Source organism: Citrus sinensis, chromosome 6 (assembly GCF_022201045.2).
Source record: "Citrus sinensis cultivar Valencia sweet orange chromosome 6, DVS_A1.0, whole genome shotgun sequence".
Taxonomy (NCBI): Eukaryota; Viridiplantae; Streptophyta; class Magnoliopsida; order Sapindales; family Rutaceae; genus Citrus; species Citrus sinensis.
In genome coordinates, this window is record NC_068561.1 from 4,832,292 (window position 1) to 4,953,838 (window position 121,547).

Consider the following 121,547-nt stretch of genomic DNA (forward strand, 5'->3'; position numbering starts at 1 on the left):
TTTGTGAATTGAAAAAAGCTCTTGTTATAGCACCCGTTGTTATAGCAACAGATTGGAGTCTACCTTTTGAATTTATATGTGATGCCAATGACTATTCTATTAGAGCAATGTTAGGGCAGAGGAAGAACAAGAATTTTTACTCTCTTTATTATACTAGTAAAAACCTTTGCCAATGCTCAGATCAATTATACAACTACTAAAAAGGAGCTGTTAGTAGTTGTATTTGCCTTTGACAAATTCAGAGCGTATATAGCAGGCACAAAAGTCACAGTTTACACAGACCATGCAGCAATAAAGTATTTGATTGTAAAGAAGGATGCCAAACTAAGATTGATAAGGTGTATCCTCTTGCTATAAGAGTTTGACCTGGAGATTAAGGATAGAAAAAAGACTGAAAACCAAGTGCCAGACCATCTCTCAAGGCTTGAAGCAGATGCAAGCACCTTAACCAAACATGACATCACATAAACGTTCCCTGATGAGCAACTACTAATGCTATAGCATGTACAAATGTTATAGCAGTCTTAACTCCTATGGTATGTAGATTTTACTAATTACTTGGTGAGTGGACTGTTACCACCTGATTTGAATTATTAGTGAGATGTGCTTAAACCATATTTGTATAAGATGTGCTTAGACCATATTTATATAATATGTGCTTAGACCATATTTATATAATATGTGCTTAGACCATATTTATATAATATGTGCTTAGACCATATTTATATAATATGTGCTTAGACCATATTTATATAATATGTGCTTAGACCATATTTATATAATATGTGCTTAGACCATGTGATCAAAAGATGTGTACCGGATGAAGAAATTCCACACATATTGCATTCATGTCATGCTGCAGCATATGGAGGACATTTTGGAGACCACAGAACAACTGCCAAAGTTTTGTAATTAGGTTATTACTGACCCTCTATTTTTAAATATGCTTATAAGTTTGTAAAATGTTGTGATAAGTGCCAAAGAATAAGAAACATATTTCAAAAGCATGAAATGCCATTAACAAACATGTTGGAAGTTGAGTTTTTTTATGTATGGGGGACAGAATTTATGAGTCCCTTCCCACCATCTTTTGGGAACTTATATATTCTAGTTGTTGTAAACTATGTGTCCAAATGGGTGAAGGTTACAGCATTACCCATGAATGATGCCAAAATAGTGGTGAAGTTCCATTGCAAGAATATTTTTTCAAGATTTAGGACTCCAAGGCCAATCATTAGTGATAAGGGTACTCATTTTTTTAATAGGATATTTACTGCAGCAATGGCTAAGTATGAAATTAAACACAAGATTGTTATAGCATATCACCCACAATCTAATGGTCATGCAGAAATATACAACCGACAGATCAAAAGGATTTTAGAAAAAGTAGTGAACTCCACTATTAGATTACATGATTTCTTATAGGCCTACCGTACAGCCTGCAAGACGCCACTTAGCATGTCTCCATACAGAATTGTCAATGGCAAGGCTTGTCATTTGCCATTAGAGCTAGAGCATAAAGCATAATGGCATTAAAACAACTCAATATAGACATGTATGCTACAGCAGAGCATCAAAAATTTCAACTTTGTGAGTTGGATGAGTTGAGGTTCTTCTCCTACGAAAATGAAATGATTTATGAGGAGAAAATAAAAAAATGGCATGACCAAAGAATTCAGCAAAGAGAACTTGTTCCAGGCAATCAGGTTTTTCTTTACAACTCAAAACTAAAACTCTTTCCAGGAAAATTGAAATCTAGATGGTTAGGATCCTTCAACCTTGTTCGAGTTTATCCTATGGAGCTGTAGACCTCTTAGATGAGAGGACGGGCCAAAAATTCAAGGTTAATAGGCATAGAGTAAAACATTACATTGAAACTATTGTGGACCACTCAAAGGAGGACTTGTTCCCGAGGGATCCATCATTATGAGCACTCAAGGATGGTCAAGCTGAAGGACCTAAAATCAAACGCTAATTGGGAGGTAACCCAATAAAGAGGGGGGCATTTTAGTTTTTCTTTATACATTAACTCTAACTTTGCATATTTATCATTTATGGTTTTTGTCATTTTATTTATAGTTTTTGTCATTTTAGATTGATCATTTTATTTCTTTTTTTCTTTTATTGCAGCACAAACAAAAAACAAATTGGGGCTAAGAAGCTAACACAAGTTGCTGCAGCATTACACCTCACATGACAATGAACAAATGCTTCTCATCAAACGGGAAACTTTATTGCAGAGTGCTACAGCACAAGATTATCAACTACAGCAACAACTTTCACCAGTATAGTGTCAAAATTATGGAGGATTTAATTTTACTAAATAGGAATAAATTTTCGACAACTGGCTTAGCCAAAAAAAAAAAAGATTTGAAGGGATTGCATAATCCTTAAATTCCCGAATCACTATCATTTCCTTAATTAAATTGGATATGTTTTTAAAATTCAAAATCATATTTCCAATTTTATCTCTTTAATTTAATTTCCCTTTTATTTCTATTTTTACCATCACTTATATATAACGGCTTTAGGGTACCAATTGCAATCTTACTTAACTTTCTTTTACTCCCTCGGCAACAGTCCTCAAATTTCACGATTCTCTCTTACAGCTTGAGTCAATCACGAGATACAAGAAGAAAACGAGCCGGCTAAAATATCCATCACGCTTCCAAGGCTACAAAGCTAAAGAAAAGTTCGAAGAATTTATAGAGTCAAAGAAGATTATGGAAGAAAAGGGTTTCCAAGTCCTGCCACAATCTTCAAGAATAATTCAAACTATTTATGTTGCTGCTAAGGGACCCTGTGTTGCCGCTTATTAAGGAATTCTATGCCAACCTGCTAGGGAAAGACCAACGAACAATATGAGAAAGAAACAATCTAGTTCCTTTAGACCCGCGAGTCATTAATGCTTTTTACAATTTTCCTTCTGATGTTGATTGTGAGTACTTGAAAATGGTTGAAAGCATGACCCCTAAGAAATGGAATAGTGTGCTAAAAACCCTCACTATAGACGGTAGTTCATGGGCAAATGGGGAAGCTATAATAATAAACAGGATATGTTTAAAACCAATTGCTAAGATTTGGGTAAAATTTTTGAAGTCTTGACTGATACCCACAACACACACAACCACCGTGTCACAAGAAAGATTGATTCTCTTATTTGCCATAGTTAGAGGATTGCCAATTGATGTTGGACAAATATTAAGCGAGAGATTAGGAAATATGCTATAAAAAAGCACAAAACTACTGCCATGTTGTTCTCATCCCTTATCACCAACATATGCCTTGTCTCTATAGTGAGCCCTACTACTCAAGATGAACACATTAAAAATAAAAGAGCTTTCACTGCTCAAACCATCGAAAGAATTAATGGTGAATCAGCTGCAGCACCATTAGAGCCTGCCGCTATAGCAGGAGCAAGGAGGGTCATTGAGGTTGACAGGAGATTACAAGAGCTGAGTGACAGTATCACTTAGTGTGTAGAGGCGCAACGAAGAGAAAATAATCTATTCTAGACCTACTTGATGCATTTAGAAGACCACATACATCAATTTGTTATTTTCATTAAAAGCAACAACAAAAACTTCTTAGATTCCATATTACAGCAGTTCAACTTTGGGAAAATGACAGAAGCAACTGCAACAGAAGAAAGTGAAGAACCTGCAACAAAAAATGATAGGGAAAAAGAATTAGGAGAAGAAGACCAGCCCGCACCAAAGAAAGTAGAGGGTGCTAAATCCGAAACAGATAGCTCATTAGGAGAAGAAGAAGAAGAAGAAGAAGGCCCAGAGGAGGAGAGAAAAGAGGTATCTCAATTGGTGCTTCCCAAATGAAGGCAAAAATACATCATTCGAGATGATGAGTAAGATGTTGAGCCCCCAATTCCAATCCTCTCCAGCAAGGGTAAAGAAAAAGTTTTGGATGATGACAAGTCGAAAAAAGACCCAAAGGACATTGATGCAGAACTCTAAGTAATGGCTACCAGGGTTACTCAAACAGCTACAAAGAGGAAGAACTAGCTCGACATCATTATTGAAATCATTGCTGAGAGCTTTGTTGCAGCAAAACCTACTCCATACCAAACTCCAACTAAATCTTCTTCTATAGCTCTTAAAGAATCCAGTAAACGCAAAAGGGCCACCGCCTCTGGAGGTGCTGCCGCACCAAAAGAACTAGAGCACAAGTAGATAAGACTCATTCAACCCAAAGATGTTGTACCCACTAGAACACTGCTGACTAGTCCAATTCCGAGCAAGAGGAAAAAGCAACTAGCTGTCCCACTACAAGGTTCACCCAAGGACTGCTTGAGGAGTTCAACTAAAAAGCAATGAACCTTTTAGCTCGTGCGGCAGCAACATATCTCAATAGGGGAGTACCCCTGCCAGCCCAATTTAATTTCTTTTAATTTCTAAAACTTTTATTTTTCATTGTTATTTTGCATTTCTTTCATGTCAAATTATGTATGTATATTTTATTTTGTTTTGTGTGCTTGTGATGACACAACACCTCTCATGTTTGAGGGGGTTATGTTAGTGCATGTGTGTATGGATTGTGCATTGTGTGTTTTGTGAAGTGAGTAGCTCTGTTTTCTAGTTTTGTATGGAGTTAATAAAAAACCCAATGAAGATAGAGTGAGTATTATGCAAATTTTTATGATTGCCAAGAAAGGGATAATTGATGGATGAGGGCTGAGATTTTTTTCCTAACACTTAAGCGTTGACTAAGTTCTATGAGAATGCTGCAATAGAGCTAGAAAACACAAAAAAAGTAGAAAAGTTTCAAGTCTGGGGGAAAATTTTGTTGAACTGTGCTTGTATAAAATATGTTGCACTAGCTTGAATTGCTGAGTAACCAGGGCTGTGTATGAACCCCATCTGCAGACTTGAGTCCATAGGCAACAAGAGTTATGAACTTTGTTGTAGCATCTACTAAAAAAAAAATTAGAGAGAGAAAGTCATATGTCTGGGATATTGAGTAGTCAAGTCTGTTCATGAGCCCCATGTTCAACCTTTAGTTAAAGATGTATAGAGATAAGACTATGTCGTGAGCATTGTTGCAGCAACTCTGATTTGTACATTAAGTGAGTAATTGGGTGTCATCACCACAAGTGATAGACATTCACCTGAAAAATAAATGATACATTGAAGCGAAATCTATTTTTTTTAAAAAAAGACTATTTTACTATAGCATAATTTGGAACTTGTTTGTGATTTCTATTCCCCCTATGTATGAATGTACTTGTGTTTTACCTCGGAAGTGTATGTAACATAGGTACAATGTTGCAGCATCTCTAAAATTTGATCAAAGAGGCACACACACTCTTTGGACAAAATGAAAGCCTAAAGTCTAGAACTGAATTGCTATGGCAATTTTGTGTGGTTAAGAGTATGATACGAGGGTTTAAAAAATCCTTGCAAACTTGATGGCAAAGTTATGTTACTAATGTATGATTGTGTGATTGAGTTGTTAATGTTATTGTCATTACTTGAGGACAAGTAATGGTTTAAGTTTGAGGGTGTGATAACTTTATAAAATGAGAGTTATCCTGACACTTTTAGACTTAAATCAAGATTACTTAAAGAGTAAATAATGTGTTTTATTGCATTTTAATAATAGTTTGTATCAACATCCATTTTAGTTTAATTTTAATGAAGTTTGTTTGAATTCAAATAATTGTGAACTTAAATCCTATGCAAAATTTTAGGTAATTAGAAGCTCAAATTTCAAAGAAAGGATATTGTTGCAATGGCTTTGCAAAAAGAACATGGCTATAGAAGAATTGAAACAAGCCTATAATAGTGCATATGTTGTAGTCATTGTTGTAGTAACCATTGCTGTAGCAATCCTAGAGTATCGACAGAAACAATTTCACGCGAGACATTTAATCGATTACGATCTGGAGTTTCTTAATTTGGAAGATACGTGCCCTAGACTTCCAATTACCCTAATTTTCAACTATAAAAGAAATAAACACACAAAGAAAATAGGGGACAATCAACGAAGAACAAAAACCAAAAGTAAACAAGGACAAAACAGAATTCAAGAGCAAGAATTGAGGCTGCATCAAAGGAGAATTTGCAGAAGTCAATTAGAATTCAGTCCTCCCTATTCTTCTCTTGTTGTCTTGTTTACTCTTTAATCATGGTGATGTATTTGATGGCTAAAACTTTTTTGTTTATTTTACTTTCGCAGATCATGAACTAATTTAATTATGGTTGAGTAATAGACAATCTTGATGGTTTCTTGAATAAATTTATATGTTGTTGCACGTTTGCTATAGCATTTTATTTTGGTAAAGCTTATTTTATTCATTATTTCGGCTGACCACTCATTTAATGATACAAGCTTAGAAAAAACCACAAAAGAGCCTATCTTAGTGGAAAATATCAAAGCAATACTTGGTTTTAGATTAGGTTTCCTGATTTGAGTTTCACTTAATTATAAAAAGGCTATGCCTAATCTAGAATTAATGATGAACTAGACATAGCGATTCACCTTGCAGGGTAATAAGAACCTAAGCTTATGTTGGCATAACATCTAGTCACTGTTAGGCTGCATATAGATATAAAACATCAAACATGCGACAGCTGAGAATATATAAGGATTCTGCCTAGTGCTATAAAAGATGTTGTAGCAACCGAGCCTAAGATTTGAATAAATAGTCTAAACCATTAAGAGAGTTTAATAACTCAACTACTTTATTCCCATTGGTTTTACTTTTGTATTTGACGTGACAATTTTATTTATTGTATTTTTAATTATTCCATTTTATATTTTAGTTAGTTATTTAATTTTATCAATTTTCTTGTTTTAATTTAGAACAACCACTACATTATTACAGATTGTTATAGCATATCTGGTAACATTAATCTCTGTGGAGACGATCTTAAATATTCATCATTATATAACTTGTTGTATACACTTGCACATTAACACCAATAACATTTGAATTTATCGCAACATGTACCTGAAAGAATTTGGACTAGAAAGGATATTTCTTATAAATGCTTGAGAGTGTTTAATTGCAGAGCATATGTTCACATCCCTAAAAATAAGAGATCGAAGCTTGATGATAAATCTAAGGAATACATTTTCTTAGCCATGGATAGGAAGAATTTGGTTATAGATTATGAGATCCAGTGGCAAACAACTGATAAAAAATAAAGATGTATTTTTTTAATAAAAAAGAAGAATGATGAGTCTTAGTCATTTCTAGAGATTCCTATTGTTCTAACTTTAGTTTCTCCACCTATAGTTCATAATGATCATGTGGCAACTGGAGAAGATAATAATGATGGTTTAGAGAACCAATTGAGTAAGCACCTCTAGAATAAACTATACAATCAATTGAACCAGAATTGAGGAGATCCACTAGAGAGCGACAACCTTCTACTAGATATCATTTGTATAAGTATGTGACGCTTACATATAGAAAAGAGTCTGAATGTTTCGAATAAGCTATGTGTCATTAGTGTAAAAATAAGTGGGTTAAAGCCATGTAAGAGGAGATGAGATCCTTGAATAAAAACAACACTTAGCAAAGCTTCCTAAGAAAAAAAAGGCATTAAAGAACAGATGGATTTACAGGTTAAAGATAGAAAATAACTCACAACTATGGTATAAAGCTAGATTGGTTGTAAGGGGTTCGATCAGAAAAAAGGTTTGGTTTTGAAGAAATATTTTTTCTTGTGGTAAAGATATCTTTTTTTCCGAGTTACTCTGTGATTAGCAGCTAACTTGAATTTGGACATTGAACGGCTTGATGCAAAGATAGCTTTTTTGCATGATAACTCAGATGAAGAAATATACATGGGACAACTTAAAGTGTTCAGTGTCAAAGACAAAGAAGAACTTGTGTACAAGTTGAAGAAAAGTTTGCAACTAAGACAGTAGAACAAGGAGTTTGATTCTTTTATGTGCGACCACTATATTTTTGTGAAAAAATTTGGTGATAATGACATTATCATTCTTTTGCTTTATATACATGACATATTAATTGTTGGCCATGATGTTAGTAAGATTGATAATCTAAAGAAAGAGCTTAGCAAGTCTTTTGTAATGAAAGACTTGGGACTAGTAAAATTAATCCTTCACATGAAAATTTTTCATGATAGAAAAACCAAAAAGTAAAATCTATTTGTTCTTCATTTGCAAGTCATTTCAAGCTTATCTCCAAGCATTGTCCTAAAAAAAGAAAGAAATGAGAGACGTTCCTTATGCTTTTGCAGGTGGCAGTTTGATTTATGTCATAGTTTGTGCAAGACCGGATATTACTCATGCAGTTGATATAGTTGGTCAATTTCTATCCAATCCGGGCAAAGAATATTGAACAACAGTAAAATGGACTTTCAAGTATCTCAAAGGCGCTTTAGGGCATATATATTGGTAGTGATAAAATTGTGTTACAAGTGTACACAAATGCAAATATGGCAGGGGATGTTGATTTCAAAAAATCTATTAGGATATTTTCTCACTTTTGCAAGGAAAGAAGTCTCATGCCAAGTCAGACATAAGTAGTGTATCACTTTGTCTACCACTAAAGTAGAATATATTACAATCACTAAAGGCTGTAAAGAAACCTTGTAAATGAAGAAATTTCTCCAAGAATTGGGTGTGAAATAAGACAATTTTGTTATGTACTGTGATAGTTAGAGTATCATTACTTGACAAAGAATATTGATGTACGCTATCATTGGATACAAGATGTGCTTGAGAAGAAAACGTTAGTGCTTGAGAAAATTCAACAATAAAGAACAAGTCATATATAATGACAAAGTCGTTACCCGAGGAGAAGCTAACAAATTGTACCCAAAAAGTGGGTCTAGTAGTGCTCCTACATGATTTGAAGAGGCAGATTTGTTGAGTCCATCTCATTTGGCGGTCGAAGCCCATATTCTGAGTTGGTTTGGGTGTTTAAGCGATTAAAAGAAGATTGTAGGTCTACGTGAATTTAGCCATTAAATTGGCTTTGGAAATCACGTGATTAAAAAGAACAAAAGCAAGCGGCGGCAGTGGCATTATTAGCGTGAAAAATATGAGAAAAAAATGTGGTGTGAACTTGATTTGGGGTAAAGGTTTCAATCTTTAATTGGACGATTGAAAGGAAAATTTAAGTCTATTTTCTCCTAAATTTAGAGTAGTAAGTTCCAATATCGCTCTCTACATTCTTACTAGCCTTGATTTCTCTTTTAACCTCCTATCAATTATTATTTGAGGTACTCACTTGTTAGATAGAAGATATTAGGCTATTTTTGTAAGTTGAAATTGTTGAGATTTTTTATGTTGTTAATCTCTAATGTTATTAAGAGAAAAATTTATGTTGTAATCTCATTATTAATATAATGGAAGGTTATATCAAAATACGGTCTTATGGATTTACTCGATTTGAGTTTTTTATGTAAAAATCGGTGTTTCTTATGGTTGATTTATTACATTGGATTGTATTGACTTATTTTCTATTTATTAATTTGTGGTACATATCCCATTTGAATCACATAAAAAGGAAAGGAGTTTGTTTCCTATTAATTTACAGCTATTTGTGTGCACTCCTTTCCCAGCAAAAATCACCTAATTGATCAAGTATGTTGCCAAAAAACTTAACTTTTATTCTAGTGTTTATATTTGGGGGATTACTTATGCAATAAGAAAGTTTGAGCTTGATTCAAATGGCTAAAACATCTTCTAATTCATATGATTTTTAATTAAATAAAAAGTTATTCTATATATCAATTCTTACATCTATTAATAGAGAGACAACTAGTTTTGGTACGTTGGTATACATCATTATTACTAAAGCTAGTGCCTAGATTGCATTTAGAAGTAAAATAGTAATTGAAGAAATATTAAATAAGACAATACTTGAAGTTTCACAAAACCATCCTCTGGATCCGGATCAGGAATCATACTTTCTTGATAGCCATCCTCATCACCATCGGAAATTATCCCACCTTTTTCATTTAAATCAATAGTAGAAAAATCCTTACCAAGATAATGAAATGGCCAATCGAGTTCATAACCAACCGATTTATCAAACTCTCGAGACTTCACATCATTCTTGTAACGACCACCACGCCACCCACGGCGATAGTATAACGCCATTTATGCGTTGGATGCTTGATCAAAAACCTCCCTAACAATAGACATTTTTTCCTCAACAATATGAGCACTTTCTCGATCCTTAGCCAACTCTTCCCTAAGGAAATTCTCTACCTTCTCCCACTCCTGCTTCTTCTGCCTCAAAAGGAGCAACTTAGAATGCTCCTGCTCTGCCTCCTTGACTTTTCTCTCTAACTCAACAATTCAGAAGTTCCTTTCCACAATTCTAAATTTGGCACATTCTAACTTAGATGACAAGTTCTTATAAGACTCTATAGATCCCTTGTAGTCATTATTCAAATGCTATAATTTTGTGATCTTTAATTCTATGCTAAAATATGAGCGAAGAATCGAAGCACTTTCCTTTATATATCGCTATATACAATGCGTAAAGTGTCCCTCTACCTCTGCTCAAGCTTATAACCAATGAGCTTTTCCACCTCCAACAAGTCCACCATAACCATTGGATCCAATGATGAAGGAGGGAAAGTAGTACTAAAGGATTCTCCAACCTTAGATGCAATGAAAATTTTGAGCACCACTACTACTTCAAAATCCTCTTGATCCTTTGGCAAATCGTCCACGACTTTCTTTTTCTCAAAGGAAGGATATTTCATACCTAAAACACCTTTCTCTTTCCTAGTAAAAAGGATTTATAATGATTGTCGGAAGACTGACATATACCTTCCCCAACATTCAAAACATCCATTAAAATCAAAACTAAAGGAAAATAAAGAACTTCCCTACTAAATTCTAACATCTACTTAAAATAAAATGTGGAAAGGAAACTGTCACTAGCAAAAAGCATTAAGAAATGAATTCCACACCTGATTTTATCTTTTTTTAAGCACAATTCTTCTGAGGATAAGCTTTATGCTTCAGACAAGGAAGCTTCAGTACTTTAGATTTTAAAAGCTCAGAAGCAAGCACCTTAATTGAATCCATAGCTGGAACAGTTATACCTCTCTCAAAAGTTCCTATAGCAATAGGAGCTACTTCATCCACAAACATGCCCTACTTTCCTTACTCAACATTCCCCGAAGGAGAAGTTCCATTAGGAAAAGTAGCTACAAAATCAAGACAAAACATGAAACCAGATAAGTATAAATGGAAAAATCAACAACAAAAGAAAAAATCATAGAAAATTCTAACACTTACCATCGTTCTTTCCTTTTTGATTTTTCCTACAGGAGCATTATTATCCTTCTTCTCAATGGAAAAGCTCCCCTACCCAAGCTACTCTTAGATGAAGCCTTCTTGCCACTATTCATACGGGCTTCTTTCGTCACTACTTATTTAGCGGATCAAAAAAGATACTCATCACGATCCTCTGAAAATCATAAAAGTATTAAAAAGAGAAAAAAAACAACACAAACAAGATCAATGGAACTTATATACCATCAGATTCCTCAGAGTTAGCAGGAAGAAGAACATTGCATGGTTACTTCTTTTGTACGTCCTTCAAAAGGTCAGAATATTTCCTTTTTATAAACCAACATTCTCATGCTTCCCGCCATGAATTTTTTGTGTAAGATTAGCCACCATCTTCTTAACCCCAAATGAAGTCCCTCGCCTAGCAACAACATTTTTCTCCGCATATTGCTCCCTAGCAACCTTGCTTGCTTCACTACTTTGTCTTTTAATAGGGATCTTTTCCTTGGGCTGCGTATTCTTCTTATCAATGTTCCTTAGGATATATTATTCCATAAATCCATAGGAGTGAGACCTTAGGCTCAATACAGTCTCCTTGGCCTCAAAGTCAATGGGAATCCCCTTTGGAAGAGGAATATCACGACTCTCTTCCTCATTAGCCACATATAGGTCAAGAATTTTTCTCGCATCCCCATTTATTTCATCATTACCAAAAAAGCAGGCCAAGCCAAAGGAGAAAACAACATAACTTCCTCCCAAACACAAGCTACCGACATAGCGAATATAGTCAAATCGGCCAACAGGTCTTAAGTAATTACATGAAATCAATTATGTGACACACGAAAAATCCTTTCCCCAAAAATTCCTCTCCATATAAGCCACGTGAGCACCCAGTAAAGGAAGATCAACAATAGGCCCAGCTAAACACAAAAAAAAAAAAGAGGTGAATGATACAATAAATAAAACAATAAAAATCCACATGTCTATATAGCAAAACTAAAAGGAATGCAAACTCATAAAGGGTTTTTTGAAAGGCATAACTTAGAACATAGGATTCCATGTGCTCCGTCCTATACCAATAGCCTATAACTATTATAGAGCAATTAAGTGACCACTCCATAAATTGGTTCCTTTTTGTTACAACAGGAATTTTATATAAAACACTCTTATCCTTAAAACTTATAGTGGTAAACCACGAATCCTTCTCGTCTTTAGGACCTCAATAAGTCTATAATAGAGTAGGAAATCATGAAAGAAAATAGGACCCCTTAAGAGCCAAATTGAACGGTTGCAAAGGCCTGCAATAGTGCTAGGATACAAGGGTAAATCATTAAGGGTGAAACTTCACAACAACAAAAAAACTCCATGACCAGGTGAGGAATAGGGAATGATAATACCTTTATTTATTGGCAGTAAAGTAAAATTGACTCCTTGTCAATTCCCGAGTTCATAATATCAACGCTGCCGGCAAGTTCTCTCAATTGAATATCAAGGCCAGGATCCACATTCTCAATAAATTTCTCGAAAGTGATCCTTTCTACCCTAGAGGCAACCATGTTCCTATAAAAATAAAATAAAATAAGAAAAATAGAGGGAAGGAAATTCAAAGCTGAATTAAAAAAAAAAGACCAAAAGTGAGAAATGAAGAAAGACGACATAGTCGTTAAAAAAAAAAAGAGCAAAAAAGCACAAGAAAGAAATAGCGATGAAGAAGATGCAAACGTCTAAAAATAATGGGGCAAAAAGGATAAAGAGAGAAAGGACAAAAGAAGAGAAGCAAACGTTAATGTAGGTATCGTATTTCAAAAGGCACCAAACCATGCCACGTGTCTATACTTTCAAATAAAAAAAGTTATTCTAGGGAAATAACACCCAAGCTATTTTAGAGGAATAACACCAAAGGAAAAATTCCTCTAGAGCTAATAAAGATGACAAGGAGGGGTAATTAGTTCCGCAACCAATTAGTCTAAGGAAATCATGTCCAAATGTCATAATGACATGGAAATATGTGTTGTGCAAATTTTATTGAACTCGCAAGTGCACGAATCTATTGTAGTATAGATCAATGGTGACGAGTGTCGATCCCACGAGGAGGTGGATTTTAATTGTGTGTAGAATTAATTGTGTAAATGGGTGATTGGATTTGTGGTGGAAATGATTTGGAATATGCTAAATCTTAAATTAAATTGGCGAGAATAAATTCTAAAATTGGAATTGAAATGACGAGAATAAATTGAAGAGAAATCTATTGAAATGACGTACTTGGGTATCTGGATCCGTATCAACATGCACTATAGGCTAAATATTCCTTATTAATACCAATTAAATCATGAGGGGGGAATCCACACCTCATGAACCACACTCTAATCAATATGGTGCTAAGGGCTTATCGTGCCAAATAATAATAACCTTATACTAGAGAGCCGGTGTAACCAAGGTGGTATCTAGACAAGATTATTATTATTTGTCGACGAAAAGTCAAAACATCCACAAAAACTAGAGGGGAAGAGAAAATAAATTTACCAAATTAAGCTCATGACACATGTTGAGACTTCACCTTCAACCCAAGCTTGAAAGAAAATTAGCTACCCATAATTGAACTAGGGGCAAAATAAAAATTTATTAAAATACGTAGAAAATACAAGATGGCGAAGGAATTACAGAAAATAGATCCCAAAAATAGATTCAGAGATATTAAATTAGGGGGGCAGGCTCCCTTTTTATAGATACATGGAGTAAATCATGGCCATCGGATTAAAAACAGTTTAGACGCTCAGGATTGCGCCACGTCATCAGTCAACAGTACGCGGTTTGATTGAAAATAATCCTGTGTGATGCATGTACTGTACACGAGATTTTTCGTCTACTGATATGCTACCTCGTCCACTGATATGCTACCACGTCACCATCAACAGTACATAAGAATTTTAGTCCAACAGGATCGTGACACCTCATCAATCAAGCCACATCATCGGTCAATGCCATGTCATCGATCCGTCTATGTGAACAGTGTCGTGAACAGTAACGTATACAGTACCGTACACGTATACAGTACCGTACACGTATACAGTACCGTACACATGAATAGTACCGTACATGTGAATAGTATCATTTTTCCTTTTATGCTCCTCCTAAGGTTTTCGACCGTCCTGAGTTCAAAAGTGATGTCCGTTTTGCCGTCTGATCTCTCCTTTATTGTGAAATGGCTATAATGCCCTTAAAATACATAAAATACTTAATTAAAATAAAACACATGTAATTAAATCACAAGAGGGTTAAATACATAAAAGTAAGGGTTGTTAGTAAGACTTGAAATGTAAAATGACGGTTTTCTCCTTTATACTATGCATTTTCTAGCACTCAACACACCCCCCAACCAGCTTATTGCTAGTCCCTAACAAATAAAGCGAAAATAAAATTCAAATTCAAAATAATTTTTTTTAATAGAAACACTCGTATTTATTCAATCAGATTAATGATAGCAATCAAATAAAAGTATAAGCATTATCTCCAATCTAAAGCAACATCACACCCACATCAACCATCCACATGAATCAGCCCAGTAGACTTTGTTATAGCTACTTTCAAAAATGACATGTCAAACCCCAAAATCTCACTGGAAGTAGTGACACTCTCACAAAAAAATTAAAACCAATAAAAATAGTCACTCCAATGAATGGTAATTGAGAGAGAAAATAATAAAGAAGTGATATCACATGCTCTCACCAAGATGAAATAAATATGCCCTCAGCTTAGAAATAATACGATCTCAAGTCAAATAAAAATGCTAGTCAACCCAATTTATTTATCTTTTTTTTCTTTTATTTATTTATTTATTTTTATTATGCACCATTACATCTTTTTAGCCCACATAACTAGCTTCTACTTCAGATTATAGTTCCCTAAAGGACTTTTATTAGGATGTAACGTAGGCTAGGGACATGGTTAACAAAGAAGGGAAATAAGGAAAATAAAGTGTATGTTTGAGAAAAATACAGAGGAATTTTTTTTTTTAAGTTGCAAGGTAGATTTCACCTATTATTGTTATTATTATTATTATTTTTTTGCTTTTTCTTAGCACAACGTCACTAAATAAAATAATTATTTACATTTTCTCAAACATAAATAGGTGATGGAACTTATAAGACATCGAGTAATACTCCAAATCGGAGTGGGTCAAGATGATAAGTTGACAAAGAAAAGGTTTTTTTTTTAAGGCTCAAAAGGGTTAATTATGGATATTTAATAAAAGGGATGGCTAGAAAGGCTCAAACAGATCAAAGATGGCCTTTCCATCGTCTTTTAGGGCTCTAAATAATCATCCATATCTACTAGTTAGATGGGCCTCCAAATGTAGCAACACACATTTTTTTCTTTTTTTTTCTTTTTTTTTAATTTTACAATTTTTTTTAAGGGTTAACTCAAAAGAAATCTAGAGATCGTGTATACAATAATAAACTGTTAAGTTGTATAAAGAATAGGCAAAAGGGTTACTCTCTAAGAAAAATGATAGGCTCAAAAACTCACTTGGTACTTATTATGACATGTTCATTCCTTTAAGAAACTCATATTTGTCTCCGACATCAACATGTAGAGTAGCAAACATAATGTAACATCACCTAAGACCAAAGATAATCCAAATACTAAAATTTGAAATTAATCATGTCATCCAATGTTAAAACAAATCACACAATTGTTTTTTTTTTTAAACAACATTCTACCCCCCAACCTATTCTAAACATGAAAGGAAAATATGCATGCAGAAATGTGAAAATGATGCATAAAAACTAATTAGAAAAGTTACACGTAAAATGATAGAAAACAAAGAAATGGTTTTTTTTTTTTTAAGAAGATGCGTTTCTAGAGGCACTACACTTCATATTCAGCCATCTTCGACTCAAAAGTTGGAAAATGTATATTTATAGAGGAGAAATTAAAAAGAAGAAAAATAAACATAAAAACATAATAAAGAAAAAGAAAATGTCTGAATTTTTTTTTATTTTTTAAATTTTTTTTAAACGATGAAGATGCGTTTCTAGAGTCACTACACTCCATATTCAGCCATCTTCAACACAAAAAGTTAGCAACAGTTAGTTTCTACAACAAAAAATTAGTAAAAACTTAACCAAAATTCCACAATTGTCGACTATTCCCTCCCCCAAACCAGAACGAAACATTGTCCTCAATGTTTGAAAGGAAAGAAGTAGAGTTTAGAAGACATCACCTGGGTGGTGCAACACAGAAAACAATATTTACAAGCGGAGAGTTAAATTCAATTTGTACTTCTTACTGCGGCTACTGTTACCATCATTATTTGGATGCTCCAACACAAAGGTCCAGGGGTCTGGCTCCGGTCTATAAGCTTGTAACATATCAAGTAGCTCATTAGCAGTGTGAGCACAAATAAAGAGTTTTTTCGCATTAGAGGGAATGAAATAGTTTTTTATTACATGGTTAAGAAATGCGATAAAGCCATCATAAAAGTTATTGATATTTAACAAACCGATGGGTTTCTGGTGGATGTGCAGATGTGCTCAAGATGCTAGTGTGATAAGTGCCTCTAGTGTTGCAAGATCTCCTAGAAGGAAAATAAAAGCATTAGCATGATTAAGCATTTCAGTTATTCTTTCTTGCATACCTGAGACGACTAACTCTTCTCCAGTTGATGAGTCAGACGAACTGCCCAATGGTTTTAGGACTCTTGGAATGATGCCTAACACTTGACTTCCTCTGACAAAAGCTGCATCAGAGACCATTTTTTATAACCCTCGGTTACCTCTTCCATACACCAAGTGTAATTTTCTCTCTGCTATACTTTGACCAAGATCGACGGTTGCCTCAACGAACTCTTTATGTTTGCCATAGGTAAATCCAGAAAGCACACAAATGTTCTTGAATTGTCTATTTAGAGTAGCTGCCATTGTGATACTTCTCAAAAAATAATTTGTGAGTGCTTGACAAAAAAAATCACATTTAAGAGTCTTGGTGACAGTGGGTCACAGTTGTGTATGAGGTAACATGTCAATGTCAAATAACGCGTAAAGCACGTGGCTCGTGAGTCAAAAAGGAAACAGTAAAAAGGAAAAAGCAAACAGCAATAAGGAAAAAATAAACAGTAATAAAATTATTAAAGACAATAATGCACACAATAAAACAATAGTGAAATAAAATAATAGTAAAGTGAAAGGATATTTACAGGTAGTTGCGACTGTGGCTCACATCTTCCTCTAGTTTTACGTCCAGAAACGGCTTAAACGCCCTCTATGGGTCGAGGATAGGCTTCCTATCCAGTTTTCTTATAAACTGGCAAACAAGGTCGTTTATAGTCAGATTCCCGAGACTATATCATGCATGCTCTTTCTGGAATAATGGTCATAACTGAAGAATCGCTCCTTGCACATATCCACTGAGATGCGTTTCAAGAGACAAAAGGATATCATCCAATGAGTCCTTATTCAAGCCATCCCTAATGAATTGAATCTTATCTTCCCTGTTATCAGACACTATTCCTAAAGAACATGGGCTTTTATTGCAACTCATTCTGGCGCACTTATGACAAGCAACAGAAATTCTTCGAGCTCGTCGTTTTCTTGCATAATTTCCTTTACCACAACCAGGCATGTATGCAACAAATTTTGGAGGTAACTCACCTGCCGATCGTACTTTAGCTTCGATTAACCAACGGATGTCAGCAGATATGTTATTCCTCATGAGTAATCGCATGCGTTCGGACCGAGCTTTATAGATCGTAAGGAGGGCATTCTGAGGAAGTGAAGGGAATCGCTTGTGAAGCTTCGCTAGAGTCACGTTTCTGTCCATACTTTCACCTCAGAATATCAGTTATTATGGAAAAACTGAAGTAACCGACTTGATTGTCACGGAGTACCGCTATCCGCCACTTCACCGGGGTAACAAACTAAAGCACACAAACAGAAAAATAAATTAAAACACACAAAGAAAATTAAAATCGTCCTCTTATTGAATTTACCTCAAGCTCCAACTGGATGTTATAAACAATTCTCTCAATGTCTCTGAGTTGGTATTCTAAACCCTCAACATAGGATACTAACTCTGGTGGTTGTAGAGCCCAAATGCGATGCGTTTTACAAAATTGAATCTGCCTTTTAAGATGAGTTTTGACACGTTGAAGTGGTTTAAGAATGTTCAGGAGGAACGGTCTAAGTAAGGTACTCATAATTAAAAATGATAAGAGAAAACTTAATAGTTAAACAAACACACTTATGCAAAAATAATTTCAATTAGCAAAAGAATAATAAAAAGAAAGAAAGAAAAATCTAATCAACGAAAAGAAAGAAAAAAAAATCAATTCAAATCTGGTGGGTCACTCAAATTTATTTCGGTGTTTTCTCCATGTGATTGGTACTCTAGATATGGCTTTAATCTTTGACCATTAACTTTAAACGTGACACCGTTCTTTGGGTCCTTAATTTCAATTGCCCCATGTGGAAAAACAGTATGTACAATAAATGGGCCAGTCCAACAAGAGCGTAACTTACCTGGGAATATGTGCAAGCAAAAATTGAATAAAAGCACTTTCTGACCTGGAGTGAACGATTTTCTCATAATTTGCTTGTCATGGAAGACTTTCATTCGTTGCTTGTAAATCTTGGCATTTTCGTATGCATCATTGCGAATTTCTTCAAGTTCTGCCGGTTGTAATCTTCTTTCTGAGCTGGCTTGCTGTATGTCAAAGTTGAATTTCTTGATGGCCCAATACGCACGATGCTCGAGTTCCACAGGTAGGTGGCAAGCTTTTCCATACACTAGCCTGTAGGGTGACATCCCAATCGGGGTCTTGAAAGCCGTTCTATATGCCCATAATGCATCATCAAGTCTTAATGACCAATCTTTTATGTCTGGCCTCACCGTCTTTTCTAATATGTGCTTTATTTCTCGATTGGAGATCTCAACTTCGCCACTGGTTTGCGGATGATATGGGGTCGCCACTTTATGAGTGAATGAATACTTTGTCAAAAGAACTTTGAATGCTTTGCTACAAAAGTGGGCACCACCATCACTGATTATTGCTCGAGGGAATCCAAAGCGTGAGACAATACTGCTTTTCAAAAATCCTATCACCACCTTGTGATCATTGGTTCTACATGGAATTGCTTCTACCCATTTCGATACATAGTCAACAGCAACCAATATGTATTGATGGCCAAAAGAAGGGGGAAAGGGTCCCATGAAGTCGATACCCCATACATAAAAAATCTCAACCACTAAAATTGGATTTAGTGGCATCATGTTCCTTCGTGTAATGCTCCCCATTCGTTGACACCTATCACATTAAGAACAAAAAGTGTAAGCATCTCGAAATGTAGTTGGCCAATAAAAACCACATTGTAAAACTTTAGTTGTTGTTTTCTTAGCACTGAAATGGCCTCCACAAGCTTGTTCATGGCAGAATGAAAGGATATTCTGAATTTCACTTTCTGGGACACATCGTCTAACAATTTGGTCTGCACAATACTTGAACAAATACGAGTCATCCCAAAAGAAATTCTTTATCTCTGCAAAGAATTTAGCCTTGTCTTGCTTAGTCCAATGCTCTGGAAGTTTACATGTAATAAGATAATTAACTATATCAGCATACCATGGTAATACTTGTTAGCCTATATGGCTATAAATATTGATTTTGATGATAACAAACCACATGTATTTTTTAAGTAAAGATTTATGAATTGTGCTTTTATAATAAGAAAATGATGTTATGGAATTAAAGCATTTTGGACTAAAATGAAAATAATTTCAAAATCTTTGATAGTGTTTTAAATTTCAGATTTGGACCTATTTGAAACTATTTAAATATTTTTGGGTCATTCTATAATTTTACAAGTTTGGGCGAAATCATAATTTCAGAAAGTTTGGGATTAACGAAGAATTATTTAGAAATTCTGAAATTGGACTTATTTGAAAAGTTTCATAACGTTTTGGGCTATACTACAATTTTATAAAGTTTTAGGGTCAAACTAAAAATTTAGGAAAAATTTCACTGTAGCAAGTTACTGTAGCAAGCGGCTATCCGGATTCTGAAAACAAGAAATCCAGATACGGGCAGCAAGCGTCCAGACCGAAAACGGCTTGCCGGATTCGGAACCCGGCAAGCCGGTTAGGCAAAATTTTTTGCCTTAACGGTAACATAAATTCGGCTTACCGAATTCCATAAACGGCAAACTGGATACACCTGGAATGTGAGTAACGGCTAGTTTTTGAGCTCAAACTATAAGAACTCAAATCCAACTCATTTTGAAGCTCTCCAACAAGCAAAAACAAAAAGCACACGAGATATCTTGAGCCTTCAAACTTGTAAACTACATACATTGAATCATTCATTGTTCTTCATCTTTGAATATCTACTCATTGAGTGAGTTTCATTGTAACTTTCATTTCTTCATTTCAATTGTAAGAATTTGAGTGTGTGAGACACTTGAGTGAAGAGATTGGGAGATAATTTCTTCGTTGTAAAGGTTTATTAACACCTCGAAGTCAATTGTAATCGGTTAAAGCCTCGGAAAGGCTTGGATAGTGAAATCCTCAAGCTTGGATTGCTTGGAGGCGTGGACGTAGGCGGGGATTGCCGAACCACATAAAAATTCGTGTGTTTGTTTCTCTTCTCCCTTACTCTTTAATTATTGTGCCTTTATTAAACTTATTGCTTTCAATTTTTATTAAGGCATTAGATTGTTTGTTGTGTGGATTTGCTAGGATAATTTTTAAATTTCCAATTCACCCCCCCTCTTAGGTTGCACATTTATATTCCATTTGGTATCAGAGCGAGGTGCTCTTATTTAGATTTAACCATCTAGAGTTAAAGATCAATGGCAACTCAAAATGATTCTACATTTAGGGAAGGGCAGTCCACCACTAGACCACCTTACTTTGATGGAAACGATTACCCATATTGGAAAACTAGGATGAGAATTTACTTGCAAGCCTTAGATTATGAGATTTGGGAAATCGTTAATGATGGTCATTTCATGCCTTTAACTAAACATGAAGTAGGAGAAGATATTCCAAAACCTTCACGGGATTGGAATGATTTCGAAAAGAGAAAAGCTTCTCTAAATTCCAAGGCCATGAATGCCTTGTTTTGTGCTTTAGATAAGAAAGAGTTTCATAGAGTGTCTAGTTGCGAAAGTGCTAATCAGATTTAGCACAAACTTGAGGTTGTCTATGAAGGCACGAACCAAGTGAAAGAATCTAAAATAAGTAGGTACACTCGACAATACGAATTGTTCCAAATGGAACAAAATAAAAATGTGTACTCTATTTATACTAGATTCACGGACATAGTGAACACTCTAGGAGCCCTAGGAAAGACTTTTTCAAATAGCGAAAAAGTCAAGAAAATCATTAGGTCACTACCTAAGGAATGGAGACCAAAAAGGACTACCATTGAAGAAGCCAAGGATTTAAATGTATTACCTATTGATGATTTAATTGACTCTCTTATTTCATATGAAGAAGATTTGGCAGTTGAAAAATGGCATGAGGAAAAGAAGAAAAACATTGCTCTCAAGGCTTCAAAACATGAGAGTGATGAGGAAAGTGAAATGGATGATGAGGAGCTGGCTATGTTGGCTAGAAGATTCAGAAAATTTTACAAAAAGAACAATGAGCAGAGAAAGTTCAGAGGCTACAAGAATAAGAAGGAGAAGAAGGAGCCAATCACTTGTTATGAATGCAAGAAGCCCGAACACATACGACCGGAATGTCCTCTTCTCAACAAATTCAAGAAGAAGGCTATGGTGGCCACATGGGATGATAGTGATGAGGAAACAAGTGACGATGATGAGCAACAAGAAATGACAAACTTAGCTCTCATGGCTATTGGGGAAGAATCATGTGATGAACTTGATGAGGTAAGTGTTCTTCCTACATATGATGAATTGCATGATGCTTTTAAGGATTTGCATGATGAGCTAATGAAGATTGGTAAAAAGAATATATGTCTTAAAAAGAAGATGATAGAGCTTAAGAATGAAAATGATTCATTTAGTGCAAAGACTACATGCCTAGAATTAGAAAATAAAACATTGCGTGATAGTATTGCATTATTTGAAAATTCTAGCACCTCACATGAGCACTTAGAGTCACACATGAATGACTTGAAAAATGAGAATGAAATGCTTAGAAAGAAGAGCAATGAACTAAATGAAATTGTACTAAAATTCACAAATGGGCAAAAGATGTTGGACAATTTGCTAAACTCACAAAAATGTGTATTTGACAAAAGTGGCATAGGTTATAAACCGAATTTTTAACAAAAATTTTACAAGAGTTATTTTGTGAAGAATACATCTATTAACAATAAAATTGTATGTCATTATTGCAATCAAGATGGCCATATGAAAAATAGATGTGCAGTGAAGAGAAATGCATATTATGGTATGAAATGTGTTTTGGTTCCGAAAGGAACCATTGCTAACTCTCAAGGACCCAAAAAGGTTTGGGTACCTAAAACTTGAGATTTTTTCTATAGGGCTCAAAGAAGAATAAGAATAAGTGCTACTTGGACAGCGGTTGTTCAAGACACATGACAGGGAATTATTCTTAGTTTTCAAGCTTTACCAAGATCGAAAATGGTGGAGATGTATCATTTGGGGATAATTCAAAAGGAAAAATCATTGGAATTGGAAATGTCGGTAATGTATCCTCTACCCTCATTGAGAATGTGTGTTTGGTTGAAAACTTGAAACACAATTTGCTTAGTATTAGTCAATTATGTGATAAAGGATATAGAGTTATCTTTGATGAATCAAAATGTATTATTGAGAATGCATGTGATGGGAAAGTCTTGTTTGTAGGAAATAGATATGTTAATGTCTATACCATTAATATAGATTGTGCATCGACAAATGAAAAATGTCTCTCCGCATTGCATGATGATGGTTGGTTGTGGCATAGAAGATTAGGTCATGCAAGCATGGATTTGATTTCAAAAATCGTGAAAAATGATTTAGTAAAAGGTCTTCCAAAAATCAATTTTCAAAAAGATAGAACTTGTGAAGCATGCCAATTTGGAAAACAAATCAAAACTTCCTTCAAAAGCAAGAATCATGTCTCCACTTCAAAACCACTTCAATTGCTTCATATAGATTTATTTGGACCTTCTAGATATGCTAGTTTAAGTGGCAAATTTTATGCATTTGTAATTGTAGATGATTATTCTAGATACACATGGGTATTGTTCTTAGCTAATAAGGATGATGCCATTGATGCATTTCGAATTTTCTATAAAAAGGTTCAAAATGAAAAAGGTTATTCTATTACTTGTATTAGAAGTGATCATGGTGGAGAATTTGAAAATCATGCGTTTGAAAATTTTTGTAATGACTTTGGCATTGAACATCAATTTTCATCACCTAGGACTCCACAATAAAATAGAGTAATAGAGAGAAAGAATAGGTCTATTCAAGAAATGGCTAGGACCATATTGAATGAAAATTCTTTGCCTAAGTATTTTTGGGCCGAAGCCATCAACACCGCTTGTTATGTTTTAAATCGGGTGTTGATTAGACCTAATCTCAATAAAACTCCATATGAGCTTTGGAAAGATAGAAAACCCAACATTGGTTATTTTAAAGTTTTTGGATGTAAATGTTTTGTTTTGAACACAAAAGATAATCTTGGTAAATTTGATCCAAAATCTAATGTTGGTATTTTTCTTAGTTATTCAAATTCAAGCAAAGCTTATAGAGTTTATAACAAAAGAACTTTAGTTGTGGAAGAATCTATGCATGTTACATTTGATGAGACTAACCCTTCCTCTACGGAGAAAGTTGTTGTTGATGATAATACAGAAGAAGAACAACAAGAAGAAGCATCGAATGACAACCAAGAAGAAGCGCCATATGGAATTCAAAAAGAACATCATGAAGAAACAAATGTAGAGCAAAATGAAGGTACTTCTCAAACACTCCCCAAGGAGTGGAGGTATGTATCTTCTCACCCTAAGGATGTAATTTTAGGAGATCCCTCACGAGGTGTTACCACTAGATCATCTCTTAGGAACACATGTGAGCATGCTGCATTTATTTCTCAAATTGAACCAAAATCCTTTGCGGATGCGGAAAATGATGAATCTTGGATTATGGCAATGCAAGAGGAGTTGAATCAATTTGAGAGAAATAATGTGTGGGAGTTAGTTCCTAATCCGGAACATCAATCCATTATAGGTACTAAATGGGTATTTAGAAACAAAATGGATGAATCCAGGGTGGTTGTAAGAAATAAAGCTAGATTAGTGGCTCAAGGTTACAACCAAGAAGGATGAATTGATTTTGATGAGACTTTTGCACCTGTAGCAAGGCTAGAATCCATTAGGATATTGTTAGCATATGCATGTCATAAGGATTTTATTTTGTATCAAATGGATGTCAAGAGTGCTTTCTTAAATGGATACATTTTGGAGGAAGTTTATGTGAAACAACCTCCTGATTTTGAAAATGAAAAATTTCCAGATCATGTGTATAAGTTATCCAAGGCTTTGTATGGTTTAAAACAAGCACCTAGAGCTTGGTATGATAGGCTTAAAAACTTCTTGTTGGATAATGATTTTTCGATGGAAAAAGCGGACACAACTCTATTTGTTAAGCATAAGAACCAAGATATACTTATTGTTCAAATTTATGTTGATGATATTATTTTTGGTTCTACTAATGAGTTGTTATGTAAAGATTTTTCATCACATATGAGTAAAGAGTTTGAGATGAGTATGATGGGAGAGTTGAAGTACTTCCTTGGACTTCAAATCAAACAAAACGAGGAAGGAATTTTCATAAATCAAGCCAGGTACGTGAGAGATCTACTCAAAAGATTTGGCTATGATAATGGAACAACAAAAAGCACTCCTATGAGTACTACCATCAAGCTGGACAAAGACAAGAAAGGTAAGGAAGTTGATATCAAGACATATCGAGGTATGATCGGATCCTTATTCTACTTGACTGCTAGTAGGCCTGATATTATGTTTAGTGTCTGCTTGTGCGCTAGATTTCAATCTTATCCTAAAGAGTCTCACATGCTTGCTGTCAAACGCATTTTTCAATATTTAATTGGCACTATTAATCTTGGCCTTTGGTATCCTAGAGGAACTCATATTGATCTAACTTGTTATTCGGATGCCAATTTTGCTGCGTATAAGGTTGATAGAAAAAGTACTAGTGGAACATGTCACTTCCTAGGTCATTCTCTTGTCTCTTGGTTTAGTAAGAAACAAAACTCGGTTGCGCTTTCAACCACCGAGGCATAATATATTGCCGCAGGTAGTTGTTGTGCACAAATTCTTTGGATGAAACAAACCCTTAGAGACTATGGTATTAAGCTTGATCAAATACCTATCTTATGTGACAATACTAGTGCTATAAATCTTTCCAAGAATCCCATTCAACATTCTAGGACTAAGCATATAGAAATTAGACATCATTTCCTTAGAGATCATGTTCAAAAAGGAGATGTTGTAATTAAATTTGTTTCCACTGAAAATCAACTTGCGGATATCTTTACAAAACCTCTTAGCGAAGAGCATTTTATAAAGATAAGACATGAGCTTGGAATGATGAATGTTGAATCTTAATTCATGTTTTACTACATGGCTTGATATGTTTGTTATCATATGGATTTAAGCTTTATGAATTAGATAACTTGATATGCTTGTAAATTTATGATTTTATGATTTTGTGTTTCAAGCATTAAATGGCTTATTGAAAAGTTTTAAATCTCAAAATGATTTAAAATTAATCAATCTTTAAGGCCGGAAATGAAATGGTGTGTGTAGAACAAGTATAAGAGCTATCAAATATTCCCTTTCCATTCATCCGGAAAAACATTCTTTCCTATTGATCTCTCTCAGGACAAATTCCGGTAAACCGGATTTGCTTTGGTTGGTCTCTGCCTCATAACCGGTCTACCGGTTCTTCAATCCGAAAAACCGAATTTGCTTTGAGAATGTGTTGGAACAAAACCGGATTTTCGGTTCAAGGAAATCCGAAAAACCAGATTTTTGGAGGCTCTCGAAATCGACCAGCCGGTTAAGGAAACTGGCAAGCCAAATTGCCTCTTGCTGCTCTCGGGTCCATATCTGGTTTACCAGATTTCAAATTCGGAAAGCCAGTTTTGGCTTTCTCCAATTCTGCCCACTAACCGGATTGCCGGTTAGGAAATCCAGCGAGCCAGATTCGTGCCCTTTAAAAACTGTTCAAGATGGTTGCTCTCGGGTTCATTTTCGGCTAACCGGATTTGCAATCCGGCAAGCCGTTTTCGTTGGTCTTGATTCTGTCCAATAACCAGCTTGCTGGTTAGCCAATCCGGCAAGCCGGATTCGTGATCTTTTAAGCACTATTCATCTTCCTCATGCATTCGGTATACCGTTTCTGTTCTCTCTCTAAAACCCGATTGTTTCTCTCTCATTTTCACTTCAAAATCCACAATTTCCACTCGATTTTGATGCAAATCAGTCCATGAATCTTGATCCCCATCCGTTCTTATGCCTAAAATCACACTCAAAACTCATTTTCAAACTCCAAATCCCTAGATTCGAATTTCAACCTAGGTTTTGAGCCGATTTTTTTCTCTCTCTAGATTTCTCACTCTCAAGCCACTTTTGATCCAATTTTCTTCTCCAAATCACTTTCAATCTTCATCATCATCATTCTCCTTATCCTTTTCTACTCCAAATCAACCAAATCAAAATGTCAAGCTCTCGGCCGGTTCGAAGAAAAGGCCAAGAACCGGTTCAACAAACCACGCGGCCACGGGAAGCAAGGGGCACCTCAAATCAATCCACTTTTAAGTCCATTCACTTTCAGAACAAGCAACACTTGATCAAACGGTTTCAACAAAACTTTCAGACTCGTGAGATACTCAACACTTTCTTTGTTTTACCGGATGTTTTGCATACTCTCCAGATTAGTCATAGAACTTTATTTCAATTATTGAGAGATGTTGGTTGGATTGATGCATTATTGATTGAGGAGAATGTGTATCCCGACTTGGTGAAAGTATTTTACTCGAATATGGATTGTTCTGCGGAGAAAGAGAATCGAGTAATCACCACAGTTTGAGGAGTTTTGATTGAATTTGATGATTTGGAGTTGAACTCCATCCTAGGATCTTCCGATAATGGCCTGGACATTTTTTCTCTTAGGAAACCTCCTAATATTGATGACTATATTCATGTTGATGCCGTTCGTAATATTTGTCGGCGTAGTGATCTTTCTGTTGAAGACTGTACCATTCATTTCCGTACTCAGTGTCTTTGTCTTCAAACTCGTTTTTTACTTCGTATCATCCAGTCCATTGTACTTCCTAGATCAGGACATTTGGATGAGGTTTCTCACATGGATGTCGCCATGATTGACTGTATTCTTAGAGGTCGCCCGGTTGACTTGGGCTATTCCATTGTTCGCACCATGTTGAGCATTCCTGCCTTGATTACCCGCTCTCTTCCTTATGGTCACTTCATTACCCGTATTCTTAAATTCTTTGAAGTGCCGATTCTAGAACCATCTTGTAGGCCGTCCAAGGGTATTAGGGATGAGGTTATTGTTGGGTTAGGCTTTGAGTGGAAGGATGGCACTTGGGTCAAATACAGCGATAACAAGTTTACCTTTCTAGCCCCAAGTGATGATCGGCCACTAAATGTTGTGATTCCAGCTGATCAGCTTCCAGTATTCTCACTCTCATTTCGAGGGCAGCGTAGACGCCGAGTTTCTTCCACGATTGCTTTAGCTCCTAGTGCATATGTATCCGTTTCATCACCTCCACGACCTCTTACCTCTGGAGATGTTACTCTTCAGCAGCTTATGGATGAGGTGTGGACACTTTCGGTGCGGCAGACTGAGCTTCAGCAGGAGCAGCAGCAGCAGCGGCAGCTGCAGCAGCAGCTCATTCATGGCCAGCACCTCCTCTTTGAGCACTTCGGCATTCCATATCTGTTTCCACCTCCTTCACCTCCATCCTCACCACCTGAGTAGTATCTTATACTTGTACTTGGACACACCTACATTTCATTTACTGCATTGTGTGTTCTTTTATTTTCGACTCTATGGATGGTTATTATGCTTTTCGGTTTATGTATTTGTTTTGGATTATATGGATTTGTTGTGACTATTTATGTTGGATGTTATGGATTTGTTTTTGAGTGATTATTATGGATTATATGGATTTTCTTATGCTTATGGATATTTTTTTTTACTAATGTGCTTATGTTGCGATTTTGATGATTGATTGGAGGAGCCTTTTATTCTTTTTAATGATGAAGGGGGAGAATGATTTAATATGTGTTATGAAAATATGCATGTATCTAGGGGGAGCATGTATGCAAGGGGAGTTTTTTGTTAAACTATTTTCAAATCATTTTTTAACTTGCATTGATTAAGGGGGAGCTTTTTCACAACAAGATTAAAGTTTTGAATGTGCTTTGTCATCATCAAAAAGGGGAAGATTGTTAGCCTATATAGCTATAAATATTGATTTTGATGATAACAAGCCACATGTATTTATTAAGTAAAGATTTATGAATTGTGCTTTTATAATAAGAAAATGATGTTATGGAATTAAAGTATTTTGGACTAAAATGAAAGTAATTTCAAAATCTTTGATAGTGTTTTAAATTTAGGATTTGGACCTATTTGAAACTATTTAAATATTTTTGGGTCATTCTATAATTTCATAAGTTTGGGCGAAATCATAATTTCAGAAAGTTTGGGATTAACGAAGAATTATTTAGAAATTTTGAAATTTGACTTATTTGTAAAGTTTCATAACGTTTTGGGTCATACTATAGTTTTATAAAGTTTTGGGGTCAAACTAAAAATTTAGGAAAAATTTCACTGTAGCAGGTTACTGTAGCAAGCGGCTATCCGGATTCTGAAAATCGAAAATCCGGATACGGGCAGCAAGCGTCCAGACCGAAAACGGCTTGTCGGATTCGGAATCCGGCAAGCCGGTTAGGCAAAATTTTTTGCCTTAACAGTAACATAAATCCGGCTTACCGGATTCCATAAACGGCAAACCGGATACTCCTGGAATGTGAGTAACGACTAATTTTTGAGCTCAAACTATAAGAACTCAAATCCAACTCATTTTGAAGCTCTCCAACAAGCAAAAACAAAAAGCACACGAGATATCTTGAGCCTTCAAACTTGCAAACTACATACATTGAATCATTCATTGTTCTTCATCTTTGAATATTTACTCATTGAGTGAGTTTCATTGTAACTTTCATTTCTTCATTTCAATTGTAAGAATTTGAATGTGTGAGACACTTGAGTGAAGAGATTGGGAGATAATTTCTTCGTTGTAAAGGTTTATTGACACCTCGAAGTCAAATGTAATCGGTTGAAGCCTCAGAAAGGCTTGGATAGTGAAATCCTCAAGCTTGGATTGCTTGGAGGCGTGGACGTAGGCGGGGATTGCCGAGCCACGTAAAAATCCGTGTGTTTGTTTCTCTTCTCCCTTACTCTTTAATTATTGTGCCTTTATTAAACTTATTGCTTTCAATTTTTATTAAGGCATTAGATTGTTTGTTGTGTGGATTTGCTAGGATAATTTTTAAATTTTCAATTCACCCCCCCTCTTGGGTTGCACATTTATATTTCAATACTTCCACACTCATTAACTGTTCATCTGGAAATGACTCATTCAATATTAATGGCTCTGTAATTGTGTCAAAATGGAGACGAGAGAGGTGGTCCGCCACAACATTTTCTGTCCCTTTCTTATCTTTGAATTCCAAGTCAAATTCCTCCAAAAGTAACACCGAACGAATTAGTCTAGCTTTTGCATCTTTCTTTGTGAGAAGATATTTAAGAGCAGTATGATCTGTGAATACAATTATTTTACAACCAATGAGATAAGATCGAAATTTTTCCAATGCAAACACTACTACTAGCATTTCTTTTTCAGTAGTTGAATAGTTCAACTGTGCATCATTCAATGTCATACTAGCATAGTAAATAACTTGAGGAATTCGATCAACCTTTTGTCCTAATACTGCTTCTACTGCATAATCAGATGCATCACACATGAGCTCAAATGGTAAGCTCCAGTTCGGGGGCTGAATGATGGGTGATGATGTCAACAAATGCTTTAATTTTTCAAACGCAACAAGACATGAATCATCAAAGACAAAAGGTACATCCTTAGCAAGTAGATTGCATAAGGGTCTAGAAACTTTGCTAAAATCTTTAATGAAACGTCTATAAAAACCAGCATGCCCAAGGAAAGATCTTACTTCTCTGACTGTTTTAGGTGGAGGAAGATTAGAAATGAGATCCACCTTGGCTTTGTCAACCTCAATACCTTTTCTCGAAATGATGTGACCGAGAACAATACCTTATTTTACCATAAAATGACACTTCTCCCAATTTAAGACCAAGTTCTTCTCGATACATCTCTACAGAACTAGTGTTAGATGATGTAAACATTGATCAAAAGATTCACCAAAGATAGAAAAATCATCCATAAAGACTTCAAGGAATCGTTCAACCATATCAGAAAAAATGCTCAACATGCATCGTTGAAATGTAGCAAGTGCATTACATAATCCAAATGACATTCTCCTATATGCAAATGTGCCAAAAGGGCAAAGTGAAAGTAGTTTTCTCTTGATCTTTTGGTGCTATGGGAATCTGATTATATCCTGAGTAGCCATCTAGAAAGCAATAAAATTCATGGCCTGCCAATCTATCAAGCATTTGATCGATAAATGGTAAAGGAAAATGGTCTTTACGTGTGACAGAATTCAACTTTCTATAATCAATGCATACTCGCAATCCTGTAGTCACTCTAGTGGGTATCAATTCATTATCAGCATTCGTAACTACTGTGACTCCTGACTTTTTGGGGACAACTTGTACAGGACTGACCCATGAACTATCAGAAATTGGGTAAATGATACATGCGTCTAATAGCTTAAGGACTTCTGTTCTAACAACTTCTTTCATATTAGGATTTAACTGACGTTGCATTTCCCTAGTAGATTTAGCATTTTCATCAAGGTGAATTTAATGCATGCAGTCTACTGGGTTTATACCTTTTATGTCTGCTATGGTCCATCCTAATGCTCCTTTGTGCTCTTTTAAAACATCCAACAACTTACCTTTTTGTTCGTCATTTAGGGATGATGAAATGATTACCGGTAGAGTACTTTCTTCTCCCAAAAATGCATATTCCAATGTGTTGGGCAATTGTTTGAGCTCGAGTTTTGGTGGTGATTCTGATGATGGGATGAGTTTCTTCTCTGATTGTGCTAGTTGTTCAACTCTTGACTTCCATTTATTAGTGTCCATAGATAGTGCTGAGTCAAGTAGGGCGTTGACCTCATCAACAGATCTATCAATATCAAAATCAAAACCAAAGTGAGTTAAACATGTTTGTCAAGGATCATCACTAAGGTTTGAAAGAAAAGTGTTATCAACTATTGTTTCTATTAAATCCACATCAACAATTCCATCATCTGCACTGTGAGGTTGTTTGGCAATGTTGAAGATGTTCAGCTCCATAGTCATGTTGCCGAAGGACAACTGCATATTTCCAGTCCTGCATTGAATGTGAGCATCCTCAGTTCCCAAGAAAGGTCGGCCTAGAATAATGGGGATGTGCTTCCTTGAATCCTGTATTGGTTGAGTGTCAATTACAATGAAATCAACAGGAAAATAAAACTTGTCTACCTGGATAAGCACGTCCTCCACAATACCACGAGGTATTTTCGTGGACCGATCTGCAAGCTGTAACACCACTGGAGTTGGGTGTAATTCTCTCAGTCCAAGTTTCAAAAATACTGAGTAAGGCAACAGATTTACACTAGCTCCTAAATCCAACAAAGCATTCTCAATTGTGTGGTTCCCTATGCTAAATGAGATAGTGGGGGAGCCTGGGTCTTTGCATTTTAGAGAAATTTTATGTTAGAGGATAGAACTAACATTTTCTATTAAAAATGCCTTCTTTTGAACATGAATGTTTCTTTTTTTAGTACAAAGGTCTTTAAGAAACTTGGCAAAAGATAGAATTTGTTTAATAGCATCAAGCAAAGGGATGTTAACACTTACCTGTTTGAAGATTTCAAGAATCTCACCTGTGGATTTCCCTTTTTGCCTTTAGCTAACCTCTGAGGAAATGGAGCTTTGGGAACGTATTCTCGTGGTTTGGTTTCTTCTCTTTCCTCCGGTGATGAGTCCTCAACATTCACAGGTACAATTTGATTTTCTTTTGTCACCGGCATCTCCACTTTGTTGTCGACTTCTTTTCCTTTTCGCAAGGTCATGACTGCTTTGACCTTTCCATGCTGCTGTGGTGAACTAGTACTTGCTTCATGTACTCCTTTAGGATTAGGCACTGGTTGACTTGGAAATTTGCCTTTCTCAACAGTCATTGCCAAGGTCTGAACTGAAGAAGTAAGTTGTCCCACCATCTTCTCGAGGCTTGAAACTAATTGGGCTTGTGAGTTGAAGCCTGCTCTCAACTCATTTCGTAGTCCATCAATGGTGCGGTTCTGTTGCTCAATCGTGGAGTGAGTAACATTCTTGAAATTCTGGAATGCATCCTCCCATGGTCTGGGTTGAGAGTAGTTATGGTTTTGATTGTATGGTCTAAATGGGGGCTGAGAGGCTTGAGGATTTTGAGGAATTAGTGGAGCTGGAGCTGCTGGTCCATTCTGTTGGAATCCTTGAGACCATGAAAAATTGGGGTGGTCTCTCCATCCAGGGTTATATGTGTTAGAGTATGGGTTGTAATTTGATGGCTTTCTCATTACACCTATGGCATTGGCTTGATCTGAGTATGAGTTATAGTCATGTGGTTCTGTTGATTTAGCAGTCGATAACGATGCTATTTGTCGAGCAAGACCTTCAAACATCTCCTTGACTTTTTTAATTTCTAAACTGGATTCGCCAATGTGAACCTCATTTACTCCCTTAATTCTTCTAGTATTCCTGAGTGACCGACTCCGTTGTTGGGAATTATCTGCTTGTTGCTGGAAGAATTCCCAAATCTCTGATGCACTTTTTGACTTTAGCTCTCCTCCACTTGTTGCCATTAGTCATTCTTGCACATTTGGTAGTAATCCCTCCAAAAAGTATTGGCATTGGTGTCATTTCTCGTACCCATGATGTGGACACTTCAAGAGTAGTCCATTGAATCGCTCTCGCATTTCGAAAAACTGCTCGTCATCTCTCTGAGTAAACTCTGAGATTTCCCTGCGAATAGCATTGGTTTTATACACTGGGAAATATTTATTCAAAAATTTCGTTACCATTTGTTCCCATGATAAAATGCTATTAGCAGGTAAAGTATTTAACCATGAACGAGCTCTATCCTTTAAAGAAAATGGGAATAATTTGAGTTTAACATCATCGTCTGAAAAATTTTCATATTTAAAAGTTTGACAAATGGCATGAAAATCATTCAGATGATTATATGGGTCCTCATTTTCTAGGTTATAAAATGTTGGGAGACAATTTAGCACACTAGGTTTTAGTTCAAAACTCCTAGCAGCTACATTTGGGTATCTTATGCATGATGTGCTCAAATTAGCTAAAGGACTGAAATAATCCTTAAATGGCCTCTCCTATGGTGCTTGTAAATCCATTCCAAATTTATTTTGAATGTGCCTGTGTGTGCGAAGTGTTTTTTCTAATTCAAGATCTATAGGTTCAAGAGTAGGTAATAATGACCTACGACCATGCATGCAAAATAAATAAAATAAAAATAAAAATAAAGATGGGAACAAAACAAATAAAAATAAAGAAGAGGGAAAAATTAAGATACTAACCTTATTGCGCTATTACAACCTTTCTAAAAAAATACACAAAAACAAATACATGAAATAAATTAACTAAAAATTAAATTAATAAAATAAACAAAAATTACAAAAAAAATAAATTGAAAATTAAATTACAGAATTTTAAAGAAGAGAAAAAGAAAAGAAATACTAGCCGTTAAATGGAGATTCACTTTTTTTTCTTTTTTTTAAAAGAAATACAAGAAAACAATTAAATGGAAATATTCACAAAAATTAATTCTATGAATTAAAATTACTTACCTCCCCAGCAATAGCATCAAAAACTTGTTGTAGTAATTTTATTGAACTCCCAAGTGCACGAATCTATTGTAGTATAGATCAATGGTGACGAGTGTCAATCCCACGAGGAGGTGGATTTTAATTGTGTGTAGAATTAATTTTATAAATGGGTGATAGGATTTGTGGTGGAAATGATTTGGAATATGCTAAATCTTAAATTAAATTGGCGAGAATAAATTCTAAAATTGGAATTGAAATGGTGAGAATAAATTGAAGAGAAATCTATTGAAATGACGTACTTGGGTATCTGGATCTGTATCAACATGCACCATAGGCTAAATATTCCTTATTAATATCAATTAAATCATGAGGGGGGAATCCACACCTCATGAACCACACTCTAATCAATATGGTGCTAAGGGTTTATCGTGCCAAATACTAATAACCTTATACTAGAGAGCCGGTGTAACTAAGGCGGTATCTAGACAAGATTATTATTATTTGTCGACGAGAAGTCAAAACATCCACAAAAACTAGAGAGGAAGAGAAAATAAATTTACCAAATTAAGTCCATGACACATGTTGAGACTTCACCTTCAACCCAAGCTTAAAAGAAAATTAGCTACTCATAATTGAACTATGGGCAAAATGGGAATTTATTAAAATACGTAGAAAATACAAGATGGCGAAAGAATTACAGAAAATAGATCCCAAAAATCGATTCAGAAATATCAAATTAGGGGGGAGGCCCCCTTTTTATAAATACATGGAGTAAATCATGGCCATCGGATTAAAAATAATTTGGACGCTCAGGATTGCGCCACGTCATCAGTCAACAGTACGCGGTTTGACCACGCGGATGAACAGTAACACAGTTTGATTGAAAATAATCCTGTGTGATGCATGTACCGTACACGAAATTTTTCGTCCACTGATATGCTACCACGTCACCATCAACATTACATAAGAATTTTAGTCCAACAGGATCGTGACACCTCATCAGTCAACGCCACATCATCGATCAATGCCACGTTATCGATCTGTCTATGTGAATAGTGTCGTGAACAGTAACGTGAATAGTACCGTACACGTGAATAATGTCATTTTTCCTTTTATGCTCCTCCTAAGGTTTTCGACCGTCCTGAGTTCAAAAGTGATGTCCGTTTTACCGTCTGATCTCTCCTTTATTGTGAAATGACTATAATGCCCCTAAAATATATAAAATACTTAATTAAAATAAAACACATGTAATTAAATCACAAGAGGGTTAAATACATAAAAGTAAGGGTTGTTAGTAAGACTTGAAATGTAAAATGACGATTTTCTCCTTTATAAATATGCATTTTCTAACACTCAACAATATGCATATGCAGAATAATTCCTTATGGTCAAATCCACCTCTATGTGTACGAAAATGACAGGTGACACATGTCATTTGGTTGAGGGTTCAAAACAAAACTCTAAATCTACATCACTCATCATTTATAAAAAGAGAGCTATCTCTAAGAAAAAGGGCCTCCAAAAGTACTATTCATATTAAGAAAGAGAAACACATTTTCTTTATCTTTCTTCTTTCTTTAATCTTGATTAAACGCTAACTTGGGCATTAGAGTGCCTTTTTTCAGGCACTCACCTAGTCGGACTCGAGGCCAATAATTGTGACAAGTTTTCCACAAACTATAAATTTGTGTGAAGGTAAAAATCCAACACCTTCGTATATATAATTCAAATAAAGAAAATCTAAACTCTTACGTCTTTCGACATCTCCTAAAAAGGACTTCATTAACCTTTTCTATTTTGAGAATCATTACAAACGTTGTCATTTATACAATGATTTAAAATTCATTGTTTCTCAACAATCAACCGGATAACTGTACAGTAGCCACTCTTCATTTAGACAACTTAATTAGGAGTTAAAATTAACAAGTTGTATTCTTTTTAAATCTCTATTAAAAAGCCTACAACTGTTAATATTTATCTATTAACTTGTTTTACTTTTAAAACAAAGACACTATAAGACATTACTAAAGAAAAAATCTAACTACAAGGTCATTGGTGAACCGCTTGAAGCTTCAAGCCATCAAAATTAATATGTGATTTCATTACAAACTTCTATATTTTATTGTTCTGTTATCCTCATTATTAGTTTCCGTATTCTTTTTTTAAAATATTCTTGTCTTCATAGGGTTTAGGATTTTTTTCTTTTTTTGACAAATTTATGGTTGTCTGCATTTCTCCTACTTCCATAGTGAAAAATAGTGTACAATAAAATATATATATATATATATATCAAGATACAAAAATTTTCAAAAGAAACGAGAAGAATAAAAAGTTAGCTCAATCTCAAAAAGGAACTCTTGATAAGTTTGAGACTAAGGTAGCGTTTGTTTTTTTGTCTGAAATCTAAATGAGTCTGAATTTTTCTGAAGTCTGAATGGGTCTGATTATGAAAATACGAATGACATGTTTGTTTTTCTTTTTTAAATATATGAATATAAGTGGCATCTTGTTTGTTTTTATAATAAAAAAATCTTAAATTTGGTTATTTGACATTTATGTCCTTGTAAATTAAAACAAAAAAAGAGGATTAGATTTTATAATTTAGGAAATAAATTATTTTACAGAGATATTTTTGGAATATAATATATATTTGTCATTCAGATCTTTTTTCATTCAGATAAAAGTCACAAAAGTTTATTTTTTCTATTCATATGTAAATGTTTGAAAATCAGACATAAATTCCAAAAAACAAACAAGTATATTTTGGAAAAGGTCTTAAATTAATAAAATTTCAGACTTCACACATTTAACAAACAACCTCTAAGATAGGAAAAAATAAGAAAGATAAAGTGATTTTAAGTAAAGAATTGGTAATTAAAGAAATTCTAATTGAATAAAAAGATGATGAAACAATTTGCCTAAACCTCATAAACTACTGAGCCACCCTTGCAAATATACAAATGATGATGATATTTGTACAGTTACATCAATTAGGAGACCAGATTTCCAACGGTACCAAATTTTACTTCAATAGACATAAATAATCAAATTGTTGACAATGGATGACAGCATGACGATTGACGAATGACTGTCAACAACACTGCCTGCTGGCTGCTGGAGACCGATGGTAATATGTTGATGACTATTATTAATTAATTAATTAATTATAAATCGTACGTTAAAATAATACCACTGATGTGCTTAAATTTTATATTTATTTTAATACCTTCTAGCTTAATTGTATTATTAAAATAATAAAAAAATAGTAATAAAATAACGAGTCATTTTATGATGTTGTCGCAAAGAATTTACATCAGTAATGGTATAAATATGTATCATTAGATTTAATCAACAGTTCTGAAAATTAAGAGTTAGATAGGATAATATCTAATTTCAATTGTTTAAAATTTATCTGCTTATCAAATCAGTTAAATAAATTTTGTTAAAGATTAAATAATAAAAAAACGAATAAGTTGGTCTATCTAAACTTTTATGTTTTTCTTTAAAAAAAAAAGTATTTTAATATTAGCACAATTCAATCTTAAAATACTTTTTTAGTTCAATTCAATCTTAAAATTCTTATTTATTCTCACTTCTTTACTGAAAAGGCAAAAACCAAGAAAACTAGTACAACAAAGAGCAAACTTAGCTAGAATATCCGCCATCTTATTACATTCCCTTGAGATATGACAAATTCAGAAATCTTTCTTTCACCCAAAAAAAAAAATTTACTAGATTAATAAATATTTCAATAAATGATTCGACTCAATCTTAATCAATCAATAACCTAAGAATTCAAAATTTGTTTTAATTCATTATAAATGACAAATCTCTAAAAAAAATAAATGGAAAAAGGGATCACTAGTAACATGGATTGTTAAATATTAAATAATTCATATTTATCATGCACACATCCAAACTAATATTTATATTTACATACTTAATTTTTAGAAATTAATTAATTAAAAATAAAGTTATATTCAAAAACCTACATATTAATAACAATTTGAATATTACCTATTAATTATTTAATAATTAATTATTCATCTACTAAATAAATATAATGGTGAAGATTAAAACATTAAATTCAATGATCTACAACAACTACATTATCAATTTTGTAAAAATTCATATGGTTAGAAGAATTAAAAATTCACACGACTAGAAAAATCTTTAAATAATACTTTCAAAACCTAGAGGTGGGGGAGTTAGGTTTATTTTATACCAATCATGTTGCATCAACCTTCTTCTTCTGAAAAAAACAATAATATTGGAAAAAACAATATTTGTACAAGGGCACGCATTAACCTAATTTAGTTTTTTTTTTCCAGAATAAGGTGACTATTAACAAGCAGTGAGAACTATTGAGTTGGGTTCGCACTCAAGCCACCTAAATCAGCAATATGGTGCAAGTTGAAAAATGGGGTTGTGGCTATGTTACCCCGTAGGCACCGTACCCCTTGAATTGTCTTGCAAATGAAGTCACCGTCCGATGGAAAGGTTCAATATCTTGCAGCTGCTAAGTGGCCACGTCGCAAATTTAGCAAACTGGGAGTGCAGGTCATATTAATAAGAGTAATGATACAGCCACAAATTCTTGTACAAACTTATTTTGTACAAACTGACGTAGCATGATAAGATTGGTTGAATGAAAATATAAATTAATAAAAACAAATCATGCGGGCCAAGTGATATTTAATTCAACCAATCTTATCATGCCACATCAGTTTGTACAAAATAAGTTTGTACAAGAGTTTGTGGCTGTATCATTACTCTATTAATAAAGGCGTTAGCTGGAACAACTATTTATGGGAGCAATTACCTTGTGTGGAACAATAAATTGCACATCATATTCATATGCAATTTTGTTGTTGCAAATGGCATAAATTCTAGGATACTGTAGCAGTGAATAACAAGTAATAAAATTACTAATACTGTAACATTAATCAAAGAAAAATTTAACTAAGCATGAAAGGATATGAACTATATACATTGGAATTTAAGGGTGTTTCGAATACAGACTAATCCACTCAATTCGTCTAATTCTAAAAAATTCGACCTATAAAAGTTCAATTTGTAAATTGATAGATTGGATAGGTATGAATGCTTAAAAAAACCTACTACAAGTAGTTCATTTTTGTGAATAACTGAATCTATGGAGCACAAAGATACTCTAAATTTCCTGGTCGGTGGAGTTTCTTTGATGTCGTTGTTTGTAATCCAATAGAGAGATATCTTGGGTCTTAAATCATAGCAAAAAAGATCACGCAAACAATTTGGAGGAGATAGCATTTTGTCACAGAATGAGTATTTTGTGCATCAAATTCGTGCAGCACTTAGATAACTCTTGTCCGAAAGTTGCTAAGTAAGCCTATCAAATTTCTTGACTAGTTAAGCAAGCACGCTTGTGGAAGAGCTGGAGAGAAGAGTTAGCGATATAGCCAAAAAGAGAGTATATTATTCACAAGAATGTATACAAGAGAGCTTAAGAGTTTACAAGATTGCTTGAGTTGCTCTTGCTTGTTGTGTGTTCAAGTGACAAATGCTAAGCGCTATTTATAGGGAAGCTTGCCCAATTTTAGAATATTTTAAGTCTTGAGAGTTCTCAAGGATTGATGAGAGCTCTCATGCCTAGCAATGCCTTGTGAGTTCTAGAGAACTATATGTATAAGCAATGTGTTACAAGTCTCTAGCAAATTCTAAAGAATTCCTAGCTATGTGCTAGTGATGAGAATGCGCTAAATTGTGCTGGAAGCTTCTGGAATCAAATCAATTTAGCCTCTTTGGCTGGAAAATTTGAGTGGCCCGGGACAATATGCTACCTTTTAGTTAGGCTTGTCTATATTGAGCCACTTTTACAGGCCTGCAAATTGTATAAATGAAAATTCAGTTAATAACAGGTTAACAAACTCTCTTTAATTCGTTATCACTACTGCTTGATCGTAGCCGTATAAAGTCATTTGCAGCAGCAAGAGTTTTGAAAGAATATGTATTGTACTGAAAACTACTATACTATTAGAAATTGTTAATTTATGGTTTGATTTTCAGAACAATGTCCAGTGTATGCGTAGTGCAGATAATATATATGATTAAAAGCAGGGTAAATTTACCTCTCGTCTAGGGTGAATATGGTCAGATATGTCAGATACTGTGGAACTTGAATTACTTACAATCCTGCCCTTCCAGTCTACAGTTGTGGTAGCACTCTGAGGAGGGAGCAAAACAGCAAAAACCTGCACCTCCATGCAAATTCTTTTGGAATTGTATTCATCCCCTGACCTTACATAGCCTTATATTAATCGTTTGTCCACTTTTTGTCAACAACGTCGTCGATGTTTTCACCCTCAGATAGAATGCACTTGCAAGCATGAGGGCATGGAACTCCTGACGTCTGCCACAAGCCACAATTGCATAACTTTCTTTATATGTCTCCCTCATAGATAGCGGGAACACTATCTTCCACACCCATAATTATCCCATTATCATCTTGCACTGTCGGCCACCAACCCCCTATAAAATGCTGTTCAATGATCTTTCTCAATGTCGAGGTCAATCTTTGCCTAATCCAATCCCATCTCCTTTTCTTCGGCGCTAACAAAGATTAGCAGTTCTTTGTGTCAAACCAATAAATCTGTGAGCAATGCTCATGTCCAAGTAATTTTCATGAATCATCGAAGTCGTTCAATTATCATGCCTATTGCTTCCAATTTGTACCCATTAACACCGCATGGCAATCCTTACTTTCATCCTCTATTAATTTTCCTCTGAATCTAGAACACAATTATGGTAAACCATAAAAACTAACTACATGTTCACTACTTGTAAATACCAATATATTTAATTTATACCGTGCAAATTCACAAACCTCTTTTGTTATGCAAGCCATTCCATCCTTTGCCTTAATCTCACGCCCGGCAATATCATCATTTGGCTGCATAATTATACTTCTCCATAATTATTAATGAACCCTAAACAATTTACTAAATTTATTTATAAATTCATTAACAAAGCTTACAAATATCTTATGAACCCATTGCGGCACTTCCTTTTTCTTCTTCCTTCAATGAGTTGACCATCATCAACCTCTTCAGTACCTTTATCAATTAATCTCACATGACTTATGCTTATTACTTAATTTCAGAAATGAAGCTAAAGTTCATAGCAACGTGTAATTACATTTCTACTCCAAAACAAAACAAATACATATCATTAACATCACAATCCCCAAAACAAAAAAAAAAAAGTGGAAAAAATAAATAAAGGGGATCTGGAATGAAGGGTAAGCATGTATCGTTACTCCATGTCACCATCTTAATGCTAGCTATGGACTTATTTATATTAGTTGTTAGAATATTACTTTTCTAGTTCCTAATTTTGAACATGTCATTGTAAAACTTAATAACACCTCACCATCTTAATGCTAACCATGGACTTTATTATATTAGTTGCCGGAATATTACTTTTCCAATCCCTAATTTTGAACATTTCATGGTAAAACTTAATAACACCTAAGCTACTGTGGAACTTATTATTATGCAGAATATTATTTCAACACATGGACTTAGTAAGATTTTTTTTAAAAAAAAAGCCAAAATATATTTTTTAAAAATTTCTTTTAGATTACTGAACTTTCGAGAAAAAAGCCCGGCATTCTTTTCGAAAATTAATGCTTTGTACTCCCCAATTTTGCTATCAGTTGTACAAACTCTAACCTCCCACCAACTAAATTACGAAGAATTGGTGATTTACATCAGAAGTTTCATATTAGAATTAAATGACAGGTTTCATATTAATCACAGTTATTATAGAAAAAAATTATAATTATGAAACAAAAATTAATGATATGTAGTAAATATAAATTTTAAATAATAATTTTGATAAAATTATTAAAGATATAATAAATTTTCTATTATACAAGTGAAAAATCATATCAACATAACTTTCAAGCTGCAGCAACTAATGTTTGAAATATTATCTAAGCAACCCAAGAGTGGGGTGAATTGGGATTCTAAAACTTATGCAATACTAAAATAAATCTTGATGGAAATCTTAAACGAATTTAAAGCAATAATAAATCAATCAATCAAAATATAAAAAGATAAAGCAAGAGAGATTCAAAGACGAAGATTTTTACGTGGTTCGGCCAACCTCGCCTATATCCATGCTTCCAAGCACACCGGGCTTGAGGATTCCACTAGTCAAGGCTTCAAGAACTCATACAATTGACTTCTAAGGTGTCAATCAACCTTTACACCAAGAGATTATCACCAATCTCTTAACCCAAGTGTATCCCAACACTTACAATCACTCACACAAAGATTACAAGTTTGTTTTTCTCACTCAAAATGTATGATTACAAATCAATGTCCAATTGTGAGAATAAATAAAACAAGAATATATTTAAAACTCAATGAAGATTGTATCCTTGATTATAAGATCAATGATAACGTTGTGATAAGTCCTTATTTGAATTTGAATGAATTTATTTATAGTTGGAGCTGAAATTTAGTCATTATTGACTTTCTGCGCAAAAACGGATGCTGTTAACCGTTATTAGTTAACCGTTTTGACTGGTCTAAGTGACCGTTGAGCTGAAATTCAAATAAACGGTTGACCGTTTACCGCTATCGGCTTGCTATTAATTTCCAGAGACCTACAAAACAAATTTCTGCTATCCGTTCTTGCTGAACGGTTAAAGGTTAGCATGGAATTGACATTCTAGAAATTATCGGTTCACCATTTGATATAATCGGTTAGCCGTTTAATTTCAGTAACCTTCTCTGCAAACTTGTTTTGTCCGTTTTTGCTAACCAGTTAAAGCTTAAGCCTTTTATTCCTCTCTGGAATTTATCGGTTAATCATTTCAAAGATAACAGTTCACCGTTTGTTTCCAGATTCACAATTTTAATCATATTTTACAGAAGATGTTTTCCTAGTTTAAAGTTTAATGATTACTCATATTTTTAGGGCAATATTATACGACTTTTTAATGAATTATTTATTAAACAAAAGCTCCAACAACAACATTCAGAGTTTGTTATCATCAAAATCATTATAAAGAACATATACATGTTAACAATGTTTACCAACCTCAATCCCAAATGCACCCGTAGTTTATGCGATCCCTTGCTCTGTTTTGTTCAATGGTACCACAATGAAATACAAGACACTGTGATCCACTTGAAAAATCCAAACTAACATGGCGTTGCGGCTTCAGTTAATTTTACCTAGAGCTAAGAAATTACTCATGTACATCGATTGATATAACCAATTTCGGTAAGGGTTTACAGCACCCTAAAACTAGTTAGAATAGATGCGGAGTTCACTCCATTATTCACTTTCAAAACCCTAGTTGTCGGATTAGAGTCATTATAATTTAACAGTTGGTCTGGATAAGGGCAAAAAAAAGGGTACGGTGCCCTTGGACCGAAAAAAAAAGAGTAATGATTTTTATCGCTAACCGCATGTTTGGTTGGAAGAAATGAGGAGGATTGGAAAGAAGAGCAAGAAAGAAAAAATAGGAAAAATAAGGTTAATATTAATTTCATTGTTTAGTTTGATATAGTATTCATCTACTCTTCACTTATTTCTTCTCCTTCTCTTTTCTTTCATTTCTTCAAACTAAATATGCTTAGGCCTTAGAGTATCTCAGCAGGCACTAGTTTTCAATTTATCTTATCAAAAACAAAAACTTAGTATTTTATTTTATTTTCTCTCTCCTTTGTGACCATCCATCCTTCACTCTCACAATTTTATCAACAATAAAGTTTATCACCACCAAAACCACCTATTATCGTCACCATCAATCCATCACTTCCACCAACATATGATGAGCTTAAATATTGATTTTTGTTAAATCATAGGAGCAGATGGAGGGTTTTGTTATTATAATGATATTGATTTTGATTTGTGTGAGAATTTATGATTTTTTTAATTCCAATTTGAGATTTAATAACACTACTACAAAAATGACTTTTACTGACACTTAGTTACTGACACTTAGTAAAAAGTGTCAATAATTGTGTACATATGCACCATTTTCCGCTTTTAACAAATAGGTATCATAAATTATTGATACTGATGTGTTAGTAAATTAAACATCAGTGATCACTGATATTGAAGTATTAAAGATTAAAAAAAATCATTAAAATTTGCTTTAACTCCAACTTGAACCTAGGACTTTTAAAATTCAAAGCTTTAACATATGGACAATACACCATTGGACCTTGTAGAATTAAGATATAATAGTGCTAATAAATTAAAAAACAAAATTAAAATAACAAAAGCAAAATATAACCCAGACTTGGAAACTTTATTTCGTTTATGGACGCAAATATTTGAACCAAACCCTATCACTATCTTGCTTTCTCCTTCTCTTTTCCCTTTTTCTCTTCTCGATTCTTTTGTTTCCAGTTGTCCATTTGCAAACTCAATTCAATTAATTCAGACAGATAATGAAAAGCTAAACCCTAATTGAGGCTTCTCTTTTCTTTTTTCCCCATATCGAAAAACAAAGTGAAACCCTAATTGAGGCTTCTCTTTCCTTTTTCCTTTTTTCCCCAAATCAAAAACAAAGCGAAACCTTTTTTTCCCCAAATCGAAGAACAAAGCGAAACCCTAATTGAGGCTTCTCTTTCCTTTTTCTTTTTTTCCCCAAATCGAAAAACAAAGCGAAACCCTAAATGAGGCTTCTTTCATCGGCGTTTTTTATTTTCCTGCTCAAATTTCACTTTCTTTGTTCGCTACTCGAAACCCATTTGCTTGAATTTGAGATAATTGTTGAGAAGTTAGTTAATTTGTTTGTTATAGAAGGTTCGCCTATGCCTAGAATTGTAGAGGAGGATTTCAACGACTTTAAAGGCAGAGAGGTTTATTTTAACAATTGGTAATGACTTAATTTTTTTTGTCAATTTAATTACTAGGTTTGTTTTATTTTAGCTTATGATTATTTTTTGTAATTTTAATTTTCTGGGTTGTTGCCAATGTTGAGAAATTCATGTTTATTTGGAAGGTCGCACTTTTCTTTACGTATTGATTTAAATTCTTGTTTAAGTCTTGTGGCTTTGAGGCTTTAAGCGAAATGGGGTTTATTTTATAAATGAGGATCCTATGTGGGCTTATGGAAATTGGATGTGTTTTAGCTTAGCTACCTGATTAATAAGTTCTTGTTTTTGTTCTCTGTTGAGCCTTTTTATTTTAGAGTTCGCAGCAATTTGTCATTCCATAGTATGATGGAAGTTTAAAGGGGAGTTTATTGGTGGATTGTGTTAGGAGTTGGCCCTTTTTTTGGTTTGAACTTTATGTGATATGTTTTAAGATTGAGAACAAAAGCTTTGATCGGTACTTGTGTAATAGTCCATACTTTGAGTAGTAGACAGTAGGACACCATTCCATGATAATGAGCATGGGATGCTCTGTATATGTAAAGCAAGGTAATAGTTTCTCCAGCAGCTGACTGGTCTCCACTGTGAACATGTTATTTCACATTTATATTTTATATATGAAAGCTGTATGAAGTACTTCAAACTGATTGGTGTACTTCAAATTTTTAAGTTTATCCATTAATTGTTCTAAAACCGAATTATGAACTTTTTAAAACTCCATCATGGCTTTTATTATTATTTTGGATATTGTTGTACCTATGGACTTCAGTGCAGGTGGGCTCCTGGCTAGAAAAAATCACAAGCTTTGGTGTTCATGACTGTCAGGTTCTTATGGTTATTATAGTGGCAAAAAGCATATGGTTAGTTCAGTCTACTTACTAAAATAATTAACCTTTTGTTTAGTTGTTTTAATTTCATATCCATGCTTGCTGTTGGTGATCTCTGTATGTTTGCTATGTTTTGATGGTCTTTTATTTTTTTACAATAATTATGCCTAATTTTCTTTACTTGATCTTAATTCCCAGTCCCATCACTATGGAAAAGTAGGAGAAAGAAATATTTCTCAAACTATTATTCAACATTTTTTTAGAGATGCTAATTTTATGTCTCTCTCTCTCTCTCTCTCTCTCTTTTTTGGGTCCTTATTGCAAGCTTTTTAGTATTTTGCAACTCTGATGTGTTGTAGGCCGCTCATTTACATAATATGAGTCTTATAATTCCTTTTTAATTTCCTCTGAGAACTATCTTCTTTGTGGTCTAATTTTGACTTTTTTCCCCTCTCCTTCTGAATCTAAAGTGACCTCTTCAATAACTATGAGATGGTAGTTGTAACAAGTATAATCACAAGAAACTGTAAAAAATATGCTCATGGCGGTGGGAGCTAGTTGACCTCTGTTAATGCTCCTTGATTTTATTTTGTTGGGTGGGACTTGGATAATATTTAATGATTAAATGTTATATTTTGTTTTGCCAACTACAACTTATTGAAATCTGAAAAAGTAATATTTATTAAAGATGTTGCTTAAGGCATCTAGTTAAAAGCCTTATCAACGGTCAACGTGTTTCTTGACAATTATTGGTTTTTGAGCACTTTGTCGAGAAAGTTAGATCTCTTAAGAAATAATATTTTGTTTGACAATTAATATTTATAACACAACACTACTCTCTCATCTCTCTACATATTATCCATGATAAAAGAGATTTGTTCCCTCGTCAACAGTACTAGTAAACAAAACTAACAGGAATATTTTTAACTCTGTAATGCAGACTCACACACATAGAGATATATAACACATTCTTTTAAATTAAAACTTTAGCTTGGTGTTTTTTCTCCCTTTTGTGTGGATACAATTTAATTCATAAGTAGGTTGTAAAATTGAGCTCTCCCTCTAAATATGCTTTATACATGAGAAAAAAAAAACTTATACGATATTAAACAAAATGAAGACATTTTTAATTTAAGTCTTAATTTTTATTAGTTACTTAACTTATGAATTAGCTTGGCTAATTAAAAAGTCATTATGGCTCATCTAACTTGTTCCTCTCTTGTTTTAATTTCAAAGCTTCTTTTGTTTCAATTTTGGGATTTTGTCTGAATTATTATTATAAGTGCTTAATTATAAACCTTCTAAATATCTACTTTTACTCGTCCATCTTCTACTGCTTGTTACTCGCTTACGTTTTAAGAGAGGTTAATAATAGTGATTGGAAAAGTGGTAGCTAGATTTTTATTTTTTATTTTTTAATTTTGGTTTCTCTAGATTAATTAAGTGATGAACATTTGATTGGGCAGAACCAGCTTCCAGATGATCATGTAATATGCGGAATGCACTACTAGATTTATGTAATTTTCTTTATACACAGTTTTGAAATTTACATTTCTTTGTTTAAGATTGCCACAGTTTCTTATAAATGTCTCTCTAATTTATAGGTGGAGCATCAGTTGCTGGTCAATTAGAGGACATTCCAATAATTTAAGATTGATCAAGATTACTTGTAAGCTAAATGCTTTCAAATTAATACATATGTTCATTGTTAATTTATAAGGTTTTCATTAGATAAGCATGCCATGTAATTTTCGAAAACAAAAATTCTTTCAAATTAATATTAGTGTACTGGAAAAATTATTGCACTTTATATATTGTTTCCAAATATCCAAGACTTATTTTTTGAAGTGTATTAATTGATTTTATGTACTTGGAGGTGGGAAAAAAAATGAAGCCATGTGTGGATATTCAATGACATTCTTCTGCTTAATTTTGTAGGTTAATGTTTGATGAAACTTAATTTTGTATTATGTTGTTTAGAACTGGTCGAAACTCAATTTGGTACTTATATTTTTCTTTTCTAGACAATGATGTAGTTAAATTATATTAATGTAAGTGATGTATTGTGATGTTTATTATATGAATTGTGTTGTGAGATTTGGTATATTTAATATATTTTGAGTTTTATTTTGATTGTAAAACAAGCAGGAAAATTAAAATAAAAATAAAAATATGCTATTAACCAAAAGTAGCATAATATCATTAAATATTAACACTAAATATTTAAAATGACAATAATAACTTTTGATGTTATTGAATCAGTGTGCTCTTGATACTATAGTCACATAAATCACTGACGTGTAAATAATATCATCAAATACTAACACCATCGTGTCATTATTTAGGTGATACTATAACGACACTAATTACTGACACAATAATCACTGACACTAAAAATTAGTATCAGTGTGTTCTGGCTTGAGCATCATTGACACAATTAATAAGTATCAAGAAAAGTAATTACTGATACTAATAAAGCCCATTTTTCTAGTAGTGTAAGGAGTTAATATTTAATTCAAATTGTAAATCAATTAAAAAAAAAGATAGAATTGTGAAGTTAATTTATGGAGAGCTTGAGAGGGAAGAAAAAATTATTAATTATTAATTATTTTATTTTTTAATAAGGACAATTCTATAATAAATATTATTAATTAAAAAGTAGATGTTATGAAATAAATTAAGGGGGTAAAAAATATCACCATTCCTTATTAAAATCTAATCCAACCCAACTCATGAAAGTTCGGGTTGTGCTTATCCAATTACCCATTTTGATATTTTAATATCATCTCAAATTAAAATAACTATGAAAAAAACAATGATTTATCAACCAAATGCAACATCTATAAGCAAAAGATAACTCTTGCATGGGAGGTAAGAAGTCATGACTAGGGTTGGCAAAATCACAAGATTAGGCCGGCCCTTAAAATGCAAATTTGTTGTTCTGTTCCTTTTTTATAATTTTTTTTAATCATATTTTACAAGTTCATAATTTGTAAAATTTTGTTTTTATTATATTCACTTTAAAAGTTCAGATAAGAGGATTTAAAAGTTTTAATATGTGCTATTTTTGGGTTAAATAAACAATATATATATACATGGGAGCCCCTAACTTACAGCCAGCTGTAAGTTACAGCACACACAAAAATTACATGGGACCCAACAATCAGAACTGTTCACGCATATTTTTGTGTGTGTTGTAACTTACAGTAAGTTAGTGTTTGCCCCATATATATATATATATACATATATATATAATTCTCTTAAACATTTATCAAGTTTTTGGGTTAGGCTCGGACATCTTATGTGATGCACAAGCCCAACCCAAGAGTTTAGATCCGACCTGAAATTTTGGGCTCAAGTCCGGCCGGGTTTCTCTTACCATCCCTAATCATGAGTAAATTTAATGGAATATGATTTAATTTAGGGTTGAGCACAATGTAAATAAAAGCACAAAATAATAAACTAAAATTGTTTTCTCTTCTTTTACAATCATCATGACAAATACAAGGGATCAAGATACATTGATACTAATTTATTAACTTTTGTTTTTAATTTTACAAATCATTATATTGTTGTACAACTGAGAATTTGGCAATGGCATTGGGTTCATGAAAAATTGCAAAGAAACCTGTTATAAATCAAAATTTGATAAACAAATTATAGGAATACATATAACTTGGAAAAATCAAGGCCAAGAAGTTCTGGAGATTTAGTGAAATTCAATAAATATAATTATGGTTCCTCTATGATGCTGTAATTTTTTTTACAGCATCAATAATGTATTAATTGTGAACCATTAGATCTAATCAATGGTACACAATATTTATACTAAAAAATAATTTAAAAATAATGGTAACCGTTCAAGTGGGTGGATAATTTTTGTAAAATAATTGTGACCACCCTTAGAGTTTGAAACAATTTCATTTAAATAGTATATTTTATTTAAAATTACTTTTCACCCCTCCTTTAAATTTGTAATATGATAATATCTTTTAAATAAATCTTCCAAAATCAGTTACCATTAAGTATAAAATATAATATCAAGTAGGTTATTTAACACTGTCTTGTAATAAGTTGTATTGTATGAATTTAATTACAGACCATTAATACATAAACAATAATGATAATAGAAAGCATTGCAATAAACTATATGAGTCACAACAAATGAGAAATATTTTATTCACCAATTATTATTGAAAAAAATATATGTTTATATAACTATAGAGTAAGAAATATTTTGATTTAAATTTTTATCAAAAAATTAAACTATTTATTTCATGCAATTCAATGGTGGAGGATATAACATTATGAAATGTAGTTTTGACTTTCAATATCAACTATTAGACTATGAGATATTAGTGGCTCAAATATTGTGCCAAAATTTTAAGTTAAAGTATCCCAAACCATATCTTTATAATGGAAATATAAAAACATACAATGATTTTTTTCCTCATTTTGTCTATTAAATATTATTTGATGTAATATTTTATTTATTATCACTATTAATTATCATAATAAAAGTAATGACTCTTCGTAGCATAAAAATTTTATAATTACTATCAAAGAATAACAATAAAATAATCTTTCATGATTCATAAACTAAAGTTAATTAGGAATATGTGTTAGATTTAACTTTTATGAAATTAACAAAGTGACATTTAAAAATAAAATGAAAACAAGTTTGTGAAAGTTAAATTTTATAAGGCTGAGATAATTTCTTACCATGTCAATAAAAATCTAAAAATATAAATTATTTTCTTTCACTTTTTTTCCCACGTAAATATTATTGGAGGCAATATTTTATTTATTGTCACTATTAATTATCATAACAAAAGTAATGATTCTTAATAACATAAAATTTTATAATTACAATCAAAGGATATCAATAAAATAATCTTTCATGATTCATAAACTAAAGCTCATTAGGAATATATATTAGATTTAACTTTTATGAAATTAACAAAGTGATATTTGAAAATAAAATGAAAATATATAGACTTATAAAACTTAAAATTACTACCATGTAAGGATATTAATTGTAAGATAAATATAAAGTTCAGAGAATAAGTATGTTAAATGGATGTTAAAAATAATACATACTTCATTATCAATTATATAATGACCCTTAATATTATATAAAATAATGAGTATTTTAATATACGATATTAAATTTTATTAAAACATGTGTGATTAAGTAATTTTTATGTTACAAGCAATCTCAACAATAAATTTATTGATGTAACTATGATATTTACTTAAGTATATGTACTTAGTTGTGTTATTTATTACTATTATATCATATATAAATTTTGCAATTGTAACTTATTTATTTGATTTGTATTAAATAACCTACCATTATATTTTATACTTAATGGTAATAGATTTTAGAAGATTTATTTAAAAAAAATTATCACATTTCAAATTTAAAGGAGTATTGAAAAATAATTTTAAATAAAATATGCTATTTAAGTGAAATTATTTTAAACTCTAAGGATGGTCATAGTTATTTTACAAAATTTTCCACCCATGTTAACCGTTTACCATTGTTTTTATTTTTTATTTTTACTACAAATATTGTGTACCATTGATCAAATCTAATGGTACACAATTAAAAACATTATTAATATTGTAAAACAATTACAGCATCATAGAGGAACCCAATTAATTAATAATGAGGTTTAAAACTTACAATTGTGATTATGTAAAAGGCCATAGGCCTAAAGTTGTCGGGACAAAACTGTCCACAAGAATATGATATAATGAAAGTAAAGGCAAATGAAATTTGAACCTTGGTTCTTCCGCGACATACGATTGATTATGACTTTTTCTGGCATTCATCCGTTGAAATATTGATCCCCATTTGAGAGAGATCATCCCGCAGCAAATTTGCATTCTTGAAATGCAGACCCACTATGCCAACTTCCACCGCAGCCTCTACATTTCTTATCCTGGAGTCAGTCCAAAGCTATGAATTATTCATAAACATATAGAATATTAAATCATATACTACCTCATTTTCAATACGAGAACAAGCAATCTACGCCAATCATGAACGAAGTTCTAAGAGTGTTAACTCTAGCAGGAAACAAAATCAACACTTGCACATTTACCCTTTCAACTTCTAACTAGGGGTAGTAAAACAACTACAAAACTTGCCACCTCTTACTCAAACCATCAGTCCTGGTTTCCTCAACACCACATTATCAATACCTCTGTGCTTTTAATGTCAAGGAAATATTAATCTTGGGGAACATTATCAGCAGACTGATTCTAGCAGTAATTAGAGCAGATTATGAGACCATGATTCTGTCCCAATAACAACATAATCAAGAGAAAACAGAAGGTTACCTGTCATCAATGAAAATACAATTTGCTGGATCAACCTTCAGTTGTCTCAGGACTTCCAAATAAAGATCAGGATCAGGTTTCCTCTTTCCTGAAACAATACAAAAAATAGGATCACTTCTCACATGAACCATGCTGACAACATTGTGTATCCTCTGTTATGCTATTGCTTGACCCCAGGATTGAGCTACAACAAGTCCCCTCACAAGCAAGACCAATGCCAAACAGGTTGTCATGTGGACTAAGCCTAAACAGAGATTGAACATGCCAGCGAACAAAAGAGATGCAGAGGGAGACAGAAACAAACACAGATGCAAATCACATGGAACGTGTTCACTAAAATAGGGGAGAATCACTCTTATAATGTATGATACTTAGCACCAGTCAGCAAATCTGAAGTAAAACATGAACTAAAACTTAAAAGTTGGCCAAATAGCTCCCTGAATCATAATAGCATAATCTGAACCGAGAAAACTACGACATCTTGAGTCACAGGTGAGAGTACAGATTATGCTCAACTTCATCTAAACATGAAATATGTCAACAGTATAAGAGAAGATAAAACATCTCAAGCAGCCAAGTGACCATCGTTTGACATGCAGGACTTGACTGATTATGATGGGGCCTAGAATGACCTCACGCCTGAATTCATTCTCACGAGCCACACGATTTCAATATTTGCTAATGATCACGAGATTATTTTGTATAAAAATAGCCAGAACCTAAGATCAGGCAATATTAACACAACAAAGATAACATTATGCATGAATCTCCAGTATAAATAAGTAAATAACCCAATGATTGGCCAATAATACCTCAATTCATACAAAAGGAGTTGAAATTCAATAAAAAGATAGCAAATTGTGGATAATGTTGAGCAGAAAGAACAAATGCAAAATAAAAATATTACACTCCAGCATTTACCCACATTGGAACACAAACATATACATATGAACAACGAAGGCAGAGAGAGAGAGAGAGAGGGTCTAAACACCTTCAAACACTGTTTACTGAACATACCAATAACACATGAACAAAATGTCCATGATAAGTAGGTTGAGATTTTTAATTTGTCCTCAATTATTTCGTACCTACAAGAGAAAAATTTGAAAAAAAGTTGATAAGCCATTTTACTGCCGAAGCATCTATTTAATAAAACTTAGAATTCAGCTCTGAAATTTTAGCATTGAATGCTGATAGTAATGAATCTTAGTGTTAAAGTTCTATTAATGACACTATTCTTGTGCAATGAATTTTCTTCTTGGTTACAAATTCACCTACACTTTACAGGATCTTAGATTTAATTCCAGATTGAGATAAAATGAGAGAAAAGAGTATTGCATCCAAGACAAGTTAAGAATCTAAATCGATTAAAAATATTTCGAACTATAATCAAACAGCAGAAACATCATAAATGCAACGTGGATTCTGAAAACGGAAAGGCAACGGGTGGTGGGTGTTCTCAGAAACCCACCTTCTTGTAGCTAATGCTAAATAGTTAACCATGCCAAAGTGCATCAGATTGTTAGTTATTGTTCCCAATTCTTCAGATATATTAAGAGAAAAGAAACTTCCAGAATTGAAGCATCTGGAAAAGCAATATATTAGCATATTGAAAAATGCTCCAATCTTAAGGGCACTGATTTGATAAAGCTTCTTTCATCTGATGGGCCATCACTTGATATAAGTATTTCATGCTAAAATAATTCTTCACAACAAGGGAATCTCTCATTTTTTTTAAATTTAAAGTGACAAACTAAAAGGCAAAAAAACACACACTCCAATGCAGTGTTTTGTCCTATAGTATATTGAAATCTGTGGGTTTTTTTTTTTTTCCTAGTTTTAGCTCGTCCAAATTCTCTTGTTATAAAATTACTCTTAACAGCAATGTTCAAGATAGCTACGTGACCACACTTTGCAGAAAACATACAGTGATTTAGATGCTTACTTTCTAAAGTAACTTTAACATGAATAAAAGTGTTAAGTGACAGCTATCACATATAATCAAATAGGCCAAAAAAGAAAGTCATTGGGTAAATTAATAAGGTTGTCAGAAAGACCAAAAAAACTTCAGTAAAACGCCAATTTCATCTTACCAGATGGGGTAATTAGTGAAAGCATGCATCTCATAGTTGTTTTGTTTTAACTCATGCAGCAATTCTTCGACACCATCCAGGTAAGAATATCCTTTTTTCATACAAATTTTAAGTCCTGAAAGGATGGATAATTGAAGTTACTAATTTCTCCAAAAAAGCAATGACATCTGAATTAAAAAAAAAAAAAAAAGGCAAAAAAAAAACACAGGCTTATTCAAGAATACATAAACAGAGTTCCAGAAAACTCTACCATTCTAATTAGTTTTTAGATCGGTATGGTCTGATACCACGTTTGAGTTGTATCAACAATTTGACCTGATTGTTAGACTTTAGGACACCAAAGAAATTCTAAAGTTGTTTCTGATGTAGGCAAGACAATTACCAAGTAAAAAGGAGTAGTCCAAAATGAAAGTGGTGCCTACCGTATAAGCAAGAAATTTTTTCTGGAATAAATGCTTAAATTATAAATAATTGCCTCATATTTCTCGGCTATTCGGTGGATGCAGAATTTATTGAGGAAATATATTCACTATGTAGACAAATAATAATAATTTACAAAGGTTCCTCCAAATTCACTGTAAAACTATCATAGAAGAGATATAATGCACCTTAATCTCTCTTTATACCATAACTTTACAATAAGATTTATTGTAATGGTAGATCAACCAGAGAGAGCTATGGGATAAAACATGCAGCACATTCAAGGGAGGGCTACAATGGAGGTTACATGCTGGATTTGGTTTCATGAATCTGATAACCGAAACTTTCAGAGGAGTAGAATTAGCTAGCTCCACATTATAACACACAAGATTCGTGCTGCATAAAACTTTATAAACAAGTAAAAGATGACTAGCAAAAACCTCAATAGATATAATGCTTAGATTGTCAGTGTAATAAATTGAAATATCGGTATTAAAGGAAGAGAAATGTAACCTTTTTTTTCTGGATTACCTTAATATGAAGGTGTAAAAAACAAAAAAAGCAACAATGTTATATTATTATAAATTACAAGGCTACTGAATCTAAGTATTTAGTAAGAACATCCACAAATCTTGTTCTAAGGTCACCTGATAGGCACTAAATTGTCGAAGCTCATATGAAGAAATTTTCACTAACCTTCCAAATCAAAAGGTCTTCCATCTTTAAAAAATTTTCTAGCTAGCTCCATCTGCAAGAAGACAAGATACATTTGGATCACACATTTGACAGGGACCCAAAAGAAACTTAAAAAGCAAAAAGAATAGTTCATTTCGAGATCATGCGAGATGTATTGATGTTCTAATGATAAATAAATCTACCCACACTATAAATTCCAACGTCCTCTTGCATCGCATTGCAGTTTTTAACTTCAAATATTAAGAGAACAAAAAAACAACAAACTAAAAAATCAATTGTACCACTATTCCACAATCATAGGAAGGCAACAAAGCGAAATCATATTATCATTTTTAAAATTTTATAGGGGGAATTGACTATAGTAGCTTAATGACAGTTTTACTTAAAGTTCTATAAATCCAACATTAATAATTTATCAATGCAAATATGCCTCAATCCTAAATCAATTTCACTGAAAATTGAATTCTTGCTGTTGAAAAAAAAAAAAAAGGGAGTACAGTCTTTAGAACTTGGTACGGTATATACCTCACTGATCATCCCCATTTCAAACTCAATCCATGCATTTGGATGCTTGCATTCTATCAGTTCCTTCATAGACATTCTGAGCAAAAAACTTCAATTTCATTATTTCAGACTTTAAAAGTTAAAGATAACTGGAAACCAGAGGCAAAAAAGGACAAGAATAGACATGCAAGGAAACAGAATAATCCATGAAATTAGCCCACTAGAAAATCTACATCTATGTGCAAAGATGAACAATAAATTCACCGATATAGGAAGTCATAGAAGTAAAGATCTTTCTTGAAAACTACCACAAAATCCCAGAGAAAAAAACTCCTCAAGCCACTGTTCTAGAAATTAGATAGAGAACACAAAATGCTCCTCTAAAAATCAGATCCCATATAAACCAATTCAGGACAGATAGGAAACAGTTAGTCTGTTTACCACCAGTAAATTCTAATATGGCAGGTGGTTTCATGTAAACATAACCAAGGAGCCACAAAAATTGAGAGAAAAACCTTGGAATACCTTTCAGCCGATTGCAAGGTAAAGCAACTGGACACAAAAGCTACGAAGAACTTTGCCTCTTATAAATACATTAACCTCAGTTTGCCACATCAAATACCAACTTCTGGTTATATAACAACAGCAACAGCCAAGGACTTTACATTAATACGAAACTGCTCCAGACAACTACAAACATACACTTATTATTAAAGAACAGTAAAAATAAGTAGAATGTTGGCTAGATATTGAATACCCAAATCATACTAATCAATAAGGCATTAACTGAGAGATTCAGATCCCAAATGTAAGATGAATTGGGAAATGATTCATTTTCTGAGTCCAGGGAAACGACTTGTAGTAAAATCTGAAGAACAAATTGACACAACACTTAAAGCGTTTTCAAATAGTCAAAAATGCTTTCACAACTATTTAGTATTGTTTTGCTCATATACACAAAAACATTTTTTGGAATCAGAAGCAATTTTAATGATTACTTCGAAAAGTGCTTGAGAGAAATTATATGTGGTTTTTGAATAAGAAAAGCACTTGAAGGTGCTTCCTAAAGAAGCACTTATGTGGGTATTAGGTAATTTAAGCGCTTCAAAAAAAGTAATGTATTTATCAAGAAAGAAAAACAAGAAAACAAATAGGCACAAAAGTGGTCAATAACAGACCCAGAAAGAGAAAATTACCCAAAGAAGGCAGGGACGTCATGGTAAAATGGGTCACGAACAATCGTATCCATGATATCAAATAGCAATATAGGAAGCTTCCTCTTTTCATTCTCTTTGCCACTTAAGGAAGCCATAGCCACGGTGGGGGGGTTCATGTTCTTGTTCTTGTTGCTGGAATTCAGTGCCATTATTCTTGTGGGTTTTGTTTTTGAAGGTTTTAAAGGGATTGAAATTAGAGTTGCTGCTCCTGCTACTCTCATTGACGCTGAAATTTGATTTGAGTAATTCAGATTATGTGGCAGGCAGGTGGTTTTTTTCCTATGTTACTGTTTGTTTCCCGGGAATATGTTATGCTGTGCTAAGGCATAACATTCAATCGTGGTTTTATTTATTAACGTTAAAAAAATTAAATAATATGTGCACGCTATATACCCCGAGTCAAGCCCGAAAATTGAGTAAAACGACGCCGTTTCAACAGCAGCAATTCTTTTCTTTTCCCTTTGCCTGTCTCTATTATTTGTTGTTTCTCTATCACCTTTCCTTTTTCGATTTCCTTTCTTCCCAGCTGTCCCTTAACTATTATTCTAGCAATATACTTTCTCAGCTTTTAATTTTCATCCTTGAGTACTCCCACAACCTTAATTTTATCGTTATAGACTTCACTTAGAATGCTGTCTTTTTCCGATTCTTGAGCTACTTTAATTTCATCTTCCAGTATAGGATCCTCATTTTCCTTTATTTCTCCATCTTATGAGGTAACAGATGCATTTCACAACTCATCTATTTTTAAGCAACTACATATTATACCTTATGATTCAACTGTTCCGACTGTCAAATAGATTTTAAAACAAATAAATGAAGATTGAGTAGGACAATTGGCATCCCTTAATTAATCTCATAAGACCCTTATTCCATTGAAATTACATTTAAAGACAATTATGAATAGCATTGTGTAATTAACAACCCCAGAAAGTTTTGAAAAAACTCATTCTAAAGATGTGCGATTAAAAAAAAAAAAAAATCTGAAGGTTCACATTCTAATAACGTCACTATTATCCCAAATCAGTCCCTCTCTCCCCCACTTTATTCAATTTTCACATCCAAAATTTGCAAAAAAAAAAAAGGTTTAATTAGAATAGTGTCTTCTTTTCTCTCTTTTTTTTCCTTCAAATTTTTTCTTTATTATTTTGCTTAGTCTATTTCTTTTTTCTTTGAGGTTGCAGGATGATATTTTCTTAATAAATTAGTAATTTTTTTTTCTATGTCATTTTATATTGATGCCTTAGATAAAGAAGAAAAAAAATCAAGAGTTTTGTTTTTTTTTTATGTGCAGAACCGAGAATTGGCTTGATATTTTATTAAATGTTATTGCTCAAATAATATTTTGCATATGGTTATGATTAGCAATCATTAGTGTGAATCTGGTTTAAGTTTGAATTTGATCTTGAATAAGGAAGTGAGAGGAAAGAGGGATTCCATCATTTACTTACCAATGAAAATATTGTTTATTTAAAAAAGGAATATTTTTAGTATTAAGTTAGGTATAGTTAAAAAAGGGGTTTTAAGAGGATTTTGCAGGATCCCAATATTTCGATTCATAAAGATTTACTGATGGAAAAATATCTTTGAAAGAAGTGAAATAAGAAAGATTGGGAATATTCACTAATCTATTTGTTCAAGATTCTATTGTTTGTTGACTGTGCCAATACACAAGTAAAATACCAGTTATCAGTAGTCCCAAACAGCTTATTTATTTTGTGGGTTAAATTCCTCTTTACTCTTTAGTGTCTAGAGTGTTAAGCATCAATTCTCAGTTGGTCAAGGTATTTCTTAAACTAAAAAAATTCAAATATCACATTTATTATGCATCAAATGTTAGTTTTAAAAGAAAAAGTTAAATTTTACTTTTTGATTAATCCTTCATGAATAATAATAGAAATATTTACAGTTGCTCGTGAAGATAATAAAAGTAACTCATTTTCCATTATAAAAAATCAGTTAATTAATAAGCAACAACAATGATACCTGGGATTTCTTTTTTTTTTCCAAAATATGGGGACCAATTAAAAAGTTATGCCTAACCCTAAAAATTAAAGAAGAATCCACCCATCCGGTAGCAAATCTTAAATAGTTATCAACAAATTAAAGTAGGCGGCAAGACGAACACGACTGGTAAAGCAAAAGAAAATTAATTTAGTTAAAATTAAAAAGAAATTAAGAAAAAAATTACTTTCATTTAATAAAATTATTTTTTTTAATGAAAATTGAAATATAAGCTGGAACACGAAAAGGAAAAATTAGTCTCTCTTAATTACTCGGAAGGAAAGTTTCCAAGAATATGATGTGATCAAATGAAGACCATTTCTAAGAAATGCATGATTAAATTGAAGAAAGAAACTAAGAAATGCACAATGAAATAATTGATGCAAGTTGTGGTTCTTTTAAGGAGAAATGATTAATTTTCACAAATAAGATTAAGGGAGATGGATATATTTTCTATCCATTCTTTCTTTTTTCTTTCTAACGTGTCTTTGAAGAAATTAACTTCTATAAATCCAAGATTGCAAGAAGTCTAGCAATTACAATTTTTGTAAAAAAAAAGAAAAAAAATTATATATAGCGAAAACTCTCTTTGATTTATTCGCAATGGCAGGAATAGAAATCGTTCCAGGTGCCATTATAGGTGTTGCATTTCAACAAGTATGGAACGCCATTAAAGAAGTAAATACTACACACAACCACTTCAACCCAACCCTAAGATGGCTTGGAAAACATGATCAAGTCGTATTGTTATTAATTTGTGAGGTATTTCCAAATACTCACTGTTCCAAATTGACAAAACGTATATGGCCTTCACACGTGAGCATATGTGCTTGGCCCATTTTTTGGCCACTTGATGAAAGCTAAATATATTTTTATTTTTAAATTAAAATCAGTTAGTTAAATTGATAGGAATAGGAATTGCTCGTGCGTCACTTAAATAATTTCTAGCACAAAAGTTGTTAAGTGACTCTTATTGAACTTCTCAAGCTAGCCAAACAAGATGATTGCGGAAATGTTAGAGAGAAGAAAGAGCAATATGGCCAAAATACAAGAGTTTTTTACAAGAGTGCTTGAGTTGCTTGTGCTAGGTGTGTTGTGTGTATATGGTGTGGTGGTGAGTAAAATGGTGAGTGTTAGGCCCTATTTATGGAGTTGCTCCCTAGGTCTAGACTGTTCATGCAACTTGCCTAAAAATCTACCTATTTATAAGGTGTAGAGAAATCTAGAAATTGGGCTAGGCTTGTTTATGGGTTGCCCGCTTACTAAGCGCACCACAATTTGTTAGTAGTATGAGGCGGCCTATTGCTGAGCTCACTTTGTTGTCGAGCGCATCCTACTATTGGGCAGACTTTTACTGAGTGTACTCGTGTGCGCCAATTTAGCCCCCATTTGCGGCAAATTTGAGCAGACCGTGACATTCCTCCCCTACCTATCCTTGCGACGTCCTTGTTGCGTTCTCGTGCTTGTAACTTGGATGTGTTTTGCGAATTGCCATAGGTATTCTTTGCATTCCCAAGTGGCTTCGCTCTTGGTGAGATTCCTCCACTTCACCAAGTACTCATTGTAGGCCGGTATACCCCTTCTTTAGATTATTTGATCAGTAAGGATGTACTCCATGTCTTTGTCAAACGCGGTTACAACAACCGTTAGGGCACGTCTTGACTCACCTCGACTTAGGTCTTCCGCATCCCCATGGTATGGCTTCAGTAGACTCACATGGAAGACCGAATGAATTTTGAGTCTTAACCAAAGTCAGTGTTGATACGATACATTTTTTACATGTCTTACAACTTAGAAATACCCTTTTGTATTGCTTCATTTACTCCTTGTAGACTTTCTGCGAAGTTTTGAATTGTTGGGGTAGGAGCTTGATCATGACTTGGCCGCCTTCCTTGTACTTGACGTGGCGTCTCCTTGAATCAGCCCACTTTTTCATCTTCCGTGTGGCTTTGTCGAAATATGCTCACCTGATGTCCGCTTCCTCGTGTCATTCGAGGGTGAGCTTGTGAGTCGCTGGGCTTTTTCCTCTGTATGTCAAGGCTATGGCATTGGGAGTCATAGGCTGGAATCCCATGATGATCTTGAATGGACTCTTGCCTATAACCTCGCTCCGTTGTAGATTGTATGAGAATTGGGCAACACCTAGCAACTTTGCCTAATCTTGCTGATGAGCGCTTACATAATGCCTCAAATACATCTCGAGGATGTTGTTGATACGCTCTGTCTGCATGTCAGTTCGGGTGAAAGCTTGTTGAGAACTTGAGGTTAGTTTGCAACAACTTCAAGAGCTCTGTTCAAAAGCGTCCAGTGAATAGTGGATCTCAGTCGCTCACAATACTCTTTAGAAACCCCCACAACTTCACAACATGCTTGATGAAAAAGTGGGTAATTTCGTCCACTTCGCAATCACTCATGTGTCGATGAATATCGCGCACTTCCTGTAGCAATCGACAACAGCCATGATGCTTCTACACCATTCAAACTTGGCCGAAATTAAGTCCATGGTGACACTTTCCCATGGCCTTGATGCTAGTAGATTAGGCTCCAATAATTTTGCTGGAAGTTGGTGATCGATCTTGTTTTGTTGACACATAAGACAAGCCCACAAGTATGCCATGTTGTTGTCTCTTATATGTGGCCAAAAATAAAAGGCTTGGACTAGTGCGATTGTGCACTCAACTCTAGGGTTGCCAACCCACTACGAATTGTGGCACTCTTTGATGACTTCTTTCCGCAAATTCCTCTATTTAGACACGAATAGTCGATCTCTTTTGGTGAGGAGGGTGCGTTTGTCTTGTCAAAATTGCCTTGGTCTTGCCTTCGAGTACTTTCCCTAACAAGTCTTTTGCTAAAGGGTCATGTTGGAGACCTTCCTTGATGCGTGCGATAGACCTGACAAAATTTGACACGATCCGATTACCCGACATGGATACGACATGAATAAATGGGTATAGGTCATCAAATTTGACATGATTATTAAATGAGCTGGGTCTAAGTTGACATGATTTTTTTTCTTGCCGGGTTACGGTTAAAATTATTGACCCATTTACCTAACCAATGACACGGTTATATTTTCTTTTTTAAATTAATTTTTAGATTCTTACCATTAAAACTCAAATATTGAAAATAATTATCTCTTTTTACTTTTTTCGGAAGGGTAGATATATATACAATGTTTTATGTATAAAATTATATATAGATTTAAAACTTTAATAGTGTAAGTGTGTAAAATATTGGTATACATATATATTAAATGGGTAGTGTTTGACATGATTATTAAATGCTGCACGGCATGACCCGTTAGCCACCGCTATTCATGACCGAGACAATTATGAGGGAACAGAGTAATGCATCCAAGACAAGTTAAGAATCTAAATCGATTAAAAATATTTCATTTTACTATAATCAAACAGCACAAACATCATAAATGCAACATGGATTCTGGAAACCGAAAGGTTATAGATGGTGGATGTTCTCACAAATGCTAAACAGTTAACTCATCCTAAACCACATCAGATTGTTGGTTATTGTTCCCAATTCTTTATAAATGTTAAGAGATAAGAAACTTCCTGGATTGGATTATCTGGAAAAGCAACATATATCAGCATATCGAAATGTGCCTCAATCTTAAGGGCACTGATGCTTGATAAAGCTTCTTTCATCTCATGGCCCACCACTTGATAAACAGTATTTATGTGCAAGTAATTTATGCTAAATGTATTATATGTTAACAGCAACGTTCAAAAAAGATACTTAACACTCTCGGTGGAGGAAAACATACAGTAATTTTACGATGTTTAGGGGCTGCTCGGTATAGTTTTGTAATTGATGTTTTCATTTCTAGTTTCAGGATTCAAGTGTAATCAGTGTTCGGTAGACTTTATCCAAGAACCATGTTGTAAAACACAAAATCCAAATTCTATTTGATAGTTATAAATCAGAAGTCAACTTTGACATGTTTTCTCTGTTCTTTAAAATATACCACGAAATAAATTACAAAACATTATTTGATACTATTTCCAACACATGATAATAAATTCATTTTTTCTTTCACCAACAGTCATCTCCCGCATCACTCATCATCTTTATCTCTTCTCAACCTTATTTTTTCTCCGCTTTCAACTGTAATCGTTCATCTCTCTCCCTTGCCAAGAAAACTTATCTCTTGCAACTCACCTCTCATTTTCTCTATCTTGTATTCCCCAGCAGAGAACTGTATATGTAGGTGTTATTTTCTTTTAATTTTGTTTAAACTTTCGTATCGTAGGTTCAGGCTAAGTAAGAAAGTCAAACCTGCATAGACAACAAAGTACAATTTCTTTTACTTCTCCCCCCTTCTCCCCCCCGGACCCCTAAAAGAAAAAATTGTAATTAGTTTATGGGATTTGGGTTGGATTTTATCCAAAAGAACTTGAGACCTTGAGTGGATCAATATATGGATTTATTTACTTCTTTTTTTCAGTTCTTTTCATTTGATATAAATTATTTTAAATTCTATTAATTTGTATTAAATTTAACTACAATTATAACTTAAATATTGAATAAAAACTATTTTAAATATGGTACTATTAAATAAATATTCACTATTTTTATTTTTCTCAATTGTATCGATCGAACACATGTCATTGTTTTCAATTTTAAAATATAAGATACATAAAATAATATCAAGACACATACTTAACTTCGAAATGCAATAACGGTAAAACACCAAATTTAATTTTGCATTTTTATTTTAAAAAAATACCAATTCAAAAACAATATCGAACAAGCTCTTATTTTCTAAAGTATCTTAAACATGAATAGAAGTTTTAAGTGAGGCTATCATGTATAATCAAATAGCCTAAAAAGAAAAAGTCATTGGATAAATTGTAATTTGGTATCTAATAAAGGACTTATCTGCATTATCATTATTACTAATAATAAATAATAAAGGATATATTTGTAAATAATACAAAAATTCTTGGTATTTTCATAAATTCTTTATGGACCAAAATGTAAAAATGACAGAATTTGATTGAAGGTAATTTGAAGATTATAATTATTTAATGGGGTAATAATAGGTAGTTTCGGGCATCTAAGTTTGATTCCCAATCCTCTTGGGAATCAAATCTATGGGAATGGTTCCTAAATTTATGGACTCCAACTATTCATTCTAATTTTTCCTTATTTTTGTAAAGTAAATGCTATTAATAATTCTAATTTCAAATTCTGATTTCCCAATTCGAGAAGTAAAAACACTCTAAGAGTTGTCTTGTAGACCTTGCTACTCTCATTGACGCTGAAATGCATAGGTAGGCAACTCCTTTTTTACTTTTTTTTTTCAAATATTTTGTTTGTTTCTAGGAAGAGTTGAACTATTGTCTATTGGCACCTTTTTAAAAATTTTATTAAAAACTCTATCATGTGTTTATATTTTTACACACAACTGAAATTTCCTAAAAAGACATATGTATTCGATAAAACTAACTCATTGACTTTATTTCAATGAAAACTCTTTACAACCATATTCAGTTATATGCTCAAAATTTCAATTAAAATCGATTTACCACATGGAAAACAACACAACTTGAGACATTTTCAAATCCTGCAATAAGTTTTATGGTCAAGAAGATTTAATAAGGTCGAGACTTTGAGTTCACAATTCTTGTGCAGTTGCAGTTGTAGTTGAGCTGAAAAAGTCAATACCGTAAGTAATTTTATGAGTTCTATTCCAGACCAAAATTCTTTTATAAAAAAGGAACTAATTTCTTTAATAATCCTTCACAAATTAGCAAGCATAACGTCAGTCTCTCAAAATAATCTCTAGCTATTTTAATCAAAACAAACCACTCTCAAATTTATTTGCTTGCTTATTTGAGCAAACCAACAAATCCTAGCAATGTCCTTAAAATTTCAGCAAACCAACAACTCCTGAAGTAGAGATGGCCAATGGGCCGGGCCGACAAGGTCCATGCATGCTTGTGCCCGTGCTGTGTTGTGCCCACTATGTGTTTCGTGCCGTGCCGTGCCATGTCATGCTTAATTTTTTTTTCTTAGGCCTGGCCTTGCACACGTGTCGTGCCCACTCGTGATGTGCTCACATGTGTCGTGTCATGGGCCAGGCCGGGCAGGACCGTGTCTAAACAAAAAAGTCTAATGAGTTTTTTTTTTAAATTTTTTTAAGAGCGCATGCCAAACTGTTGGCTTACTTTTTTCAAGTCTATTTTTTTTTAGGTTCATGTGCCTTTATTTAAATTTAGCATAATCGAAAATTCAAAATTTAAGTCCATATTCAATAATAATAAACTAATAATAGTAAGAAAATGGAATATTAATTATTAAGTTTGATCTTATAGTATTAGAATTTTTTTAATACTTAACAATAATAATAATAATAATTTTTTTTTAAGTGTTAACTCAATTGTTAACTTTGACTTACATAGAGTAATAGATCATAGTTCACTATAATTTTAATGCCTATTTATAAAATCATTATATTTATAATTTTATTCATTAAAATCGTGATATCAATTATTTATTTAATAAATTATAAATAAAGATGGCCAATGGGCCACACGACACGTGTTCGTACAGCACGGCACAACACGAGCACATTTCAATGGGGCAAGTGGCACGACACGACACGCACGTGGGTTGAGCTGGGTTTAGAATTTTAGGCACACGGACCTAGCACAACATGATTAGAGATGAGTTAAGAATGACACGATGAAAAAGCCCATAATAAGCATGTTTTATTTTTTAATGAAAATAACTTAAAATTTTATAATTTTACAAAAAAAACTTGAAATTGAATTTTTTTAATTTAATTAATTCTTAGTTTCAAAAAAATACTATAATTGATTTATATTTATAATTTATTAAATAAATAATTGATATCATGGTTTTAATGAATAAAAATATAACTATCATGATTTTATAAATATGTATTAATAATATTGTGAACTATGATCTATGACTCTACGTAAATCTAAGTTAACAATTAAGTTAACCCTTAAGAAATTTTTTTTATTATTATTGTTGTTAAGTATTAAAAAAAATTATCATACTATAAGGTCAAACTTAATAATTAATATTACATTCTCTTACTATTATTAGTTTATTATTATTGAATACGAACTTAAATTTTAAATTTTCGATTCTATTAAATTTGAATAAAAGCATAGACCCAAACAAAATACATTGACTTGAAAAATGTATACCAATAGCTTGGCATGTGCTCTTAAAAAAATTTAAAAAAAAGAAAAAAATTTTATTGGGCTTTTTTCCTTAGGCATGACACAGCGCGGCCCACGGCACGAGTGGGCACGACACATGTGCCAGGCCGGGCCTAAGTTAAAAAAAAAAATTAGGCACGGCACGACACAACATGTAACATATAGTTGGCACAGCATAGCACAGGTACAAGCACGCATAGGTCTTGCTTTGATGGGCCAGACCGGCACAACATGACTGGTTCGGTCCATTCGTCATCTCTAATTATAAAATAAATCAATTATAGTTTTTTTTTGAAACCAAGAATTAAATGAATTTACAAGATTTAATTTCAAATTATTTGTAAAATCATAAAATTTTAAATTTACTTTCATTAAAAAAATAAAACGTGCTTATTGCAGACTTTTTCATCATGTCGTACTTAGTTCATCTTTAATCGTGTCGTGCTTTTAAGGCCCGCGCGCCTAAAATTATAAGCCTAGCCCGGCCCGACCCAACCCACATACGTGCCATGTCGTGCCGCATGCCCCACCAAAACGTGCTCGTATTATGTCGTGCCACGTGCCATCCAGCCCATTGGCCATCTCTATCCTAAAGTATCGCAAATTAACAAACCCAAGCAAATACCAATATGGAAAAAAATCTATTTAGCCATTACTCAGGTTTGTCAACAACTTTTTTTTTCCTTTTTTCTATTTTAGGTTACTTTGGGAATAAGTAAGGTGTTGTAAAATTGTCTAATTTTTTTTTTTAATGTTTTAATGGGGTGAGTTAAGGAAAGGGGTTTTAAAAGTTGTTTAGAGGGGTCCTAATAGTTGCATCCTTCCGGGAAAATGTTATGTTGTGCCATAAAAATCAATGGAGGTTTTATTTATTAACGTTAAAAGAATAAATAATCATGTATTATACTATAGCTGTAATACGGGGCGGTGGAAGAAAAATTTGTAAAATAGTAGCTGCTAATTTATATTTTATGTAATTTATAGTTGACCTAAAAATAATGTCTCATGACCTTTTAATTCTTTGATAGCAATAATTAAGTCATAAGAAGAATTAATTCTGAAATATACTATATGAAACATAGAATGAAATAAATGAATTTTTTAATCTTAAACATGAGATAGAAATTACAAAGTATGAAATAAATTTTTGTCTTTTTTGAATATTTATTTTATTTTTAACATAATATTTGTACTAAAAAATCTTTGTTTATATTTTACTTTATTTGGTTTTTTATTATTTTTAATAAACAAATTATATCATAAATTATTGATTTTAATTTAATTTATATTAAAATACAAATAAAATTGAGCAACTTGTTGCAGTTCGTTAAAAAAGATAATTTTGTTGTTAGATGGTAACCAAACAATGTTTGTTTACTACATGGATTGGAGAATTGAAAACCATAATCGAAATCATTGATAACATTTATTTCACAAAATAAGAGAAAGAATGGAAATCAAATAGGTGGAATCCATCTCAAATTAGGTTTCGGGTATGAGAGACTGATTCCCAAGTGGTGGGAATCAGTCTCCCATTCCAGGATTATTGATTTTTCCCCTGTTAATATTCTGATTTTTTGAAAATGCTCTCTCTTTAAATAAAAAAAAAAAAAGTAAATCGATTGTAGCCAAACAAGCCTCACTGTCATTGCCAAAATGAAGCAACACCATCGTCTCCCTGGTCATCAGTTGTGGAGCAGTAGTAGCTACCTTGTTGCCACCGATTCTGAGTTGATGATGTTGATGAGGTTGACGACGACGATGATTTGTTGTTGCTCTTCTTAATGACGATGATTTTGATCATTACTGTTTATTTTTTAAATGGATTATTATTATTGACAATAATTATTAATGATAGTACGAAGGTTGCGTTTACATTTCGGATTGTAGTGGGAATCTTGAGATTAGAAATGTAGAGTGGGAGTGAGAGTAGGATTAGGTTATGGGAATAAGTGCAAGCGAGAATTGAATAAAAGCATTTTCTGACCTGGAGTGAACGATTTTCTCATAATTTGCTTGTCATGGAAGACTTTCATTCGTTGCTTGTAAATCTTGGCATTTTCGTATGCGTCATTGCGAATTTCTTCAAGTTCTGCCAGTTGTAATCTTCTTTCTGAGCTGGCTTGTTGCATGTCAAAATTAAATTTCTTGATGGCCCAATATGCACGATGCTCGAGTTCCACAGGTAGGTGGCAAACTTTTCTATACACTAGCCTGTAGGGTGACATCCCAATCGGGGTCTTGAAAGCCGTTCTATATGCCCATAATGCATCATCAAGTCTTAATGACCAATCTTTTCTGTCCGGCCTCACCGTTTTTTCTAATATGTGCTTTATTTCTCGATTGGAGATCCAACTTGGCCACTGGTTTGCGGATGATATGAGGTTGCCACTTTGTGAGTGATTGAATACTTTGTCAAAAGAGTTTTGAATGCTTTGTTACAAAAGTGGACACCACCAACACTGATTATTGCTCGAGGGAATCCAAAGCGTGAAACAATGTTGCTTTTCAAAAATCCTATCACCACCTTGTGATCATTGGTCCTACATGGAATTGCTTCTACCCATTTCGATACGTAGTCAACAGTAACCAATATGTATTGATGGCCAAAAGAAGGGGGAAAGGGTCCCATAAAGTCGATACCCCATACATAAAAAATCTCAACTACTAAAATTAGATTTAGTGGCATCATGTTCCTTCGTGTAATACTCCTCATTCGTTGACACCTATCACATGAAGAACAAAAAGTGTAAGCATCTCGAAATATAGTTGGCCAATAAAAACCACATTGTAAAATTTTAGTTGCTGTTTTCTTAGCACTGAAATTGCCTCCACAAGCTTGTTCATGGTAGAATGAAAGAATATTCTGAATTTCATTTTCTGGGACACATCGTCTAACAATTTGATCAGCACAATACTTGAACAAATATGGGTCATCCCAAAAGAAATTCTTTATCTCTGCAAAGAATTTAGCCTTGTCTTGCTTAGTCCAATGCTCTGGAAGTTTACCTGTAACAAGATAATTAACTATATCAACATACCAAGGCAATACTTCCGCACTCATTAATTGTTCATCTGGAAATGACTCATTTAATATTAATGGCTCTGTAATTGTGTCAAAATGGAGACGAGAGAGGTGGTCCGCCACAACATTTTCTGTCCCTTTCTTATCTTTGAATTCCAAGTCAAATTCCTGTAAAAGTAACACCCAACGAATTAGTCTAGCTTTTGCATCTTTCTTTGTGAGAAGATATTTAAGAGCAGCATGATTTGTGAATATAATTATTTTATAACCAATGAGATAAAATCGAAATTTCTCTAATGCAAACACTACTGCTAGCATTTCTTTTTCAGTGGTTGAATAGTTCAATTGTGCATCATTCAATGTCATACTAGCATAGTAAATAACGTGGGGAATTCGATCAACTCTTTGTCCTAATACTGCTCCTATTGCATAATCAGATGCATCACACATGAGCTCAAATGGTAAGCTCCAATTTGGGGGCTGAATGATGAGTGATGATGTCAACAACTGTTTTAACTTTTCAAATGCCATAAGACATGAATCATTAAAGACAAAAAGTACATCCTTAGCAAGTAAATTGCATAAGGGTCTAGAAACTTTGCTAAAATTTTTAATGAAACGTCTATAGAAACCAGCATACCCAAGAAAAGATCTTACTTCTCTGACTGTTTTGGGTGGAGGAAGATTAGAAATAAGATCCACCTTGGCTTTGTCAACCTCAATACCTTTGCTCGAAATGATGTGACTGAGAACAATACCTTGTTTTACCGTAAAATGGCATTTCTCCCAATTTAAGACCAAGTTCTTCTCGATACATCTCTGCAGAACTAGTGTTAGATGATGTAAACATTGATCAAACGAATCACCAAAGACAGAAAAGTCATCCATAAAGACTTCAAGGAATCGTTCAACCATATTAGAAAAAATGCTTAACATGCATCGTTGAAATGTAGCAGGTGCATTACATAATCCAAATGGCATTCTCCTATATGCAAATGTGCCAAAAGGGCAAGCGAAAGTGGTCTTCTCTTGATCTTTTGGTGCTATGGGGATCTGATTGTATCTTGAGTAGCCATCTAGAAAGCAATAAAATTCATGGCCTGCTAACCTATCAAGCATTTGATCAATAAATGGTAAAGGAAAATGGTTTTTACGTGTGACGGAATTCAACTTTCTATAATCAATGCATACAAGCCATCCTGTAGTTACTCTAGTGGGTATCAATTCATTATCAGTATTCGTAACTACTGTGACTCATGACTTTTTGGGGACAACTTGTACAGGACTGACCCATGAACTATCAGAAATTGGGTAAATGATACCTGCGTCTAATAGCTTAAGGACTTCAGTTCTAACAACTTCTTTCATATTAGGATTTAACCGACGTTGCATTTCCCTGGTAAATTTAGCATTTTCATCGAGGTGAATGTAATGCATGCAGTCTACTGGGTTTATACCTTTTATGTCTGCTATGGTCCATCCTAATGCTCCTTTGTGCTCTTTTAAAACATCCAATAACTTACCTTTTTGTTCGTGATTGAGGGATGATGAGATGATTACTGGCAGAGTGCTTTCTTCTCCTAAAAATGCATATTCCAAAGTGTTGGGCAATGGTTTGAGCTCGAGTTTCGGTGGTGATTCTGATGATGGGATGAGTTTCTTCTCTGATGGTGCTAGTTGTTCAACTCTTGACTTCCATTTATTAGTGTCCATAGATGGTGCTGAGTCAAGTAGGGCATTGACCTCATCGACCGATTTGTCAATATCAAAATCAAAACCAAAGTGAGTTAAACATATTTGTAAAGGATCATCACTGAGGTTTGAAAGAAAAGTGTTATCAACTATTGTTTCAATTAAATCCACATCAACAATTCCATCATCTGCATTGTGAGGTTGTTTGACAATGTTGAAGATGTTCAGCTCCATAGTCATGTTGCCGAAGGACAATTGCATATTTCCAGTCCTGCATTGAATTTGAGCATCCGCAGTTGCTAAGAAAGGTTGGCCTAGAATAATGGGGATGTGCTTCCTTGAATCCTGTATTGGTTGAGTGTCAATTACAATGAAATCAACAGGAAAATAAAACTTGTCTACCTGGATAAGCACGTCCTCCACAATACCACGAGGTATTTTCGTGGACCGATCTGCAAGTTGTAACACCACTGGAGTTGGGTGTAATTCTCCTAGTCCAAGTTTCACAAATACAGAGTAAGGCAACAGATTTACACTAGCTCCTAAATCCAATAAAGCATTCTCAATTGTGTGGTTCCCTATACTACATGAGATAGTGGGGGAGCCTGGGTCTTTGCATTTTAGAGGAATTTTATGTTGAAGGATAGAACTAACGTTTTTTGTTAAAAATGCATTCTTTTGAACATGCATATTTCTCTTTTTAGTACAAAGGTCTTTAAGAAACTTGGCATAAGATGGAACTTGTTTAATAGCATCAAGTAAAGGGATGTTAACACTTACCTGTTTGAAGATTTCAAGAATCTCACCTGTGGATTTTCCCTTCTTTCCTTTAGCTAACCTCTGAGGAAATGGAGCTTTCGGAACATATTCTCGTGGGTTGGTTTCTTCTTTTTCCTCCGGTGGTGAGTCCTCAACATTCACAGGTACAATTTGATTTTCTTTTGTCACCGGCATCTCCACTTTGTTGTCGACTTCTTTTCCTTTTCTCAAGGTCATGACTGCTTTGACCTCTCCATGCTGCTGTGGTGAACTAGTACTTGTTTCATGCACTCCTTTAGGGTTAGGAATTTGTTGACTTGGAAACTTGCCTTTCTCAACAGTCATTGCCAAGGTCTGAACTGAAGAAGCAAGTTGTCCCACCATCTTCTTAAGGCTTGAAACTGATTGAGCTTGTGAGTTGAAGCCTGCTCTCAACTCATTTTGTAGTCCATCAATGGTGCGGTTTTGTTGCTCAATCGTGGAGTGAGTAAGATTCTTGAGATTCTGGAATGAATCCTCCCATAGTCTGGGTTGAGAGAAATTCTGGTTCTGATTGTATGGTCTAAATGGTGGCTGAGAGGCTTGAAGATTTTGTGGAATTGGTTGCATTGGTGGAGCTGGAGCTGCTGGTCCATTCTGTTGGAGTCCTTGAGACCATGAAAAATTGGGGTGGTCTCTCCATCCAGGGTTATATGTGTTGGAGTATGGGTTATAATTCGATGGTTTTCTCATTACACATATGCCATTGGCTTGATCTGAGTATGAGTCATGGTCATGTGGTTCTGTTGATTTAGCAGTCGATAACGATGCTATTTGTCGAGTAAGACCTTCAACCATCTCCTTGACTTCTTTGATTCCCGAAGTTGACTTGCCATTTGAACCTCATTCACTCCTTTAATTCTTCTAGTATTCCGGAGTGATCGACTCCGTTGTTGGGAATTATCCGCTTGTCGCTGAAAGAATTCCCAAATCTCTGATGCGCTTTTTGACATTAGTTCTCCTCCACTTGTTGCCATTAGTCATTCTTGCACATTCGGCAATAATCCCTCCAAAAAGTACTGGCATTGGTGCCATTTCTCATACCCATGATGTGGACACTTCAAGAGTAGCCCATTGAATCGCTCCCATTTTTCGAAAAACTGCTCGTCTTCTCTCTGAGTAAACTCTGAGATTTCCCTGCGAATAGCATTAGTTTTATGCACTGGAAAATATTTATTCAAAAATTTTGTTACCATTTGTTCCCACGATGCAATACTATTAGCAAGCAATGTATTAAGCCATGAACGAGCTCTATCTTTTAAAGAAAATGGGAATAGTCTAAGTTTAACATCATCGTCTGAAAAATTTTCATATTTAAAAGTTTGACAAATGGCATGAAAATCATTCAGATGATTATATGGATCCTCATTTTCTAAGCCATAGAATGTGGGGAGACAATTTAGCACACTGGGTTTTAATTCAAAACTCATAGCAGCTACATTTGGGTATCTTATGCATGATATGCTCAAATTAGCTAAGGGACTAAAATAGTCCTTAAATGGCCTCTCCTGTGGTGCTTGTAAATCCATTTTATTTTTAATTTGTTTGTGTGCGAAGTGTTTTCTCAAGTTCAAGGTCTATAGGTTCAAGATTGGGTAATAATGACCTTCGACCATGCATGCAAAACAAATAAAATAAAAAATAAAGATGGGAACAAAATAAATAAAAATAAAGAAGAGGGAGAAATTACGATACTAACCTTATTGCGCTATTACAACATTTCTATAAAAAATACACAAAAATAAATACGTGAAATAAATTAACTAAAAATTAAATTAATAAAATAAAAAAAATTACAAAGAAAAACAAATTGAAAATTAAATTACAGAATTTTAAAAAAGAGAAAAAGAAAAGAAATACTAACATTTAAATGTAGATTCACTTTTTTTTCTTTTTTTTAATTAAAAAAATACAAGAAAACAAATAAAAGAAATTATTCAAAAAAAAAATTAATTCTATGAATTAAAATTACTTACCTCCCCGGCAACGGCGCCAAAAACTTGTTGTGCAAATTTTAATGTACTCACAAGTGCACGAATCTATTATAGTATAGATCAATGGTGACGAGTGTCGATCCCACGAGGAGGTGGATTTTCATTATGTAGAATTAATTTTGTAAATTGGTGATTGGATTTGTGGTGGAAATGATTTGGAATATGTTAAAACTTAAATTAAAATGGCGAGAATAAATTCTAAAATTGGAATTGAAATTGCGAGAATAAATTGAAGAGAATTCTATTAAAATGACGTACTTGGGTATCTGGATCCGTATCAACATGCATTATGGGCTAAATAATCCGTATTAATGCCAATTAAATCATGAGGGGGGAATCCACATCTCATGAACCACGCTCTAATCAATATGGTGTTAAGGGCTTATCGTGTCAAATAATAATAACCTTGTACTAGAGGGCCGGTGAAACCAAGGCGGTACTAGACAAGAATATTATTATTTGTCGACGAGAAGTCAAAACATCCACAAAAACTAGAGGGGAAGAGAAAATAAATTTACCAAATAAAGCCCATGACACATGTTGAGACTTCACCTTCAACCCAAGCTTGAAAGGAAATTAGCTACTCATAATTGAACTAGGGGCAAAATGAAAATTTATTAAAATACGAAGAAAATACAAGATGGAGAAGGAATTACAGAAAATGGATCCCAAAAATGGATTCAGAGATATCAAATTATGGGGGAGAGGCCCCCTTTTTATAGATACATGGAGTAAATCATGGCCATCGGATTAAAAACAGTTTGGACGCTCAGGATTGTGCCACGTCATCAATCAACAGTACGCGGTTTGACCACGTGGATGAACAGTAATACGGTTTGGTTGAAAAATAATCCTGTGTGATGTATGTACCGTACGCGAGATTTTTCGTCCACTGATATGCTGCCACGTCACCATCAACAGTACATAAGAATTTTAGCCCAACAGGATCGTGACACCTCATCAGTCAATGCCACATCATCGGTCAATGCCACATCATCGTCCGTCTATGTGAACAGTGTCGTGAACAGTAACGTATACAGTACCGTACACGTGAATAGTACCATACATGTGAACAGTGCTATTTTTCCTTTTATGCTCCTCCTAAGATTTTCGACCGTCCTTAGTTCAAAAGTGATGTCTGTTTTGCCATCTGATCTCTCGTTTATTGTGAAATGACTATGATGCCCCTAAAATACATAAAATACTTAATTAAAATAAAACAAACGGAATTAAATCATAAGAAGGTTAAATTCATAAAAGTAAAGGTGTTAGTAAGACTTGAAATGTAAAATGACGGTTTTCTCCTTTATAAATATGCATTTTCTAACACTCAACAGCAACTAACAAGGAACAGATTGAACGTGTAGAAGCTGAGCTTGGGGATATCAAGATAGCATGAAACGAATGGAGTGAGGGATCAATGACAAATTGCATCACTTGGAAGAGACTCTCAGTAAGTTAGCTGAGTTAATTAGCGCCTCCAAAGGGACTCCAAGCCACAACAACCATGAGAATGCAGGTTTATCATTGCCATGCCATGAAGTGATTGAAAATGGTCGTCAACAGTTTTCATCTAGATTGGCCAAACTAGAATTTCCTTGATACTCCGACAATGATCCAACCGAGTGGAGCAATCAAGTAACACAATTCTTCGAATACGAAGAAACAACAGAGGATCAGAAGGTGGCGTTGGCTTTCTTCCACCTTGAAGGCGAAGCCAACCAGTGGTGGCAATGGTTGCGCAGGGCTTATAAAGAAGAAGGTTGTACAGTGACATGGGAAATATTTGTAGAGGAGTTGTGGGCTCGCTTTGGTCCAACGGAATGCGAGGATTTCGATGAGGCATTATCCCTATTAAAACAAACTGGTTCTCTTCGAGACTATCAAAAGGAATTTGAAAGGCTGGGTAATAGAGTTCATGGGTGGTCACAGAAAGCATTGGTAGGGACTTTCATAGGGGGACTCAAATTCGAAATATCAGAGGGTATTCGCATGTTTAGAACAAAATTATTAAAAGACGCAATCAGCTTGGCATGAATGAAAGACGAACAATTATCGTGGCAGAAGAAACTGTTGCGACCATCACTCAGCAATCGTATACCGTCAGCACAACCAATCATTAACAGAGCTGCCTCAACAGTGCCCTTTAAAAGACTGTCTTGGGAAGAGATGCAGCGATGCAGAGCGCAAGGTTTATATTTCAATGCAATGAAAAGTTCACTACATGTCACAAGTGTTCAAGGGCTCAACTCTTAATTCTAGAGAGTGAAACCATATCAGACGAGACTACCTTTGAGGACATTACAGAAGAAGTACAATGTGGAATAGAACAATGAGAGACCATTCATCCTAAAATCACCTTATATGCACTAACGGGATGGGCAACACTTCAAACTATGTGTGTAATAGCAAAAGTTGGACCATATGAAATTATAGTCTTAATTGATAATGGATCGACGCATAACTTCAGTAATACAAGGTTGGCCAATATGCTTAATCTACCAATCATTCCTATGGCAACATTTTCAGTTCGAGTAGCAATTGGAGAAAATTTGACATGCTAAGGGAAATTTGAGAAAGTACGGGTCTTGATACAAGAAGTTCCTTTTTTACTTACCTTTTATTCACTTGCTATCACAGGATTAGATATAGTTCTAGGCATTCAATGGCTTGAGATGCTGGGTTCAGTTGTATGCAATTGGAAATCCCTCACAATGGATTTCAATTGGGAGAATGAGAATCGGTGATTGGAGGGGATTGGACCTCAAACACTACAAACAACCTCCTTGACAGAAATCACGAAGGAAATGAGACAAGGGCATTCAATTTTTGCAGTTTGCTTGCACATGAATATAGAGGAATCCTTAAGCACGACACCACTAGACATGCAAGATTTATTGAAGGGATATATGGACTTGTTTCAAGAGCTAACTCAACTACCGCCTACATGTGAGATTGATCACCGTATCACGCTTAAGGAAGGAATCGAGCCTGTCAATGTTAGGCCGTACCATTACGCCTATTTCCAAGAGGTTGAGATCGAAAAACAAGTACACGAAATGAGTTGCTGCTTCAATTAAAAAGAAACCTAGCAACGGCAAAAAATAGAATAAAGCAAGTGGTTGATAAAAAACGACGATAAGTTGAGTTTCAAGAAGGTGATATGGTGTTCTTAAAACTTCAGATGCACCGTCAGTTTACTGTTTTCAAGTGTGCTCATCAGAAACTGGCAAGTAAATTCTTTGGGCCGTACCAAATTCTTCACAAAGTGGGCAATGTGGCTTATAAGTTACAGTTACCAGCAGGGTCACGTATCCATCCAGTATTTCATGTGTCTTTACTTCAAAAAGTTATTGGCAATTTACTTCAATCTACCAGTGACCTACCATCTATTGATGATGAGGGAGTACTAATATTAAAACCTGATTATATTGTTGATGCTCGATGGTTGAAACGGGGTAGCAAGTTTGTTGAGCAAAGCTTAGTTCGCTGGAAGCGGCTGCCACGCGAAGAAGCAACTTGGGAAGATACTGATGTGATCAAGCAGCAGTTTCCTCATATGACCCTTTTCCTCAAGGGTCCACTTCATGGAGGGGGTATTAATAAGGAGCCACGTAAGTCAAAGAGAACACCTAAGCCTAACAACAAATATGAAGACTATGCTTGAGCATGCAAGCCATGCATGAACACATGCATCACGTGGAAATAATATGAGAGCAAGTACTGGAGCAAGTTTTGGTTGGTTTGCTGCATCAACTAATCGTGACAGATTTGGTAGGGATCATCTTTGGTTATTGCATTTGAGTTGTATATTGTTTCGAGTTTATAGCTAGGTTGTTTAATAAATATTTGCTACTTCTTGCTGTTAGCTTTGTTTATGTCGTCTTTCACAGTTGCAAAGCAAAGTTATTTGTTACACTTAGAACTATTAATAAGCTCCAGTGATAAATAAAGAATTATCTAGAAAATTATCCATACTCTTTGTGTTGTGGTTGTTCTCACCGGAAGAAGAACATCTTAATTTTATTCATCGATTGTTAGCTAGCAACTAATTAGGACCGCATCATACACATGTATATTTTATGATATTGAAATATAGCATTATTTGTATATATGTAATTAAAAACTTTAATAGTGTAAATGTGTAATACTTTGGGGGTGTGTGTATATGTGGGTCTGTATGTGTGCGTGTGTAACGTTTGTTAAATATGCAAATATTAAATAGGTTATTGGGTAACCCATTTATTTTCTGTGTCAGGTTTTTGTCTTAATATTTTAACACGATTATTAAATGCGTCGTGTTTAGATCAACTTAAATTTGACACAACATAAAGTTGACATGATACGAACACGACTCGATAACTCATTTTGCCAACTCCATAGCCACCCCAATTATTTTGAGCAGAGCTAGCAACAATCGCCTACATGGATGGACAAAGATTCAATATTGAGTTAAGTTTTTTCTCAGTATTGAATCAATTATTATTAGGTAAGAGAAATGAAAAAAATAAAATAAAAATTAAATAATGAGCATTACTTTAGTGCTTAGCAAAATCGCAATGCAGCATTAAATTGTAACCCATAGAGATGACCGTTTGAACTAATAAAAGCATAGCACATGGCAATGTCAAAATCTGGCCACAACACTATGAGTGCGTTTGAGATTGAGATTGGACAGTTGTAGCTTAAAAGATACAGTACTAAAGTATTTGGTAAACACTAACTACTGTACCTTGGAAGTTATGTTGATATGATTTTTCACTTATATAATGGAAAATATAATATATCTTTAATAATTTTGTCAAAATTATTATTTAAAATTTACATTTACTATATATTATTAACTTTTATTTCATATTTATAACTTTTTTTTTCACAACAGCTGTAGCTTAAAAGTTATAGCACCTCAATTCCAAATGCATCCTATGTGTTTAGCCAATATTTATTCAAACATAAGTTGAGCCAACAATATCGTTGCCACATTTTTTATTTTATTTTAATTTTTAACTTATTTTTTAAAAAAATTTGAAAAATATAGTAGGGCCATCACCATATAAATTATATATATGTATAAATAATATGTATAAGAGTCTGCATATTATTATTATTTTTTCTAACTAAATGACCGTATATCATTACACAATCTACATCAAATATTTTTTTTTGTAATTTTTGAAAATTTTTATAACAATTTTAAAATAATTAAATAAAAATATTATTGAATATCAAAATATTAAGATTACAATTATCATACTTTTCAATAATAATAATAATAATAGAGATCTCAATATTTGAATCTAACTTAAGTCTTAATACTATGTGTTATTCATTTATTGGATAATAGATTTCATAATTTATAAAATTATTTATTCGGCCTCTAATGGTTGAATATCACATCTGTTAGGATTTAAATTAGAATTTAAATAGATAAATATCATATTAATTGAGATTTAAATCTATATCTATATGTATATATAAAGTTGAGACTTGAGGAGGTGATGTGGCATCACCATTTCTCATCTTTGTATATTCTCTATAATCTAATAAATAGAGAATTTTTTTTTAGATTTGGTTTTTCATCTTCTCATAATTAATTTGATTGTTATTAAATAATAACAATTATGTAAAGATTTTAATGAGGTATATTCTTTGTAATGAACATATAAGGGGGAGTGTTATGAATTTATTAAAATAAATGTGGATGTTCATAACATATATCTTTTAGTCTTCTCACTATCTCCCATTAGCAATCTTTAACTTCCCTATAACTCTCACTATCTCACAAGGAATTATGATCCATAATTTTTCATTAATTTCATGGAGTGATTATGTAACTATAAAAGGAGAGCTCATCTTTTTGTTTTGTACACACACAATTGGAATGAATAAAATCACTGTATAATATATTCTCTCATTTTATTCTTTATCTTGCGTTTCTTCTTTATGTTTGTTGCTGGCTAATAACTTTTTTTATTTTTTATAAGGCTGCCTCATTTTAAAAAAAATTAATTCATATTTTTTATCAGTTTCATCAAATATAAAGTAAAAAAAAAATAATACTATTTTTTTTTAAAGTCACGTGAAACACAGTTATATTTTTTAGTTAAAACTTAAATATTAAGATACGTAGCATTGCTGTCACCATAGAATGTTAGAAAATATAAAACGAAAGGAAAAGAAAAATTCTTAAACTTCAGGTTTGACCGGGAGTTGACTAGTCCAAGAGACTCCACATCCGCGTGTCCACGTTTTTGCTTAATGTGTAAGTAAAAGGCAATAGTAAGACTAGGACTCCCCATTAATCAAGAATAAAAGCCATCTCATTGTGGGAAATAAAATTTATTCTTCTGTGGGCATTTAGGTCTTTTCATAGTAAGATTTGGTTGAATTTTCAAATTTTCTTCTACTATGTCCCTGTTAATTTTTGTTACAAATCAAAGAGTGGTTTCAAAATTATGTCAGTATAAAATCGCCGGGCCGGGAGGAACCACTCTGTTCTGGGATTCAAAAATCACTCACTCTTTTCAGCTCTCTATCTTCGATTTAAAAAGAAAAACCAGCAATACGGATCGTAGCCGAAAGACGAAATGACAAGTCGGTTCGGGTCCCAATCATCTGGAGTAACGACGATGAATGTGATCAACACACCATCCGCAGATCTTGCCCTCACCAATCTCGCCTACTGCTCGCCCGCGGATCTCCTAAACTTCCGCGTGCCGAACTCCAATCTCTTCCTTGCTTCCGTCGCCGGCGACTCCTTCGTTCTATCACTTGCATATCCTTTTTTTATTCTTTTTATTTTCTTAAAATGCCGATTAAATATTTTATTGTTTTATAAAATTTGATCACTATTCAATTTGCGATCTTTAATTGAAGATTACTTCTCATCCAAGCGTAAATAAAGGCCAAATTGCTTTGAATTCTGTTCAGCGTCGACATGCTAAGGTTTCCACTGGCGATCATGTATCACTCAACAGGTTGTTTTTTATTTTTTATTGTTGTACATCTGTTAATCAGTTGCTTACTTGACAGAATTTTCGGTTTTTATTCAATGAAATGAATGTTTGTTTGGTCGTAGATTTATTCCTCCAGAGGATTTTAACCTAGCATTGCTCACTGTTGAATTGGAGTTTGTGAAGAAAGGCTCTAAAAATGAACAGGTTTGCACATTTACTTCCTTTTCTGTTATTTTATTTGCTCACTTATTCTTATTAAATTAAAAGCATTTTTTTTTTCAGGTTGATGCTGTTCTTCTGGCTAACCAACTCCGAAAAAGATTTATTAATCAGGTTTTTTGTTTTACATTTGTTATGATAACTGTGAAACAAATAGCAACTCTATGTGCAGAGAGTTGTATAAATGAGAATGGGAGTAGTGTTTATTTGATATGTTTAATTTAAATGATGCTATGCTATTGGAATTCTTTCCAGGTTATGACAGCAGGGCAGAGGGTTGTATTCGAGTATCATGGAAATAATTATATATTTACAGTAAATGGAGCTGCAGTAGAGGGTCAAGAAAAATCTAATGCACTTGAAAGAGGGATTATTACTAATGAAACTTATTTTGTCTTTGAAGCAAGTAATGACAGTGGAATTAAGGTCTGATTTCAATACCTTTTAAATCAAAATCTGATGTTTCAGGTATGTTGTCATTGACTTGGTGAATGTTTATTCATTAGTTAGCTTGTGTTTTGAAATGCAGATTGTCAATCAGCGAGAAGGTGCCAACAGCAATATCTTTAGGCATAAGGAGTTTAATCTTCAGTCATTGGGTATAGGTGGTCTAAGTGCAGAGTTTGCTGATATCTTTCGAAGAGCTTTTGCATCTCGTGTTTTTCCTCCTCATGTGACCTCTAAGTAAGATAACTAATTCTTCAAGTAACTTGGATATGGTTTATCGATATCTTTGTGATCCTAATTGAAAGACTTTTGATGCTCCAGATTGGGGATTAAGCATGTAAAGGGCATGCTACTTTATGGGCCTCCTGGTACTGGCAAGACTCTTATGGCTCGTCAAATTGGAAAAATGTTGAATGGAATGGAACCAAAGGTTTGAATTCTAATGAATCTATTATTCTATGTGTATTTCTGTCTGGACTAAGGGTTGTGCAACTATTTCTGGCAAGAATCTTTTGACCTTTTTGTTAGACTTATTGATTGCTTCATATCTGGAATGTAACCCTAGTGACTACTATGTTTTGGCTGAGTATTGGTATTGTTCTCTACCAAGTGATGGAAAATATTTTTCATTCCTTCTTTTTGGTGAATTTACCAGATTGTTAATGGTCCTGAAGTTTTGAGCAAATTTGTTGGTGAAACTGAGAAGAACATTAGGGACCTGTTTGCTGATGCTGAGAATGATCAAAGGACTCGTGGTAAGGGAAAAATAAACTGGCAGGTTTACTTGTAGACTTGTATCTTGATCAGAAACTAATTCTCATTATGCCCTTTTACTTTTCAGGGGACCAAAGTGATTTGCATGTTATAATATTTGATGAAATTGATGCTATTTGCAAGGTATGAGATTTGGCAACTTACTGGTCTTTCTCGTTTTTCAGATTAAAAGTGCCATTAATTGTATTTCCTACTAACTGGGTTAATAAAATCTTTCGTGTTTTTCGGATTTTTATTGGTTCTTAATGCTTGCAAGAAATGATTGGTTAATTACACGATCTAGGCTAACTCTTTCTGTTATGTTGATCGTGTTACTGACGCTCTATGCTGTTTTAGTTTTTTCAAATAAGAACTTGCTCCATTGTTTGTTCTTTACAATACACGTCGTTTATAGATTCATGTCATTTTTATTATTTGGTAAAATGTAATCTTTACTTATTCGCTACTGTAATACTGTTGTTAATTCGGGTATGTAATTTCCTATATACTGTACCTGTTCATTATATTGTCATTTTTATTTTAATTTGAGATGAATTCATTAAAATGGATAATAATACAAGATGTTTAAAGAAGGTTTACTCTGAGTCAAGTGGTGGGATCCAATTTAGTAGAAAGAACCTTTTCCTTTTCCTTTCTTTTCATTTTTTTTCCCAAGCTGGAGCAGAAAGAACTTCGATTTCACATCAATTGAAATTGTGAATAGCATTACCAGAATATTAGATTCGGTGTTGGTGATGCACTGGATTATTATTGATTTTCCTGTCAAATTTTGTTCTCAAGATTGATCTCATGTTGCTTATCTTCTAATGCGATATGCTTTGTTACTGTAGTTGTATTTCCACCAATGGCTTGAATACTTATATCTGTTGTTAGAGTGAATTCATATTGTTTGGTTGGGCAATTTTTGCAACAAAAAATAATAATTGATTTTTTTTTTTTGGCACTTTCAGTCCAGAGGATCAACTAGAGACGGTACAGGAGTTCATGATAGCATCGTGAACCAGCTACTTACAAAGGTTAGTGAGAGTGTTTAAATGATATATGAATCTTGTGAATTAATACAATTTTCCGTATTCATTTAACTTTCTGTATTTGTGGGTCCTCTTTAACTATAAAGGCCTATAGAAATGTTGTCTGTCTGACCAATAAACTATTTGCTTTTCAGATAGATGGTGTGGAATCTCTAAATAATGTTTTGCTGATTGGAATGACTAACAGAAAGGATATGCTTGATGAAGCCCTTTTGAGGTTGATTTCTCTCTCCCCCCTCTACAGACATGCACCCACAAGCCACAAATTTATGGCAATTAAAGATCTAGTTGATGTGTAATTCAAAACAGAAGCCATGTTGATGTGTGTTGATATAATTGCCAAAGTAGTTATGATTTACGGTAACCTGTCTGTAATGGAATATGCAGTGACTTAGATTTGTAATAAATGATTATCTAATGAGAGAGCCCTCATCTTAAAATGAAAACCAAGCTATAAGACAAGGAAAAACTCAAACTTCAATGCGTTGTTTTTGTATTTTAGAACATTGGCATGTGTTTTTTTTTTTGGGGGGGGGGGGGGGCTTTTAGCTTGTTCCTCACTTTATTAAAAAATAGGGGTTTCTAAGTAGATAATGACTTGATTTATAATTTTATTCCATTGAAATAGGATGTACTTGAATACCAATTTGAATTTTAAATTATGCGTGTCTGATATTTTGTTTCTCAATTCTCTGTCTGATTGTTAAGATATTATTCCATTCCACCAGTGTGGTATAAAGTATTCATTTGGTGTCCATTTAAAAACCTTTTTCTTCTCTTAATTTATAGACCAGGTCGTTTGGAGGTTCAAGTTGAAATAAGCCTTCCAGATGAAAATGGCCGCCTGCAGATTCTTCAAATTCATACTAACAAGATGAAAGAGAATTCTTTTCTTGCTCCTGATGTGAACCTTCAAGAGCTAGGTATGTTCATTTATAGTGTATGCTTTTAAATATTAGAAGATCTTATGGTAGGAGTAGGACTAGGTATGGCTATCATTCATTTTTATTTCAGAGCACAGCATTTTTTGTTCTTAACATGTTTGCAAGAGCCATAATGGACTCCTTTTGCACTTTGGATGATTTTGAATTTTAGTATTGTTTGATATGAATTGGGTTTCAATTTTGCCTGATTCAATGACTTGGTTTGTTGGATTTTTTCCACTAAAGGAAACAAAAAGGTGATCTGATTGACTCGTTTACACCATTATCAAGATATTACTGATTACCTCGAAAGCTCTAGAGGTTTATTTTTGCGTTATTTCTTTGAATGAATTAGAATAAGTGCTTTAAAATTTTGAAACATCTAACATACTAATGTTTGAACTGCATTAGTGGATTTGAGAAATCCGTGGAGAGTTTTGCTCATTCATTATATTATGTGTCCAGCTGCTCGTACGAAGAACTATAGTGGAGCGGAACTTGAAGGTGTTGCCAAAAGTGCAGTATCTTTTGCTTTGAATAGACAATTAAGTATGGATGATCTTACCAAGCCAGTAGACGAAGAGAGTATTAAAGTTACTATGGATGATTTTCTTCATGCTCTTTACGAAATTGTTCCGGCATTTGGAGCCTCAACTGATGACCTTGAGCGATCTAGGTAATTTTTTTATCTATAATAATGAAATTCTTCTGGATCAGGGAGCACTTTTAGCTTAATATTTACTTGCATTTGGATCATTTTCTGCATGCCAGAAATAGGTTGGGAGGTGGTAATCTTTATCCTGCTCGGTTCTTATTACTGTTGAATTGAAGGTCCCATGCGTAAATTACAGTTTTAGATATTGACAGATCATGTACGCCTGAAAAGTAAATGAAATGTAAAAAATACATTTCTGTTATGGCTTGCATTTGATGACAATTTTATTCTCATGTTCGAAGAATATAAATCCATTTTGAACTTCGTCCGTTGATAACTTAAGTGACAGCAGGTGCTCAACTTGTGTCTTTATAGTTAGTACTTATTTATTTTGCTTATTCTTTGTATGCACTGGAATAGTGGACCTGGACAGAAGTGTTGTTTTTCCTCAAAATGATGTGTTTTATCTTGGATATGATATATTTTGGTGTGTGTTACTGCTTTTATGGCAAAAATTGTGAACTGTTTAGAGCATTATAATATGTACATTTCTCAGAGCTGGCTTGTCTCTTAACATTATGATCAATATTTTGACATTCAGCTGGTTTATTTATTGCGTTCTCTGCATTGCAGAAATTGATTTATAGATATCTTGAAGTAGCTCGAGGAATGTGCAACTGATTCTTTCTAATCTTGATTTTGTTTACAAATTAAAAAAAAAAAATGATTTAGTTTTTTTCCCCCCATAGGAAGGGACCTTCAACATTTATATATTCAATTATTTTTTTTCCCAAATTCCATAAGAGCTATGAACCTATTAACTTTCTATCTCGAAATTCATGAATGGGTTTGCACCTTTATTATTTTGCATAAATTGTTCGTTGCGACATTATCTGCAGGCTTAATGGTATGGTGGATTGTGGTGATCGACATAAGCACATTTATCAAAGAGCTATGCTACTGGTGGAGCAAGTTAAAGTGAGCAAAGGAAGTCCTCTTGTCACCTGCCTTCTAGAAGGCCCTAGTGGCAGGTATGCATATGGTCAAATTTTTAGGTTGTTTTTGTTGATTGTGGCTTATTCTGAATCACAGTGATTTTGGACAGTGGTAAAACTGCATTGGCAGCTACTGCAGGCATTGACAGTGATTTTCCATTTGTAAAGATAGTAAGCTCCTTTCCCTTGTTTTGTATGACATTAGCTCTCTGTAATTTGGAGTGTAATTTTATTTTTCTTTTTCTAAATTTTATTTTTTTAATCGGGCAGATCTCAGCAGAATCAATGATCGGCCTTCATGAGAGCACCAAGTGTGCACAGATTGTCAAGGTTAGTGAATGCCAATTTTCTGGGTCCTGATTACTTCTATCATTGTTGGGAAAAGTATTGGTCTAGTCCGGAAACTTTTACTTCACTGAAAGAGGGTTTTCTGCTTACACTTGGAGATAATTATTATTTGTCTCTAGCGTATTGAGAACTATGTATATTTGTTGGTTTTAATCCGTAGCTAGTACATTTGCTGTCTCACAAAAAGCTCAAAGTTCCATTTAAATTGTTTTGTTTTGAAAGGTGTTTGAGGATGCATACAAGTCACCGTTGAGCATCATTATCCTTGATGACATTGAGAGGTACTGCCTGCAGCTTTGAACTATGGCTTAGGTTTTCTCATACATTTTCCATTGATGTATAACGTACAATTTCTCATTCTATTTTTGCAGGTTACTGGAGTATGTTCCAATCGGACCTCGTTTTTCAAATATAATTTCTCAGACAATGTTGGTTCTCCTCAAACGGCTTCCACCAAAGGTTCACTTTTTAGTTCTATTAATCAGTTCACTGCTCTACCATGATCAGGCTTAAAGATATCATTTCTCATAACAAGATAAAATTGCATGGCTAAGCAGAACATTGTTGGTAAAATCATCATATCTTGTATCACGTTTAACTAAAGAGGGTATAATGTAGTAAAGAATATCTTTAAGTTGATCAATGTTTTAAGAAGGATGAAAGTTAAATTGTATTATCATGGAGGTCCAACTTGTGATAAGTTTAATGATGTTACTTAAATTATGGATTTGTTGAGTAGTATTTGAAAATGCAATTTGAAACTGCCTGAGCCTTGTACTTCTGATAAAGTTGGTGTCAGGTGCATGAATGCATTCAACTTTTGATGGATTTGTTGCGATGGAAAAGGCTATCCTTGTTCATTGTTGCTTACAGTAATCCTTTAGATTGTGCTGATGACTGAGGGTAAAATAGCAAAACAAGAAAAAGGGCGTCGTCTTTTGAAATTTTGCACAACCTTTTGTTTGGATATGATGACTTAGGCTCGGTCTAAAATAAGCATCTTATGGTCCAGTAATCATATAGTTTTCCATACAGTTAATTTTGTAGTAAATTTTTGAATTTATGATCTTTTTTAGGGTAAAAAACTTTTGGTGATAGGGACAACAAGCGAAGTGAGCTTCTTAGATTCAGTTGGTATTTGTGATGCTTTCTCTGTCACTTACCATGTTCCCACATTGAAGACAGATGATGCAAAGAAGGTAAGCATTTCTGTTGTCTTGCATTTTTGCTAATCTTATGAGATGGTCCTTTAACAAAAAAGGTTAAAAAAAAAAAAAATCCCTGTCTGCATGCTTTTCTCTAGTAATGCTTGATAGTTTCAAGAAGTAATGGGAGAACATGTTTAAGCATTGTATGTATTGATTCGGGTAGAATGGTTCATGTTGCCTTTTTACATATGCCTGCTATATATGAGGCATGCCGGAACTTAGGCATAGTTTATGGCTTCGGGTCCAATTTTCAGGTGGACCTTAAAACCTATCTTACTTGTTTCTGTGAGATATATAAATAATAGTAATGATAATCATCATCATCAGTATATTTATTAATTTTTATTTTACTGAAAGCATGATTTTGCTATTCTCAAATTGTTACTCCATTTATTTTTTATTTTTCTTTTTTGTTCATTTATTTTTTATTTTTTCCTTTTTGTAGGTAAAAAGTAGATAACATAAGCTGATATCTCCATTATAAAACAATAAATAAATGTTCTTTTTTTATCATATATATACAATTTTTTAAGATGTTATATTTCTCTAAGGGGCCTAGGTAGTTGTTGGATCTAACCTTCTAGGATGAAACAACCTTCCAATTTTTGGAATACATTCTTAAAGAAGAAACTGTGTGGTTTGCTTTTTTATGGTGTTCAAAATGGTAGTTATGTCTTTCGATATGATGTGTTGTTGGCTTAGTTTAGCTATAATGGGAATGCTTTAACAGTCCTTATTGTTAGCAAAACAAATCCTCTTTTTGCTAATTGATACTCGTTGATGCAAGTTTATCTGGATCCTGGAAGGATATTCTAAAATTGTAGTTCAATTCACAGTGTTGTGTTATGAACCCTAGATGCAAACTCTTTTTAAGAATTTAGCTTCTGACATCTGAGTTTATATTTAATCTCATCTCTTTCTTGCCAGGTTCTGAAACAACTCAACGTATTTGCTGAAGAAGATGTTGATTCAGCTTCAGAGGCCTTAAATGATGTGAGTTTAAATATTATTAATCCTGTCAATTTCCTTTTTTGTGGTTATTTCTTTGTAATAATCAGTTCATAGATGTGTAGACTTTAAACAAAGACAGTCAAAAGCCTAACTATCATATTTGCTGGGAAACTTGATGCCTTTTAGCTTTCTAGATTTATTTTTCAATTAAATCTAAATGGTGATCCTCTTTTATGAAAAATTGTTCATTCTTGAGGTGAACTTGTTAGAGGTAAACCTTTAAATGGAGACGTATTTATTCATCTGTTTCCACCCTTTTGTTCTAAGTCAAGTAAAATGGACGGGAGGGTGTGAGCTTCAAGTGCTTGTTATTTCTAGAAAACTTGGGCTTTAAATGTGTCCTCGATATGCTTGGCTTTTTATCTTCATACACTTGTGTGGTCAAATACCCTGCTCTCAAAGATATGGAAACGTCATCGACTTCTTTTGGTTTTTTTGCTGATCACAACAGCGTCTTCTTTGCTTTTAACAGTCACAGCTGAAGCTTTTCCATGCTTGTACCTTGTCACTTAGTCTTTCTTCTTTTTTTTTTTTTTTTCCTGGTCTCAATTATTATGATCCGTTTCTTTTTTGGCTGTTTGTTATTTGATTATGTAACTGAGACTGGATGGATTGGAGGTCATTATCTTTAGTAGGAACTAATATCTCCATTTCCAAAGCTTATGATGCCATTCCACCAAACACAACATTGCTTTGTATGTTTATTAGCTTTTTGGCTTCTGGTGAACTGGGGGTACAAGATTCTATTGTTGATTTCTGTCTTTCTTTTTTCTTAGATGCCTATCAAGAAGCTGTATATGTTGATTGAGATGGCAGCTCAAGGAGAGCAAGGTGGTGCGGCAGAGGCAATATACTCTGGCCGAGAAAAGATTAAGATCTCACACTTTTATGATTGCCTCCAGGATATGGTCCGTTACTAGTTTGAATGCTTATTTTTTACCTTTCACTTTATGATCTGTTAATGAAATGGTGCTTAAGCTACACTGTATAGTTGATTAGTGCTCCTTTTTTATTGCAAAGGGCTGCTTGGTGTTGTGGGTTCCTTCTCTCATTTTGTTGATTGTTTTGTTCTGGCATACTATTTGTTGCCCCTCGTTGTGTAGTTACTATTTTGAGGCATTAGAAATTCGAATTGGGGCGAGAATTTAGAATAGGCAAAAGTTTTTATGGTGATAATATGAGAAGTTCTTCATTTTTTGTGCATGCTGCTCATTTCGCTTTCACTTTGCTTGAGTTCAATGCATTTTACGTAATCATTCAATTTGAATCTTCAGTCTTGTCGAAAGAATTACTTTGATATGAGAGATAGGCAGGAGACAGAGAGAAATGTTATGCTCTTATTTTGTTTGAATATTTTGGATATTACAAAAGAATAATAGTTGGATTCTGCATTTGCTAAGACTCCAGTTATTTGAACCCCATAAAATTTCTTATACCCATTTTTACACTATAAGCTTGGAAATGTTCCTATTTTTTTCCTTCTTCAAGCCTAATCAGAATCCTGTTTCATGCATCCAGACTAATATCTTCATGGTTTAGATTGGGACTTAAGATTTTTAGTTATAAAAGCAAGTATTTAAATGAGTAATGATATTTAATTTACACCCACCAAATTACTCACTAAACCTATGTTTGAAAATAATTTTTAATGGTTAAAATACTCCTAAATCAAATTACAATTATGAACACTAATATATAGTAAAAGGGGAAGAAAAATTGCTCTTTGAACTTATCTTTACATTCAACATATTTTTGTTAAATCCTAATCAATTGCAGAGTCCTAATCGTCCAGAGGTGTGATTCTTTTAAGTCATTTATACTATCCAGTGTCAAAAAACTTCATCTAATATTGTCTATACTACACGGTACACGGTACAAAAAAACCTCTTCTAATGTTGTCTGTACTATACAGTACAGAAAAAAGTCCTCTAATGTTGTCTAAGAGCCTTTAACCTTATATTATTTAACCTCTAATGTTGCCTTAAGAGCCTTTTGCCTTCTACTCTTTTTATTTCTATGAAGTAATTGACTGTAATTGAAAAGCCTTACTCTTTTATTTGTTGGGTGAGTGGTTCTTTTCTTTCAGGTGAATGGGTCATCTTCTTATTTGACCATGGCATCACCAACATGAGTCTGTGTTGGGTGGATGATGAGCTGTTAGATATATACTTTGGATTTTGAATAACTACATATAAAACATTCATTAATGGCCTATCAATCAATTTAATGGCTTTAATGAGTAAAAATACTATTATTATAAAAAAAATTGAGTTTAATAAGGGTGTATCGGGTATTTTAGTGAATTTATTGAGTAAAATTTAAAATTTCAAAATTTGAGTAGATTTATTTAGCAAGTTCAGCGAGTAATTTAGTAAATTCAAATAGTCTTATCCCTTCTAATTTATATTATTAAATTTTATTTATTCCCATAAGTACCCTTATTAAAATAAGAAAAAATATCTACCGTCCATTCGTTTTTTACATTTTTTTTTAAAATATATAATTCCTTCATTTTTTGGCTAAAATCCACCTAAAGTTACATTTTGTTTCACTTTTTCACTTTCGTTTGGAATCCGTTAAGAAAACTAACAGAAACTTAAAAAAATGACCATTTTACCCCCAAAACGAAAATTATAATTTCACCCTAAAAATGCCAAAAATAATAAGATTTAATGATGAATATCATTATTGGTACGTTAATAAAGTACAAAAAAATCTTAACTACTAGAGATTATAACTCAATGAATAATAAAACTCTACTTATCTTAAATTCAATTGATTGTTTATGAGATTGAGCTATTTTTAATACTACTGTTATAATTTAGCATTCTAATTACAGACATATTTAAAAAAAAAACCTGCATTTGATGGTTGTGGAATTAATTTCTTTATTGACCGATGGGGAAAATAATTAGATTTAATCTGATTATTTTTGGCAATTTTTAAGGTGAAATTGTAATTTTCATTTTGGGGGTAAAATGATCATTTTTTAAAGTTTCCGTTAGTTTTCTTAACGGATTCCAAACGGAAGTGAAAAAGTAAAACAAAATGTAACTTAAGGTGGATTCCAGCTAAAAAATGAAGGAATTGTGTATTTTTAAAAAATGTGTAAAAAACGGGTGGACGGTGGATATTTTCCCTTAAAATAATAAATATATTTTTAGTTTCTAATCATTTTTCATTAAGGATGATGATTATGAAAATAATAGGATTAATTAAAAAATGAAGCAGATGGGATCAATTATCGAGCTCCAACATTTTCATGTTGTTTTGTCATTTCCCTCATTTCTGTTTGTCAATTCAAATAGTTTTATCCCTTCTAATTTATATTATTAGATTTTATTTATTCCCATAAGTACCCTTATTAAAATTAAAAAAAAAAAATTAGTTTCTAATCATTTTTCATTAAAGATGATGATTATGAATTTATTCCCATCAATTATCGAGCTCCAACACTTTCACGCTGTTTTGTCATTTCCCCCATTTCTGTTTGTCAATTATTGGATTTGGGATGGCACCCTCTGGTACTTACTGTAGAACAATGTCGATTTCTACATGAAGACATTTTCATTCTCACTAATATTTAAGGAGACATTTATCTCACCCTCTATTACGAGAGGTTATCATCCTGCCCAGTTATCAAAAAATATGGGCGTCCTTACTGAAGCATACACATTCATTTCAATTCAGATCCATTCAAGCCGAAACAATAATGCCATTGTCAGAGAAAACAATTCAATGTAACCTACCTTACAAGGCATTTTTGAAATTAATGCTTTATTTCATTCAATGTGAGATATCAAATACAGCATATATACGTAATCCTGTATAAGTTAATTACAAATTGCAACTGAAATCACTAAATAATTTATAAGAATGGCTAATATACAAACATGCTAATACCAGCAATGATATATTTAGAATCATTTATGCATTTCTTACGCAAACGTTCACATCTCAATGTCTTCTAAATCCGGAAGAGGAAATCGAAGGATTGCAGCAATGCCAGTCAATTGTCCTAGTTCTGTATTTGATAGAAAAACAAGGGTTAGGAGGACTCCAAATGATATAAATACAGGTTGATTTCTCTAATCCCCAATGAAGTTTGCCTGAAAATTGCTTGGCATCATTAGTTGCAATTACTAGTCACAAAATACCCATTCCGTTGTGTACCAACTGTTAGTTTTAGTATCACAAGAGATTAAACAATTTGAGTTGCAGATCGAGTACGCCAATTAATGGGGTTACTAAAAATTGAAACTCATGATGCTGTGTGTGTTTTAGAAAAAGAGCATGTATGGTTAGTGAAATTATCCTGAATGTAAACTAGAGTTCTGAAAAAGATGAAAGGGGAAAAAAGTAGCAAAACTGGAAAGAGAGAGCATAGAAATAAAAGGGTAATTTTTAAAAACCTCCCTTGAGGTTTGAGCTTGTTGTAAGTAGATGGCGAGAATTTGTTTATTTGTAAAAAACCCCCTACCATCAGTTAACTTTAACATTGACCGTTAGTTGACTGTGCAAAGACAATATTACCCTTAACAACAGTTTGTAGACGGAAATAACTAAAAAAAAATTAAAATTGTTGGCTATTTTATCCTCTTTAAATTATTGATATTTTCTTAAAGTTCCTACAAAAAAGATAAAATTAAAAACTTGAAAATGAAATAGTTATAATCTTTACCTATGATATTGTAAATCTTTGGAATTGACAAGGATAAAATTGTCAAAAAATAGGATTAAATAACTAAAAAAAAAATTAAAATTATTGGCGCGAAAAGCACAAATCCTATTTTTTGACAATTTTATCCTTGTCAATTCCAAAGATTTACAATATCATAGGTAAAGATTATAACTATTTCATTTTCAAGTTTTTAATTTTATCTTTTTTGTAGGAACTTTAAGAAAATATTAATAATTTAAAGAGGATAAAATAGCCAACAATTTTATTTTATTTTTTAATTATTTCTGTCTACAAACTGTTGTTAAGGGTAATATTATTTTTGCACAGTCAACTAACGGTCAATGTTAAAGTTAACTGACGGTAGAGGATTTTTTACAAATAAATAAATTCTCGCCATCTACTTGCAACAAGCCCAAACCTCAGGGGAGGTTTTTAAAAATTACCCAGAAATAAAAACTCACGTTCTCCTGAGACATGCATAGATGAAAAGATATGGGCGGTGCCTCCTGAATCCTTAACTGAGGTGACCAAATTAACATACTTCTGCCTTGTAGCGATATCAGAATTCCTGGAATCCAATTTGATAAGAGAAAATGCTTCACATTAAGGTTAAAAAATTTTGTGCTTTTGACCATGATGCATGCACAGAAAATTTAGAGATATCTAAGCAAACAATTATCGATCAAGATGATAAAATATAACAACTAAATATTAGGGAACTTCCACCAAAAAACACAAACCAGCCTTGTCAAGAGTTCTGAGAAAACAAAAAATGAGCTCAAGTGTCTCCTTTAAATTTTGTCACGTGCTCATGTGAATGAAGAAAGTTAGCATTAATTAGCATGAATATACACTAGAACGTGCAACTCTGATAATTGAATGCGTGTAATTAGTTATTTGAACATAAGAATTAATTTTAGTGATACTACTGGAGTTCATAAAATGAATGAATATCTCAAGGCAAGACTTGAAACTCTCAATTTGTCATTCCCAAGATTTTTTACCATGCATGATGAAGACCAAACTCCTTCCCTGTCCATATAATCAGAATTTGAACTTCAGACCTCTTGTACCACCTAAGCATAACCAATTCAATCAACTAGTAACCATTCTCATTCCCTAGACTTACAATTGGATTACACAAGAATATATTTTATCATTTGATACCTCATAAAATTCCAGGGGCATGCACGGAAAGTTTGAACCGAGGACTAGTACTAGATGTTAAAATAATTTGAATTTAGGAAACCTGGGTGATATTACATTACATATCAGTAGGTTGCCCCATCGGGATTTGAACCTCTGGGTTAAAAACCATGGATCATATACATCTTGGGATTGATTATACAAGAATATTCTTATTTTTCTACCTATTGAAGTGTAATCTATTTATCCCACATAAATTCTTACTGCTGGCGAATCAACACACTATAAAGTATAAATTGTTAAATTTAGGAATGATGACACTTATGAGGTCTGACTGTCGGTAGTCCCTACAACACTAAGCTGTGATTCCGTAAAACAAGGTCCAATGCCAGTACATTGGATTGTCAAAGATAATCAAGTCAATAGCAAGAGATCGAGTCTACAATTTAACTTTATAAGATTCTGCAACATCTCAAGCAAAGAACTGCAGTTAAAAGGAAATTGAAAGTGATGGTAAAACATCCACATAAACAAAGCGAACATATTAGCCAGCACATCCAGATAATTATGACTTACTGCATACCAACCTGAAAAGATCATCTGTGATTAGAAGTGTTTGAACAGCCATTCGCTCATGGGCAACTTCCACATGCTTTGGTCCGTAACATGCACGTGTAGGATCCTATAAAGCACAGAAAATAGTTCATGTACAGAGACATCAACAATGGGAACAGAAAAGAACAATTGACGAGTTAAAAGGAGAATGAAACAAACAATAAGTTTTAACAAGATAACTTTTGTTAAAGTTATTGTACACCAATATTATTCCCAATAATATCATTCACATTGATACCCAGTGTCTTGGACTGAGGGCATGAAGCCAGTTGTCAGGCAGGGTCTTTAGATTTCAGCATTTTGAATGAAGAGGTGCTATAATCAGAGAATTGAACTTACTTCACGAAGTCAAAGCTTAAAAAGCATCCATCACTTATGAATAGGATATAATTAATCAAATTCCTGTGGCTTTTAGTTTTAGTGCTCAGTTAACTGCAACATTCTCACAGGCCGGGCATTTGAAGAATCCAATATTTCTCCATCAGTTTGTGATGTGGCTTCTCAACACACACACGCACACAGAAAAGAAAAAATTCACAGATCTCAGAGATAGAATCTGACATTTGTTAGCATGTTGAAGAAGTCCTTGAGAGCTTGGACCTGGACAAAAATGAGACAACAGAAAATTATTATTGAAAGGTACACAATAAGTTTGATCACTGACAGGACAATATGGGATTAAACATTAAAAATATGAATTTCTGAGCAAGAGAAAAAAAGTACATTTCAGCACTAAACTTTAAACAATTGCCAACACCACATGGGATAGTACAATCGATGTTCTAGAGCAAATTAAATTTGAGACAATTTCAAATCTTTTTTTTTTCCTTTCTTTTTCAATTTTTATAAACGAAAAGGAGAAAGATTGAACAGTTGAAACAATTCTAAATGTTAGGCCAATTTGATTTCTTTCAGCCATTCTTACCTCTTGTGCTGCTTTGGTGTCTTTGATCATGTTCATTACATTTGGTGCATCCAATACCTCTCTCAAACTATGCCTGTGTACCAAAGTTTAATGTCAAAAAAGATATGAAGCACATGGTCACATAAGTTTGAAAAGAGCGTAACATCAAAATGAACAGTAAGAAATCACATCAACATGTTTGTGCTTCACAAAAAAAGTGTGCCACACTCCTCCCACCCCAAAAACCCTCATTTATTTAAATTTAAGCATAGCATACTGGTAATTAAAGCCCCACCCATGTGTTCAGACTCTAAAACTTTTTGTGCCACCTTAACTATCGAATTCACAGGGTAAGATAAATGCTACTATTGGACAGAAGCATTATGTAAGAACAGCACTGTTTTAAGATATTTGCTCGACAGAAATCTATACATAGATGGATTATGATTCTGAGATCCAGGAAAAATAAATTGAGTGTTTGTTATCTTTTTTGTAACTTTGAAAGTATCGATAGAGACTGTCGGGGAACAGCAGTTCTGAATCAATTTTTTACTAATAGGTTTCATATGCCACATTCGAAATGCATGCGTTAACTTTTTCTCAGTATGTCATCAAGGAAAAAATCTCCATGCCGAATATGTTGAAGAAAAGAGAAATAACAGGTGAAGCTCTGTACGTTGACACATAATTTTATTTTTTATTTTTCATTTTAAAATAGATTGAATTGATATAAATGAGAAGAAACAGAAAAATCTAGCCTATGTGAAATTTAAATACGTATGAGAAACACAACCATAAAATGGAATACCACACATAAATTATAGTGATAATAGCTCTTAAGGGTGCCAAATACAAATGAAAATCCTTCATCACTGTAATTACTAAAACTAAGCTAATGTGACCAAACATTTGAGAAAGAAATGTTGACACAGTAGCAGATAGGTTTTACATCTTTAAGATAATTATTTCTATCTTAAAACTTATGCTTTGATACCTAGGGAAAGATGTTTAAACAACATATTAACCATACTTTAAGAAAAGAACCATACTTGTATCCAGAACTTGTATGGACAAGAATTATGCGTGACTTGTTCTCAATAATTGGTCTCAACTGCCTTCTTTCTGCCTCTAATAATAGGTGACGATGAAACTGATCCTGAATCACAAACATGAACAGAACACCAAATATGAACAATTCAATTATTCACTGTTGAGTTATAGATTATAATTATTATTAGAAAACTAATAAGAAAACTAACAAGTAGTCTTTCAAATGAAATTCAGGCTTCTAAAAACGAAAAATAAAACAAAGACATTAATGACAGACCTTTGTGAAACCAGGACTTGCAATCACAGCACACCGAACCACATTGAAATCAACATGTTTCAGGAAAGCCTGAGACATATTAGAAACTTATTAGAAGGCACAAAAATCCAATTTTAGCATTCAAATACAATGTGCAGAGATATTCAGGAGTAGGAAATAAAACTTGATATTACTATTCAACTAATTCTTACCTGTAGAACATTCTCAAAGAACTTATTCAAAGCCTGTAAAGACGATTGGTTTAAACATAAATTAGTAAGGTCTAAGAACAACCATGTTCTCACTGACTACCATCATATATATCCATCTAAACACATACCGACTCATAACCAGCAATTGCAGGACCATGCTTGCGAGGAATTGAAGTTTCTATTCGTGAACGAGTGATCGTCATGCTGTTTTTATTAGCCACGTGACAAGAGGAGGTTAAATTGTCAAATAGATCAGTTTATCGACCAAGAAGAGAAAAAAGCTCGGGGGTGTTAGGGGTGCTCAGGGTGCTGTGGTTGGGAGAATCAGAGAAGAATCACAGCACATGGTATGTGATACTATAATAAATGCATCTGTAAATATGTACAAGTCATAAAGACTTTTCACTATAATAAAATTGAAAAAAAAGAACCGTCATTTTCAACTTTATCTCAACATCATTTGAGTCTACAAACACCAACCATCAGATTCCAGTGGGGCTACATTTCATAATCTCAAATTAGAAACAATCCATATTTTAGGTCCGCAATTCGTGTTAAAATCAAGATAACTGAAGAAGATCAAACATTCAGATTGGTGTACTAAAGATTTAAGTGAATTAAGCAAGAAGCAGCTGCATAAAAAAGCTTGAACAAAAACATGGTAACAATCTGAAAGAAGCCAAAGTGATTATGAGAAAATAGCTGATTCTCACACCAAGCAAAAGTTTTCATTAGAATACGGTCCTGTTTAATAACACCCAGGCAGCAAAATTTTAAAAAGCCAAAAGCTTGTATCAATCCATTATCCATTATTTCTAATTACAACTCTTACTCCAAGCATATAAGATTCAAAATTAAGATGTGTACATATCCTCCAACACTTGAAATCACACGAATTCCTCCATATGGATATCTGAATCAATAAAGAAATAGCTTCAGATGCTAATCTTTGAGACATCAAGTTTGTAAAAACAATTTCTGGGGTTAGTAAGTAATTTAGCAATTATTAAGTCTTGGGATTTTAAGGATTGATTAATGTTGTTTAAGGAACTTCATTATGCATGAATCAGATAGGATTTACGTGTTATGCTCTAGCGGGATTTTCTTTCATGTTGTAGTTTGGTTTACTTACTTTTGAATCAAAGCTTATGCAGTCAGAATTATTTGGTGCCAGTGATTTTATATTTGTATCCAAATAACTTCAGTGGGGACCAAACGTTTAACATGATATTGATCCTCATAGCTAATAAATGCTACGTACAGAAATTTAGCAATTAAAAGAATATATTAAGTCTCTATTTTGTGAAAGTTTTGTGCCTTGACCAAATACCATACCAAACAGTCCACGCAGATATTCCAAATACAATTCACAAAACAATATAGATTTACAAATTAAATTAAAATATGACCAGATTTTAATTGCAGCAATCAACTTATAGCACAAGCATGGATATTTAACAGTGAATCATGTCCCAACAGGTTACTCATACCTTCTACCAACAAGGAGGATATGTGCTAAACCTTCTTGCATTAAAACAACTGCAAGATCTGCACTGGCAGTTGGATCTGAAATTGAGAGCACAAAGAGTACATAAAATAGTGGTATTAAACGAAAAAAATTCAACAATAAAACCCATACATATTCCAATCAACTGATAGAGGACTTTACCACGATCAAAATCAAACACTATTGTACATAATTTTGTGGCCAGACCTGGCTCAAGCCAACATAGACTTTTTATGCTCAAGTTACTGTGAATTATAAATTTAAATTAAATGGGATAGAACTTCCAACCTTCCTTCTATTTCGATCTAATGATTTTTTTTAATAATAATAATCCTTCACAAAATGTTTAGTTGGTAATACCAAATGTCGCCTTTTAACTTTCAGTTTTAGTTACTTTTTTATGCCAACTCATAACGTTGCAAACCCCTGGATCCATATAAAAGCACAGTTGCAAGTAGAAAAATAATATAGTCCCAAAAAAATACAGAAAAATTTCAAGTACATAAGCCTGTGCTCTGCTTTTGCAAAGTAGTTCACAGAATGATAGCTTTTTTTATCAATTTTTTTGATAGGAAATAACCAAATGTCTGCAGGAAAAGTGAAAAAGAGATCCAGGCGTCTAGTGGACCATTTAGAGGGATGAGACACTATACAACTTTTGCCGTATAAATCTGAAACTGACATCAAATTGTAAGGAGGAACTCATTACCAGTAACAAAAATGTTCTACCAGCCTAGACTAATTCATAATCCCAACCCGGCCAAGTAGAATTTTTAAAATCTTTAAGTTCCTTTAGAACAGACGCACAAAGAGGTGCAAATAAATTAAAATGCTTCTAGCTTGGAATCTTCAAGATAGTTGAGAGACTTATAAAGCATACCTGCTGCCTGATGAAGTGTATCTAAGGCCAATGAGTCCCAGAGATCCTAAAATTAAAGACAAAATACATACCAAACGTTAAAAAAATAAAGGGAACAAAAACCAGAATATGAGTAAACATGCAATGTCTAAGAGTAGAAGTGATAAAGTAAGCATTAAATTAATAACCTATTTATAATGTTTGGACCGAGGAAAGAGAAATTTTAGGGATTTTGACTAGAAATTTTAGCTCCTTGCAACTAGAGATAACAAATTAGGTGCATTAAAAACTGCACCTAATTAACATATATTCTCTTCAATTTCACATGGACTCAGGTAAGAGTGTAGTTACAGTAGGGGCCTATAAATCCAGTTCATCCAAGCCTCAGAAAAAAAAAAAAATACCTGAGGACTTGACCAAAGAGAACCACAATCCGCCTCGGTCTGAACATGTGGCTGACAAACAAACCCAGGGGCAAAGCAAAGCCAGGGGGAAGGGGCAGCCGGAAAGGATAGTTCCGGAGATGCTAAAAAAGAAAAGAAGAAACAGGAGCGTGGGCTGGAATATGCTGCTTTAATGACCTTTTAAATGGCTTTAGAGTTCCTTTGAACTGTCATATTTCAGTCTCAGTCTGATATTGGTAGTTGGTCTAAGTTTTTTGGAAGCTAGTTTCTAACAAGATTGAAACTTGTGTATACATTTCACACCTTTATCTATTTGGGCACAGTTCTTTCAAATTTTATCTGGAAGTAAAAGCTTCAGTTTTGACTGCCATGGGGATAAATTATTTAGTGACTACTTACCCTGCTTCTTTTAAACTGATCTCTTTCTCAATAAGTCCAGTCTCCCTCTTGATTGTTCTCTCACTGTCTCTCCAACCACCAATTGTTTCTTCTATTGACGATCTTCACCATGCTCAGTTGCACAAAGACTTGCTGTAACTGATGTTTGTTTATCACCTCAACTCAAATAGTACTTGTACCCTGTCATCATGGGTGGTACTCTGGGGAAAACTGACCAATCTGAGCCATAGTTTTTAGAAAGTTCTCTCCATGGGGAAGGTAGAATTTCAGCTCCCTACTAATTTCACTCATCTCTTCAAAGTGACCAGAGTCTATGTTACAGAAGTTCTGTTAATTTGGAAAGTCTAGTCCTGCTACCTAGGACAACAAACGGCCTACCGCAACCACAAACCCCTCAACATATTGGTTCATTAACCACAAACTAAATGCTGGTTCTCGAATCACTTAATGAATCATTGCTGGCCAATCCCCTCTCCCCACCACAAAACTCATATATTATTATTCATTAACCACTAACTGAATGCAGATCCTGAATCAATAAAAGCATCATTGCTGCTAATAAATTCTCAACTACTTTTCAAGTAAATATACTACACGATAGATATTTAACAGACTTGCAAGTAATATTCAAAAAGAGGAAAAGGTAACTTAACCTATCACTAGAGTCAGCAAGTAAACAGAATCTGCACCACGAATATAGCGTGTGCAAAGTGGCCAGAAAAAGGACAAAAATATTACAAGTATACACAAGTCAGTAAAGGCACATACCTTTCTCAACACAAATGCTCGATGCAGCTCAATCTCCAAAGTATGGAAAGCTCCAATCTGAAACAATATAGAAGAGTAAGAGCAGAAATAGCCATACATTTATAAGATCGAAGCTCAACGTAATACATTTCTTACTTTAACATGTTCATTTTCTAGGATATTCTTTCCACGTATACGCAATACAGACCCTTCTTTGTCATAATCCACCACCTGAGAAACAAAAAATGTCATAAATACTTCAAATTAGTAAATATTTCCTCTTCATGTTATATTCTAGTGCCGACCTTGATACAATCATGTTGCACTTAGGAGCACATTTAACAACCTTGAACTGATTTACCATAATCAAAATCAAAAACAATTTTTTTTTCTTATTTTATTATGTTCAGCTAGACTAGAGATAAGAGAGAGCTTTCTGAAACAAAACAAGCATATAAATTGTCCTTCCAAAGAAGCAATTGATACACACTTTAATAGAAACAAAAATTTCGGAATTAAAAAGGCACTTGAGGTGCTTTCCAAAACATCATTTCTTATCAGATAATTTTGCAAAAAACTTCACCTTAACTCAAAATTCCAATATTTAGTAAGTATTATGAGTTCAATAAGCACAAAAAGAAAACAGAGAGAAAAAATAAAAAAAATTAAAAACAAATACACCTCAACTTTGATTTCCAACTTAAGCTTGACACGCTCTGCATCTCTTGAACCAGATGCCATCTGTCTCAGAACTTTCCTATAATTTAATACAGGAAATGAACTATTAAATTTATGCGTTGAAAATAGTAAAAGCAAATAAAGAGCGGAGGACTTGATGCAGCTACCTGACAGTGACTGCCATGACGGAATCTCCAGGAGCAATGAGATTGTAAGCAAACCAAAGATCATCCGAATCAACCGGCTCCATCTGACAATAATGGAAAAAAATTTATAAATAAATCAATAGCCAAATTAAATTAAATTGCGTGATCTTAAAGAATGAAAGTGAAATTGAAATTGACATTGTATTCTACCTTGACGCTACCAGGCCCATTCTCTACTAAGTTTCTGCGTAAGATCTTCATGCTTTGCCTTTTTGTTTACTTTGTCTATCGGCCTGCTCTTTATTTATTTATTTTTTGTTATTTTATATTTCTAGTTTGCGAGCGAAAGAAGACGATGAACCAGGGAAGTGAGCTGAAGCTGATGCTTCTTTGTAGTCGATTTTGCGGGACTGTCATGGGCTGGGCCTAGGTTGGCCTTAATCAAGTAAACCTGAGCTTAGGCCCAGGCCTCTTATTATTTTTTTAAATTTAAAATTAAAATTTCCTATTAAAATCTTTTTAAAAGAAAAAAGTTAATTTGTAAAATCTCCATTAGGTCCAAAAATCTAAGTTTATAAGGAGGAGGACAAAGTTAAAAATACATAAACAATATATATCATCACTAAATCGGGTCCAGCCATACCACAGTTGTTTTCAGTTATTAGATCCAGCTTATGTAACTGTTTAATTATAGATCTAACGGCTGAAAGCAACTGTAGTACCATACCACAGTTGCAACATAGTTTTACCCCACTAAACCATCTCTCTTTCACAGTTCACTAATTTTCATCTTTACTAAACTTTTCACAATATATTCTCTTCTCATTATTTCATTTACTTCTTAAAGACAAAGTCAGGCAAATATAATCATATATTATTGCCCTAAATGTAGTGATTTAAGTGAGATAAGGATGGGTATAGGTTGGTTTGGGTTGGATTTTAGGTTAACCCAAGCCAAACTCAAAAAAAATTGTTCCAACCTAAATCAATTCAAACAATTGTTCGCCCAACCCAAACCAATTCATTTGTGTTGGCATGGATTTAGTTTATGATTTATATGTCTTTTATTTTGATAAACTCAAATATATCAAAATTATAATAATTATTAATTATTATACATATTGTTATTAAATAAATATTAAAATATAAAAAAAATATTTTCTAAAAAATATAATGGAGAAAGATATTTAAATAATAAATTTTGCACTAACTTCATTACAAATCGAATAATATTTTGAAATCAAATAATAAATTTTCAAGATATACTTGGTAAATTACTCATCTAATTGTAATGTATATGGAAATGACAAAAATTGATATTTATATTTCTTTCTTAAATAAATAGCACTTAAATTTTATTTCAAAATTATTTCTTTCCAAAATAAATATTTCTTTCTTAAATAAATAACACTCAGATTTTGTTTCAAAATTATTTAATACAAAATTCATTGACTTTTTATTTTCTATTTATATCTTGGAAAAAATAATTAATGTTTAATATGACAATTACTGCTATTTCTTAATTAATTATTAAAAATGACAATATTGATTTAATCCACCGGCGTGATTGTTCCTCTACCGTCAACGGTGCCGTCACTATTGCTAGTAATGACAAATGAACCATGATCAAGGTAAGTTTGGCATCATTGGAATCAAATTTTTTCGATCTATGCTATGGTAAGACATTTGTAGAAAAAAATGATCAAGAAACTTGTGATCTAGGAAAAATAAATTGAGTGATTTTTTATTTTATTGTAACTTTGAAAGTATCAGTAGAGACTACTAAGGAACAACAGTTTTGAATCAATTAAGCAAGTTAATAAAAAAAAAATAGAAATCAGAAAAAATAAAATGAATTTTTTGAAGCATCATAAAAAATGATCCATTTTTTTCATATACACAAGCAAAACAAAATATTATGTTTGGCAAAGTAATGGTGTCACCACCTTTACAGGTGGCCGTTTATTTGTAAAATCTAATATCACAAAAAGATCTATAAAAAAAATTACTAATAATTACAAAGTACAACATTATTATAATTATAATGAATTAAAAAAATTGTACTCATGCTTCATGGATCACTCTTCTAATTCTATATTCCTCTTTCTTCATTATATCGAATTTAAATATCTTTTGAAACATGATTAATATTGATATCTAAATTTATTAATAGTTATACTTTTATCTTATCTTATGAATCGTCAACTATATAGTAAAATTTATGAAATATCAAGATGATATAGAAAAATGAAATTGACATATAACCTACTTATTCTTAACCGAGGAAATTAATTATAGAGAACACTTCCAAAGAAGGGTCATTTATTTCCAAGAGATCACATATACCATAATTGCCTGCATTTCATAGTATTCATGTTGCAATGCCAAGTTTATGGCAATTTGAACATTAATAATGCTATGCATGAACTTACATGTTGGAGAAGAAAATGAGAACGAAAAAGAAGAGATGAATATTTATATTGAATATAAAATATTAGGGCATTTTTGGTATTTTTAGAGGTGCATAGAACAAAAATCTTTAATTTTAGATTTTTGATATGGGTTCATTAAGAAAGAGGTTATAAAAATACATTTTGTATGTTCAAATAACAGCACCAATAAAAAAAAATATGATCAATTGTGTCAAATGGGTTAACCAAAACCAAACTATAGTTGGACCGTTTAATAAAACAAAACTCAAGCCCAACCCATTTGCCAATTTACGCAGCCAAACCATTTTGGGTTAAACCATGGGTTATAAGTTTTAAGCTCACCCCTAATTTAAAACTTTTTTTTGGTTATTTTATTTTTATTTTTTTCTTGAAAGAATTTAGAAATAAATCGAATACAAAATCAAGGTATGAAGTCGAGAAAAATAATACAAAATTGACTTTTAGAATAGATCAATATTTTGCCAAAAATCAACTTGATGCATGAAAAACAGAGAAAACAGATAGCCAGCTAAATTGCAACGGCTAACTGCATGGATGGCAATGAGCATGCCGTTCGCAAGGGGTTAACCACTAAAGACTAGTTTGAGATTGCAGTTACTGATTAAATAAGCTACTTCTACTGTACGAATACAATAAGCAGCGGATAAAAAAGCAACTTAGTATTTGGTAAACTGTGTTATTTACGATTACTGTGAATTTGAAAAGCAATGTATATGCGTTTGGTAAATTTTATTACAAATTTATTGTTATATTATATGATGACCAAAATAGACATAAGTTTAAATTACCTTTGATTTTTTAGAGTATATTTAATGATATTTAGATATGACCTTTTTATTTTTAAAACACGTAAAATTACATAAGCTGAAAAAAGAACTCAATAAATTTGTTGTATAAAATATGATAAAAATTCATACCAATACATGTTTCAGATAAAATAAAAAAGTAATATGCATTATATTCATATTAAACTTGATGGAATAAACACCATAATTATAGAAAAAACCATGGTTATGAAATTAATTTTAAAGTTATGGTTAATTTTCATGTGAAACTGTTCAAAGTTCAATTTTTTTTATATAATTGTATCCAAACTTTTTTTTAATTTTATATCAAAACTTTAATACTAGAGAGAATATACAATAGTTGTGACGGTGATATGATTGTGGCAGTAATATGATATCTAATAACTTAATATTATGGTGTGCGGGAAAATAAGACAATTATTTTTTGAAATATTAAGGTTATAATAAAAACTGTAAAAATGTATGATAGCTTATTTAATAAGATATTTATGAGAAACAATCATCTACATGCTTTTAAAACCTGCTGTCAAAATGAAAAATTTATGAAATAAGCACTTTTACAAAATTTATCAAATACTATTTTTGTTACAAATTATAGTATAAGCAACTTGTTAAGTTTTAACCTTAATTCTAAATAGGACCTCACTCTAAGCAATGAATTGTGTCGATGGTAATAAGCCTTCCAACTGCTAGAAGCTAGCCGCTATCTTGAAGCGGTTAACCAAGTGTGTTCTTAACTCACGATATTCTTTTCTCTTCTTTATCTTTCTGATAACAACATCACTCACTCTCTCTCTAAAAACCAATCACACACCCAACATCTCACTAGAATCCATGGTTTTCTTACTAATTTGATGCTTCCAAATCATTTCCCATCAACTTAGACGTCAATTGCTCATCCTCTAGACAACATATACCACTCAAAATTTCAGAAAATCCCAAATCAAAGCCCCTAACTATAGCCAAATGGATTTCTTCAAATTAACTAGTCTACCTCTTACATGCAATGTAGCAAAACCCACATCCAATCGAGTAACCTCATCTACGTGGCCCTTTCCCGAGCTAATAACATGTTGCAGTACAATATGCAAGATTTGAACTCAAAGAAACGCAAATTAAGAGCGAATTGTGACGTCGCAAAGCTCATCAAAGAGACTGATTTCCTACAGAAGTTTCTAACTGCATTCGAGTGGTTAAATCTTGCAAATTCAAGTTCTTTCTGAGAAGTAAAAATCTTAAGACCACTGTCTGCTAGTCCTAGGATTTCATTAAGGTCAGAAAAAACAAATTCAACTAGTATCCCATGAATAGGGGTAATTACTTTTGTAACGCCACAAATTCCCATACATGTTAAATTATAGAAATTGGGCTTTCATTGAGAATTATGGGTGGCCTATAACCCTTATTAAGAAAAGGGGTACTAATTAAATAGAGGTTATTTATGAGATAATTTTGGAAAATGGTTATTTTTTCTAATTAAATAGGGTTTTTTAAGACTCCCTATAAATTCATACTTTTCCATAACCCTAAGTTCACAACGTTTATTCTTCTTCTCTGCTGCTCTTTACGCTCCTACCCAAATCTTAGGATTCAAACCTTTGTTTAGGAGAGAATCAAAGCGACGGGTAAGTTATTCTCCCTGTTCTCAACAGATTTCTAATCACTCTATCTAGCTAGGGTTTATATTGGCACGATTCTAGAAGGTTATAGATCTTAATGCATGATTTAGAATATATTTAGGCTTTGCTTAAGGTTTTGATTTATTATGAGTTTAGTTAATCAATCCTTGACGTATTAAGCACAGGATAATTCTGGACAGCATGAGTATCTCGAATTTAAAGCTATATTTTCTGAATGAATTTTCTTATAAAATTTATATTTCTGGAAACTAGACATGTAGGGCTTCTTGATTAAATTTTATTTCATTAAATTCGACTTCGTTTTCAATTTTATACTTATTTTGGAAATAGAAACCACTGCACTGGAAAACTGCGATTCCAGTATTGTCATTAGATTCACAAGACTATTTGTACCACCAAATGAACTCGGAAAATTCTGAAAGTTTATATGTATGTTAATATATGTGTCTAGGATTCCCAGTTTTAATTTCATAATTTTTATTTTATAAAAATCACGAAACCCGTTTTGTTTAGTTTAGATTATGTGAAAACAGTTTCGAATTTGCTGAGAAGTAAATAGTTTTTAAAATGTTTTTGATATCAGATCCTCTTGTAAATTTTACATGGGGTACTCATGGATGTCCAGAATAGTTCCATAGGATATTATATCATTCTGAGTCTTAGATTAAGAGTTAAAATTCTGAGAATCAAACCTGTACAGGTATGAATTAGAAAATCAGATTCTTAGAATAAATTATTGATTGTCATATCTTGTATTTGTTTAAGGTATTGAAGGTGATTGAGGCTCTTAGAAGCTTAGAGGTGTGTTTATTCATTCATTTGTCGAGGTAAGTAACTTCATTCCTAATGTACTGGATATGTATAGGTATTTTGATATTATTATTATAAGTATAAATGTTTTGATACTACTTAAAGGATTAATTGATTTTGATAACAAAATTAGTTTTATGTAAATGTTTTCAAACCTAAATTCTTTTTAAAGTATTTTATAAATGCTTTTTAATATGTAAATGATTTTATGACATGACAACCTTTTATGATGTTATCTTTAAAATGTTATGCAAGCCTAAATTATTGTTATGAACTTTTATAAATCTGATATGAATGTTTTGTACCCATATATGATTTCGATTACTGATGATTGTATGAGATTCCTAATGTTTTGGCTCATTGTCCATAGTTATTCTGATTCTGATTCTGATCGTAATATACGATATATCTGTCTGGACCAGTACTGGGTTTCTGTTCTGAGTGTGCACACGATATTCTGATTCTGTTTCTGGCCGGGTCACCGGGACTATAGGTGACACTATGTGACAAGAGCTAACCTTTTGTTTTATGTATACGTATTATATGATTTGCTTTGTAAGTAAATATGCTTTTCAATATTCTGAATTATTAAGAATTTATGTTATGTTATCGTGATATATCGTTTTATGAAATTTATGGATTATGATATATGTTTTAAACAAAAGAAGGCTTGCAATATTTTTTTTGTATCGATAGGCCTAGTATGTTAGAAATGACTTTACTTACCGAGTTGACGGCTCACCCGTCGTCATTACTTTTTACAGATTAAGTTTCTTTGAGAGGGGCGCTTAGCTTTGGAGTTAGTAATTTTCTGTTTCCATTGCTATTCGAATAAGAGGAGGAATAGACTCATGTTTCTATTTAGTTATTTCTATTATGAACGTGTAATTTGGAGTTTGAGACTTTTGTTATTATTTTTATGTCCGAGAGAGAGATTAATTAGTATTAGACATTTGAATTTGTGGATTTATTTTAATAAGAATTGGAGGTATTTCAGTTTGAAACTTATGAATAAAGATTATGATTTGTGAGTAACCTCCTTCTTCACGTACTCCGCATGTGTTAGATTTGGGGTGTTACAACTTTATTTTCATTGCAGGTGAAAGGATCCCGTTTGAGTAAAAACTTTACCAAATTCAGATAAATATGTTCATTTAGCAGCTAAGCATTTTTCAACCCATACTCTCAAGCATGTTTTTAAGGTTTTTGCCAAAATTAACTAGATTATGTTGGAGAAAAATCAGTTTTTAAAATTTTATAAAAACTTTTAGGATCGCTCTCATACAATATATAAGAATTTGTAATCTAGAAATCGTACCTTGAAAATCCGATTTGGCTTTTTTCCTCTGAAGTGATTTAGGCTCCCAGATCACGATCCGTCACCACCACTCCTGTTAGATCACGATCCGTCACCAAATAATCTTCCAGGCTATGACTCAAGTTTGATCTGCACTTGACATGTAGGCGCCTTTATCACCACTAAAGCAACTAGCACGAGAAAACTTTTCTCTCAAAATTAGAGAGAAAAATCTTTTTCTCTTATTTGTATAAAGTGGCTGCTCTTTTTTTTTGGGAGAAAATAAGCCCTTTTATATTTCTATCTAGTGGAAACCCTAGGCTCCTTTTTTTATATTATTTAATTCTATTAAATCAAGTTTGATTTAAATTAAAAATAATAAACCAAAAGTAACGCTACTTCTTTCTTGTCATAGGGGCTCACTTTGTAAAATAACATAAGGCTCCTTAGACACAAGTACATTACATGGAGCCTCCCACTAAATAATATATTTAGGCTTTTAACCCAAATAACTAGTTATCTTGCTTATTAATCCAGTAGTGGTGCAGTCAATTAAATGAGCTAACCCGAAGATCATTTGGGAACACACAATAGTGGCTACAATAATTAGGCCTGTAATTAAACTAGCTCAATTATTTAATTCCAAATTTACTCCACTAAAAGATTGGAACTAACCTCCATAATTGTATGCTCGAATAATAATTCGTCCCAAGCCACACTGATTTCTTTACTGCTTAATCCTTTGTACCACATCGTTAATTAAATCGATATCTCAATTGTCCAATTGATTTAATTACATCTTATTTCTTGATACTTACTGTTTTTTTTAATGATCATTTTCAACATAATAAATATGTTGACACACTCTGGCCAGATAATTCTATGATCAAGTGCCGAAAACCCATCAAGAGATGTGTTGTACAAATTCTATATTGTTAATCTATAACTCCAATATTCATAATTGCTCACACTAAGATATCGGGTAATCTTAACTACAAGTGTGTGTCGTGCCCATTGGTAACTCAAATGGAATAACAATTATAATCATGAAATTATAACTAACTCAAGATTAAGATTACAGTAAAATCAATGCCTATGAGATTTAATAAGTTTGAAGGTTAATTAAATCTCATATGTGATCCAGCTCAATGTAGTCAAACTACATCAGTAAATTCATATATGATTAAGACAAATCATTCAATGAATTTACTACAGTCTAAACATAAATAGAATACTTAACTCTATTTATCAACTACGAACTTAATTTATTTAATCATAAGATAACTTGTATTTATGTCTTATGTAAATCCATATAATGATTAAATAAATACATATAATATGATTAAACGGACCTTATTCAATATATTTATGCAATTAAAAAATATCTCAAATATTTTATTAATAAAAAAATAAATTAATATGCTTTAAAAGAGCACATAATCCCAACAAATTATTCATATTATCTACATGGACAAAGTTAGCAGAGAGTACCACTTTTGGAATGCACAAAATTGTGGGATATAAAGCAGCAAAACAAGCAACATGTTTTGAGAAATTAAAGACTCTTTATCAATTTACTAGAGTTGAGCCTCCAGCCTCTTCTAAAATCCTTTTCATCTTTAGGAAATAAAGGACAAGCTCGCTTTTTCATGTCTATTTGTTGGAGTGATTAGTAACATATGATGTTTTTCTTTTAGATGCTTTGCTAGGGTTAATGATTTTTGATATATCATATGCTTCTTCCTCAGTGAGCGGAAAAAACTTTCAGTAGTAGCTCTTAGATCAGGAAAGTCGTGCGGCTAATATGCTATAATTAAATTAAATGGATAATTAAAAAAGGGCATTGGTAAGGGGAAAAATAATAGGAAAGTGTGAGTAGCTACCATCTCAAAACTAAATAAATTTTAAGATTATTAATTCAAAATATTAATTAACCTTTAATTAAAGTAGTGGTAAAGCAGTTATAACTACATTCTTGTGTATTTTGTTTTCTTTATTTATGTCTAAAGTTTGAATGTCGTTGTATTATGCTTTTATTTTGTACTATATAAATTTAAGCTCCAGTACACTAGTACCAATGGGCAACATAGGGGAAGAGGCACTAAGTTTAGGAATTAGCAATATGAAAATGCTATATTTAAACATCAAATTAATCAATGATTTACCAACTTTTGCTGATTAGAAATGAGATCTTTTATGTCAATGACACCAGAAAAATATTAAATAAATAGAATTGAGATATAGATAGAATCTAATGAAAGAGTGTCACTTCGAGGTTTTATCGAAAAACAATATTTTTTTAGGCCAAATAATTGAGAGTGATATCTTGAATCAAGTTATTGGTACTATGGTATTCTTATATTCTTATTTAAATTAACCGCTTCTAAAACTAATTTTTATTATGAAATGAAGTTGATTGGTTGGATTTTATAATGAAATCATATGGATTAGTTAGATTTTATTACTTTATGGATTCGATGAGGATTAAATCCACAATAGATTGGATTTGTTTTCATAACTTAGGGATTAAAATTGATTGAAAAATTAATAATCCTCAAAACAATGGTCGATTGAACATTGAACTACGTCAAATCCACATAATCATGATTTACATGTTAAACCTTGATAAACACAAACGCGCGCGCATACATACACACACATATATAGGAGACATATTTAATAAATCGAACCATATCAAAATAATGTCTTTATTTTAAAATTTTTGTTTTAAGGAAAAAAAAAGTCTTGACCTAAATGTTATCATTATCAATTAATAGGGAAATTTCATTTTACTCTCTAATAAAGTGATTATCATGAAAATATACTAAATTATTGTAAACCTTAATTTATCTTTGATTATCTTTCAAAAAGTAAGTGTAAATAGCACGAATTGATTAAAAAATTTTGATATTCTTAATGATTACAGTAGTTTTTTGGTATTCCAAGGATAATCAATTTATTAGTACTAAATTGAAATTAATGTGGAAACATTTCCATTATACTATTTTTATAAATCTACCTACTTCCAAAAAATAATTATAACTATTTCACATTATTTTTAAAATATATAAATTAACAAAAATTTTATACACACTACTAGAAAAATGGGCTTTACTGACACTTCATTACTGACACTTTGCAAAAAGTGTAAGTAATTATGTACATATGCACCATTTTCCGTTTTTGACAAATAAGAATCACATATTAATGATACTAGGGTGTCAGTAAATTAAACATCAAAGATCACTGACACTAAAGTATCAATGATAAAAAAAAATTCATAAAAAATTGTTTTAGCTCCAACTTGAACCTAAGAGCTCTAAGATTTAAAGCTTTAATGTTTGGAGCACATACCATTAAATCTCGATGAATCAAAGTCATAATAATAGTTAAATTATTAAAAAATATAAATATAAATAACAACAACATAAAACTCACACTTAATGACTTTTCCCCATCTACCCAGACTGTATCAACTATCTCTATCTTGCTTTTATCGTTCACTTTCTCTCTCGTTTTTCTCTTCTCGATCTCTTCTATTTTGCACTATCCATTTACAAATTAAATTCAATTAATTTAGATAGATAATGAAAAGCTAAAACTCCGTTTCGTTTTTCCATTTTCCCCAAATTGAAAAACAAACCAAAACCCTAATCATTTGTTATCAAAGGGGTTTTTTCTCCAACTAAACCATCCAGTGCCTATACTGGGCAAGCAAGTAAAAGCCATCGACAAGGGGTGAAGTGGAACCATCGGTTGCGTATTCAAGTAATCTCATTCTCCCTCACAAGTTAAGTCCAGAGAAAGAACTGTAGAGGAGGTTATCAGTTGGTAATGGCTGAATATTTTATTTTTTTGGGCAATTTAATTAATGGGTTTGTTTTAATTTGGCTTATGAATAATATTTTTTAATTTTAATTTTTGGGTTGTTTCAGATGTTCAGAAATTGAATAGTAGTGCGACCCTGGTGGGTTTTGTTTTCCAAATCTTTTTTTCTTTTATTTAATTGTAACTTGAAATTTTTATTCTTATTTTTCTATATCTTCACTCACATGCAGTCCAAAAATACAAGTATTTTAAGTGGTGCATTACTTAAACTCAAAACACTTGCTATTGCGACTCTGTTTTTTCTGCCACATTTGAGGCCAGTTTAAAACTTTTGTGCATGTGATTTACTGTCATTGTTATTTAAAACTTAGAAAGTGCATTTTTTTTTAGTTTCTGAAATAAATTGTTAGCTCTGTTTCTTAACTTTGATTAATAAGTTAGTTGATTTTGAATGTACTAAAATATGAAATTTCATTTTAGCTTTTGCCTTTCTGATTAGGAGATCATTGTTTGGGTATTATATTGGCTGAATGACTGTGTATTTAGTGGTTACGAACTAACATCCCCATTTCATGTGAAGAGAGGTAAATTTTGTTATATAATGCTACTTGTTTATTTATTCTGTTTTGGTTGGAAGATTTGTAATAGAGACAATGACTATAATATGAATTAATCAAGTTCGTGGTTGTGAGTATTTTGAGATTGTATAAAGTTGATGATTTGTGTTTGATTCAAGAAAGAAATGCTTGTTTTAAAGTAGTTCTGCATGTTGTATTTGAAGTTAAAAAGTGATTTATAGAATCTTAAAAAATGGCTTGCAAAGTGGTATGAAGACATTATTTATTTGAACTCTTAACTTTTATTAGTTACTTGACTTATGAATTAGTTCAACTACTTAAAAAGCCATTAGCGCTCATCTTACCTATTAATCTCCTATTTAAGTTTCAAAACTTCTTTTGTAATTTCAGGATTTTGTCAAAATTATTATTAAAATTAATGATTTACAAGGGCTATTAGTGATTTTCCAGAATTATTAGTTTATTATTGCAATTATAATCATAATAACATTGAACATAAAATAAATCATGCAATTTAATTAAACTTAAATTGACATTACATATGTGAACATGTAAAATATTTGAAATGGACAGAACTTGGATAACTTGTGATAGATTGTCTGTAGAGTATCATTCTGGAGTTGCTGATTTATTAGATTTTTCCATTTTGAATGCTGAAAACCGAATGTCAATTAGATGTCCTTGCACCTTTTGTTGTAATATGGAGTTTCATACTCCTCAATAGGTGAATGATCATTTATTTGAAAAAGGTTTTCTCCAAGATATATTGTTTGGACTTGGCATGGTAAGACTAACTCTAAATCTACATTTACAAAGTGTGAATACCATTCACATAGTCAAAGATTTAGATGTCATGATTACAGTAACATAATTGACATGGTCAAAGATGCTTACAAGCATTGTGATAGAGATCCTAGTTCTTTTAAGGATATGCTTGAAGATGCTGAAAAGCCTTTGTACCTGGGTGCAAAACATTCAAAGTTACCTAGTTTAATGAGACTTCACAATGTGAAAGGGAACTATGGGTGGTTCGATAAAGGGTTTTCTGCTTTATTAGAAGTCCTTGCTGATATTTTTCCAAATAATAATACTCTACCTAAGTCAATGTACGAGGTTAAGAAAACAATGAAAGTGCTAGGCTTAGAGTATGAAAAAATACATGCATGTCCAAATGATTGCATTTTGTATAGGAATGAATTTGCTGATCTTGCTGAATGCCCAAATTGTGGAGCATATAGGTATCAAAGAAAAAAGATAACTCAACAAAATTTAGGAAAGTGGTTCCTAAAAAGGTATTATGGTATTTTCCACCTATTCCTAGGTTGAAAAGATTGTTTCAATCATCACAAACAGCTCAAAATTTAACATGGCATGCTAATAAAAGAATTAGAGATGGCAAACTTCACCACCCAACAGACTCACCAGCCTGGCAACTAATTGACAATAAATGGCCAAAATTTGCACAAGAACCTAAAAATCTCTATTTACCTCTCTCAACTGATGAGGTTAACCCACATAGTACACTTAGCACTACTTATAGTTGTTGGCCTATTATATTAATAACATATAATCTTCCTCCATGATTGTGTATGAAGAGAAAGTTTTTGACGTTGTCTCTTTTGATATATGGCCCTAAACAACCTGGAAATGATCTAGATGTATACCTAGCACATTTGATTGAGGACTTAAAAACTCTATGGGATGTAGGTATTGATGTTTATGATGCTTATAAAAAAAGAAACCTTTAATTTACAAGCTTTCTTGATGTGGACAATCAGTGACTTTCCAGCATACGGAAACCTCTCTGGTTGTACTGTTAAGGGCTATTATGCTTGCCCAATTTGTGGGATAGACACTTGTACATGTTGGCTGCCACATAGTAGGAAAATGTCATATATTGGCTTTCTACCACTTGGTCACCTATTTCGGAAACTGAAAAAGGTTTTTAGTAGGAAGTAAGAGTGGAATGAGCCTCCTAAAACTTTATCTGGTGAGGAAATATTTAATATAGTAGAAGATATTGATATTAAGTTTGGGAAAAAGAAGGCCAAAAAGCGAAAAATGATGGCGGTGGCGGCAATGATAGTGATGAGAACATAACTGAAAAATTGTACAAAAAAAGTCAATCTTTTTTTACTTAGACTATTGAAAGCATTTATTAGTTCGTCATCAATTAGATGTGATGCACATTGAAAACAATGTGTGCGAGAACATATATGGCACATTACTTCATCAACCAGTCAAAACAAAGGATGAGATTAATACTAGAAAAGATCTTGTGTCTTTGAAGATCAGGGGAAAACGTGTTCCTGATGAAACAAACAAAAAACCAAAGTCATACCTCCAGCTCCATACACTTTGAGTAAAAAAGAAAAAAAATAGTTTTGTGAAACCTTGCTGAGTGTGAAAGTCCCTGATGGATATTCTTCCAATGTTCAAAACCTTGTTTCAATAGATGATTGTCGGCTTCACGGCCTTAAGTCTCATGACTGTCATACTTTGATGCAACAATTTCTACCACTAGCCATTCGAAACTGTTTGCCTATAAATGTGAGAAGGGTCATAATCAGGATGTGCTTCTTTTTTAATACATTGTACTGTAAGGTGGTAGATCCTAATACTCTTGACCAATTGCAAGAGGAAATTGTAATCACTTTATGCTTACAGCAACAGTACTTCCCACCTAGCTTTTTTGACATAATGATCCATTTAACAATCCACTTAGTTGAACAAGTTAGGTTATGTGGGCCTGTTTATCTTCGATGCATGTATCCTTTTGAGAGAGAAATGAAAACTCTCAAGGATTATGTTTATAATCGCTACCGCCCTGCGGGTTGTATTGTAGAAAGTTATATTGCAGAAGAAGCACTTGCATTTTGTGCTGAGTACCTTTCAAATTGTGATGTTATTGGGTTGTCTACTGGTTGTCCGATTGATTTATCTGTCGAAAGGCCTTTGAGAGGTGCAAACATAAAGGTGGTTGATGATCCTTTGTTGGCACAAGCACACCGGTGTGTTCTAATGAACACCCCTGAAATCCAAATATATATCGAGTAAGTTGTTAATTTTTCCAAAAAAAAATATTTCTATTGTATCATAAGATTACTATACTAGTTTTTAAATCTTAATATGGTCTCACTGTAGGGAGCATATGCATTATTTGGCATCAAGAAACCCCTATAAGGCAAAAAAAAAATATATATATATGTGGTTGCAAAATGAACACATACGTAATTTTCTAGTTGGTTACAAGCAAAGGTCAGAATTACTTAACTAAATACAATATAGGATATAAACTTTAACAAGATTTTTCTACATGTTACTAATTACTGTACTTGTTAATTTAAATTATAGGTAGCACATGATAAAGCAAATAATGTGCCGATTGACGAAATAGTGTGGTGGTTGGCAAACAAACCATGCTCAAGCGTGGTGACCTTCTCTGGCTACGAGATCAATGGCTTCAGTTTTACAACGAGGGACCGGGACAATAATCGTGTGACCCAAAATAGTGGTGTTAGGGTTGTCGCTAACACTCTACAAATTTCAAGTTCAAAAGATAAAAGTCCTCATTCTGGAGACATGACGTTTTATGGAATCATTGATGAGATTTGGCAGCTTGATTATCTAATGGTTAAAAAAAAAAAATTTCAAGTGTGATTGGGTAGATGATAAAGGGGTTTGCATTGACAATTTAGGTTTTACTGTAGTTGATTTAAATCGGATTGGCTATAAATCTGATTGCTTTATTCTAGCTTGTCATGCAAAGCAAGTATTTTATGTAAAAGACCATCTAGATAATAATAAATCAATAGTTTGTTCAGTGACTGACAAAGCTTATAAGTTAAATGGGGAAATATGTGAAGACGTTGATGTATTTTCTCCATTATCTAACAAACTTCCAGTATGTGAGTTGGATGAGAAAGATGACGAAGGAATTTATGACAGAAAAGATTGTGATGCTATTCCAATAGATATTGATTTAGAAAATCAGTGAATGCATTATTGTAGTTGGTTTCCAACACCAATTTTCATAGTTTTCCAGTAAGTAATTTATTTATTTCATTATATGTTTTTGCTCCTGTATTAACTTATTAATCTAAATGATGTACTCATTTATTTTAATCATTTTCAGGATTCTAGGTGATGGCTGAAGATGCTGAGTTCACTCTTCCGGAGCTCGACGGAAGACCAAGGAGAAGAAAACAAACAAAAAAGAAAGGCTTGTAAAAACAAGAAGTTAGTCATGAAGTTGTAATTGAGTACAATTCTTATGGTGTTCCAGTTGGAAAGGGAAAAATGATCTTAGGAGTTACATTAAAGTCATTGTACGTGAAACAATTTCAATTTTCCCTGATGATTGGAGGCGTGTGCCACTAAAGATGAAGGAAACTTTGTGACTTCATTTTCAGGTTTTGTTTACTTGTTTAATAGTATGTTTAAAGATTTTATATAACTTCCAGATTTGTTTAAAGTTGTTTCTAATCCATGTTATTGGTTTACAGAAAAAATTCAAATTGAGCTTGAAATGCAAAAGCCAAGTGTTAAAGTGGATGGGGGTTGCATCAAGAAACTTTCGAACTGAACTGGCAACTGAATTCGTTCTACCTAACAAGGACGATCGAAAGTCACTAAGGTTGCCTCCTATTGAATATCCGAGCATTAAAAAGGAAGATTGGAAATTTTTTGTTGACAAAGTTTTGTCTGAACAATTTCAAGTGTGTTGTTTGTTAATATTACCTGATTTATTTGTTGCTAGTTACTAATAATCAGTGGTAACCTTTTTGTTCTTCATATAAACTATTTGTGCAGGAAAAAAATAAGAAGGCAAAAGACAAAAGAGCAAAGAATGTCTACAACCATCGCTTTGGTAGCACATGATATGGTGGCATGTTGTATAGAAAAGTATGTGTAGTAAATAATCTAATTACAGTAACATAAGTAATCTAATGCATATAATATAATAGAATCAATTATTTATGTTTTATGTCACCTTGTAACAGAAAAAGGAGAGTGAAGTTTCTGAGCGGGAGATTGACCGCAGTGAAGCTTGGTTAATGGCACGAGCAGACCGAGATGGCAAATATGCTTCTGATGTGACGCCAATTGCTGAGAAAATAATAAGTCACTTGTATACTTAATTCTTATGAATTTTCTTTATAACGTGTGTGTGTGTGGGTAGATATTTACGTACATATATAATGCTTTTCGTAATAATTGTATGGTAACATTTACAAGTGACAAAAACTCAGTAATACTTTATCAGAACTTATTTCTTCGCATATAAAAAGGTTAAAACTTGTGTGCATGTGTGTTTGTATGTGTAATGAAAGAGATGTCCAGGAGATCAAGCGCTTGTGTGAGGTGTTGTCTTGTAATATTTTCTGTAGTTTCAATTTGAACTGTATATGGACTTGCTCTGTGTTAAAGATTGAAGAAGGATATTAGTTTAGTTTAGTTGATGTCTTGTACTTGTAATTGCAGATTTACAATATTTGTTTTTTGTAAAATGAGCTGAAGAGTCAAGTTGAACAAGGAACATTCCAATCACAAGGGTCACATGACATTCTAGGTGAAGCTCTTCAGAAGCAGCCAAATGAAAGCAGGGTGCAAGGAGTGGGGCAATTCGTCACCTCATCTATGTACTTTCATGTCCCTGATGCCACTGAGTTACTAAGAGAAAGAAAGATGTATAAGTATCAAGAGAGTTTCCAATTCATGTCTGCTAAATTAGAATGCATGAATGCAAGGTTAAATGTGTACAACAATATTGAAGTTGAAAGTTCTAACTTTCCTAAGCCCAAAACTTCCACTGGTGTTCAGATTGACAATGATCAACAATCCCCTGAAACTCTTGGAAAAAGAAGGGTATATGGCCTGTTACATGTCATTATTTTATTTCTATTTGTATATGCATGTATTACTACTAATGGTATGTATTTTGATTATTGCATAGGCTGATTTCCCATCGGGTAAGTCGACTCCAAAATCTGTGAAGAGTAAAATTAAGGATACTCCCACAACAATTTCCCAAGCAATTTCTCAACAAACCCTCGAAAAAGTAGAGTGTGAAATTACTTCAAAGCCCACACAAGAAGATCTCCTAGACTAACTCCTAAAGTACTAGATGTGTAGTTCTCCTGTCATGACAAAGTACCCAACAAAGAACCACTGGTCATTAGATCAGCAGAAGTACCCAAAAAAAAAACCACTGGTCATCAGACCAGCAGAAGAACCCAAAAAAGAACCACGGGTCATCAGACCAGCAGCAAAAGACCTCAAGGTATGTGTGAAGAATACACGGGCAGCAGCACGATCAAGAAAGAATGATAGGAGTGAATATATGAACATGTTTACCATGTTCATCGAGAATGTTTTACCTCGGCTGATCAAGATTCGACATGACACAGCAACCTTTGGTGAAATTTGGGAAACACACTTGGACAAAATGATTTGTGCTGAAATCATCGAGTTTAAAGAGGTCTCAAACTGCATCATTAACATATGGATCAAGTACGGTAAATCATAGCTTATGTTTTAGTAAACTTGGAGCTATTATTTTGTTTCCTTTATTCAAACTTACTTCATTATATATGTTTGTTTCCTCTTAGACACTTGTATGAGGAGATGGAGAGCAATGGAAGTACTAAGTCGGTTCAGTTTGGGCTTTTTGAGAAGCTATATCCAAGGGTCAGCTTCAAAGACAAGACTCAATACATTTCAATACTTTTAGGCTTGGCAGAATTGGGACAAGTCATCGTATTCCCGTATAACCCTGGGTATAACCTTTTTCATTTGCTAGCCATATTCTTTATTTAGTAGATTAATCACAAAGTTAAAACTTTTACTTGTAATTCATGTGTGAGAACAATTTTTACTTTGTTTAGTGGCCACTGGGTGTTATTGGCAATTAATATGGTGAGACGTACAACCTATTATCTTGATCCTTTGGAAGGTAGTCCTGATGAAGAGCTAATGCAGATCATCAATAAGTTAAGTTTGTTATTTGTATTTTTGATCATGCTATTTTATTTTTATGTCTTATGCAAATTATTTGCTAACGTTGGCTATGTCACTTAATTGTAGTGGGATTCAAATACATCAGAGTTTAAATTCTGATACAAAGGCCAATGTTCAATAGATACCTGTCAAGGTAAAAATCAGACAAACCTAAATAATTATTGTTAACGTACAGTAAAAAATTAATGTAATTTTGATCTTGTAGTGTCCGAGGCAGCCGAGTAGCTTTGAATGTGGTTACTATGTGATGAAATACATGCAAGATATCGTCACAAATGTGAACGTTTTGAAAAATAATGTAAGTATTGAAAACAATTTTTACAACACTGCATCATATTGTTTTAATTTATTGTGAAATGAATCAGCTCAAAAACCTATTGTGTGCTTCTTTATAGTTATCTTTTTATTGTGTATTGTATGTATTTTATAAACTGTGAGGGTACTTATAATGGTGACTATGTTGCATACTGTTGAATAGATTATATGAATATCCATATAGACATGAATTAGGATTTGGGATATACACAATGTACTGTATATCCCAACACAAAACAATTGTTTGGGTTGCAAAGTAGTTGTTAGTGGGGATGTGCTATGGTGTCGTTGCTTGTACTTTACTTTGATGAGGATAAGTTGTCATCCTAATTAAGGTTTTGTATCTACATCCGTATTTGTATTAAATCGCGTACTGTTGGGGTTCACAAGTTGCTTTGGCTATCGAATGTTGTTGTATAAGTTGACTTTAAAGTAGTAATTGATAGGATAAGTACATCAACAATGGTTTTTTTTTTTTTTTACAATTACCATGATCAGGATGTTCAGTATTTACCTATATAATTTTGGATAAAACAGTAACATTGTTGGAGTTTTTTGTTGGCTTTAATTGTTAACACACAAATATATTTAAATGAATGATAATTAAGTAGTTTAGTCAA

At 33.1% G+C, this 121,547-nt stretch overlaps 3 protein-coding genes and 1 long non-coding RNA gene across 7 annotated transcripts; 1 reads left to right on the top strand and 3 right to left on the bottom strand.

Annotated features, from left to right (window-relative positions):
* Positions 1–39,923: 39,923 nt before the first annotated feature.
* On the bottom strand, positions 39,924–41,601 carry LOC112495896 (uncharacterized). Its single transcript, XR_003062301.2, has 3 exons — positions 41,160–41,601; positions 40,405–41,064; positions 39,924–40,157 (listed from the first exon to the last, which is right to left on the bottom strand). It is a non-coding gene; the product is annotated as an uncharacterized LOC112495896 (long non-coding RNA).
* A 7,862-nt stretch (positions 41,602–49,463) lies between these two features.
* LOC102616076 (flavin mononucleotide hydrolase 1, chloroplatic) lies at positions 49,464–57,647 on the bottom strand. 4 transcript variants are annotated; one of them, XM_006491701.4, is made up of 8 exons: positions 57,262–57,644; positions 56,087–56,162; positions 55,562–55,613; positions 54,446–54,560; positions 53,370–53,440; positions 52,353–52,440; positions 51,793–51,952; positions 49,464–49,632 (listed from the first exon to the last, which is right to left on the bottom strand). In XM_006491701.4, exons 1-7 carry the CDS (start codon positions 57,501–57,503, stop codon positions 51,820–51,822), a joined length of 777 nt encoding a protein of 258 aa, XP_006491764.1. In that variant the 5' UTR covers positions 57,504–57,644; the 3' UTR covers positions 49,464–49,632; positions 51,793–51,819. The 4 variants fall into 4 exon arrangements, with proteins under 4 accessions (XP_006491764.1, XP_015389890.1, XP_006491763.1 ...); XM_015534404.3 differs by lacking the exon at positions 49,464–49,632 and having other exon boundaries at positions 51,653–51,952; positions 53,344–53,440; positions 57,262–57,647; XM_006491700.4 differs by lacking the exon at positions 49,464–49,632 and having other exon boundaries at positions 51,653–51,952.
* Positions 57,648–80,438: 22,791 nt separating this feature from the next.
* Positions 80,439–89,779, top strand: LOC102616948 (vesicle-fusing ATPase). Its single transcript, XM_052443371.1, has 21 exons — positions 80,439–80,783; positions 80,890–80,986; positions 81,088–81,169; positions 81,248–81,298; positions 81,440–81,610; positions 81,714–81,868; positions 81,953–82,061; positions 82,287–82,386; positions 82,473–82,528; positions 83,356–83,421; positions 83,571–83,653; positions 84,226–84,359; positions 84,825–85,035; positions 85,914–86,045; positions 86,120–86,180; positions 86,280–86,339; positions 86,580–86,638; positions 86,729–86,816; positions 87,434–87,556; positions 88,493–88,558; positions 89,353–89,779. The coding sequence occupies exons 1-21, from the start codon at positions 80,597–80,599 to the stop codon at positions 89,494–89,496; spliced, it is 2,235 nt and encodes a 744-aa protein (XP_052299331.1). The 5' UTR covers positions 80,439–80,596; the 3' UTR covers positions 89,497–89,779.
* A 2,538-nt stretch (positions 89,780–92,317) lies between these two features.
* Positions 92,318–102,563, bottom strand: LOC102617256 (protein PELOTA 1). Its single transcript, XM_006491705.4, has 16 exons — positions 102,391–102,563; positions 102,202–102,284; positions 102,038–102,113; positions 101,513–101,587; positions 101,378–101,434; positions 99,828–99,873; positions 98,931–99,006; positions 97,569–97,644; positions 97,441–97,473; positions 97,250–97,318; positions 96,972–97,078; positions 95,944–96,016; positions 95,580–95,618; positions 94,991–95,085; positions 93,719–93,825; positions 92,318–92,600 (listed from the first exon to the last, which is right to left on the bottom strand). Exons 1-16 carry the CDS (start codon positions 102,439–102,441, stop codon positions 92,527–92,529), a joined length of 1,137 nt encoding a protein of 378 aa, XP_006491768.1. The 5' UTR covers positions 102,442–102,563; the 3' UTR covers positions 92,318–92,526.
* Between the last annotated feature and the right edge of the window lie 18,984 nt (positions 102,564–121,547).

Bases quoted from the DNA above. Each gene is read 5' to 3' on its own strand.
- LOC102616076 (XM_006491701.4), bottom strand. From the start codon at position 57,503: ATGAGAGTAGCAGGAGCAGCAACTCTAATTTCAATCCCTTTAAAACCT. The intron at 54,561-55,561 runs GTTAGTGAAAAT...CCATCCTTTCAG, and splicing joins AAGACCTTTTGATTTGGAAG to GACTTAAAATTTGTATGAAA. The intron at 52,441-53,369 runs GTATGTTCAGTA...GTATTGTTTCAG, and splicing joins ATTTTGTTCATGTGTTATTG to GAAAGAGGAAACCTGATCCT.
- LOC102617256 (XM_006491705.4), bottom strand. From the start codon at position 102,441: ATGAAGATCTTACGCAGAAACTTAGTAGAGAATGGGCCTGGTAGCGTC. The intron at 97,474-97,568 runs GTATGTGTTTAG...TCGTCTTTACAG, and splicing joins CAATTGCTGGTTATGAGTCG to GCTTTGAATAAGTTCTTTGA. The intron at 92,601-93,718 runs GTGAGTTTTTAT...TATCAAATACAG, and splicing joins TATGCATGTCTCAGGAGAAC to AACTAGGACAATTGACTGGC.
- LOC102616948 (XM_052443371.1), top strand. From the start codon at position 80,597: ATGACAAGTCGGTTCGGGTCCCAATCATCTGGAGTAACGACGATGAAT. The intron at 81,170-81,247 runs GTTTGCACATTT...TTTTTTTTTCAG, and splicing joins AAGGCTCTAAAAATGAACAG to GTTGATGCTGTTCTTCTGGC. The intron at 86,340-86,579 runs GTTAGTGAATGC...TTGTTTTGAAAG, and splicing joins AGTGTGCACAGATTGTCAAG to GTGTTTGAGGATGCATACAA.